Genomic DNA, 144179 nt, shown 5'->3' with positions numbered 1-144179 from the left:
CCCCACATGACCCACAAAACAATGGGTAAAAATTCCTTTATGGTCACAAACAGCCTGCAAAGAATCAAATGGAAATAAGTATCAGCACAACACATTCAAACACAAATTATGACCTATGGTCAGATGAATTGACTTATGGCTTTTGACTAACCTACAGATGCATACTGTGATACCCCTTCCTGTTAACGTATGCCTCAGGATTTTCGTGAGGAGCCCTTATTTTGATGTGTGTGCCATCTATGGCTCCGATGGTGCCAGGGAATGCACTTGTATGCAAAAAGCCTCTTATGACCTTATCGGCTTTCTCCCCCTGAGGCCAAACAATGAAGAGGGGGCACAACTGTGCAATGACACGTGTCACCCTCTGCACAGCCCGGATACCTGTTGCGTGGCCCACCCCGAAGCGTTGAGTTATTGACCTAAAAATGAGGAAATGCATTTCTGAATAAAAGAATAGAACAACAAACTATTCCCAAAGCAATCCATATACAGGTAGAAATGAAACCAATGCCTAAATTGCTAATGAATGAAAGTCCATTAAACATGGTTATTGAATACTTATACACATGCATATAATGCCAATGTGCCTTTTTTTCTAAAGTTTAATTCTATCCACTGTGAGGCATTTAAAAAAACTCTGCTGATGAATCCTTTTAGAAAGTAGGCAACAAGAGCATGATTAATATTTTCAAATGGTTTAGCAAAACATTCAGACAAATGAAGAGCTTCATTAGTGCCAACTACATTCAAAAGCTATAAACATCAATAGGATTTCATGTTCATGGAGAAAGGTTGGAAAGATTAAAGAATACATTGCTCTTAAATGAATAATTTATTATTCTGACAGAGTCACAGACAATCACTTATAACAACACAGACAAGAGAATGAACCACAGACAATACATAAAACATTTACTTTTCTGCCAATCTCTTCAGGAGTGCCAGATACTGGTCTTGGCGGGCCATCACCTCCTCGTGTTGCCGCCTCCTCTCTTCGTGCTGGACCCGCCTCTCCTCCCTGTTCTCCTTCAGGGACTCCAACAGCGCGGCCACCGCGTCATCCCTTGACCTCTTGCCTGGAAGCCGTAAAATCATAACATTGGCTTTATACTTTAATGTCGATGAATCTTCTCAAACAGAATGTTGCAAATATAAGTGTCACTAAAGGGAAGGACTATCAGTATGAAAAACAAAGAATGACAACATTTGTGAACGATAACACTAGGGATCTAACATTAAAAATATAAGATAACTGGTTACTTTAGTACGCTTTAGTCACTTGGTTCACACAGCTACCTATTCACAAGCCTTCCAAATACAAATATTAACATGATAGTTTCTGTGACTTACGGGAGTTCTGAGTGGGGGACGGAAGCCCGGATGGCTCCGGCATGGCATCAGACTCCAGTGTCATTACCGGAGCCACCCAAGGCTTCTCTGCAAATATTCCATCCATTAACTGAAATAAAGGAACATTTAGATAATCATATAATAATAGATATATAATAGACAATCATGTGAATGCAAAGTGGCCATGAATAGACAAAGAAATTCTCCACGACTTACATCAAAATGGGTCCACGTCCGCCTCCCACTGCCACTGCGCCCGTTTGCATCTTTTATGCTCTTGTGCGTCTTTTTCATTGCGCCATTTGCTTTGCTCTTGCACTGAGCCCCAGACACGTTGATGGCCCGGGCCTGCATCACTGATGCTATCCTCTCCCACATTGTCTTGGCGGAAACCTTCTTGCCCTGGCATATCTTTTCCTCTTCGCGGAAGGTCTCCACCAAGAGGAGGATAGCATCGTGGCCCCAGCGGAAGCCATCTGTAAAGAAATAAAGTCATTACGGACTTCATCCACACAAATCCCCACAAGCCAACATACGAAGTTAGGAAAAATATCACTTGTGCCCCCCTCCCCCTGAGAGGGGGTCGCCACCCAAGGCCATCCCATTCCCCCCCAGAGCATATTCCTAGTTACACCACTGACTGAACCTCTTTCAGGACACCAGGGATATCCCCAATGTAAATGTATGTACGTACCATCGTCCTGGGGCTCAGGAGCAGCTTCACTGCAGCCCTCTCCGTCATGAACATCTTGTGACACGGGCCCCCCGGAATGCTCTAAAATGAGAAATGCCAGGATTAGTTAAACAACATAAAAATACTAAAAAATCATTAAATACGTAATTACTTCTATTTCCTTATCGCTATCAGGAACTGAATCGCGTGAAGCGAAGATCCGAAATAATTTCAATGGGCATTGTGATAACTATATACCTAGTAACAACACAGTAAATGTAATGAATATCAGTCGCTGAGGCATGTATAGCATGCTATGTATTCCGAGGCTCAAATTTTATGCAAGATCCAAATTATTATGGTAGACCAAACCTCAATCACAAAAATATATAAATTAATTGCCACATTGATGTTTAATATAACCTCTTCTCCTCGTACAATTATGAATATGAATATATTGCTATAGGACAACACTATAGTGGTAATTAAAAGCAATACTGGTGTATTAATATGGATAGCATATGTAGTAGCACGTGGAAAGAAATTGTTCACGAGACAATCGTGGATGATTACCTATCTGTTAAGATACAATTGATTGATATACGAGACAAGTTATAAGCACAATGCCACAAACTTAATGGTTAGATCGGAAAGACCTCTCAACGCATGCGCTTAAATTAGAAGTCGTAATTTACCTCCAATTTACACAATCTCAAGCTTAAATAAGTAGTACATCCAAATGACAAATGGAAATGACTAGTGAAATAAAATACTGAATAAGAAACGGAATCCTTCGATCGGAAAGTTTACTGAACACGCGTCTTTAAATTAGAAGTCGTACACTATCTCCATTTCACACAATCTCAAGCTTAAATAACTAATAATACGGCAATACAACAAATAAATGCAAAAGACAAATAAATCTTAATAACTTGTAAAAAATACTAAATGAGAAAGGGAATGCTTCGACCAGAAAGTTCACTCACCACGTGTTTTTACATTAGCAGTCTTATTCTATCTCCATTTCACACAACCTCAAGCTTAAATGAGTAATACTAAGGTGATATAACAAATAAATGCAAAAGACAAATAAATCTTAATAACTTGTAAAAAATACTAAATTGGAAAGGGAATGCTTCGACCGGAAAGTTCACTCACCACGTGTCTTACATTACAAGTCTTATTCTATCCCCATTTCACACAATCTCAAACATAAATAACTAATAATAAGACTAATTAACAAATAAATCTAAATAATTTGCAAAAATTCAAAATAAGAAACGGGATGCTTCGACCGCAAAGTTTACTCACCACATGCTATGAAATTAGAAGTCATATTCTATCTCCACAGCTCGCAATCTCAAGCTTAAATAACTAATAATAAATCATTACAACAACAAATTCAATAAAATACCTTGCACTTGCCGCGCCATCTCTTCATGGAGGAGTCTCGTGGCGAACATCGGATCTGAAACGTAAAACCATGCTTGAGTGATTGCCTCGGCGTTATTTCTCCCGAATAATCCTATGAAAATAATAACCATACAATTTTTAAAACACTTACCATTCATGGCTTTATTTGCTACTTCTTCCGCCACCTCCAAGTTGTATTGCATGATGTAGATTTATGAAGTCTCCAGGAGTTACTTTCAGCAACGCGTCCGTTGAACGTTGGTTTGGTTTGGTTAAGAAATCGGTATTAGGATCCCAGTTGCGTTTAACGTGTGGTAGATTCATTCAGGCAGTAAGACCTTCAGTCGAGGCAGCAATTAACGACGACAGAGAAACAGGTGTCGGTATTCAGGCGAGGGGAAGATCCGACCATGGAGAGGGAGAAATGGGAAAAGCGGCAGCGTAGACAAAGATGCGATAAGGGAACGTCGTTTGAAAGTAAGAAAATTTTATCTTTTGCGTTGAGTACATCCAGTCCCCGCGATCCACGTCGAAACGTATGGCGAACGGAAGGTTTGAAGACGGAAGTACGTCACCCTCACTTATCAACTGCATGCAACGGTTTAATTTGCGATATAAACTATTTCCAAAGCAGCGCTACTGTAAAATTAAATTATGTTATGGGATACGTGGGTAAAAATCATTCACACGTTTACCTTGAAGATTTTTTGAAGTTGTTAGGGAGTAGTTGGCTTGTAAATTTCATTAATGATTCATTCGCGCGCGTCGTTACGGAGAACAATGCCAACGTCGAGTATGTTATATGCGAATCGTCACAGAATGCGATAGAAGGGAAATTGCCACCTAAAAAATTTGCGCCAGATGTCAACATAACGAATAAAATTCTTTTAATGCCGTATAATGAAAACGGTAACCATTGGTGTCTTTTCTATGTAAACTTCCGCGAAAGAACGATTTCGTTTCTTGATCCAAGACGCCAGGCGTCCCAGTTAAAGTATTTCAATAAGTGTGGTTGGAAGGAAATTACTTTGCTTTTCTACAAAACACACACTTTATTGCCGACTAGTTTCGGTTACACTGTACCATTTTCAAGACTAGTGATACACATAGCGTAGCCTACTAACCTATGTAAAACTTAATGCATGTTTCTGAATTTCTATTCTATATTCTATTTCTAACAGCATATAGTAGTATAGTTTGTTATTATACGGGACGTTTTTTGGACGGTGTGGTGTGGGTGTGGGAGTCGAAATGCATGCTGCATGCTGGTGATTGATCACCCCCTGCCAAACACCCTAGAGGTGGCTCGCAGGGTATTATGTAGATGTAGATAAGAATTTGCCGGGATATATACTCTGTGGTCGGTTGATTGGAGGGGAAGGGGAGAGGGGAGGTAAGTGACGGGAAGGGGGGAGGTGGGAAGAGATAGGGTAAAAAACCGGAGGTAGTTACAGAGGGGAGCGTGGGTTGGCGTCACAAGGATTTTTTGGCGTGTAATAGTGGAATGTCTAGGAGGGGGAGTGGAAAGGGAAAAAGTGGTCATTAGCAATATTTATGACAATCGATTTAGACTAGTTGTTAGAGTCCGTATGTTATGTTCGAATTGAATATGAGATTTCTCGAATATGAGTACGAGGTTATGTGAATGAAATGTCATTCAAATCCAGTATTTTGAAAGGGGAGGGGTTAAAAGGGCTTAAATGAGGTGGTGCTCCCTTGTAAATAGAGGTTTTAAACATCAACTTCTCACCAAATATGTATTGGACAGAAAATTTAAGCAAACCAAAATATTAAAAATTAAAAAGCTGCAATTAATTACTCGCTTTTTTCATATCTCCAGCTTTTTTGGAGTTATTTGGAAAAAAGAGAATTTTTTAACGAAATTGTTGAAAATGGCTATTCAATGTTACCTCCAAATTTTTCAAAATTGATCAATGTAAATTAACCAAACTTCTAGGATCAATTACCAATACTAAAATAAAGAGAACTTCTGAAGTGTATAGATCAATGTTAACTAGTGTGGTAATAAGGAGTTGTTTTCACTGGTTGTTTCGTTGGAAAAAGTACGGATAGATCTTATTTTTAATCATAACTCGCATAAATTTTATGATATATTTTTTGTTCTCATCATGAAAAAGTTTTTTTTTTAATACTTTGAAACAGATTGCATAAGTTTTCCTCGAAAAATAGTTTCCGCTATTTGGTATCGAATCTTTCAAATTTAGCGTTTGACAAACAAAAGATAAGCATTAACACGTTGTAGCTCAGTCGGAAGTGGTCATATAGGAAATTTAAATTAGATTTTTATTTAATTTTTTACAAGGTAAAGTTATGTAACTGACAATTTCCTGATTAAATTAATTCTTTTCAAGTTATTTGCCAATAACCGATTAAAATCGTTAATTTCGTTAAGGTCTCCGACACCCATGCTGCACTCATTAAATGGAAGCAGTTCCGTAGGAGAAAGGCGTTGCTGATAGCTGGTGGGTGGAAACTCCTCGATAGGAGTATATTGCACAGTAATGAAATCGTTAACATAAGAAATTCCGATGATTTCGACGGGTACTCATTATTCTCGAGTAACGTAGACACAGGGCTTGATACGCTAGAGGGCAGTTACGGTGGCTTAAGGGGATAACGATGATGGTGTTGTGGTAGGAGTGTCTGTATTCGACGAAGTGTCGGTGAAAAGCATTAGAGATGGTGTCGCAGCCACGGACATTGAGGATGTAGCGACAGCGGTAACGGCCAAGCTAGAGGGTAATTATGAGTGCAGCAATGAAATGGCAACTAATTCCGCAGTTAAATTTCCATTTCGTAAGCCCGTCGGTGAAATTGATGGCGAGTTTCACTTCAAATACCAGGAATGGAGAGATATCTTTAGGGATGGCAAATTTGTGCGTAGGAAGTGGACACACGTGCTTTGCGATCGGTTTGCGATAGTTAATCCGTATTGCGTTCCCCTAGTTAAGGTCCATCGCGTAAGTAAGCGCCAGCAAAAAATCGTCGTGAGGGCGTATTGCAAGCACCGTCTGTGCAAAACATTGACTCTCATAGTTCATAATCCTTTTGCGTGTGATAAAAGTGACGTCCTTGTTCACGTGTATGGCGTAGGCAGCTTTAATCAAGGTAAGGAGAAATTACTGCGTCCGCTTAGTGGCATTAAGAGGGAGGAAGCTAGGAAGGAGCTGGTATGGAGCGGCGCATTTCAATACCGTAAAAAGCCAATCCTTCGCTTAGATAATGACGTTATAAAGAGCGGTAACATGTCAGGAATTCATTCGCACAGTGTGCTGCGAAGAGCGCGAATGGAAGAGAGTGCTTCGGGGGACTACTGCGCAAACCTTATGTTAGATGTTTATCAGATGTACGTGAGTGAGAGGGAGGGAGGGATGATGTAAGTGAGAGGGAGGAGGATAGATACATCCAATTTTTTGAACACCTCTACGCGGCACCTGAACCTCGATGTGTCACCCACCCCTCTCTACATAAACGAGGCCCTTTGTCCAGGGAGGAGAAAAGTGCTGCATGCTGCAAGAGCTGCTAAAAATAAGAAAGGCTATAAATATTTGTGGATACATGGAGGTAAAGTTCTAATGCGAAAAGGTGAGAAAGAACCAGTGTTTGTTTTGAAGAGTTTGGACGATATAAATTTTTTATAAAATTAAGAATGTCAGATTGCATAAACAGTAAGACGTTTCACAGTAGTATATTAAGTATTTACACCAAAATATCCGTAGTCTCAGAGCAAACTTTGATTTATTTGAAACGTATCTACATAGCCTTTCTTATTTACCGGCTATAATCATATTAAGTGAAATATGGGTTTGTGAACATGAACTTAACTATTACAAATTAAAAGGTTATAAATACTTTGCCCAATGTAGTAATAGTAGTCGAGCTAGAGGTATTATTCTTTATGTGCAAAGTAAAATAGATTGCTACTCCACTGTTGTTCATGCTGTCACTGCTGATTTGTTCAGGTGGCCCTCAAACTTGAAAATTTTGAGTTACAGTTAATTGCTCTTTATAGAGATCAAAATTTTCCGGACTCACAACTTTTAACTGAATCTGAACCGCTAATGTATGGTTTAAAAGGTAATGTTATTGTCATTGGTGACGTGAACATAAATATTATGGTACCTTCTAATGATTCTTATCATTATTTAAACTTAATGAGCTCCATGGGATTAGCGTGTCTAATTGACTCGCCAACCAGAGTAACAGCAAGCTCAGCTACCTGTATTGATCACTTGTTGGCTAGGTTTTATAAAATGTGCACTCATAACCTCGAAACAGAAGTGCTTCATGAAGCAATAACCGATCACTCCTTGATTAGCTGTTGTAATAGCGTGAAAGAGCCATTATGCAAAGAAAAATTAACGACTGCGCCCATCGAAACTAAGATAGATTATGAATACTTTTAAATCATGCTACATGTGGTCATCTATATCTACATCTATGCTACCATAGGTGGATCTAGGGGGGCACGTGCCCCCCGAGACCCTTAAAAAATATGCAATATTTTAATAAGGTCCCATTATTATTGCGTTCATTTTGTATTACGAGGTATCCTTGTGCCCCCCCCAGACAGAAATCCTGTATCCGCCCCTGTATGCTACCACGCAAGCTGCCTGCCTCAATAGGCGTGTGGCGGGGGAAGTCAGGACACCCGCCGTATTCATATAAAAAGGAAATATTCTAACGAAATTACGCCTAGTATTTATTAAGTCGTCTGTAGTGCGGGGGAAATAAGGAATTCCCGCACCCATCCGTTCGCCTAAATATCTCTCTTATTTTATCGCTTTAGTCGTACCTCGAAATGTAAGTATTGGGGTTCTAATATGATGATCTCCGTGTCGCTCTTAAAGATATCCATTCTCTATTGCTCAAGCAATCTAACCCTAGCGCGCAGCCTCCGAGTCTCTAGCGGCTCCCAACCCAATTCGTTTAACATCTGTGTAACGCTTACTGTACACCCGTAGCAGTTTTTGACGAATCGCGAATATCTTGATAGATTGGGGTGAATGAGTTTTTCAAGAGAAAGGACTCCACGGAAACCTCTGATGTCTATCTTAAATCTATCTCCGACATTAAATGATCCAAAAGGAAGGAAATTGATATCCTGAAATATCTTCTGCATTTTCAGCGGGCGCCTTGCTTCTGTTACCTCGACGTATGCATGATCTCTTTGTTGATATTTCAAACCCCAGCTCATTTGCCACTTGAAGGGATTTTTCGGCTTGTAAAATATCAGCAATATTTAATGAACTTGAATAGTTTAGAGTTGAACTTAATTGTTTATTTTGTTTTAGTCATCTTACGTGTGTATATGCTGTTAGTACTAATAAAGTTTTATATTGTGAGTATTTTTATGAGTCCACGCATAATCACTTGTTGATAGAAGTAAATTGCAATATAACTGAATTATTGATTGGGTCCATTAGTATTCGACAGTCACTAATAAAAATACTTTTTAAATAGGTACAACTTCTCTAATATAAACATGAAAATCAAGACAAATTTGAAAAATTTCCAATATTTTACAAGTTATTCTCTTCTCTACCTGACATTTTTCATTGGTCAGCAGATTATTATGGACGAAACAAATTGTTAAACATTGTTCTTTAAAAAAGAATTTGAGACATTTTAATTAATTTAGGCTTAACTCATTAGTGCATATAGTTATTTTTGTCAAATATATTTATTTAAAAAGTTATTATTTTGGCTATTAAGGTTAATTTTAACTAATTTATGGAATTTTTAAATTTTTACCATAAATAGTTAAAATAATACAGCCCGTCCGATATATCGGACGTCATGCACAGGGGGCAGTAGTGTGGGTTGCTGTAGTGCATTCCTATGGAAGTTTTTCTAAAATTATTTAATAAATGAGAACAATAATCATGACAGTGATTTTATGTTAAAAGACGATACATAAAGAGCATATCAACTAGAAACATAATATATTTTGACACTTTTACATGATTTTCGTTGAAAATTTTTGGATGAACCAACGTTGCATTTATTACAAAAGGATTTTGTTCTACCTTTACAGTCCACTCTTCGTCTTTAGATAACAATAAATTGTGGCCAGAGGTTTATGCGATCAAATGTAACAGAAGTGATAGGAACATGAGTTTGATTTCCTTGGATAGATTATTGTTAAACATTTTTAGCATAATAAAGGCAAGTGACCTTCGATATTTCAAGAGACTTTTTTCTGTTTAGTTATTTTTCGATAAAGATGCCACATTGCATTGCAAGATGCATTTGGGACAGCATCATGGAAAAAATTGGCTAGTTTTAGCCACCACCATTTATTATGTCTTATTCTGGACCTATATGAAGCAATAAACTGGTCTATTTGACCAACTCCACCCATCCCTAGGGTATGAGATGAGAAACTGTTGGCTGAGCTACAGAAATCTTGCTTTTCTTATGTCTTGACCATCTTTTTGTAGCAACGACGGAAAATTTTTCATAGTTTGTTGCAATAGTGACGACACAATAATCTTTTCACCTGACAAGTAGAGCATTATCATAACTTTTAAAGCAACAGGCACTTCTTTCTTCCTTCTTCATCATTAACTTTATCTTGAGAGGACAATTTTCTACTCTATTCCCCTGTATTGTACCACTTGCACATATATTTATAGGAGCAAGGTGCACAATGAGTTTCACGAAAGGGAATTAATAATAAAAAACTCCTATCCTATGTCTTTTGGTAGATTATCAGCATTTAAAAGGGGTACAACAACATCTCCACTTAGACCAAATTGCCTTGGTTTGTGGGCATCTTTACCGGGGTACACTTGAAATGCTAGCTCTGGTACATAAGGCCCAATTTTTAAAGCCAAATGAATTGGCTTTCCCTAATACATTGTTTTGCATAATGCTCCCGGCAATAGGGTATCATGCTCTCAACAATTGATTAATTTTCTTCCAGGCCGCCAAAAAATTGGCAGGCAGTTTCAAACATTAAAAATAGTCTGATTTTGAACAGACGGTCAAGTCCTTCGCTTTTTGAGCCGCCATTCAGGAGTAATGTCGTAATATAGTTTCAAATCGGTTAAAGCAAATACTTTCCAGTAAATGCGTGGGCACATCATACTCTTTGGACCAATACACGCGTTTATTAGGATACTAGCCGGCCACCCGGCGTTGCTCGGGAAGGATAGTACAAGGAGGCGGGGAAACTTAAAGGTATCTTTGAATTCATGGTCATATTGATCTCTCAATGGGAAGATATGAAAGAACGTATGAAGAAACACGATTTGTCGGAATGCACGGTTAAAAGGTCAGCAAGGATCTTCGTGGGCCATTTACCTTAGAACGGTGAAATTGCGAGAAAAGGCAGTATTGGAAGTGGAAGTTATATAAACATGGCAGAGTGAATGGGGATATTATTGGAAGGTGGGAGAGTAAGCAGATGGTGGGGAATGGGTGCTAGGTGGCGCTAAGCGCACTTGCAGGGTTCGGTAATGAGAAAATGATACAAAGGACGCATGGGACGCAACTAAAAGTAGCACTACGGGGTTTTGGAGCATCAGATGCACCTCTATACAGACTTTGGCCGAAATCCATGCAGCCGTAGGGAAATGGGTAGCGGACAGACAAACTGACATCCTCTTTTATATATAAAAAAGAATTGGCTTAGCCTGACATTACCATATCACCGAGGAATGCCATAACTTCCTCCTTCTCCAAAGCTACGTTCACATTTTTATAGTTAGTATATATGCAACTTAGTCGGCAAATGCAAGTTTGTATCATTAGTCACCTACAGAGGCTACATTGGGTGTTTGTTTTTTTATTGCCAAGGTTGATAATATTTTTATGGATAGTTACTTAAAATATGCTTGTATTCCACCGTTAAAAAATTAATTTCATTTTATAATCATACATGCAATACTAAACCAAAAATTTGAGGTTGTAATATAAGAGCAGCCATCTTTAGATTAGTTACCAGAACTGACCCCCGTGCATGGCGTCCGATATACCGGACGGTCAGTTTTCATTGTTAATAACAAATACAAAATAGTATACCAAAACTTGAGGACATAGGGAATAAAAACATCAACCGTTATAACAAAAATGAGATAAAAGTTATCAACATATTGAGCTAAATACTTCAATAAAAAAATATTTACTTACCCCGTGTAAGTGACTGATATTTTTTTCAATGCCATGTCTCACATAAATGCTTCTCAAGTCGATAAATTCAAGAAGGCAACTAAAATATTAGCGGAGCGGTGAAGACAGACATCCATTTGAACTTAATGTAGTATCACAATGTAGCGCAAGTCAACTGGAGCCCAGAAAAAAATTAAATACGCTCGTCCAAAATATCGGACGCTATGCACTAATGGGTTAACAGTTTTTCTATAGTTGAAATAAAATTGAAAAATTGGCTCTAATGAACAAAAATAATGGGGGATTACTTTTGGTACTTCACCGAGAAGTGCAGCAAGCGATTTATCGCAGAAAAAGCGACACAAGAAGCGTCGAGAGAAAAATGGAAAGAAAATGTAGACCAATTCCAGTTGACAAGTGAACTCTGTATTATCACGCTACATTACTATTGTAAGTAATTTAACAGTAAATACAAACAATTTTATGATGTAACACAGCGTTTCATTGATTTCCCTACATACCGTATTGGGGTATAAAACTAAATATTGAAATACATATTACTGGGAAACTATGGGTGATACAAAAAAAACTAAGGCCAGTTTTGCATTCGGCACATAAAAGTATATAAATATCAGCTATGAAAATAAAAAATTTAAAACAAAATTTTTTGTTGGCCTGTGTTACTAACGGGAGCGTCATATCGTAGTGTGGTGCCTACACTCGCTAGCCAATTGCTGCAAATAACACAAATCCACCTCTCTTTCTCCATTTCCGCTTTCGAGGACGATGTTTTAACTCACCTAAAGTGAAACCACCTCGAACATAAATCGCAGGACACCCAGGGAGTGCTTCCTGTCAATTCGCTTCGGTCGCATAACGGGCAGATGTCATTCACGCATTTCAAGCCTTCCACTATAACTTTCATAGCTTCTTCCCGGTACTTAGTTGGGTCAAGGAACGATCCTAACTCCTGACCATTGGCTAATTTCGCAATGTAATAACAAACGTGGATGTCGCAGTTGTAAGTGTCTCTCCGTTGCGGGTGATTGAACGATTTGTATTTCCAGGTGGGTTCGAACTCTTCCCTCCTCGCGCGGGCTCTATTCCTTAACCCATTATTCCCCAGACTGCACTTAGGGCTTTTAACTCCGGTTATTTCGTATTTTACGGTTAATTATGGCCTAATTAAGATTAATTTTCGAACAAAATTATTATATTCAGCATAATAAATGATTTGCATAATGTTGCGTTTACGCAACGCTGGGAAAACTCCGGAAAATAAAAGCAAAAAAAAATTTTGAAAACTTAGGTTGCATATTTTATTTTTCATCGTCTTTTCTGATGTAATGTTCAATAATATGCTGAATGGAATTAAACTAGCACTTTTAACAACATAATTATCCTTGATTTGCAAATTTGACATCTTCGCCGGGAATTATATGTGGCCTGCGGATGAAATGCCCTATTCTCCCTTGACGGGCATGCTGCGGTTTACCCCACATACATGTTATTTTTCCTAAGGTGTCCCGCATGTGGACACCGATTTTTATGCCAAATGTCATCAGCCATTGAATTGGAAACGATTTCTTGTCTCAGTAAAGGTTTACGACCTCGGACCGAAATTCTAACTGAGGAATGGCTTTGCCCGTGACTTAGGCGTAAAATCACCACGGATTCACCACTGCACTGTCAACCCCTTTTCGGAATAGAGGCCACCTCCATTTTTTGCTCATAAAGTGGATACGGTAACATACAACATAATTATCGAGAAAATCTACCCCTCCCATTCCCTGATTGTAATCGTAGATGATATTCCGATTTTCTACGGGAGTCTTCGGGAATATCTTTTCGTCCTTACTATGGGTAGCATATTCCCATAATTTAAAGCAACAGCGATGACAGAGTTATCCTGCCATCGCACTAAGAGAATTTGTTTTGGTCAAACGAATAGTAGAAATCCCCGGTAGGTTTTTTTTTTCAAATCTCTGTAAGACATGAGTGCGCAGTTTTCCGTTCGATTTCCTCTTGCTTTTCCCGTTGAAAAATAACAATTATCACTTAAGAGCCGCTAATAGATTGTAACTGATGAAGAAATTATCAAAATACTTGGCAAGAATTTTCGGAGACTAACAAAAAAATTCAGCAAATTTATCACAACCCTTTCTTCTAGTGAACTTACAAATCCTAGACATATCACTTTCAAGTTCCACCTCTCCATATGGCAAAAATTCATATAGATAGCCTGTAGATGAGGCCAGACACCACAGTGTATAACCTACTCTAAATTGTTCCCCACGAATGAACATTTTAGCTGTGTGCCACCTGAAATATGGAACCATTTGTTAGGAAAATTCCTAACTGAATGGAATTTTGGTTTAGTCTATTGAGAAAAAGTCCAACTTTCAAAAATGTATCACTTTGTGTAGTTGAGAATTATCGGAGAGCTGTCGATATTTATTTAATTCATCAAACCAAATCCTCGTTATAAATTTCCTCACAATTGCGACAGACATCTCCTCTTGGCTTGTCCGGTACAACTTAGTGCGTGGTAATATATGATACCCCGACAACATTACCATTCCAATTTTTTTTTTTATATCTGCCTCACTCTGAGTAAATGTATGGTTATTTATCTCCTCAGCGTAATTATTGAGTAGCTCAAAATTAATTCAATTAATTTTCCACTGAGAAATAAGTGACGGAGCTCAATTGGTGAGTGGCCTCCATACTGAGTAATAAGTGTTTCTATTCTCTTTTTCACACAGAAATTCGGGACTTCTACGGAGGTAGATTCTATTTTTTCACATTTAGATGAACCGCTGTTTGTTTTCTGCATCTTTTACCTGGGCGTGCGCGTTTACTGGACGATTTTTCTTTTGATACTGCTTGAGTAAAATGTGATTTACCTTGCAGCACCTCCTGCAATATTTGAAATACTGAGAAGATGTAATCCCCATTGTAGTTCCAAAGTTAAGAAAATATTATAAATCGCCTCTCCTGTCAATTGATATTCTTCAGTTACCTTCTTGACGCTTCTTATAAAGTATACGTCTGAGGCGTAGAAATAACGAATAAAATTTTCTTCAATTTTAAATCTGAAGGAAACCCCTGAATAAATTATTTAGCAAAAAGCCGAGCAAAAACTACTGCGGTATGATAGATATAATTACTGGATGAGAATTAAAGATGCATTTCAGAGGACAATTTCACTGATACGAACCCAACTGAAGCTAGATTATTAGCCTTACATCACCTAAGCGATAGAAGAAAAAATTGGTAACTCAGGATTGCACGGAGAAAATTCCAATGAGCGACTAGAGGAACGCTCCACCTTCCATCACAATCCTGCTTCAACTAATAGGTTTCTCACCCTATCATTCTACCATCTCTGAAAATGAATGCATCTGAAGCTTAATTTAACGTCTACGAAGTAATCCTTTGGCTCAACGACATGGGAATGACATTGCCCTGTATCGGTTCCACGTGTGCGCGCAACAGTTTGACTCCACGAAGTATCAGAGTGTTCGATGTAAAATTCGTACCGATGGCCATGTTGGAATTCAAGATACCATTCACCCTTTGCTATGTAAACTCACAACCTGTGAGTGCCAAAAATGCATCTAAACTGCCTCCAAAAGACTACGTTGTCGATTAAAAGCCATATTGACGATTTTCATTATGCTTTGAGACAAGCCCTCTGGTCTACCAGAGAATTCCCATCGTTGCGTAAACGCAACATTATTTACAACAACCATATTTATACCAGTAGTGACGAAAGTTCGTGACAAAAATAAACATGATGAATAAAGAAGCTTAGAAATAAGAGAAAACATTACCTCTAGCAAGATCGCCCAATAAATCTTTGTAAAAAAATATTTGCAGTTTGTAGTACTTCAGCGCTTCGAAATAGGCAAATTTCGAAGTAAAATAAAAATTATTATTTTAATGAATATTTTTCCAAAAATAACTGAAAAAGAGCGAATGGTATTTCAGGAATTCAGAAACCTTGAGAAAAAATTATCCTGAAGCAAAGGTTTTTTATAATAATTTCAATTCAATAATGTTGCATTTACGCAACGCTGGGGATTAATGGGTGCATTCAGGCACTTATTGAAATACTTTAACCGGGACGCCTGGCGTCTTGGATCAAGAAATGAAATCGTTTTTTCGCGGAAGTTTACACAGAAAAGACACCAATGGTTACCGTTTTTATTATACGGCATTAAAAGAATTTTATTCGTTAGGTTGACATCTGGCGCAAATTTTTTAGGTGACAATTTCCCTTCTATCGCATTCTGTGACGATTCGCATATAGCATACTCGACGTTGGCATTGTTCTCCGTAACGACGCATGCGAATGAATCAATAATGAAATTTACAAGCCAACTACTCCCTATCAACGTCAAAAAAACTTCAAGGTAAACGTGTGAATGATTTTTACCCACGTATCCCATAACATAATTTAATTTTACAGTATCGCTGCTTTGGAAATAGTTTATATCACAAATTAAACCGTTGCATGCAGTTCATAAGTGAGAGTGACGTACTTCCGTCTTCAAACCTTCCGTTCGCCATACGTTTCGACGTGGATCGCGGGGACTGGATGTACTCAACGCAAAAGATAAAATTTTCTTACCCTCAAACGACGCACAGTGGGCGGAAATCGAAAAAAGCTTGACAAAACTAATATCTCAGTTATTATTCAACGTAAATCCACGATTTTTTCGATTTTAAATTCTTTATACCTCCTTAATCCGAATCTAATGTTATTTTTACTCTAGAATAATCAGAGTCCTCTCTAAAACAAAATGGCGGAAACAGTAAAAATTCCCTAATTTTTATAGTAAAAGAGCTGCATGTTAGATGCTTATCATATTCATACAAGTACTATCAATGACTTAGAAACGTCGATGCATAACCCTAAAGAACTTTACCGTGATGTATCGATACGCGGTATCGATACATCACAGAATATGTATCGATGCGCGGTATCTATGTAATATTAATGATATGAATTTTGTCAATGTATTCCATGGAAATTAATGCAAGTACTTTTCGATTATTTTCATAATAAGTAAAAACCCTATTTCTCTATCTGAAATGAATGACTAATGAAATGGAAATAATGCATACCTGAGTAAATACAGTTATAGGTCTTCGTCATCTGAATCAATCTCGTCTCCATCCGACTCTACGTTCTCGTCAATCAGAAAAAGGTTCCTAGCTCGTTTAGGTACCTTCACATTTCCGTGATTCGAATCGATTGATGAGGATGTTATTGGGTCCGAAGATATAAAAAAGTCTTCGAGAAATATCTTCGAACGACACCATTCTTGAAAATTTTCTGGAGTGCTGCTCCCTTAACCTCCTAATATCCTTGTGTCTCCATTCAAGGGCCTCCTCCGACAATTGTCCAATGGTCCTCCACTGCTGCGTTTACAATAGACGCTCCATGTATTAGAATTAAAATACCATTCATAGTGCTTCACATAAAGGGCAGCAGTGGAAGAGCAATACTCGCGGAAACGATCTACGTCAATTGGAAGTCCCAAATTTCCAAAAAAATCCTTCATCTCTGCATCTCCTTTAATGCTAAATTTTTTGTATAGAAATTTGTATGCCAATAGTTTTTTTCGACTCTATCGTCTGCACCATTCCATGGCACATAGCATTGTGCAGTTCTTTTCGAGTCACTTCCCTCCTCTATTTTCTCCGCTGTCGAAGATAAAAACTTCTAAATCTCCACACCACAAAAAATAGCTACATTTTATTACGTTGCCTTATCGACAGTAAATCTTTCTACAACTAGTGGTGTTAATCATACCTGTGACCACTTAATATATTCCCTCCGTCGTGTACGGCCTCTTTGTATTAGAGTAACTGCGACAACTGGTGGCCAATCGATGGGTGCACCGAGGAGAACTCTGTCAGTAGTCACTGTGGCTAAAAGACGTCGATGTTTCAACACTCACCAGCTAAGTTAGACTGACCGTATGAGTAAAACTGAAGAATCAAGACATTTTCTAAGCCAATAGAACGTGCGCATTTTTGGGAAAACCGCCTTGTAAATCGCCAGCTAACTCCTTAACTAGCTTGTTCCAGAGAAGCGATCTTTTGGAGGGCATTAACTGATACGTGCTCTTCGGTGGTAAAACAATTAGCGGTGACTTTTCAAAGAAACAACCTAGTCCCAAACATCAAATTCACGAGCCCCACATTTAGAAGAAACAATATACTGGAGAACTCGAGAGGTGTCACTTAATGAACTACTAGTAGTGGAAGCGGATTACCGTCCCAAGGGATAATTGCGGTCTGTCGGTCGTATGCACTGACCGCGCCTGCTTCGATTTTTATCCATCTCCTCAAGGTCGGAGGGATTTCTGGTTCGAAGGGACCTATAGACTATATTTATATAGTTATATAAATATAGTGCGAGAAATTCCCTGTGTATATGCATGTGAGAATAAGTACGAATTAAGGGAACAAAGCACTCTGCCTAAGTTTGGTCACACGTCCTCATCAAAGTGTGCCACAAGAGAGCATCGCATCGCATTCCCTTATCGCATCTTTGTCTACGCTGCCGCTTTCCTCATTTCTCCCTCTCCATGGTCGGATCTTCCCCTCGCCTGAATACCGACACCTGTTTCTCTGTCGCCGGGATGTCTAGATGTATTTCTTTAATTGCTGCCTCGACTGTAGGTCTTGCTGCCTAAATGAATCTGCCACACGTAAAACGCAAATGGGATCCTAATACCGATTTCTTAACCAAACAAAACCAACGTTCAACGGACGCGTTGCTGAAAGTAACTCCTAGAGACTCCTCTTTCTCCCCGCGCAGAATATTTGACCATAACGGTACGGATGGGATGAGTCGCTTCAACAACCATTTGAAAAACCTAGGGTTGAAAAACTGATTGTCTTCTCCGCGTGAAATGTCGTTGAATGCCTTATGCCTTTCATTATATCGACGGAAAAACGGACTTCTTCTATACAGCCTATCGCGTGGCTCCTTCGATTCCTCAGCAATATCACTTTTCAGTAATTCTTCCGCCGGCGCAGGAGGATTTTCGGAAATTAAGTACTTGAATGAAGTGATGGTATTGACCTGATTATCACCTGCTTTCCTACTGCATAAAACGGTGATGATGTATTTCATTACGCTATCGACGACACGCAATGACGTAGCCCTCACTAATAATGCTACGACATCTCGTAAAAATGCCCGATTTACTTTGTTATCGAAAGATTGGCTCAACTTCCTGACAACAATTCGAATGAAATGTGCACAAAATATATACATGGGAACCTCGATAACACTTTCCGTGCGGCCACTAACCTCCTCATATGCGATCTCTAAATACCGCGTTAAGGTGCACCTTGAGAAAGACAATACAAGGGCATGAATGATCGCGGACCTGAAATCACAAACCGCCGCCTTGAAGAGAGACTTGAGTTTGCCTGTTTCCACCTTCGCACGGTAATTGAACGATGTCAAAAAATTAGCCAATGAATCTGAGTTATGAGATGATGTAACTATTTCCATGACCGGTACTATAACGTGCCTAATATTTACTACTCCTGCGTAATAGAGCACCCTCTTCCGACTTCCCGGAAACGGCTTAACGACTGACCCCGTCGCATCAAAGTAAAGGGTGGGTTTAACAGACGAAGGGAGGGATGCTATAATCTCGATTTGTCTACGCAAAAAGCGATGAACGACCATTGGAAACCCAAAAAATTGGATGCATCTATCCTCCTCCCTCTCACTTACATCATCCCTCCCTCCCTCTCACTCACGTACATCTGATAAACATCTAGCATAGGGTTTGCGTAGTAGTCCCCCGAAGCACTCTCTTCCATTCGCGCTCTTCGCAGCACACTGTGCGAATGAATTCCTGACATGTTACCGCTCTTTATAACGTCATTATCTAAGCGAAGGATTGGCTTTTTACGGTATTGAAATGCGCCGCTCCATACCAGCTCCTTCCTAGCTTCCTCCCTCTTAATGCCACTAAGCGGACGCAGTAATTTCTCCTTACCTTGATTAAAGCTGCCTACGCCATACACGCGAACAAGGACGTCACTTTTATCACACGCAAAAGGATTATGAACTATGAGAGTCAATGTTTTGCACAGACGGTGCTTGCAATACGCCCTCACGACGATTTTTTGCTGGCGCTTACTTACGCGATGGTCCTTAACTAGGGGAACGCAATACGGATTAACTATCGCAAACCGATCGCAAAGCACGTGTGTCCACTTCCTACGCACAAATTTGCCATCCCTAAAGATATCTCTCCATTCCTGGTATTTGAAGTGAAACTCGCCATCAATTTCACCGACGGGCTTACGAAATGGAAATTTAACTGCGGAATTAGTTGCCATTTCATTGCTGCACTCATAACTACCCTCTAGCTTGGCCGTTACCGCTGTCGCTACCTCCTCAATGTCCGTGGCTGCGACACCATCTCTAATGCTTTTCACCGACACTTCGTCGAATAAAGACACTCCTACCACAACACCATCATCGTTATCCCCTTAAGCCACCGTAACTGCCCTCTAGCGTATCAAGCCCTGTGTCTACGTTACTCGAGAATAATGAGTACCCGTCGAAATCATCGGAATTTCTTATGTTAACGATTTCATTACTGTGCAATATACTCCTATCGAGGAGTTTCCACCCACCAGCTATCAGCAACGCCTTTCTCCTACGGAACTGCTTCCATTTAATGAGTGCAGCATGGGTGTCGGAGACCTTAACGAAATTAACGATTTTAATCGGTTATTGGCAAATAACTTGAAAAGAATTAATTTAATCAGGAAATTGTCAGTTACATAACTTTACCTTGTAAAAAATTAAATAAAAATCTAATTTAAATTTCCTATATGACCACTTCCGACTGAGCTACAACGTGTTAATGCTTATCTTTTGTTTGTCAAACGCTAAATTTGAAAGATTCGATACCAAATAGCGGAAACTATTTTTCGAGGAAAACTTATGCAATCTGTTTCAAAGTATTAAAAAAAAACTTTTTCATGATGAGAACAAAAAATATATCATGAAATTGATGCGAGTTATGATTAAAAATAAGATCTGTCCGTACTTTTTCCAACGAAACAACCAGGGAAAGCAACTCCTTATTACCACACTAGTTAACATTGATCTATACACTTCAGAAGTTCTCTTTATTTTAGTATTGGTAATTGATCCTAGAAGTTTGGTTAATTTACATTGATCAATTTTGAAAAATTTGGAGGTAACATTGAATAGCCATTTTCAACAATTTCGTTAAAAAATTCTCTTTTTTCCAAATAACTCCAAAAAAGCTGGAGATATGAAAAAAGCGAGTAATTAATTGCAGCTTTTTAATTTTTAATATTTTGGTTTGCTTAAATTTTCTGTCCAATACATATTTGGTGAGAAGTTGATGTTTAAAACCTCTATTTACAAGGGAGCACCACCTCATTTAAGCCCTTTTAACCCCTCCCCTTTCAAAATACTGGATTTGAATGACATTTCATTCACATAACCTCGTACTCATATTCGAGAAATATCATATTCGATTCGAACATAAATATTCGAGAAATAACCGGTCAAGCTTTTCGTAAAATGGGTTTTGTTAAAAGAATATTAGGAAAGTGCGACGACAAAGTGAGAGAAATTAGCTACTTTTCCCTCGTTAGACCACATTTGGAATACGCTGCCAGTGTTTGGGACCCTCATGAAAAAGGCTTAATAACAGAGTTAGAACGCGTGCAAAGAAGAGCTGCCAGGTATGTGAAAGGTCGTTACGATAGTCTTGTTAGTGTAAATGACCTCTTAGATAAACTCGGATGGGAATCTCTGTCGGACCGTAGATTGAAAAATAGACTAAACCTTTTAGATAAATTCAAGAGCAGTGTCTTTTCTGACGAAGTTAACCATATCTAGCGGACGCCAACGTACTGTGGAAGATCAGATCATATAAATAAAATAAGAGAGATAGATTGTAGAACAGACAGATTCCGAATGTCATTTATTCCACGATCAATAAGATATTATAACGGCAGCAATAGAACTCGTAAATAGATGGCATGACTTGTAGTGTAGCCTACTAACCTATGTAAAAATTAATTCATGTTTCTTAATTCAATTATTATTTCTAACAGCATATAGTAGTATAGTTTGTTAGTATACGGGACGTTTTTTGGACGGTGTGGTGTGCATGTGGGAGTCGAAATGCATGCTGAATGCTGGTGATTGATCACCCCCTGCGAAACACCCTAGAGGTGGCTCGCAGGGTATTATGTAGATGTAGATGTAGAAGTGTAAAACACACTTCACAGCTCTCAAATTTAGCAGACCACACAACACTTCCTCACTCCAAAAAAATGCAACGACACACTGAACGCCGTAAATTCTTCCTCTTGCCCCTTCCGCTAGGGTCATTTCGGATGCAGATGTTTTTTTGGTACCCTATGAACGTAACTTGAGGAAAAACCCAAGACCCCATTTTTAAAAGCCATGCACTGGAAGGGGTAGTGTTTCGCACAGATTATGATATTCTCTTTCTTGGTTTCTTCGGCGGGGCCGAAAAACCCAAGGCGAAATTTGCGTCTTATTTCCAAGCCGTTAAAATTTGATTGCTCCCGTATATCAATGTACTGAGAAATACACTGCTGTTACGACGCATGAGTATTCTCTGTTCAGGATATCGAACGAATAGATATATATTTCATAGCATGCAATGACAAATACCTCCTTTGCCGCCCGAGAATTTTCCCTCTGCGTGCAAGAAAAAGCAAGAAGCCCGGCCCAGCGGCGCCGTAATATTTTTTCTGAAGATCAAAACCTTGTAGCTCCCTTCAGATTTGATGTAAGTTAACGATTTTTTCACTAGAAATAACTTTGTAGTTTTCTCCCAATTTTATATGCAGCATATGGTGAACTACGACGCAAGAAACTTAATTTAGTAAGCGACTACTTTTTACCTTGCAAAAATCAAAATTTTCTTGTCCTAAAGGGTGTTACGTCGGCATAACAACATTTTATCTCAATCATTGTAAAATAAGTGAAGACCCTCAAAGAGAGAAGAGTATGAAAAATTTTGTGCAGAAGATTCAATTCAATACAGACGGTCAGGCAACAACTGCGAGAAGAAGAAAAAGTAAAAACATACACGTTGCTAACGGAATTTTAAGGAAATATTTTTTAAAGCTTGCAGCATCCCTTTCTACATTAGAATGCAGTTTTAGTCAGTGCATAGCGCAATATTACTTTTTGTGCTGTTATTGACAACACCGCGCTCCCGGCCTTATGGAGCCCGGGCGGTGGCTCGAAAAAGTTTGGCTCGTAAATCTGGCTGGACAAAAGTCAAATATTTGAGTTTGGATAAATAACGTGGAAATGTGCTTATTGAATAGGTAATGAGTTGTAGTTTAAGATAGTATGCTGTTTTTGCGGATTTCTTTCAAATGCAATCCACGGTAATGGCTAGAAACTTCGATTCGGGACTTGTCATGATTTTACTGTACCGGTCACTGACTTTTAGGCATCAGTATCAGTGGTTCTAAAACCATAATGATGGAATATTTTAATGAAAAGTGGAAGTAAATAGACTTATCTTTATATTGAATTCATAGTTTGGACAAAACTTATTGTTATTCTGAAGAATCAATTTGTTGAAAACAATCTGACCAAAATTGTTATAAACGTACTTTGTGTTAGAATTAAAAAAAAAGCCCTGAAGGGCCCCGGTATAATTTTAACGGATTGTTGTAGGCAATAGTCTTATAAAACGTGCTGAGCAAAAATTGGCTGCGCCTAGTTGCGCCTTTTAGAATTATAATGTATTTTCTACAGTGACATACGAATCTTCGAGCGGTACTTTTCAGCTTACCGCAGAGTGGCGCTAGTGAGATACGCGCGAAATTGGAAAAATCATCAGCACTAAAATATTCTTGTGAACGATTTCATGTGTAATTTGTTTATCTAAACTTATTTTTATATTTACTTTATTATAAAAAATTGCATTGTGTAATAAAATTATAAATAATTGTTAATCTATTTTTGATTGATTACATTAGTTGTTTTCCTAGCTGGAATGAGGTATTGGGTGTTGTTGACACTACCCGTAACACCATAGGAAAACGGAAATAGCCAAATTGCGAGAATGGTTTGTTCTTACTGGTCGTGACTGGGAACCGCAACCTTGACACCCGTGCAACTGAAAATCCGACCTCAGCGCAATGGGGGCCGGAAAACGATCCTTCGTCAAAGTAAAGCAGGATTGACAAAGGAGAAATCAAGTATGCCAGTAAAAGATATCATAAATTCGGAAAAAATTGATCTCCTACAATATTCCCAACCTGAAATTCTACACCTTGAAAATAAGGGCAAAAGGCTAGATATTTTTACAGCAATTTGAAGCTGTGCAAAGTGATACAAATATGCTTATGAATGAACTACTATTTGTCACTCACTCACTCTCCTCTCCTTAAGTTCCCCTTCCCCAAAGCAAATGGTCAAATTATTTCTTCACCCACTCCTTAACCGACTCAGCCCACAAAAAATTCATGGCCAGTGATTTATTTTGTATCACAATTGTGCCATTGCGTCTGTATATACCATCGAGTGACTTGACCGTATGGAAGAATCCGCGGCCATCTTCGCCAAGATATTGCCGACCGATCAAATTCTCTTTTAAAAAGGAAACTTGTAATTTAATCGTTGAGGAAAAGGCATACATGGACGAAGAGATAAATAAATTGAGGCCGTCCATTTTGTTTGATGTTGCAGTTGATCATCATTTGGTTTTGTCGATGGTCGACGGTAAAGCCGTCAATTCTATGACTGGTATTTCTTCCCAGACTTGCAATGTCTGCAAAACTACTCCTTGCCAAATGAATGATATAAAACAATTATTATTACGACCCGCAAACACAGATGTATTCGAGTTTGGCCATTCACCTCTTCACGCCTGGATAAGGATTTTTGAGTATATGCTTCACATTTCGCATAGATAGTTGACATTAAAAAATGGCAAATTAAAATCGCCGAAGATGAATCTATTCTTTCAGCATGAAAAAAGTGTGTCCAGGACAGATTTAGAGTGGAAACGGGGTTGATTGTGGACATTACGAAGCAGGGAACTGGCTCCACGAATGATGGCAATGCAGCGAGGAGATTTTTCGCCCAACCAGATTTGTCTTCAGAAGTCACTGGAATCAGCAAGGAACGAATACAAAGATTAGGTACCTATCGTATTGAAAACAGTGGCGTCAAAACGCGCAGTTGATGCGGAAGTTTTTAAGCAATATGCTTTGGAGACGGCAAGGTTGTACGTGGAGCTATACGGATGGTATTATATGCCAGCATCTGTGCATAAAATGCTAATAAATGGAAGTGATATCATTCGTGCGGCTCCCTTTCCAATTGGTGTTTTGTCCGAAGAGCCAAAGGAGTCCCGAAATAAGGATATAAGGCGCTACAGGGAAAGCAACACGAGGAAAATCTCTACTGCTACGGTAAATGAAGACCTCTTCAACTTTCTTCTGGTATCATCAGACCCTTTAATATCTTCCAAAAGAAAATTGAAAAAAGTGAAGAATTCCCCTTACCCACCCGAAGTTATGAATGTTCTATTGCCATCAATAGATGAAAATTATGGCTCAAGTGACTCGGATGGTTTTTCTGACTAAGTAGGATTAACAGGAATAAACTTCGCCTAATTGAAATGTCTAAAAGTGATTATTTTCTGTAAATTGTAAAATTCAAATTATTTAAATGTTGCAAAGTGATTGGTTTATGCCCATTAATTTCTTGTATTAGGTGCAATGTTCTGGTAGGGTTAACAAGAGTAAATTTCGCCTTATTAAAATGTCTAAAAGTGATTATTTTCTGTAAATTGTATAAACATTTAAGTATTGTGAAACGCATTGTAACATTGCTATTTCCATTGTAAATTTTGAAATTAAAATTTGTCATTCAAAAAGGAGATACTAGAGTAATTTTAAAGTCACAGGTCATTTAGAAACTGCCCCACTAAATTAAACCTGGTAAGAACCTCTCATTAAATATGATGGGGCTAATAGCCATTGCCGTTATCTCTTATTCACGGACGCAGAAAGTTTTAAGCTATTGCAAATGAAAGATGATAAAATATTTGACTGCTTAAACATTAATTCGCACAGAGTGATAATAATTTCAGCTAATAATTAATTTTCAGGCAATAGAGTGAAAACCGGGGGAAAATATTTTGGTAAAAATATTCCCAAACCCCCTATTTTTGGCTCAGGTCAAGAGAAAATTATTTTAACCATTTAATAAGGTAAAGTTGTCGATATTGAAGGTATTTCAAAAACATTTGGCACTTATGCGTGCAATATATGCGCCCGACAGACTTTTGTCCAGCCAGGCCGGCCTTTCCGACCACTGTGCGCCCCCTTGGATCCATAAACCTATACTCAACGCCCCCCTAATCGGTATCTTTCAAATAATAATCGGAATCATATACTAATAACCAAAAGAGGAACGTTGTAATAATTAAATTAAAAAAATGACTTATTAAATGTTTATTTAGAATCCATTGGAGGTATTGTTTTTTTAATCATTTATGCAAATGATTTAATACAGAATAAAAGGAACTTAACTGAGAATATACTTTTGACACAAAAATAAATAATTTTAAGAAAGCTTATATAGAATTGTACATATAATTTTTTTACTGAAATTAAGCAATTATATTATGAAAATTTTCAATTTATAGTAATGGAATGACCAATGATGTTTTGTTAAGATTATTTTAACAGTTAAGTGACTTTTTTAATAGTTTTTTATTGTCTAGAAGTCATTTCAGAAGATTCTATTACAAAAATTAATTACATATTTCCATGAAAAAAAATGTAAATGGAAAGGATGTGCTTGAGGATATGATACAAAATTTCCAACGTTCGGTTTAATTTCACTTAGCAGTCTTAAATCGCCGCGTTTGCAAACCTTAAGTCTGTTTCTCTGCTTGGAATTAAGATGAGTGACTGCACTAAAACCACTTTCCACCAAACATCTACATCTACATAATACCCTGCGAGCCACCTCTAGGGTGTTTCGCAGGGGGTGACCAATCACCAGCATGCAGCATGCATTTCGACTCCCACATGCACACCACACCGTCCACAAAACGTCCCGTATACTAACAAACTATACTACTATATGCTGTTAGAAATAATAATTGAATTAAGAAACATGAATTAATTTTTACATAGGTTAGTAGGCTACACTACAAGTCATGCAATCTATTTACGAGTTCTATTGCTGCCGTTATAATATCTTATTGATCGTGGAATAAATGACATTCGGAATCTGTCTGTTCTACAATCTATCTCTCTTATTTTATTTATATGATCTGATCTTCCACAGTACGTTGGCGTCCGCTAGATATGGTTAACTTCGTCAGAAAAGACACTGCTCTTGAATTTATCTAAAAGGTTTAGTCTATTTTTCAATCTACGGTCCGACAGAGATTCCCATCCGAGTTTATCTAAGAGGTCAGTTACACTAACAAGACTATCGTAACGACCTTTCACATACCTGGCAGCTCTTCTTTGCACGCGTTCTAACTCTGTTATTAAGACCATTTTCGCAGTAGAATCCTGGGGGTCAGGGATCGGAGAGCAAAGAAGTTATAAGAGTCTCAGCTGGGGTCTTTCTGGTAGGTCTTTTTGTATGAGTCCCAGGAAAACAACTCACTTTTTCGAGATTTGAACGCTTTTAGTAGAAGCATGGTCTTCGATCGTATCCAAAGAAAACGAAATGCACTTCAATGAAACGTGCACTTACCTCGGCTGAAAAACCTCCAACGTTCACCATAGACCATTTGAGAATCGGTGTCTTGAAGCAAAACATAAAAACGGTGAATTCTGAGCGTTAAAACCCATAAAGCTTCAATATCCTTACCGCGTCGCGGCTAATCCAACTCCCGACGCGCGGAGACGAACCCCGCCGCGCGATTGAAAAATCGATGTAATTTCCGGCGACGCAAACTTATTTCAAAGATAACTGCATAAGCACCTCAAGAAATCTTCAAAGAATGCTCTCATATAAGTTACTCCGCGTGACTTTGCCGAAAACCTATTTGAAACTCTACCTAAATGTAAAACTTTGTCGAAAAACAGTGTCCGCCATTTTGTAACTGCACGGTAACAATTTATCGATAATATCCTTTAAGATTACGGAAAATTAAAGAAAAAACCCTATACCAACAGATTATGTGGTTTTTTATTCTGCAAGAATCCACCCATAACTTCACCATCTACTTACTTCGGAAGATTTTCAGAGAAAATTGAAGACGGGCGTTTTTATGGAAATTTGTTCACGTTTGAGCCTCTGTATCTCAGTAATGGGTGGAATCTACACCAAATTAAGTACATATCCATAAATTTCGATCATTTTTTAGTATAATTGCAGAGTTTCAAGTTTATAACTCAAAAAATGCCATTTTGTAATTTTGTCCGGCTTTTTCCGATTTCCGCCCACTGTGCGCCGCCGCGATGGGAGCCCGCCGACGCCTCTGGGAATGGATAGGAGCGGAAGGGAGGGGACGAGGGAAAAACACCCAACGCTATAGAAGCGAAGGGGGCCCTACTATTAGCGAAACCAAGCATATGCAATTAATGTTCTACCGATCCTAGTGGATTTTCCTATGAGGAAGAAAAATCCATCGATCGAATCGGTAGATAGTGGCGCTAAGCAATGCGGCTCGCGCGACGCGGCGCAACAGGCGGCTGAGGCAGCCCCCTTCCCCCCCTCCCCCTCCTCCTCACCCACGGTCGCCCGCCATGTTGACATGCTTCAATGACTCTCTCTCTCAAATTCAGATTTTGAACTCGTTTCGTAGACCAAATCTTGTCGGCACGTATGGAAATCAATCTTAACTTCATCATTTTCCAAAATTGGGAACCTACGGAATTTTTCAGGTAGCTGAAGTTTAAAAAACCGTCCATTCGAGGAGGTTTTACCCGATTCACTCGAGATAAATGTGAGCTCGGATAAGTCCTTCCGGGAAGAGTTAACAGCACTGCTCAAGAATGGACTCTTTCATTTTGACCCAAAATCGCAATGCATAAAAGAATGCGGCAGATGAAAGGGTAAGAACAGTTACGAAATAAAATAAATCTTCTTCATTCGACCATCCCCTCGTAAGTGTAAGAAAACGCGACGCGACCACTTTTCATAACCTAGTGATATCATTAGATAAATGGCTAATTTACTCGTTCAGGAATTATCTTTTACCGAGTGACGGAATCACTCGCAAGAGTGTTAACTACAACGAACCACTCGCTGCCCAGTACAATGCCGAGTAGTATCGGAGAAGCGGTGACACGCTCGTCACGAGTTAAAATTTCGTCGTATTTTAATCGCTTGAGAAGGATTCTACAGATCGAAGCAAGGAAAAATACGGTTTTTTCACTATCGAAGTCTATTAAAATCAGAAATGAAACCAAATTGGCCAATTCCAAGCTTAGCTGTTCAGTCCCACTAGGTCGGCTCTTGTTTGTTTCAAACACAAATCATAAGGGAATTAACAGCGCCTTTTTACGACGCTAAACATCCCCAAGTACTCTAGTCGTTTGGTGGCTATAGTGATGTTGGAAAGTTGATCATTCACAAGAATATTTTTATCCAAAAGCTCTCCCCTATCTATAAAATTTCAATTTCAATGTTGTTTGTACATTAGGCCGGCCCTTATATTTCAGAATTGCGAAAATTTATGTTCTCCTAGTCTAAAATGATCCAAATGAAGTTTATATTCATATGTTAAAATTTGGTTACTTTAAAACAACGGCAACCCGTGCCCCAAGGGCCCTAAGTACTGAGGACCCTCAATTGAGTTTTTTGGAGCAGAAAATGTGCTAGCCCTATGTAAAACGTAAAAGTGAAGTCCTAGTGGACCGATTTTCTGTTTGTTTTGACCTATCTCTAAGCGTTTAAGAGATATCGTCCGTCGTAATGCAATCCACTCCCCAGGGCGCTACCCCGCACCGCGGCGCCGCTGAGGTACGGACCGCACCACTTACTGGAGACTTCCCCTCCACCCCCTCCCCTCCCTCGACAAAGTCTTTGCTCCCACTGGCAAGATCTAGCCTCTGAAGAAATTGTCTTACGTTAGAAAGAATTAAATTGCAATGACAATATTTCCAATCCAATTGATCAATTTATTTTCACGCTGGTCATGAATTTCAGTAGATATCAACCAAAATAAAATACATTTTCAGAGTACTTTAATCTTTCACTGACACCCTATATTTGGAAATTAAAGTGCCTTTGCGCACGTTAGGGGTTGTGCTACGATGAAAATTCGCACTTAGTAATTAATTTTGAAAGCTTCCTTCCTTAACTGGCTTAAAACCTTGAATTTGTTTCACCCCTCTCTCTGCACAATCATTTACCACTTGTGGACCGCGAATAATTTGCAGATCGTTCTTGGTTGTTCATCCCATCCTCGCATGTGTGCATCAAATAATGCAGTGCATATTTATAATGTATTAAATAGCTTTCTCAAATTAGTGGTGAAAAAATTGGATATAGATACCTTAGTCATGTCTTTATGTTTATAGAATGCCTTCTTCGGTGGATCATATTTTCCCTCACATGTCCTCATACGGAGTATCACGTTTTCCTTTTCATACCTAGAAAAGGATCCGTCAAAGAATGCCAGACCTACAACTCCTCACTCAGGTACCACAAGTGGTTTGAAAACCTCTTTTGTACTGCTTTCGCTATGTCCAGGTAAACAATTTCGCAATTAACAAATCTTTTTAGGTACTGCGGGTCACTGTTGGGAGCAGATGCACCACAAGGAGCGGAGAACCACATCTTTTTCTTTCTTCTTGAATATATTGAAATCTATTCCACTAATAACTGCATTTTGTGCTCCTCTTTGATTGCGTAATAATTTTACTTCTTCAGCACAAGCACATTTATCCGAAAGATTAACTGCACTTTCCTCCTCGTGCGTCAAAAACTCAATTGTACCGCTCCTTGTAATGTCAAACAAATCATCAACTTTTGTTACGAAAGATTCTCTTCTCTTCATATCCACTGTATTTCGCGCTCTCTCAGTATTTCGTCGCACGTTCATCCATTCTTTGCGTAATTTTTCTAGCTTTTCAATCGCTTTATTTTCCGCAATAACAGGAATTCTCGTTTTGTACCATGGATGAAACGCATTTCTTACGGTTTTTCTCGCACTTAGTCTCATGCATTTCGAACCCATTAGGTGATTGAGAAAACACACAGTACTATTCTCACTGTAGGTAACTTTCAGCCAAGTTTTTCTTCACTTTCTTTACCAACCAGTTCAATGCCTGGATTTAGTCTTGATTTCATGCCTTTCCTTGTTTGCCTATTATTAAAATGAACGTTACGTGTATTCATGATAAACTAGTTATTTCGCCATTATTCTCCTTACATCCTTAAAAACTTAGCACTTCCTATCCTTTGCACACTGTACACTAGAACTATCTCTCCACTGTCCGTGAACTGACTGCCTCGTTTCTTCTTGCTCTAATATTTCTATCTACTGTTGGAGCCTTGGAAGCCCTGCTCATCTCCTTCATTCCCTTGTAATTCACAGACACAATGCTTATAATATTTTGTACATAAAGAGCATTTTGGAACTTGCTGGAATGGTTCGCGGCCGTATAGTGGTAACAAATTAAGGTTTAAGGGGTCGGTACCCAGTGCACAGGATGGCACTGAAGGGTTAAAATTGACATTGTAGGCTTAAACAACATTAATCATGACACAAGAGGAACAACCTGTTCAATTATGTACCAATAGCATGTAAATATTGTCATCAGGAGGATAGTCTTCGTCGAGGGAGGGGAGGGGAAGTCTCCAGTAAGTGGTGCGGTCCGTACCTCATCGGCGCCGCGGTGCGGGGTAGCGCCCTGGGGGGTGGATTGCATTACGACGGACGATATCTCTTAAATGCTTAGAGATAGGTCAAGAGAAACAGAAAATCGGCCCAAAAGGGCTTTATTTTTACGTTTTACATAGGGCTAGCACTTTTTCTGCTCCAAAAAACTCAATTGAGGGTCCTAAGTACTTAGGGCCCTTGGGGCACCGGTTGCCGTTATTTAAAAGTAACCAAATTTTAACATGTGAATATAAACTTCATTTGGATCATTTTGAGACTAGGAAAACATAAATTTTCACAATTCTGAAAAATAAGGGCCGGCCTATTGTACATCCGTCATCCGATCCATCGCATGCCTTCGTTCCTTATTCTCACCGTCTTCAACAGCCCCTATATAGCCTCCATGTGCTGTCCAAGCCACCTGCTCCATCCCCCTCCTCCCACGAATATTACAAAAGAAGATCCCCAAGTCGGCCTCTAAATGTGTTGTCACCCACGGCGCATTTAAATGGGTTTACAGAAGTCGCCACTCACGTCGCTGACGGACAAAGAGATCCAAGTTTCACGGGGAAATATGGTGTAATTAGAGGTCTTAACCAAAAATTATGTACATAATGATGTGATCTATCGAATTCATAACTTTTTAATGCTATTTCTCGCAATTACAAACATTATTATACACAATATTGAAAAAAAATGGATCGCATTGCACTCATCACGGTGCCGCGGACATTTTTGAAAACCGATTAAAATGCGACCGAAGTGGCAACAAGTATCAGTCAGAAGATGGAATTGGGCCGCCTCTGTGCATCCCTCATGCCTCCTCCGAACCTTCAACTTTCCTCACACCTCACGCTCCTTTCAAACGCGTATGTTTTCCTATCCGTACTTCGGAATCTCATAATTGCCTTGGACGCATGCCTGTAACCTCTTTAAACCCTACTTTTGCATTTCTTATTAGAATTTTTATCATATCTGCCCAAAAAAGATATTCCAGATTCGATTCCTCCCTGACCTTTCCATAATTTCACATGGGAGATCATTCTTCCCCCTACAACCAGTTGCCACGGAGGAAAGGATGTGAGGCCAAGGTCATTAGCACCATTGCGGACAGGTACATGGGCGTACCCAGCGAGGGGCAGGAGGGGGCAGCTGCCCCCCCTATAAGTAAAAATCGCAAGTATCTTAAAGGAAAATAATATTTTAAAGCAAATAAATTTAAAAAGTTATAAAGAGCTGTTACAGTTTCCTTAAAATGTTGATGTCATCCACCTTTTCCATGCTTTAATCTTACCTACAACTTGAACAACCATGGCTTGCCCCCCTTCTTAGTTTTGATCCTGGGTACGCCCTTGAACAGGTGGTTGAGGTGGGAAGCAAAGGCAGCGGGAAGTGTGGCGTCAGCATTGGCCATACATTTACAGGAGCGTAGATCGAATAATAGGCTAGTGAAATATTTTGGGGTCGCCATTACTCGGGATCTTTCGTGGGGTAAACACATACGCGAAGTATGCTAACCGATAGCTAACCGTTAATTTGGATTTGTAAAGAGAAAGGTGAGAGAGATTTGCTAACTGACTCTATTAAGGCCTCACTTAGAATATGCTGCTATCATGTGGGACCCTTATAAAGCAGGAGTGATAGCTGAAATCAATGGAGTACAGCGCAGAGCGGACAGATATGTGATGAGTGGTAACGCTAAAAAGTGCAGCGTTTCAAGTGTGTTACGCGAATTAGGATGGGAATCTTTACAGGAGCGTGGATCGAAGTACAGGCTAAAATGAATTCCTAAATTCGGTGAGGACGTTTTCTCAGATGACGTGAAACAATCTTCATATACTGTCGCACCATGGTGGACGTGATCACAAGAAGTAAAATAAAAGAAATAGATTGCAAAGCAGAGAGATTTAAAATGTCATTCTTTCCTCATACTACTAAGGATAATAACGGTTCTCGGTTGATAAAATTAATGGTGTCACTCGCTAGGTCGACTCATTGCATGTTTTTCATTTTTCCATTGTTCTAACCTAGCATAGATTTGTTATAGGAATAAATAACCGTTGGCAAGTTATGTTTTTGCATGAATATGATCGTATATTTTGCTATTATGCGTAATAATTCTATGACCGTGCGGTGTGCATGTGGTGGTTCTCCTTTATGCTGCATGTTGGCGATTGATCATCCCCTGCTAAACACCCCAGAGGTGGCTAGCAGGGTATTATTTAGATGTAGAAGCCTTAACTGGGAATTGCAAAATGTACTCAGGCGAGAGAACCTATTTCAGCAACGAGCGTGCTGCGCCCGCTCCCAGCGGGCTTCCCCCGCTCTTTTCAATGCAGGTCCACAGAGGGATAGGCGCGTTTCTAATTTTAAAACGTAGAAAATAAAGGCAGGGTCTTATGTACAAATTAAATTGGAATGTCCATGTACAAATTGAGGTCAGAGGACCTCTTTAAAGACAACATTGGAAGTAATTACACTATCCTCTGTTAAGCGCACATGATGACTCATACTTACGTATCAACAGGAGACTTGAATGTGGAATCAGCCGCATTTTAATAAAAGTTATTTAAAGAATGCGAGATATTGTTGCAAATGAGCAAATGTATCAGTTTGTGCGCCGTTAACGTCAGGAATATTTACCGGTTTTTGTTTTTTTTTATTTAAAAACCAATTTTAGGAAATAATAGCAATATAGGAAGTAAGATATGCCGTCGCATGTTTTCTGATAAATTCTGTGCGTTTTGGTACCTCATTTGTAAAGTTTAGTTGCGTATAAGTTGAGAAAAAGGTATCTATACAGTAGAAATAATATAGAAGATAGTTTTAGAGGACCGAGATGGTACCTGAGAACCCAGACTGGTATTCAAGTTCTCACGTGTTCGCCACGGTACTCGAGGAAGTGCCATGACGTACGAGATGCAGCTGTAGCGAAAACTTCTGTCCTCTAAATATGCAGAATAGGGGACTTAAAATGAGTGATGGAAGCAAGGGAAAGGAATAGATGGGAAAACCGGAAACCAATAAAGCCAATTAAGAAATGTAATTCCGAGTCGTATTGTATTATTTCACTCATCGCGAAAACAAGCTGATGCTTAACCGATCCTTCCCCGCTGTCCCTGTGCAGTTTGTCTAGAAAGGGACAGCACACTGTGACGGATAGCAAGAGGAATCCGAATTCTATGGAGCCATCCGAAGTTACTCACTAAAACCGTCGGCACAATCCCGACAGTGCTTCTATTTCAGTCGCGACAACCGGTTATCCGGATATGTGCTCGTCCAGTTCCACAATCGTGCTATGCACAACCCAGTAAACTTGCGCTACTACTCATGGGCGTACCCAGCGAGGGACAGGGGAGGGCAGCTGCCCCCCCCCCCCTGGAAGCAAAAATCGCAAAAGTCTTTAAGCAAAATCAGTACTGAATTGAAACGAAAGCATTCAACAAATTTCCTTTAAACCCACGAAAAATTATATGTATTAGTGTAAGATATGTAAATAAAATAAAAATATTTTTTCAAGGAAATAATCAAAAACTAATGTCACCACTTGGTTTGCCCCCCCCCCAGGACCATGGCTTGCCCCCTCCTTAGTTATAGTAGCGCAGCGGAGGTTTTGGGGGATAAACCCCCCCCCCCAGAACTCAGAGAAATTTTTAAATTTAATCCATTTTACATAATTGGATTAATATTAGATATAGAATAGTGAAAGGCTTAATAAAATATCCCTCAGAGTCGTAAAACTAACCATTTTGAACCATTTATCTTAAAAAAATTTCTGGGGGAGGGCACCCACACCACCTGTATTGCATACCCCCCCAGTATTAGTTGCTCCTAAACCCCCCTAGCCTTAATTCCTAGCTGCGCGCCTGCCTAGTTATGATTCTGGGTACGCCCTTGCTACTACTTCGGGAATACATACGGATACGAAATATATACGATACGGTGCGAATACGGATTCCGAAACTACGGTACACCTCGCGATCTGAGGCTGATAATTGGATGCCTCTCTAAGAACTCTTTTTCTTTGAAATGCAGCACAGGTATCTGGATGATTGCTGCCCCTTACCAATGTATTCGTTTTGACATTTGAAAACGAGCACTTGAGAGCATGTGGCACACCAGTGGCGTAACTAGGAATATGCTTTCGGGGGGGGGGGGGGGGGGGGGGGGGTGAGATGGCCTGGGGCGGGAAAATCTTTGAAAAATGACATGCCTGAATATACATTTTACTTCATTTTGGCACTAAAAATTTAAATTTAAGCAGATGCAGATATTATATTTCAAGACTAGGCAATATTTTTAAACAACTTTTTTATTTCTCTGATGCTTTGGGGGGGATCTATCCCCTCCATAGTTACTCCACTATGGCACACACTTAACTATATGCGCAAAGGAAACCACGGCTTGGTCACATACTTATACAGTACTATCGTTTTCAAAAGTATGTAGACACCCAGGAATCCCACTCAACTGAGGGAGCTGGGTCGCTGAAAACTTGGCACATGAGGCGACCTGCATCCCTCACTCGTATGCCACCAAAAGCCGAAGAGGACGCAGGTGGACGCGACCTAGCTACCGGAGCTGGAGTCAAACTCCAGGAGCGTGAGCCCAATCAGAATTAAGATCAGTGGATGGAATGTACTGAGGTTACTCGCGTCCATACTCACGTTGGGCCATCGGAGTGTTTTCTTTCGGGCTTCGTGATGAGGTTTTTCTTATCTTTAGATTCATATCTGGACTCAACATTTATCTACTGCCAGTACGTGATTCCGTAGCCGAGTAAATCTATGCAGTGCGCGGTAGTTGCGGTAAAGTTCTGGGAGGGTTCGAATCCGAAGTTATCTTACTTTTTTCACTTTCAAAAGATACATCCTGAACATCAACATTATCTAGTCAGATGTCTCAAGAAAAAGGTAGTACCGATTTTTTTAAACGACTGACGTTATTTAACTAAAATTAGCCTCCGAGGTAATCCGCATTACGAAATTTTTAACATAAAATTAACTTAGGAGCGGTAATGCCGAAAAATAAACGAAAATTCCATAACGCGCACTCCAGGGAAAGCAATTTAATCAAGGTAATAGCACATCCAGGGTAATTCGCTCACCTAGTCCATAATCGCTGATATTATCAACCGAAATTCAGTCTGCAAAATATGACATCAATTTTGTCGTAGTTAATTGCTGTAGCATTAAAAAAAAAGAGCTCAAAAATCAAGCATAAGTTTCAGGACACAGACATGGTCACAGGAACAGAGAGTTGGATTATAGATGACATATAAGCGACAGCGAAGCTTTACCTTCAGAATATAAAACTTACAGATGCGATCGACGCGATAACACTGGTAGCGGAGTTTTTCTATTTGTTAAATCACATTTACACAGCACCACCCACGAAATTACCGGCAATGAAATAGAAAGCGAGTGGTCAACAATTAAACAAAGAAAAAAAGGAGTACATGTTTGCTCATTTTATGGACCTCCAAACTCCGAAGTTGATATTATTTACCAATTAAAAAATGAAATGTCTGCATTTACTTTGAGAGACAGCAAAGGTATAATAATTATTAGGAGAAATTTCAATCTCCCATCTCTAAATTGGGATTCTTACACTGCAAACCGAATTCAAAGAATAGGGAAATTAGCGTGATCTTACTTAACGCACAAGCAATTCACTCACACAAGAAGTTTACAAGTCTATGGGAGGAAATAAAAAATTAAGCCTTTTATCATTGAGCCATCGTAATTTTATAAACCAATCAATAGTATTGACGGTTTAAGTGGTCACAGAGTAATTTTTGCATCCTTAAAAATTGGAGTAGACTCATTTGTAAAACCTAAACGGAATATTTATTTATTTGGTACATGCAAATTCATTCAATTTGGCGAGAAGCTTGATAAATCATACACATAAATTCGTAGCTAAAGCAAATAATAAAAACACTGACGTGCCATGGAAATAATTCTTAGAAACTCTACGCCAACGAATCAAGTAATAAATTCCGTAAAAACTGAAATTTGACTGTAAAAAAACCTCGCTGTTGCAACAGCGATGTCAGGATGGTCCTTAAGAAATAGAAAACTGTGCAACTTACTCAAAAGGTCATTTTTACTTATTATTACTAGACTAGACAAGATTTGTTCATTATGTATAAAAATGACCAATGACGCTACATTACTGGCGAAGGTTGTCCGAATATCTTCATGCATGTGCAGTGGATAGTTTCAACATAAAAGCGACAGATAAAGTTAAGGCACAGTTCTGAAGTTTAGTCAAACATATTGCGAGAATATTCTCAACGAGAAAGTAAAAGATACTATTTCACACTCAAATAATGCTGCGGGCGTACAGAAAGCGTTACATAATTGTTTAACGAATTAGGTTGGGAGCCACAAGAGGCACGGAGGTTGCGATTTAGGGTTTCTTAAATTGCTTGAGCAATGTAGAATGAATATCTTTATGAGAGACGCGGAGAACACCATATTTGGGCATCACTACGTTTCCAGGTCCGATACGATAAATTAGAGAGATATTTCGCCGAAGGGATAGGTTTGGGAATTCGTTTTTAACTCGCAAAATAAAGGACCTTATTAAATGGTTGGCGTAATTTCGTGAGAGAATTTCTTTTTGTGTGTAAACGGCTAACGTCCTAACAACCCCTGCCAAATACCTATTGAGGCGGCTTGCCGGGTAGTATGTAGATATTGATGTATTAACCCCTTCACTGACGGATATTTCTCAACAAATATCACAAAAAATGTCATATTATTTTATTACGTTTTTTAATTATTTACAGGTAGATATTAAATAAAAAACATTCATTTAAGTGTTTTACGAAGTCATTTATTTTAAAATTTACTCTTATCATATCACTTTTTAAAAAATTTCATGTATTCTTGCATAAAAATCAAGTAAAATATTTCAGAATAAATATAGTCACAAAAATTACTCACTATAAAAACAGACGATGGAGTTAGAAAAATATTAATATAAACTCCAAATTTGAAACGGTAAAATATTATATAAACTAAAAGTCTATTTTTGTGTGGTATACTTTGAAACACCCACATTACAGTCAGGGCAAAAATTGCGACTCTCCCTCCTCACCATTTTTCCACGCGCATCTCGCTTTCGGGAGCACACGGCACACTTCCGAGTTGGGTTTGACTTATTTTCCGTGGGTGGGATTATGTCTGGGAAATGCCTCTCGGTAATTCGGAGGGGATGGGCTTTTGCAGGTGGCCTACCTGCCTTAGGGGAGGGAACACTTGGGAAGTACAGTTCAATCATTTTATCTATTAGGTCCAGCCTGTATTGCAAATGTGTTTTATCACCACCCGTTTTTCGACATAAAACATATGAATTCCATAAGCAAATTTCCATCAAATGAAAAAAAAATTTTTTACAATATTTTTTCCCTCTTTTTCTTGGGATTGGATAGTCAGCCAAATGCTGATCTACCCTGTCAACACCCCGCATTGCCTCATTGTAATTGATGACTACCTTTGGTTTCATAACCACTGCCCCCCTTTTCTGCACCTCTCTCATTTCCCTATTGTGAACTGTAGAGTGTAACGTTACTTCCTTTTTGTCCTTCCAGGGAAGAACCAAAATTTTTCCTTTACGGAAAGCTGCCACATCTCCTTTCTTCATTTTTTTCTTCTTCAGCCCCTCTGGCATCCCCTTTCCTGTTCTGCACACAGTTCCATAAGTATCACAAGAATGAGAAACTAGTTCCTCGGCTAGTTGTGGAGAGGTATAAAAATTGTCTGTCGTGACGCAATACCCTTTTTCAAATAGTGGTTTCATCAGTGACAATACCACTTGGGAGGACATTGGCTTACTTTCAATGTCTTTGTCAAGAGTAGTGCCTTTCCCGGTATAAATGATTGTTGACCAGACGTATCCAGTGCTGGACTCGCAGAGAACAAAAGTTTTTATGCCGAATCTAGCTCTTTGTACAGTAATTCGCAGAGGAAATAAATGTTAGCTGTGAACACTCCAAAAGACTCCGTAGAACTGACACTAGAATTTTATGGAATGGGAGTGTAAGTAACCCAAAACTGATGGTGGTAAAAGGACAGAGGCAAAGAAACCAAAACATGAGGGTCAGAGGCATTGGGAAGGGAAAAATGGTGAGAAAGAGTGTTTTTTGTCATGTGTGGCTGTAAAAAGGGAAAGTGGAGGGCAGTAGGGAAAAACCGATGAGGGTGCAGTGGTTGCATGAAAGGGAGATCGGAGGGGAGGAGGATGAAAAGGATGAAAGGGCAGCGCGACAGTCCTTAGACAGTGCGTAAAAGGAAAGGCGGAGGGGAGAGAACAATGGATGAAGAGAAGGGATGGATAAACAAGGGGGTTGGGAGATAGAAAATATGTCTTCCCTGGAAGGGAGAAATAGCTGAATAGCCGAAGGTTCTATGTCAAATATATGCACGGTCACAAATATTGACGAACTTACAGAAATGAAATAATAATCAGTTGTATTTGTAGCTAAATAACAAACGGAAAACTAAAAAACAAAGATATAGTTTGTCATTATAAAGAAAAAAGACAATAAAACATCACTGAGCAAGTTGATTTTCGGTGCGAAGATTTTGACACCATATTGCTGAAAAAGAACATTATCAGAAAGTTCCCGACTACTGTTACGTAGTTGACAGAAATGGCTTTCGAACACGCGACCTTTGGAATAGCAGCTTGGACGTAATTTATTTACGAGGTCCCGTCGACTACACTGAGGAGTAAGTAATGATAGTTTTGCTTATGTTAGTAGTGTTTATAAAATGTTTCAAATTAATTTATTCACGGAATAAAGATAATACAACATCCTTTCCGATAGCAAGATTCGAACGCGTGACCTTCAGAATAGCAAGACGGCACTTGTCTGCCGACTCACTTCGGCTGTTCCAACGATTGATAAAAACTCTGCGAAAAGTCATCGCAGTTATTTATAAAACGCATTGTTTCTTTGTTCATTTATCACATCTCGATACACAATAGGTTTAGAAACATAAACATTACGAGAAATAATAGATTTTTCCCCTCTTTTGGACCTCGAAAAAACGTAGAAGTTTGCCGGATATCATGCATTGTGAAGACACGTATGCACTCTCACGGCAAAACTACGTACTTCTAATAAGGGGACGAGATATCTCGTCCAGATCACGAAAGAAGAAGCCAACTTGACATAGGACGAGTTAACTCGGCCGCGTCAGTTTTTGCGCGTCTTCTTAGGACGAGATATCTCGTCCGAATCAGGGAAGGGGTTAATGATGATGATGAAATACTGTTAATAATTTTACACTCATAATCGCAAATGATATCACGCACATCTTCAAACTTTTTAACCGCGCTCACCCCGAAGTTTGCTGTGATATATTTAGATTGGGTAATTGAGCCGACTATGGTGTTTCCCTTGAGTTGCCAGGGGTAAAATTAGGAGATACCAAATTAATTCCACCTGGTCCTTATACTAATTGTGGTTCGCACTCCCACTGAAAGGAAAGCGTCGGTGCTTTTAATCGCGTCGTATGAATGTACACCCCTTTCGATAAGTATATAGTTCTTGTATAGTATATTTTGTCAGCGGAAGCAATGAAAAGACCTCATGAAGTGAGCAGACAATATACCTATAGCCATTCAAATACATGTTCGTCCTGTAGAAACAAAGCGTTCGAAAAAAATATACTAATTAATGAGATTCTACTACTTGCTGCCTTATAATCTATCACAGTAGCACATATTATATAGTAAATAGCAACTATTAACAAATTACGAATGCATTTTACCCATAAATTCGTAGGGACGGATAGGGGCGAATTGGGGGGGGGGCATAAAGGTCATGACCCCCCGTCAAATTTTATCAGAATATAAAATTGTTATTAGTTTATTAGTATTCGTGTCCTTAGAAAAAGAGTGCATTTGTAAATGCATGGCTACAAGTCCCAAACGTGAGAGAGGTTTGAGTTGTATTTACCGTACAGCGTAGTACTCCCTTGTGTAAAAACGCCCCTCTCTCTCCCGTGAGGGATTTCATACTCTCCCACCCATGTCGTGACCCCCCTAAATTTGATGCTGACCCCGTCCCTGTATAGAATCAGCTACATAATCTTGAATAAGAAATACATTCTAGAAAACTATAAGTAATCTTACCTTGCGAATAGATTCAGTGACCGCTGCATTTTCCGCCGTTGACTCTGGACAACTATCCTGAAGCACACAACTAGCTATTGGCTCCTCCAATACCGAAAATAGATCACTATAAATATTAAACAAAAATATCCACTTTAAAAGACGAATTACCGATTGGACAGCTCTTATCTTGGTGATCACGAACTTATCCTTAGTGAAATGCGCAATAACTAACCGCATTCAGGCCGTGTATGCTTCATTTGGGAGCATTGCTTGGCGAATTCTTCTCGATGTTATCCAAATTCCGTAATGTCAAGCCATTCCTGTTCACGATCACTTTGAGCACATTTTTTATAATGTCTTCTTCCAGAAAACATTCTCACTCGGATATAACAACGCGACATGAATCGCATTCCACGTTTTACGTATTTCGGAGATTTGGCACACTTCTACCCGACCTAGACTTGAAAGCCATCTGGAAATGACGAGTCCGCCTCACACGCGCAAACGACGACTGCCAACTGAGCACACTTTTCAATTCTTTCTCGCACAGTGGTAAGAAAGGACACATTTGGTTAACACTCGAGGTCCCATAATGGCGCATTGAATATTTCCGAGTCAAATGCGATGTCAAGTATCGCAAGTGGAGAAGCCCTGACCGATGCTACTGTTGGATGACTGTGCGGCGAGATTTTCATTGTCAGTCACCCCGATAGCCCGGGTAATCCCGAATTGGAGTACCTAAGGAACCTTTTTTTTTAAAGTGGACATTCGCTGAATGCAAGTTAATTCAGGTTGGAAAGGTTAAAGCGGTCTCGTGCTGCTACCAGTAGAGGCAATACCATTTTTGAAAGGAAGGCTTTCGCTGCGAGTGAGTGGCGACCCTTCAAAACCTATAGTTTGACACGTTGGTTGCCATGATGGTCCGACGTTTAACTATGTGACCTTTGACCCCCATTGTGACCTTCGGAGGTCAATTAGTGAATAATACGGGTATTTGGACAATACCAATGACTTGGGCACCCTATAAAACTAATGGATTGACACCTTTGTTGGTATGCTATTCTTTTTGCCACCCTTATGACCTTGACGGTGACCTGGGTCAACGGTAGAATTTTCGTAAACAAAAGTGTTATTTTCGGGTTTCTCGTGTCCAAAAACCTAAGAATTGAAATCTTGGTCAATGAAATTCGGACTTTTTTCTATCTCGATTTTTTTAACATTAAAACACCATAAGGTAAATTCAAATTTTTGGTTTGGCCCTCATTGTGAGGGCAAAAGGCCAAAATTGTAAAATTTTGCTAACACTCAACAAACCTTTCCCTAAAAGTGTGCCAATTTTCATGAATATTGCTCGACGCAAAGTTACTAATATTACAGGTCAAAAATGACACACGACCCTTGGGACAGTTTGTATGTATCGGAGGCTTTCGGTTCTCAGCCAGACGTGAAAGATAATCTTCCAAAAGAAGCAACAGCGTGTATGTTTCTGGAATATTTTTGAACAATTATTCACTTAGCCCCAACATCATATCGGGTAGAGTTCGCTTAACGCTCAAGGACAGGGCTGAGAGATCCTCTGACGTCAAGATCACCCTTCCCCTACCACTCCGATGAATTGAGGAGGGTTGACGAGTACATTAATGACATCCACCTTCCAATTTTTATTCATCACCTGATGATGGATCGCAATGGGCGCGAAAGCTCACGTGACTAAGCGTTATACGCAGCTGCTCCCAAAAGCCTCCGATTCTCACAATATGCTTTGGGGGGAATGAGGGGCCTAGGGGGCGACTCCCCCCCAAGCAATCGAGGTCCGAGAAATTATTTGAAAAATGACATGCCATATGCATTTTACATCATTTTGGTACTTAAAATTTAACTTTAAGTAGATGCAGTAATTATATATCTAAACTAGGCATGAGTTTTATAATAATTTTTTTTCTCTGAGACTTTGGGGGGGATCTATCCCCCTCATCCCCCCCATAGTTATGCCACTGCCGGTACTAATAAATCTCTTCCTTTTTCACTGAATGGTAATCGACAATTTTATAGTTCCAAACAGTGCAAACAGAGTTGAATCCTCCGAAATATTTGTGAGATGCAGTTTTAAGTCAACTCTCCAAATGAATGCCTGCCGAAGAAAGAAAGAAAGATAGAAAAAGAAGATAGAAAAAAGTCCGAATCTCCCCAGGTAACCCCCTAACCACACCCCAACACCCAAAAATTCTTGTTTGCATATTTAGGGTCTTTAAGGGGTTATTTCATGCACAATAACTACGCCCTCTGTAACAATGAACAATGTATCAATTTATTGAGTCACGAATACAAGTGAGTCGCACTCATAGAATCGGCGAATCGCGATGGCCGCGGATTCACGACGCTACTCTCAGATGAGGGCGCCAAATCCCTAGGGTCCCGTCACAGGTGCCAAGGGTCCTCCGCCTGTCTCCCTCCAGGCGATGCTGCCTTTCGGCGGTAGCACGCACTGATTTGAACGCTACAGCCTACAATTATAAACAGTGTGGCCCCTGAGGAATTTTGGACAAAACTTTATTTCTTTACCCATTTCCTCCTTTAGGGAAACTTAAAATGGGAATGCCTTCAGACGGCCTCTGCATCCCTCAACAAATAGGCAAATTTCTACAGTTCTTCTGTAAGCTGCTTGTCCCTTCTGGAAGTCCTTGACTTTAGTTCATCATTCTCTCACGAAGTGCTACTCATTTACTCACTAAGTGCTTCAACATTGATGTTGCATAGCTTGGGTAAAGCTAACAGTATAATAAGCCAAAAACATCACACACTCCAAGGATAATTTGAGTTTGGGACTAGGACAGAATGAACAATAAGGCAAAGTAAGTACCTACATAGTTATATATGGACCTTTAAGAGGTAGAAGGGGCAGGGGCGCAGCCAAAAATTAAGGCTAGGGGGGGTTTTAGGCGCAACTAATACTTTGGGGTGTTGGGGTATTGCATACCCGCCAGGGTAATTGGGAGTTGCGGGGGTCCTCCTCCAGAAAATTTTTAAGATAAATGGCTCCAAATGACGAGTTTTACGGCTTTCTTAGGGATATTTGATTAATCCTAAGACTTTTATGTAAGTAATACTAATCCACTAAGTAAAATAAATTAAATTAAAAAATTTCTCTGAGCTCTGGGGGGGGGGGGTTTTAACCCCCAAAAACCCCCCTCGCTGTGCCACTGAGAAGGGGATCAGGTTGGTAAGGTGGCTAGAAAGCTTACTGCCCACCCAGTGGGCCCAGGTTCAAATCCAGGCCAGGGCCGAGATTTTCAGAAATATCCTGACCCCATTTTGGGTGGTGAGTGGAGGATACTTCAAGTACTTAACCTCATCCATTAAGTGGGATATTAAGGAGTAGTCCCCTCAGCACCTTTCTTAAGAGCAGGTTAATGCCTGCACCATGGTTCTGTTCACTCTGCCTTTTCCACCATTCCCTCAAGGTACAAACGCTCTCCGTCACCTCCCCAAAATAACTTGTAATTCCACTCCATGAGGGCTTCCCTAAATTATTGCCCCATGTATAAAATATCTACCCTACTGTCTCTTTCTGTTAATCTCCCAAGTAAGATTTCCCTGAAAATGATCAGAATATTGAGATAAGTTTTCATTACAAGCAGTTGATTCTGAGTGGTTGGCAACATTATCGAAATTTGAAATTTTTATGATTTCTCTTTCCAAAAACTCACAAAGAGGGTTTATCTCATTATCAGAGTGAAAAATTTGAAACTCATGATATTGTTCCTGCATTGCTAAGCACTCCAAAACGACCATTCATAATGACAACTGAGCCCCCAACACCGACCCCCATGAACCCATGGATTCAGTCCATGCAAAGCATTTTCTCTGCAGTACATCAACTGTCGGCCCTCACTTTTTCTGTGATATGTGTACTTCTTTTGACACATGTACCCTCCACTTGTCTTCCTGTTTTAAATTATTCTTGCATTGACATTTTATCAGGGGGCAAATTGTAGCATGGCTTGGATTTGGAGGAGGCAACTGGCAGTTGAAGTAATTTGGGCCATATGGGAAGGGTATGGAAGGAAGGGTGGAGAGAAACCTGGCATCAGCCTGCTCTTCACAATGGGCACCAAGGGGACCGTGGCTAAATGACTCCTCCAACAGATGGACTGCGGTACTTGAAGTGCCCTGCACAAAGCACTCAAGAAGGGATTGGGCAGTCCCTGAAAAATCACAGCCACTTCCAGGATTAGAACCCGGGCCCACAGGATATAAGTCCAACTCTCTAGCCATCACACCGACCCTAAACCCCAATTTAGCAATAATTTCAGGGCAAAGAGAGACGTGTAATCCCTAATTGTAGCAGTCATCCTATTTACCTTAATTTTGCTCCTCCAAGTAACGCTCATGATGATTTTTGCATATGCTAAATTGGATGGTGATATGGAAAGTATCCAATTCTCATAATCAAGCATATCTGCCTCAGAGGCAAAAGCACTGAATTGGAATGAAGGGAGATGAGAGGGAGAGAGAGGTTCCATCAATATGGGTAATGGTGAAAGGTCACATGAATCCAGCATATGGAAGATGAAAAACGAAGGCATGGGATGGAATAGTTTTGAATCTGTTTTGCATAACGTAATTTATGAGATGGGGACTCAGAGATATTCCAAGCATTTACATTACAGACAAAATATGCTAGATAGGAGAGTTAATGCAAAATAATTCCCAAAGTGCAGCAAAAGAAAATGAATTTTGCAATGCCATGTGCATGGTAAAAGGGCTGACTTGAAATGACGATAGGAGCTACTAGCAAGGAACAGTAAGAGACAGGGCGCAGTTCAGTTTGGATAGTGGTGGCAAGTGACATAAATTTATCATATGAAGGATAAAAGACAGATTAGAGAAGAGTGGATATGAGTATGGAGCCAGGGAGGAATGCTGAATGATGGAAAAAAAAAGAAAAAAAAGCTTCATAATTTGAATTATTTTAACAAATCAGCCCTTTGAGCTATCATAGTACTTTCTATCCATCTACCAGCACCCTCATTCTTCCCTCATTTAATGTTTATGTTCAATGCAAAATATCGTGGGCAGTCCTTATTTGAAATTACAAAAACATAGCTTTATATTGATATTGGCCTCCCTTGACAAATGTTATCAATATTTTCCAGTGGCCCAATGTACTTATTTTATTAGAGAATATGTATTGTCTCTTCCCCACCTATAAGAATACAGAGAACATTTTGAGGTCATACCCACCTCTCCTGAAAGCAAAGGTAACTGCCTCACTGACTGTTTTTCATAGGTGAGTAAGGATGTTAATTCATATGTAGAGACAAATTTTCTTAAAATGACAAAACCATTTCCCACTATCTTCCTGTCATAAATTCAGCTGCTGAGTATACTATATGTGCCTAAAATTACAAATGACCAAGGCAGCTTGTGTTTTTATTTATTATTCGTTTAGAGACAAACAAAAATGCAAAAAATGTAATGCCCTCAGTGGATAATCTACAATTGTAAAACAAAATACAGATTAAAGGGATAATGTTGGATTTCATTAACATCATACAGATAATGTTGGTGATACTTGACATGGATACACCATGGATGACATGATGAAGGTATTCATAATATGACCTTATCATATCTACTAATCAATCAAGGACAAATATGAAGAGAGTGAAAGAACTACAGCAACATATAATTACATAATATTTATTAAAGACTTTGTACATAATTCAAAAACAAAGAGCATCAATGAAAAATCACATGTAGCTACTTCATGCATCTAACCAGAGCTGCTTGTAAAAGGACTTATGGAAGAGTGCATTAAATCTCAAAGACATACACTATATGCTGTGGTAATGAATGTCGATAAAATCAATAACTCTGTTAAAGTAGAAAATACCAGAACATGTCTATGCATGTAATAAATATGATAATACGAGTAAGCTATTCACCCTGAAACAATAATTACTTGATTCTTAGAAAAAAGTTTCATTTGATTCGAATCATCAATAATATCTTTTACACAGAAGTACACATAATTCACAGTTTCATTTGATTGATCAATAAATTCACACTCACTTGAGCATATAAGGAAGATCATAACAATAACCAAAAGTTAAATGAAAAAATTTTGCTGATATATCCTTGTTCTCTACGGATATCAACCTTTGTCTTGTATAATAAATTAATAACACAAAATTCACCAATTGCCTTCATATTACAGACAAAATATCTCCACTGAAAATTACAATGAAAGCAAAAGAGGAAATGCAAAGGAGAACTCAGGAAACAGTGCGAATGCATATGATTACAATCACCTACCCATAAAAAGCTCTAATCATCAATGAACTTACTCTTCCCCTATTCATGAACAAATCTTTACATTATTGTCAATGCACTAGGATTGCACAATGGAGGCTATTTCAGAACCTTTAAAGATAAAACACTCAGCTTTAATGTTGAGATTTAATTTGGGTTTACTTATAAAAATACACACCATCAAAAATGCAGAAAAAAATTACATGATTTATTTTCAGATTCTAATAAAGAATATTAAATCAAGTTAAATTATACTCTGAGAGATTAGTACTATCTGAAAGAATTATCCTGGCTGAAATAAACGTCAATGAAGTATCAGGTAAGGTAACGCTAGATCCAATGTGATTTTGAAATTTTGAGCATGGCTCAGTCAATGTATTACAAAATTGCACAAGAGTAAGAATAATTCCTTGACACAGGCAACACTACTACAGTCAGTCACTTGCCCCCAAAGAATTAACATCTCTCTGTAGTGTAACTTTGATATGAAAATAGTTTTTCTCCTCTCTGTCCGCTGCCTGAAACTCAGGGGACATTACGTAATTTCTTCGTGCAAAGCTCTTTTATTGTCGGTCACATCCTGGGAACCCGAGAAGAAAGTTACGTTAAAGACATCGGATTCACAATCTGAAGGATAAACTTTGTTCAAAGTTTAAGCCTGGAATTTCACTGATTCAGGTTTGCAAGACAAAGATATCCAGAGTGGAAATGAGCATTCTCCGCGCTGAATACACACTCCCGTCAGCTTCCGACAAACGCTTCAGTCAAAGGCCCCTATTTACAACCTCTAATAGAGAAGTCAGGACGAATGTTTCTTTGTTTGCTAGTGTCTTTGGAAAAGGTAGCCTCACCTGCTACCGCTCTGCCGCAAGATGCTAATTTGACTTGCTGAACTGTTCCACATCTTTGACATCATCATCCGCCATGTCCTTATCCCCCCAACCCCACAGGGTACTATCCTTGTCGTGCATCACCTGGTAACTGCCATCACCTGTCCTCGCTGCCCTCTTCCTCACCATTTCTACTGGGACTTTCTTGAGGTCATATGCCCAGCCTACCCAGGCAAAGAAGTCAATGAAAGCTGTAGTCAAGTTGGTCCTGTAGTTGCCCAATTCAGCTGCCTTGTAATCCCATGGGAAGACATGGTGGTAATTATGCCAGCCTTCTCCAAAAGCAGCAATAGCAACAGGGATATTCTCAGTTGGGCTGATGTTCCTGTAATGGAGGGAGTCACATTTGTCAGAGCTAGAACACAATTTACAGATAATTAACCAATTTCCAAAATAAAAATTAATTTTATCTTTTATGAAAAAAAATGAAATTAATATAGTACCTAAGCCAGTTAGTTTTCCTATTTTTATCAGAAATTGAAAGGCATGAAATTCAAAATTTTGAGCATGAAAGAGGTATAAAATGAAGTTTATGGCTTTTCATTCATCCTTCATAATTTTTGCTTTTAATTCAGTCCATGTTGCTATGGGTCTAGAAGCAAGTCTACACACTCAGATACAATGGCACAGCGAGTGGAGGTTTTTTGTTAAAAAATTGTCTGAGCTCTGGGGGGGGGGTTTATCCCCCCCCCCAGAGCTCAGACAATTTTTTAATTTTAATCTTATTTCTTTTATTGGATTAATATTACTTATTGAATAGTGTAAGGATTAATAAAATATCCCTCAGAAGGCTGTAAAAGTCACCATTTTGAACCATTTATCTTAAATTTTTTCTGGCAGAGGGCCCTCGCACCTCCCGCTTACCCTGGCCCATACCCTCAACCCTAGCAGTGTTTGTTGCACCAAAACCTCCCCTAGCCTTAATTCCTAGCCGTGCCCCTCCTCAGATACACAGATAAGGGTGCTTTTTGTAGGTAGCTAAAATGGTTGGTGACTGAGTAGCTGAATGAAAAACATCAATGCTTAAATTGTAATATCACAAGAAAACTGGGGGCTCTTCTCAAAGATATCCTTAGCCTACGGTTTTCCCTCAAATGGAACAATGGCATGGCTTCTTTCAAAAATCTACAATTAGAAACAATAGTAAATGGTTATCATTTCATGATTTACATTCTATGCAAAGATAAACTATAATGAAGCAATTTTTGCCCCATAGATCCAGGTAAATAAGTTAGGTTTTGCAACATTCACTTCCAACCAAAATAATTTTTTAATGAACCAAATCATGTTTCAATTTTACTCCTAAGACTGCAGTAACTATCATGACAACCCTACTGGGAAAAAAGCTTAATTTGATCAAATGCTAAGTTTAGAGCACGTACCATCAAGTTTCTACTTTAGTGAACACAGGTACTCTAATAATCCACTATCCTTATCACTGAATCGAGCCATAAATCTCATTTTGTATTTTTTCAAGTTGAAGAAACTGCCTTGGCTCTACATGAAAATATTTCATGCCAAAATAATTATCCCTAGATGCTGTTGTTTGAATAAAAGTTCCCACATAATGGCCCATCCAACAAAAAACTGCAAGGCAAATTAATTTAAAAATATATAACTCTGTTGTCATTGGAGAATATGCTGAACAAATTACTAAACCAACTGGACTCTGGATGTCCCGTTTAACAAAATTTTATAACTTTTTTCTGCGAATCATAACATTTCTCACAGCATATTTGAGCTAGCTAAATTTGATTATGATCATATTTAACTCAATGTAGAACAGGAGAACTTACTTGTCAAAAGGCTTTGTCCCCCAAATGTGAGCAGCACTATTCACCAACCATGTTCCATTCAAGGAGAGGGTGTACCGCATCACATAGCAGACATACCAAGACGTCCATGGGTCCTCACCCCAAAAATGGCATGGAATCCAGGTGGGAAGGATGAGGCATAGAATTGGCATCACCAACAAGTAAGTTCTGAGAAGGAGAAAAAGAATTTGTTAAACATCAAATTTTTAGGACCATACATTTTCATTAAAATGTTTTAAGATGTGATGACTTTCAGGCAAAGTAAAACTTATGGCCATCACTACAGCAAAATTATGAAATCTATTCAAGGAAAATGCCACTCAAAGGATAAGAAATTTCCATTGCTGATATAAAATATGGAAGGAAAATATGTACATAAAATAAAGAAAAATTCTGACAAAAAACAGATCACTTACTGTGGAGATTTTTAATTAGTCATAACGTTTTCAGCAGATTTAGATGCACTAGTTACATTTACATTGGAAACCGAAGAATTTTTTGGATACAGTGGATTGATTTCTCTCCACTAACTTATTGGGCATCAAAGGACAGCATCATCAAAATAATTCATTTCAACTCCAATCAGATATTTATTCAAATAAAATTTACTTATTTTAATTTATTAAAATAAATTTTTCTTAATATATCTAAACAGCAATTCTAAAATAATTTATACTTGTACTGAGCTTCACAGTGAGACACTTGTCACCAAGATTGCTGAGTTACTCTGCAGTATATCACATCAATCGAAAAAAAGGTACATTAACCTTAGAAACATTCCATAGCCATTCAAGTGGTAGGTATCTGTAATTTTACAATATTTTTCACATAATACAAACAAATTTCCACGCAAAATGTCTGCACTATGGACATGGTTACATATTATTAACTACTTCCACTATGACAATGACTTACCTCCTCTGCCAAACCACGATAAAGTCTTCCTCTAGATCACTCATATCCACAGTTTTGCCCTTCCTGATAACATCTGGGTGCTTCTTACACAACAGCCAACCAATATGGGAGAAGAAAAAGCCCCGGTTGGCATTATGTGGGTCTGCATCTGACTCACTGAATTTATGGTGGACACGATGGTCTCGTACCCACTCATATATGTGATTCTGCAAGAAAACAAAGTCTCGTTAATCATTCCAGTGGCAGGCATGTCACACCACATTTCTTCATGAATGCAATGAAGAAAAATATCTGTTTAGTGCTCAGAAAGTTAACCAAAAAATAAGAGAATGTTGTTTAGAAACTCAAAAGTGATACTTAACAGAAACAAATTACTTTGATTTTGAGAATAGAACTCAAACATATGCTCTTAAGACTGAACTAAATCTCAATCAATTTTTTTGAAAATGAAAATAATAAGCACTAAAAAGGAGTGACCTTATTATGAAGTATATTTAGGAATGCATTGCATTTCCATAAATGGAATAACTACTCCCCAAATAGGGAAAAATTACTTTCCCAAACCATGCATTCTTTCATGACAGATTGATGAAAATAGTTTATGAATAAAACTTTTTCAGAATACCAAAACGTATAAAAAATAATTTCCTTTTGCAGCTCAACCCTTTCACTGCCAGCCCATTTCAGGTGGGATGTGCAAAGAATGCCAAGGCTATTTTCCGGACTTTGCAACATGTCAGATTTTAAAATTTTTCAGCTATTTAATTTTATATTATGCATCTAGATTTTTGCCCAATACTTAAGGTATATTTATATCTTATAACCATACATAGATTTTGAGGGTTTACTTAAATCACAGCCGTTTAAAAGGCCACAATCACAAAAAAAATGTCAATCACGAAAAATAAGTCGGGCCGAAAAATCAGCCCCTAGCTGTCCGATGACCGATGTATTGGCCCAGTGGCAGTCAAAGGGTTAATTTTATTACTTTGAAGAACAAACATATTTATAGATAATTTCGTTAATTATTTGAGGACTTTCAAAGTTTTTTCAAACAAAATTAGTAATTTGTTTTTGACAATGATGTTATTACTTTACCTTTTCTTTATAAAATCTATTTTTATATAAGTCAAGTAAATAGGCATAACATCTTGCAGAAGCAGTGGCGTAGCCATGGGGGAGGGTCCAGGGGGTTCTGGACACCCTCGAAAATAAAACTCAATTACTTTCCTTCATCGTACAAGAATACAAAATATTGAAAAATACTGAATTCATAAAAGACTTCTATGAAAAATGAAGTTTTTTTTTTCGATTAAAAAAGTGTTAAAATTAGTTTAAAACCCTCTACTTAGTACCATGTTTTCTAAAAATATTCCCCAAGGCTTTTGGACCCCCATATGAAATTCCTGGCTATGCCACTCGCAAGAAGCCTTTGGCCAGAAATGATTTGATGCTTTATGAAAGAATAAACCCGGTGGGAATCCCGAGAACAGTTTACCCACAAGCCTTTGGTCAGTTTTGCATGAAGTACACTGCCTTGAAAGTTTGCCTTCATAAGTGCATTATAGGCGCCTGTCCCAGAAATAAGTGCCTTTAGCTATTTTGAAAGTGCTAGTTATGTGCCTTTTGCAGGCAGCTGCAAAGGATTGTACCATGTTTTTACTCAAACACAAAAATCGGTTGGAATAGACTCCTTGGAGCTTTATACTGAAAAAATGTATGATGAATTTTTTAAAAATATTTCAATGAATCAATTTATTTCTGTTAATGGGTGGATGTCTGAAATGTTTCCTACTCCAAACTGTGAGTCTGAGGAATTCCTTCCTGCGGAAGGGGTTCAGGAATTTTGGAAAATTGGGATTTTCAAGGATCAAAAACAGCTGTTATATTCTTTGACAAAAATGCAAATATGTCCTACGTGTACAACTAATTTGTAATTCAACTCGTAATAGTAAGTAAATTGACCAGAAAATGCAGCCAAATATTTTTGTGCAAAGCGGCAGGTAGCCCCCACAAAAAAAATTTTATTTTATCAAGTGTACGATTCGACCCAATGGAGGCCATAGCCCCCTTTGTCCCCCCCACCCATTGCACATCTCCCCAAAAATGTGTATTAAAACACAATTTATGAACTGTAGAAGTGTTTTAAGTTAGGTTGACGAACAAATAAACGGGTTCCTAGTAATTTTATGTCGTCTCATATCACAGGTAAATATTTCAGTCTGTATATTAAAATCAAAGTGCTTAAGGTGGGAAATTGATGCCACAAATTTTTCATGCCAATAGCTAAAGCACATGAGTGCTTGGAATATTTGCATGCAATCAAAAAAGTACATTGAATTGGAATGCCCGAAAATGATGTGTTAAAGTATAATAAAGAACAGTATTCTTCATTCCAGACACAATCCAGGAGTTCAAAGATATCCCACAAACGAAGTTGAAGGAAGAATTAAGAATTCATTCGGATGCCTAAGAGTGTACAAAATGAAGAAGAGGAGAAAAATGTTACTCTTGAGTTGCAGGAGAGTTGGGGTACCAGCTTCCGACAGATTGCAAGGAGAATTTTAAGTCTCATAGATCCTCTCTTAAATTGGCATCTTTACATCTTGTTTTTTTTTCATTATTACCTTGTTCAAACTAATACAGTATGAAATTTTAAAATGACTGTCAAAAATGAAAATTGTACTTCCCAGTATTGAAATTAGGTATTAGCCAATTAATCAATATAATGAAAAAATAATCTAATTTTTATGCTAAGTACGACTTATTTTCAGTAAGGGATGCTTGTCTAAAGTTATTGAGAGACAGTAGAGAATAATAAGTGGTGAATTAATTTTTTTATTACGGAGTACTTGGAATTTTTAAACTTACTTCGACCTGAACTTCAGTTTGCTATATAGAACCAAAAGCAAACATAAAAATCACTTATGTAAGTGATGTTTCTGTTTTCTTTAGGTTGTTTGAAAGCTTACCTCAAAAGATCTTTTACAAAAAAGGCAAAGGAAAATACCAATTGGAGCCTTCAAAGTGCCTTTTTCCGGCTCCTGTGAAGGCACGTTTGTAAGGCAGTGTACGTTCAAAGAATAGTCCACACTCTTCCTTTCAAACCAATAGGCACTGTAGGTAATATTTCAGGCCACTTAAAACAATGGGCATAATAATTTTAGGGACTGTATTTAATTTAAAATTCAATTGCAATACACATGGTTAAATTGCAGAAGGCAAATAATAGAAGCAGTTCTGTGAATAAAATTTACCGACAATAAAATAAAATTGACGCATCCCACTAAGTCTCTCAGGGGCTTTCTGGAAACCAAATGAACAAAGACCATTTCGGGGCCTAGTGTATTAGTTGATTAATAGGACCATAAATTTCAATCGAATCTATTACCTGGAAAGCGATGGTCTGGAAGACGGCCAAGATGAGCCGCAACTGCCACTTGGCCTTGTAGGCTTTATGCGCCCAGAGTCGGTGCGCTCCCGCTGTGATGCCCAGCGCAGATGCAATCGTGATCAACAGCGCTGCAGAGAGAAGAAGACCCACATCAACCTCAGAAACTCAACCATAGCAAACAATTACATGGCTCCCCATTGATTGAAAATGACGCTTGGTCATTGAAATTGATAGGGTTAATAAAAGCTGAGTGAAAAGAACAAAGTTGTTTCATTTACCATTGTAATCAGCCAGTGATTAATTTCTAAAGTGTTAGGTACCAGAACGCATACCAACATATTTTATTTACGTCATTTTCGAATACAAAATTAACTCCTTCCCTAAAATTTCCAATTTTTTTAAATTTGTAATAAATGTCACCACGAGGAATTTTAATGTTACCAAATATAAAAAAAACGATGAAATTTTTTGTCACGACCCAATTTTCCCTGAGGCGTGCCTGAACACCCTACCGGCCGAAACTAAGCAATGTAATCAACTCAACCTCAATGTGAGGACGATTACATAATGCTGCACAAAATGCAGCAGAAAAACGCTAAATCATAGGGCAATTTTCATGTTGCCAACAATAAGGTCGGTCACTATAAGATAAACGAGAAGGAGTAAAGCTAAGGTATTACAAAAAAATTATCTTCCTTAGTCAACCATTTTCTCAAAATTTGAAAATGAAAATGGCAAAATATGCCGCGCAATTTTCACGAGTTGGTGACGTCACCATAGATTCGGTTCATTAATTCGTTCAGAGAGATTCGCTCATTGGGGAAAGGTTGCACTCACTGGATTGCAAACAACTATGGACCAGGTGAGACTGATGCGTGGGGGAAAGACGAAGCTGAAACGTGTTGACCCGTACGGCAGGAGCGTGTGACGACTTCGCGAAAGGGTGAATGCCAACATTTTTCACCGCGAAGACCACGAGAAGTCGGTAACGAATCGATAAACAGGAAAAACATAAATTAACGAGACAAATATGGCACGAATTCAACGTGGATCAAACTTTCCGGCTAATAAAATGATTGGAAATCTTTTGCTTTGCCAATTCTTAGGGTAAACAGAAAAGCGGAGAGTTTTATTTTAAGGTTTCGCGGAGATAACAATGACGAATAAGAAAGATTTTCGGGAAAACTGATACGTCGACCAGTCAATTATTCAAAGCAGCAGTTATCCCAAAAATGTAAAGAGCAATACGCAGTGGCGTAACTATAGGAATATGCCTTGGGGAGGATGAGATGGCGACTCTCCCCCCCTCCCGGCAAAATCTGGTAAAATTTTTGAATAATGACATGTCTGGAAACACATTTCACATCATTTTGACTTTAAGAATTTAACTTCAGCAGATGTAGTTATTATTTGTCAAAACTAGACAGTAGTTTTTGACACTTTTTTTATTTCTCTGAGGCATTGGAGGGGAATCTATCCCATCATTCTACCCATAGTTACGCCACTGGCAATACGTATTGGTTTCCGATTGAGAATTAGGCTCGGCAACACAAGCGCCAGGAAGTCAAACGCGCCAATGCCTATCGTTTACTATAATATGGAATGGTATTTAGAGGTGGTGACCGCAGATGCATTTGCACCATGAGGGAAAGGTTGCGGAGGAAGGGTCGACAGAAACTCGGCGTCGACATTGGCATGCTCTGAAGCGAAAGAACAACGCCTCAACATCCCAACCGACGGGCTGAGTGTTGTGCTTTAGTGCCCACCACACAACGCTCAAACAGTGATCGGGCAGTCTCTGAACAATTTTCTGCCACCACCGGGATTTGAACCCGGGACCACGGGGTGTGAAGACAACACTCTAGCCACCACACCAACCCGAATCCACGTTAACTACTCCCCAATATATTCTGAGAAATTAATTTATTAGCCTCCCCGTCATTTAAACGGTATTTCAACCAGAAATTATCATTGATGGGTTTTTATGGAGTAGGCTGGAAGCAGGAACTTTGCTTTCGGTTGACTACAAATGGCAACAACTCAACCTTCCATTCGAGAGCAGAAATCGAACATATCCCGTTGGTGCATGGCACCCAATCGCTAGAAAAATGCCTGAACGGTAAGAATAAAAATTTATGAATAAAGCTAGCATTAATGTAACGGATTATCCACTGACAAACAACGAGTTAATTCGGTCACACACAATATTTTAGAGCAATTAAAAACTTTCTGGTGGTATTTGAGCACTATTTCCACCTTGCGATCCACCACCAAACCAAACTGCGAGAATTTTTAAAGGTGTAACAGGGTTCCCAATGTAACTAAAAAATATAAAAGTCAGTCAGGTTTTTACGGTCTAAATGTCTTCAAATTCACGGTCCGTTGATGAGCTATTCTAGTCAGAAATATTGGTCATGCAATAATCACCGGCTTAACGTCAACTAAAAATGAAAAAAAAAAAAAAAAAAAAAAAAAAACGCGACAGACGCTGTGATTGCAAACGCAGCAATGAAAGTGCTCTCTCTCTCTTATGTCTCCTATCGTTAGCAAAATTCAGGGCCGGCTAAAGGTTGTGAGTGGGAAAATGGAGGGAGTAATTTGGAAGTGTCTGATTTTTCGCCAGGGTTAATGAACACTTTGGTTACCGGTCTTCTAATAACAGGTTTTAGGCCAATGTGTCGTCATGGCACACGGACCAATAATTGCGCTTCGAACATAAGTGTGCAGATAAATTCGTGGACAGAGTCTGCGACTGACTGACCCTGAAACATGTTCAAAATATCGATTTTTCATTTGATCTGTCGATCGTAGTTTTACAATCAAGTTTTATTTTTAAGGTTTTATGACGAAATTCACGGCTTTTTCCAGGTTTTTTTTTTCAGAGTAGACAATATCCACGGCTTCATCACCGTTAACTCTCCACTTGTGTAAAGAGGTTTTCACCGGGATAGAGACACACCGAGGGTAAGCCAGCGGCAAATCCACCACACGGCCACACTGTTCGGCTTTGATGGTTTACTTCTAAACATCCAGAAATACTCACAATCCGAGCTCTCTCGAGACCTTTTTACACGAGGAATGTAACTGCACAACCTAATGCATGCACGAACGCGCAATTCAATCTGCAACTAGTAAAGCCCCAAATTGCATGAACGCAAGCGCAAATTGATGAACGCAAGGAGGAAAAATAGCCCCTTCTCTATAGCTCTAAAATTATTGCACGTCCGATTGAGAAAAAAATTGCATCTTGAGGACGTGCAATTTAGTGCCCCATGTAAAACAGGCCAACCAGAACAGCTGTTGACATCTCGTGCATTGTGTAAAAGAGGCTCACCGGCGTATCTATTGAAATCGCGTAGCCGGGGTAAAACAGCCTAACCAGTGCAGCTGTTGAAATCTCTAGGAAGTGGCCCGATGCAATTTTCAGGTGAGGAGAAATAAAATACCGGAAGAAAAAAAGAAGCCGAATTTCAATGGAATCCCCGAGCACCATAGAATTGAACTGAAATAGGACTTGAATTCTTTGATTGCCAGGATCGCGAGGATGAGTGCAGCTGTGGCGCAACTATGGGAGGGGATGAGGGGATATATCTCCCCCTAAAGACCAATAAAACAATTATTTACAACTTATGTCTATTTTTGACGCATAATAATAGGGTAGTTTCCTTCATCAAAGAAAACGAAAGGCATTGACTGCGATTCGTTACCCACCAGTAGTGTATTCATAATATACAAATTATTTGGTTTTAGAAATCCCAGTTTAGACGAATGGCAATGGTCAATTTTAACCGCATTTGAAAAGGTCCAGATTGGTGCCCATGCGATTCCACTCCACGTGACGTCACAGGGACCTAGTTTCTATACGATTAGATAGGAGTTTTACATCGTCTGAGATTACCAATGCATGCATGAGGCACAGACCCCAGGGAAACATGTCTTAATAATCACCTATTAAAACTGCTTCTGGTCGGAAAGTTTCCTTCGCTTGATAAGGTATTAATAATGCTTATTTAAGTCAAGCGCTACCCGCTATCAGGGTACTCTGCTACGTGCTAGCAGCCTGCATCGCAGCGAAACACATACCCTTGCCCCAAGTTCACCTCACACGGCGAGAGCGGGAACCAGAATGACGTCACACGGGGTTTTCCCAGCATTCATACGTAGCCGTCGCGTTTTTACGCGGTTGAAAATTTTTTACTTTTCATTTAATCGTGAAAAATAGATATCGTCATTAAAAAATCTAAAAGCGTGAAATACGTACTCCAGGAGTAATAAACTTTCGATTTAGACAGTAAAAAATAATAGGAAATCACCCTATTGCATCTGCTTTAAGTTAAATTTTAAGTGCAAAATGATGTAAAATGTATTTCCAGGCATAACGTTTTTAAAAAATTTTCCCAGAAACCCCGTTGCCTGTAGGAAGGGTCCACATCCAATGCCCCTCCATCCCCCTCCCAAAGCATATTCCTAGTTACGCCACTAGAGTGCAGCATTATCTACTACGATCTACTCCGGCAGCGGCTGCGTGCATCACTCCGTAGATCTTTTTCCTTCGTGGTCAAGGCTCAACGCATCAGCACGGTATTATCACAATCTTGGCATTATTACAGCATTATTTAACTACTATTAGTGTGCGATTATGAAACTCTGAATCGCGCAATGCACAGTTAATGACTCAAGGCTTTCATAATATAACATAAGGCTTTCATTTTCATAATATGCATGGTTCACTAATTTTCTTATAAAATAATTTATTTACTTCTGCCATAAAGATTTGTCGCAAAAAGTTCCTCACATAAATTAAATGCCAATTAGATTTCCTTCATAATTTTCATTAAAAACAAATACCTGTACTTCAGTTGTCACAGGGCAGCGAAACTTGTCGAGCCAAAAGTATAAAATATTCAATAGATCCTTTGGTATTACTATCCTGACAATAAGAATGAATGCAAGCCATAAATCAACTGATGATCATAAAATGAACTTAAGTTTAATTTCTCTAGATCAGGGGTCTCCAAAATACGGCTCGCAGGCCGGATCCGGCCCGCGCCCTCGTTTCAAGTAGCGCGCGATTCTCGCTCGTTTAACTCTGTGAGACGCCGCTAGGAGCATTGCAGCGCTGTACTGCACGTCAAAGTCGCCATCAACTGCTCGTAAATAAGAAATATGCCACTGGATACTTCAGTAGACGTTGGTATCGAATACTTCAGTCATCGGCAAATTTGCGATCCGAGTTTCTCGGGGTTAACCTAGAGTTAGAGCTGTCAGCCGAAATGTATGGTATCTGCAGATTTGTTCATTAATGTCCAATGCTATTTATTGCGATTTCAAATACTTTATTGGAAACATTGGTAATGAATAGATGACATTTTTGAAAACTGTTTAAAAGTCGTCCGAAGATAAAGCATAAGCTCTTCGTACTCACTTGGTAATAGATCTCATGTCGAAGGATATTCAAAGAAGGTTTGAGGACACGCGGGGTTGATTAGTAAAATTGGTATTTTGTGTTACGGGTGAAAATACCAGGAAAAATATTTTAAAAAATTCACGAAGAAGAGCCATGATGGTAAAAATGTACAGAACTGGGGAGGGGGTTAGGGGATTCAAAACTCTCCCAACATGTTTCTGAGATATGGCCTCAAGTGTACCATCTCCAAATGATCCCCTTCGAATGTCAACCAAAAAAAAGATCTTCAAAAGACTTCCTATTTTTCCTGGCTACTTTCTTGCGTTTTGGACCAAAGAAAGAGGATTCTATGTCACGCGGAAAAAAGGAAAATCGTTCAGTTTGCCATTTTCTTTCAATACTTGAAACCAAGTGATTATCAATACGTGGAATGCCTCTTCCATTCAATTGAAACAATATTAGTGACAGTCGATTTTATTCGCTAGATGTGCTTATACTTACACGGATGACTGAGCAGACGGAGTACGAGGGATTAGTGAGGACTTGACTTAAATAGAAAACATCTCTCTATTGTCGGATGCTTGGTCGTGGATATTTATTGAGCGGTTATAACAATTATTCAAAAGAAGTACGACTCGTCACTTATTATGTTATTTTTCATAGCAACGCCACTCAATGGAAATTGCTTAGCTGATGATTTTAAATTCATTTCCAAGGAAGGAGGAAACGCCATACCATTTCAGACATGATTTGCAAAGTAAGCGCCGCTTTTTGCCACTCAGGACGCAAACTGTCGGCCATTAACCCCACCAGGCGTTTACCTTCATAATGCAGACGCCGCAGTATATTCTGGTCGTCATGAACAATTTACTTGGAGCTATTGAGCCAACAATAGTGATAGCTGCATTCAATGTAGTGTACCAAAATATCGACGGAAGTAACAGGATTACCGAGATTTACTTTCAATCCCGCGAGCAAAAACCGATTTAATGTCTCCGCTCATCATCTTTACATAATTTCATGAAAAAACATACCCAACTTGTACTAATTATTCTAATTACATTTCTTAAGCTTTTCAGAAAAGCAGTCTCAAAATCAACCTAAACGACACGGTAAAATAATTTGTTGTTATTTTTATTCGTTATCCTCTCCCCTATCTCAATAAAGACTTTTTGGACACCATTTGGAAAACAAGCTCGATGAAAAAAATATTAATTGTATAACACAGAAGGTACCAAAAAAATCCTTCAAAGAAAAATCACAAAACTCATTAACTGCCTACTGAGTTGCACTGTCAATGAAATTATGCAAAGATCCTTATGCGAGCGGGTCCGCCACCTATTTACAAGATTTGGGGTGATAGAAGCTCGAAAACCATAAAAATGTTAAAATTCGTATTGCATCGACTATACGTGGCATTGCGAAATCCACCACTCAAATGAGGGGCCGCGTCCATTAAATTTAGGCCATTAAATTGGTCAGCGACGAAGAAATTGATATTCAACACTGCCAACGCAATCAAAATAAAAAAAATCAAATTAAAATAAAAAAAACGGGGACTGAGTATCTGAACGCTATTTTATGGATCGGAACACAAATAAAAAGGTTAGGTTAACGGACAGGAGGAGATAATTGATCATAAACCGGAATTGAAATCGGACATTTTTGAAAACCGATTAAAATGCGACCTAAGTGACAACAGAAATAAACGTAATTTGGGAAGGAATAAAACCTCCAACATGTAGTTCTATTGCTTTGAAGCACTTAATACAGCATTTTGTGATCGAAATGAAATTGTCATACAGGCATGGATTATATAAAATATTACTCTATTACTCCAGTTCAGATTAGAGTTCCTGTTCAACTTTACATTTTGAATCATGGCATGAACTTTAGGATATTAATGACAAAACAACGAAGCTTCCTGCAATTAGGTTTACCGAATAAGGGCGCCGCTATTAAGTGCGAAAAATACTTCGAGCACACGTGAATAAAGAAAATGAGACCACATCTCAATTAGATAAAATGATAGTTCCTGCATATTTAAAGAATTCTATAAAATCATTCTGACCATTCATAAGAAATTCATCAAATATGAGGAGAATGCCCACGTCATCGTTTTCATCATTCTACCTTGGCGACCAAGGCGGCTCCAGAGACATACTCAATCCCATTAAATATCGTTGAAGCTGTAACCAGTCACACCTACTTAACAGCAAGTGCGCGGTTACAGAGATTACGGTACCTAATGCTGACAAAATTGAACGCTAGATCATTGGAATTCTTAATTAATTCCTCCAAATAATAAAAATGTTCAAATAAGGTTGTGTGTGCTCCAGAGGCGAAAACTCTGTCCCTGGATGAGTCACTACGCCGCTCTTAGCGCCTGCAACGATCATGGGAACCGTTCGTGATAATTCTGACGAAACCAAAGGCCTGGGGCAAGCGAAAGATGGCCTAAATCAAGGGGACTGCTTAGAGGAGGCGCAATTCTATCGCATTGACGGCTGACTTCTGTTGCCACTTCGGTCGCATTTTATCGGTTTTCAAAATTGTCTGCAGCGCGGTGATGAGTGCAATGCGATCCACTTTTTTCTAATATTTTCCATTAGAATGCTTGTTATTACGAGGAATAGCATTGAAAAGTTATGACTTTGATAGATCACATCATCGTGTACATAAATTTCGGCCAATACTGCTAATTAAACCGTATTTCCCCGTGAAACTCCGTCACTTTGTCCGTCAGCGACGTGAGTGGCAACTTTTGTAAACCCATTTAAATGCGCGATGGTCGCCAAAACATTCAGAGGCCGACGTGAGGATCCTCTTTTGTAATCTTCATGACCTAAATATTGGACCCTTACACTTGGGGAGGGACGCATGGAGGGCAGTACGTTGCGTACGCTGGACCCTGGCCGTCGCTATCGCTTTCAAAGGGGATCATTTCCACACCGTTTGCCAAATTCCCCTGGCTTCTATTTGGCCCGGTTCGATTCGTCGCGGGGCATTTTCTGATGTAGCCGCGTCCGCCATTTCCCAATCGACGCGAAGGAAAAGTGACTCCCCCCAACATGTCGCTGTTTCTCCCGCCACGAATGGAGGCCAACGGCCCTCCCCGACTCTTTTTACTCAGCATTGACCACGAGGCGGCAAATAACCTCGAACTTGTTGACCTAGTGACTGGCTGAGACACCGTTGTTTATGGGAAACCGGTATTCCGGGATGGCGGTCCGCGCGCTGAAGGGGGCTCCCGGCAGTCTCACTCCCAGAGAAAGCGAATGGGGCCCGGTGGTTTGGGCGTCGTGACGTGAGCCGGCCACTTTCGCGGCGGCCTCAAAGAAATCGAAATCGCCCGGAGAGGTCCGCGGGCTGTGCTATCCTGCGCCTTTTGAGCCCTTGTGCCCGCGGGGAACGATTTAAAGGCCTAAAAGATGCGGCCCTTAGAGCCAACATGAACTTAAGATTAGGGAAGCCAATACGAACGTGATAAGATCAGAAGTAGCGTTGCCGCGAGACGAGACGAGACTTGGCGCCAGTCTCGTCTCAGTCTCGTTTTCCGCACTCGAGTATCGTCAAAAGTCTCGTCTCGTGAGCCCCACTCTCGTCTCGGACGAGACTCTCGTCTCGTTACCTCCAAAATAAATTTAGCACCATAAAAGCCGTTTCCTTTGCGTACTTAATCACCGAATCGGTACCACGAGATAGGAAAGCTGTTAATATAAATTTTTAATATATCCTGATCCGGACACCAATTACGCCAGTGCTTGTAGAATCATTGATTTTAATGGTACTCAAAGAATAAATTCTTAATAAAATAAAATAAAATAAACTCGTAACATAAAACGAAAAATTCCGACAAAGTGAATATAGACACTAATATACTACAGAGAAATCAACTGAAGGCTTAAGAAAATAAACGCATAAATAGTGTTAACCCCTCCAGCGCAGTTGGCATTTAATTGAATCCTATCCCAGTGGCCGGATGAGATTTAGATGACTTCGCCTTATTTAGGATGCTATCATTCAATAATTTATAACTTTCATGACATTCGATCAGCATCGTCGAAAATTTTTTGAACATGCCGTATATAAAGCGCTACTCTATGATAATTTTTCAAGCAATTTTAATAAATATTTATTATTTTATGTATCTCGTTCTCTAAACTAATGAATACATTATAAGTTTTCAAAGATTTAAATTTAGTTTAGATTAAGCTGCGAGACCTCTAACATTCCATATATTTTTTATAATTACAGATTTTATTTTAGTGATATTGGGTTGAAAATTTCATAACCAATTGGATATTTTCCATAGGATTACCCGTTTCGCCTACTTCAAAAATGATAACTTCGCCACAGAATAAGGACCTACGGAGTTTCCGCTTGCCCTTATTCTGTGGTTATTTCCCACTTTATACAATTGATGTTTGTGAATTTATGTTCTCTCAAAGTACATATTAATTATTTGAGCTATTGCATGGGTTACTATGCTTCCAAAGTTTTTATATATCATCTTAAAATTCCGAGGTGGATGCCAATGGCAAAATGGACGCCGTGCGCTCATATCATTCACGGAAATCATTCAAGCAAATGAGAACATGCCTGAAATTTCATTCGAATGATCATTCGAATGCTTTAAATTTCCGTCACACACGGTGAATGATGGCCATTCGCAAGATTATTCGAATGATCTTTCGAATGAAGATTCGCCATGTAAAGCGGCCTTAAGGAAGATAAGGGACGGTCTGGGGTGATGGGGGCCCTCGGCTGGTGGAATTGGGGGTCCTCGGCAGCCCCTCTGCGGTGGATTCGCCCGCCTCCCCCCCTCCGGAATATTTCAGGATTTTGTTTGCCCGGTAATTGATTTTGACGCTATTCTGGCTCTAAAACCAAGGTTAAAGTTAAAAAATAAAATTTCGCAAGAAAAAATATAATGAGAAGTAGAAACTTAACAGCTTATAAAATTAAATTATATATTATGGTTCAAATATCTATTAAGTAAATTAGTCCTTGAAAATGCTCTGAAATTAATGAACCTTTAAAATAACCTTTTCGAATGATGCTTTTAAAAAGTAAAAGTAAAAATGTAAAATATTAAATCAAATACGCTCATTAAACGAACTAAGAAATAAACGCAATTATGGAGAGAAGAAAGAACCGCACGTAAAGGTCACTCAAAGCGCGTCACAACACGATATTTTGTAAACTGTTGAAATAAAAATACGAATATTCCAACGTACCTGAATCTTTATTTAAACTCTCACTGTGTAGTAAATCGATACAGGAATCACTGTTATTGTTCAGCTAATCACTCAAGTTTTTTGGGATACTATTATCATAAAAGAGTTATTTCTTTTTTCTCATTTCTTTCCTGCGCACCGCTTCTGTAAACACTTTTCATATAAACACTTCAAAGAGGATGAAACTGTCTCACTTACTTAACCAGCATTCACTGAACTACTAACGTGTACTAAGGATTTCGCTGTGTGAGGTGTGAGGAAAAATAGCGAAATTCTGTGTGCGCGCGCAGCATCCCCCATCCAACAACGCTTCCTTCACTACTTCCGGTCCTGGGAGAAGTACTTGGCACTGATACCTACGGAACGCTTAGTCAAAAAATCATACAAGCGAGATGCGTAACTATCCCCAGACATTGTAATCTGATATTTTTTCTGGATGAATAAATTTGGCTATCGACTACCCAGAAACACCTGCGGGGATATCGGGTTTCTCTACTGAACTGGAGGCTTTGGGAAGAGCGGACTGTGGAGAAAATGGAATGTCACATGATCCGTGGTGGTCCCCAAAATTAGTTGACATATGCACGGTCGCACTTGAGGCTGCCACCGTGGTCTCATCTCACGAGGGAGATTCACACGAACTCGTTGTCGTATTTGGCCTAAGCGTGGGACAGGAAAGGGAGAAGAGACGCGATCAGCGCCCCAGCGCATGACGGTCGATTCATGATATACACAAGCTTTGTTTGGGCCCCCGAAACAGCTCTCCACGCAACTCCCTCATAGCGTTATTTATCGACGATCCAGAGGACTCTTGGGGCCCCCTGATCTCGGGGACCTCGGCGATCGCCGACCCGGCCAGACCGCCCCTGGGAAGATATCGTATATCAAGCTAAAGTAGCTGACCCTTCTTGACGTCTCACAAGCAGAATGGGCAGAAGTTTTCAAGATAGTACAGTTGAAGAAAGAAGTTGATTTTTAAGACCGAATTCGTCAAATCACTGGTTAAAAACGGAGTATCATCGAAACATTAAAAAGAACCTGAAGGCATAAAATCGTTACTAATATTTTATTAGAAAGAAAAAAAAATCTTCAAAAAGCAGAGTAATTAATTTTATTAAAAATACAATATCTGTCAGAGAAAAATATTAGATACAGAAGTTTTGGAAGCGTAATGGATACGCATGACGGCGTTGAGCGTTTAAATAACTAGGCCGCAAATCGAGTGATCTGGGTTCAAATCCCGGTCTGGGCGAATAATTTTCCCTCTCAGAAATTTCGCACAACTTTGCAAATAGATTTTGCTATAGGTTTCTGACCCCTTTTTGAATGGACTGCATGCTGCTGAAAAAGGATTTCTCTCCCCTAACTAGTGTTCCTGGAGAAAATATGATGAATGGAGTTAGAAGGAGCGGCCGATGAATAAATGCCGGTCAGATGATCCAGTATGGACTTTTTGATTAAATGGACTTTGGCTAGCAAAATAAGTCAAAGGAAAGTCAATTGTAGCTATCCTTTTTAATTTTAAGATTCTCAACACAATTTAGGGACATTATGCTACATATCCTCACTAACCTCGGAAGATATATCATACAGGACGAGGTACATTGTTATTTCAACTATCAACCGTCTTTCTTCCGAGGTTATGTGCTCTGCGCAATTCGAAATGGGCCATGATTTTCCCCTAGCAAGCAAACTTTAAGAAGGATGGCTAGTGCCGATGAGCGATACTTTACACGTATGCGAGTATTATCCAAGATGTTTTTGTCGAAGGAGTAAGCACTGAAAATTTCCACTTTGGAAAATAGTTCAAGTTTTGCCAGATAATTTTCCAAGGTTATTATCGCAGGAAACAAGGAAATGTAATCAGCCATTAACACTCTATAACATGGCTCCAGGAGTTATGCTCATGCATTCAGAAATGGATCTTTGGGCAAAAATTCTTTTTAAAGTTAAATAATTTATCGAAAAGTTATTATTGAATGATATTTAAAATTTAATACTTAATAATAACGTGAAAGGTACTTCTCTTAACAGAAGGACATAGTTTTTAGGGATAAAGCTATACCAAATACCAATTAAGGACATATATCTGTATTTCGAGACTTTCGAGAGTCTCGTGGAAATGGTGTCGTCTCGTCTCGTCCAAAAGTGGTCTCGTCTCGTATCGAATTCTACCCAACGGTCTCGTCTCGAGTCTCGCGGCAACACTAATCAGAAGATTTCCCACTGAACTATCTGAAGTGGTGCTCCTCAGATACTCCACCAATATTTTCAATTGCCGACGTTTCGGTACACTTTTACCCGGTGGAAACCCCGAGATATCATGGTTGCTGTGCAGTAAGCAGGGACTGAGATAACATTGAGACCCCTAACTAAAGTATTATTACGAAAACTGGGAAAAGTAAATAAACAGTTAGAGAAATTTTAATTAAAGCCGGATACCACTCCTTTGTGAGTGTTCAATCAAATTAAAATAAAATCTCAAATCAAAATACACGACTCAAATAAAAACCACCGCTTCGCTCAGAACAACGCCACATTCGGAATTTACCAATCAGAGATTTCGAGACCCAGAAATGTGGAAGACGGTCACGTGACCAGGGATTTTCCAATTTTCAATCTTCGCCGCGAGCGCAAAAGCCAAAAATCGCGCTAGTCAACCGTTTCCCTGCGACGCCGCCACGATTATAAAGAAAATCACGTGACCACACATCACTTACGCGATCTTTTGCGGGCAGGGAAGGCCACTGATTGGGTGATTCCGTGGATAGTAACGAGGGAAGTGAAAATGTTAGTTTTTTCATTCCGAATTAAAATATTTCTTCGTACCTATTTAGAGATAATGAATAAGGAAAAACATTAGCCTTAGAATAGAATCTAATTAATTATTGTTGGATGACTTTCTTCATTTTCCATGGTTACGAAGTCACATGGTCTTTATGTTTCCATCAGCTACCATCTGCAGCTAGGTTGCTCTATATGTCCTTTAGGCCGTTTTACACGGTACACGGAATTGCGCAGGTAAGAGCTGCATTTATTTCTAAAATGGCGTGGAATTGCGCGAATGCATGAACGAAAATAGAACAGGGGCTATTTTGCCGTCTCGCATCCACGCATTCTCGCATGTGTTCTAGCAATTCGCCGCTTTACACAACGCAATTTTGATTGCGCCTTCGCACGTACGTTAGATTGCGCAATTCCGTGTACCGTGTAAAACGGCCTTTAGATTCGATGAGCTCTGGCTTCCCACACTGCCTCCTGTAACCGCCGCGGCGTCGCTAGTGTCGCGGGCTGCGGCGCACGGACCAAGAGGGATCACTGACCTCCGCGGAATATTAATGTTCTTTAAATTTTGATTCATAGCTGCGATCTGGATAAGGCAATAGCCTCCTCAAAACCAGTTAAGTTGGTTGCTTCGCTTTACAGCACGACACGCCTCGAAAGGTCATTGTCACAATCCTAGGCAGGACTACGAAAATCGTATAAAAATGTCAGTAAAACGAATTAGCAAATTATGAATAAGGAAGGCAAGCGAATAAAATAGCAATTTTAACATTTAAAAGGACTTCCACCTCACTCTCAGGAAGATTGGACAAATATATGCATCAAGACGCTTATCTACAAATTATGGCTCAGAGAGCGTAATTTAGGGTCAGATAATGTGGATACAAGTCTTGCCTCCTGAAAGATGTAAGAAATAATGACTTAAGTTACCTCACAATGCTCAGTTTCTCTACAGAAATATCCGCCTCGAAGAAAATCGTAGACCATTGCCTTGTCAAAAGCCTGAGCTCGTTTTGAGAAAAAAGTAAGGAAAGATTCGGTTGCTTGATTGAAAGCCACAACGCAATTTGATTGTAAGATGCAATGCGCGAAAGAAATTTTCTATGAGATAGGAATAGCATAAAGTAATCGTTGCAAGTGTCCAGTCATACAATGAATTGATACGCAGACTGCTTTTAACGAAGGATAACTAAATAACGGCTAACGAGAGGATACCGGTGAAAATATTTGTAATCAGCATAAAATAAAAATACACATAAAAATTCTCTTTCCTAATATTAATATGACTGAAAATATAACTTATTTAGGCCACGCTATCTTTTTCTTTATAAGTGTTCCAATAAAAAAAGAGTCTAATGTATTCCAACATGAAATAAAATGACGACCGGTGTTAGCCTAAAGTGTGGATGGAAAGAATCTTAATTCCTCCGAAATTACACGCACAAATTTCGAAAAAACTCATGCTGATCTGATAAATATCACGGTATAAATGGCTAATGATCCATATTAATAATAAGAACTCATAAAGATAACAGAACTTACTTAGACATTGCAATGCCATCAACTAGCAATCGAAAGTAGAATGCCCTGTTTTTCCACATTGTTAAGAATATACCAAAACTATGATCCAATTATGCTTTTTTACACCAATACTCAATATAATTACACAAAGATTGTTGAAATTCTCTACCGAGAGGCACCAAAGGTAAGTTCAAACAAGTTGGGAATATTTATTACACAACCCAAGCACTGAAGTTTGAAAGCAATGAAAGTTTCCATAGCAAAATTTTTAATATTAGTTTTTCGATTATGAAAGGAGTAATGCGACGAAAAAATATCAACAAACGATTTTAAGTAACTCTGAAATGCCTAAAGATGAAAACATTCCTCATTATAAATATCACAGCCTATAGAAACAACTCCTTTCACATAATTTGATCTGAAACGAAAGTAATGTGCAAAATTTTAGACTTCCCGAAATTTCTTCACATTGGCATGAAGTTTTCGATATATTCCACCAATTTGAAAAGATCTACCTCAGCCATACGATGATCAGGCACAATAATCAGTTTCGCCATTTTTCGATGCATCAGGACAGTACATGAATCCGCCTCGAAGAAACCCTTTATCTAAGCACTTAATCTACAGATTATTATAGAGACGGAACCGCATTTGCTCTCTTACTACCAGTATATCCTCTCAAGGAAGAAGTATTCCAATTAAATAATCTCAACTGTTTAAAATATTTGCCAATTAGTGGCAATATCCCTAGCAGACTAAAATTATGCACCTCAAATTTTTCACCGTATGCTGTATATGGAAAGGAACCTGAGAATGCATTGGAGAACGGTTTCTGACAGTAAGAAAATAAAACATAATATTCACCTGATCACATTGCGGTATCTTATATTGCCTGCGTAAGATATGAAAATTTCTTCCTCTTGATCTTCTTCATTTGGTCACCCATGTAAATTGTGAACACATACCGAATCATCAATACAGAGGAAGGCATATATCATAAGACTAACTCGAATAGAACTATACTGTAGAAATAATTGCCATTTCCGCATCAATAAACTTATTAGGATGAACAGTTTCGATACACTGTATCGTTTTCGAGCCTGAAAAAATTACTAGAAAGATAAAACAAAATCGGTTTCAAGTCTATAATATTTTGAGTCATTTTTCAGACTCAGAATTGATTCTGTGAATTGAAACTAATAGTCCTATTTAATAAAAAAAAGGGAAAATACCTTCTGAAAGATAACATTTGATGTATAGCAGGAAAAAAATTAATACTTTTAACTATCTATGAGTGGCCTGAGCATTGCGAAAAAATACTTACATAATGGGCGGAAGTGAAATTTGGGCTGGTCAATGCTACAAAAACAATTTGCACAGGACCTTCTTCAGACCGATATATGGTAATTTTTTCATGAAAACATGTTTACGAGCCAACTTCGGAATAACAAATGCGCTCAATAGAAACGGAAGACAATTCATTACACAACGCTTTCGCCAAACGTATTCTAGAGACGCTACTTAGCGACTTACGTAACGGTCTCGTACGGTTTACTTCGCGATTGTTCGGTGTGACGGACTTAACCACGAATATAATGCATAACTGGTGCATACGGCCGATCGAAGAGAACGGACAAAAATTGACAGTTAAAACACACAGAAACACATAAAAAAGGGACACTCACAAAAACTAGCAGACGTTTCAACGGGTTGACCCGCTATCTTCGGTGCCGAAAGTCCACTAAATATATGTATATATAGTGGACCCAGGTGGTGATAATGAGAGCATTACTGACCGACAATCGGGAGATCGAGGCTCCAATCCCAAGGTATTCCACCACCTACCAAGGTATGGTACCAGTTACAACGCCTTGGTGGTGATACTGATAGAATAACTGACCGAAAATCCATAAATCTGGGTTAAAATACTTGGTAGACTAAATGATCTGACCATGATGAATTTCACACTTGGTATGAAATGGATGAAAACACATGTTTGGTACTTACACCATAGGAAAGTGTATAATTTGGCTGCCGTGAAGGTGAGATATATGCCGTAGAGGGCACCCAGGTGAAGGTACGTGAAGACGAGCACATTCCTCCACACGATATGCACCTGCCGATTGCTGCCGATGCTGCTGCTACTGCTATTCGTCTCGGCGGACGCCTTCTCGCCCTCGACCGATGAAGGCAATACCGAGGGCTCGTCCGGCCGGTACGCCGCGGGGCTGGTCAAGTTTGGAGCCATTGCCAGCTGCTCCTGCGCAACCAAGAGAAGCACGAGTTTAATCACAACACTTAATGCCGCAAAAATATCAAAGTCCAGATAGTCCAGCGAACCCGGAATAATGTGGACTTAAGTGTCCGGGTTAACAGGAAAGGAGTAAAATTTAAAAAAATCATGAATTATTATATACATTATTACTATATTAAACATTTATTTATTGCATAGGGGAGAGTAGGGAAATGGCGAATACCTAAGGCATTTTTTTTTCTAAATCCGAAATGACTTAACCGATTTTAAAATAAATTTGTTCCATTTAAAGTAAGTTTATTGTACTACAAAATAAAAATTATTTTTATATTTACTATGACCTATAGATTTACATATTTAAAATATCGAAACCCTTGCTTTCTTCGGTATTGCCCGCCATGTCGGATAATGACGAACACATCTATTGCCATATAAATAACAAATGAAATCAATTGTTAGCACAAAAACTCAAAAGAAATCTCTTATATATTTATTATTCCATAACAATGCATAGTACAGTCATTGTATATACGTAGTAGATATCTTTCTTAAGGAAAATCATAATATGTTTAATATATAAACATTATAAAAAACAATAGCCTGAAATTGCCTCAAAGCAATGTCAACAATGGTTTAAGGCATATTAGGTTTATTTCTTAAAGATCCCAAGTGCCACTCATTTTCTTAAGCAAATATCACACTGGTAACCCTCTGTAGTGTACCAGCCAGAACACAAAGCAAGTGCCCAAATTCCACTGGTGCACCTGTACCATAGTTCACCATCCTGGCCAAAGTCCTCACAGACGAAACACTTGTCTTTGTCGGTTTCCATATCATTGAACTCATTACCATCACACAAATTGACGTCACTTGACTCTTCTTCTGATTTATCTTACAAATCCTTGAAGAGATTTTTCTGAGCCTTTTTTACGACTTTCATTGGTAGTTTTCCTTTACCTTTAGGTACATTTTTTTCCATTGTTCTGCTGTTCTTTTTTTATCATTGTTTAGTTTTGTATCTACAGGCCTATCTTTTGAGACCTTTCCATCTTTCACTTTGAGCTTGTTTTCTTTTTCAATTTTCATCTTACGTTTAACTTCAAGAACAGATTTAATCGGTGTTGAGGACAGTATTTCCGAATGTTGCTTTGGCCTTCCCTTTTTTTGTTTTGCTCATCTGGTCCTTTACTTGCTGGGATTGGCAGAGTATCTTTAAAGGAGGTCCCAGGGGTCACTGCAACTTCACTTGTTACGGACGTGTTTGGGCCTACATTTGTATAGGTTAAAGCACACCGTCGTTCATTATGTAATTGCTTACTTGTTGACGGGATTGCCAAAATGTTTTGAAAGGAAGTTCTAGTGGATGCTGCAGCTTCACTTACCGACATGTTTAGGCTACTTGCAGGGCTTGCGGGGCATGATCGGTTGTTCTGTAGACAGGAATCTTCTACAAGAAAATCTTCATCCGTAAAAATATTAGGATTGAAAGGGTAGATTCCTGTATGGTGATCTTGATTTTGCTTACGAATTTGTGTGTTTCAACATTCAATAATCTCATATTCAGTGCTGTGAAGTGGCCACTGGTAAAAGAATTTTCGTTGTGGTGTTTCTATCCCGCAATTTGTGATGACACTGAGGAATTAATTTTCGCTGTGTGTGTGGGTGCGAGGAAATAGCGTCCACAAGTGAAGTATCGAGAGATGCTTTCGCCCGCCTATGTTTAGTATTTATTTATTTACTTATTCAAATCATTTTACTTGGCCTCTGAGTGACTTTTTCAGTTACTGTTGATAAAATAAATGAGCATTTGCTTTGCACATTTGGTGATTTTAATTTAATGATATCCCGCATAGTATCCCGACGGCATGCAACACGAAAAGCAAGAATAAAAGGGGAATGGGAACTGGAGGGGAGTATAAACGGTAGGGGAGAGTGCTAGTTTACGGCAAACTTCCGCCATATGCGCTGCAGTTGCTCCAGCCGCGTCGTTCGCTCCGCTATCTACACTTTTTAACATTGAATTGCATATCTATGGATATGCTAAGGATTTCGTGATCAATGTGAGGAAAAACAGAATATTTGTGCTGTGCGCGCAACTTCCCACCTCCAACAACGCTTCCCTCCCTACTGCCACTCCTTGGAGAACTACTTGGCACTGATTCCCACAGTAATACATTCCCCTTAGTCAAAAAAAGCATACAAGTGAGATGTGTAAATATCACCAGACATTGTAATATGCTGTTTTTTCTGGATGAATGAATTGTGGTGTCGACTAGCCAGAAACACCTGCGGGGATATCGGGTTTCGCTACGGAACTGGAGGCTTTGGGAAGAGCGGACTGTGGAGAAAATGGAATGTCACATGATACGTAGTGGTCCCCAAAACACATACTGTATACTGACATATGCACGGTCGCGCTTGAGGTTGCGACCGTGGTCTCATCTCACGAGGGAGATTCAAACGAACTCGTCGTCGTATTTAGCTTAAGCGTGGAACAGGAGAGGGAGAAGAGACGCGATCAGCGCCCCATCGCATGGCGGCCGAGAGGTTAAAGAACTTGGCCGCAAATCGAGGGATCTGGGTTCAAATTCCGGTCAGGGCGAATGATATTTCCTCTCAGTAGTTTCGCACAAATCTGCAAATAGATTTTTTTTGGAGAAGTTTCTGGCCTTTTATAATGGACTGCATGCTGCTGAAATAACATTTCCCTCCGCTAACTTGTGTTTCTGGAGAAAATATGATGAATGGAGTTCAAATGAATGGCAGATGAATGAATGCCAATGACATGATCCAGTCATGGGCGTACCCAGCGAGGGGCAGCTGTTCCTCCCCCTAGAAGCAAAAGTAAATTTAATTCAAAACGAAATTTTTGAAAAAATGTTCTTTAAATTCAAGGAAAGTGCCATTAGTATAAAAAATGTAATTTAAAGCGCTGTTATAATTTTCTTGCAATTCTTTTTTCTTCTTTCGAGCGCTGTTTCATTATTATAACTTGAACAACCACGGCTTGCCCCCCTTTAGTTTTGATCCTGGGCACGCCCTTGGATCCAGTATGGAATTTTTGATTAAATGGACTATTGGCTTGCAAAATAAGTCAAAGGAAAGTCAATTATAGTTATCCTTTTTATTAGTAACATTCTTAACACAATTTAGTGACATTATACTAAATGTCCTCGCTAACCTCGGAAGATATATCGTGCAGGAAGAGGTACATAGTTATTTCAATTATCATCCGTCTTTCTGCCAAGGTAATGTGCTCTGCGCATTTCAAAATGGGCCATCATTTTCCCCTAGCAAGCAAACTATAAGAGGGATTGCTAGTGCCGCTCAGTGGCGCAGCGAGGGGGGGTTTTGGGGGGTAAAACCCCCCCAGAGCTCAGAGAAATTTTTAAGTTTTCTCCATTTTACTTAGTTGGATTGATATTACTAATGGAATAGTGTAAGGATGATTTAAATATCCCTCAGAAAGCCGTAACACTCACTGTTTTGAACCATTTATCTTTAAAATTACGCACTTTATTAATCTCGCAACTACCGCTTATCCTGGTGGGTATGCTATACCACCACACACTCCGGTATTAGTTGCACCTAAACACCCCCCATTCTTAATTCCTAGCTGCGCCCCTGGTGCCGCTGAGCGATACTTTACACATATGCGAGTATTATCCAAGATATTTTTGTCGAAGGAATAAGCACTGAAAATTTCCTTTTTAGAAAATAGTTTAATTTTTGCAGGATAAATTTTCCAAGGTTATTATCTCAGGAAACAAGGAAAAGAAGTCAGCCATTAACACTCCCTAAAATGGCCCAGTAGTCACGCTCACGCATTCAGAAATTGATTTTTCGACCAAAATTCATTTAATAGTTATACTAGCTGACCCGGAAAACGTTGTTTTGCCCTATAAATTATTTCTTGTAATTATTTTGCCGGTCAAATGAAAAATAACTAACTTATTGTAAGTGTGTGGGTATGTGGTATATGACTGAAAGAGGAAGATGCTCTGAACGATGTTGACTGATACAAAACAGTAAATGTTCATTTTTTAACTCATTGTACTTTTATTATCTTTTATGCTTATAAAAGAGGGTGTCTGTTTGTCAACCAAAGTTAGTTCGTAGTTGCATCTCATGCTCCCAAATCACGTGGTGCTACTTTTGGTTTTGTCCTTGGCGTCTTTATTTCATTACCAGTAGCTACGTCACGTCATGCAACCTCTGTGGTTGCTTATCCTACTGGGTAGACAAAACCCTTGACATGGTCTAGTAAAACATAACTAAAAGGATTCTACTCTTGCCTATTAATACTCTTTGAGAAAAACATTTTTTGAGGCGTGCGTAAGTTCATTCTGTGCCTAATATACAGAAATCACTGTTTACATTGTTTGCAGTTATATATGTAGGCCATCATCAGACCTGCTTTGTTCTTTTACCTAAAACTCCTGCCATGTGGCCATGAATTCCCAGTTCCAAGGTTCCCACTTCTCTGGGTATTGTACTTCCCGAGCAACACCGGGTGGCCTGCTAGTAATCAATAAATTTCAAATGACATCTCTACCACAAATTATGACTATTAAAAAAAAAATTATCAGCCTCTGAGTTCAATGGAGGGTACGATATTTTTAGTAAATCTATCTTTAGATTTAGAAAACCGTGATACGAGAATTTTATATATTAGATAATAGGGTAGTTTCCTCCATCAAAGAAAACGAAAGGCTTCCAATTCGTTACCCACCATTAGTGTATTCATAACATACAAATTATTTTGTTTTAGAAATACCAGTTTAGACGAATGGCAATGGTCAATTTTGACCGCATTTGAGAAAGGCCAGATTGGCGCCCATGCGATGCCACTCCACGTGACGTCACAGGGACCTAGATGCTATACGAGTAGGTAGGAATTTTACATCGTATGAGATTACCAATGCATGCATGAAACACAGAGCTCAGGGAAACATGTCTTAATAATCACCTATTAAAACAGCCTAAGGTCGGAAAGTTTTCTTCGTTTGATAGGGTATTAATAATCCTTATTTAAGCCAAGCGCTATCTGCTAGCAAGGTACTCTGCTACCTGCTAGCAGCGTGCATCGCATCAGCGCTCAAAGCCTCGCCCCAAGGTCACCTCACGCGGCGACAGCGGGAACCAGAATGACGTCACACGGTGTTTTCCCAGCATTCATACTTAGCCGTCACGTTTTCGCGCGCTTGAAAATGTTCACTTTTCATTTAAACGTAACTTCGTGTTAGACATACAGAAGGACATAGGACAAGGTTTTAGGGATAAAGCCATACCAAATACCAATTAAGGACATATATCTGTATTTCGAGACTTTCGAGAGTCTCGTGGAAGTGATATCGTCTCGTCTCGTCAAATAGTGGTCTCGTCTGGAGTCTCGTCTCGAATTCTACCCAACGGCCTCGTCTCGAGTCTCGTCTCGAAAACGAGACGAGACGAGAAAGTCTCGAGTCTCGCGGCTACACTAACTCTATTCACCACACCAATCTAATCCCCTAGTCATAGCTATAGTGATAAATACCTTATAATTTGCGGAGCTCTTTAAAATAATGCCTTCGAAATGCAGATGCTGCTCTACGTTAGAACGTCAATATGGGTCGATGAGATAATTTTCACCCCCGGCAAAAGTCTCGTCAAATAGTGGTCTCGTCTCGAGTCTCGCGGCAACACTATGTGTACGCTATTACACGAAACCGGAGCGCCATTACCCGAAACCGGCCCGCCAAATTAAAAAACACCTTGCGAACAAACGGTTCCTTATTTACTTAAATTCCAACTATATATGTTGAGCATGCATGTTCAACAACATATTAGACTATTACTAAGACATCTACGGTGAATAATAACGCACACATACCTTAAACCATGTAGTGATGTCCTTAGATCAGAAGCGACAAACTCACACTTTTGAAATCAACTGCCTGAAGTGAATTGAGTTTAGAGTATATAATCTTTGAAAATTGAGCGAGGGGTGGGGTCGCGGCTGCAGTTTTGCATTGATCCCGCTAGGGTGCAGCACCTCACGGGACCAAGAAATAACGCATTTGAAGTGAGAAGGGGATGTGTTCGGCCAAGAACCCTACATGTAGAGTTCTTGTGATCGGCATTGCCCGCTGTTCGCCATTAATTACCCTGTTCTCCCCTACAAATACAAAATAAAAGTAAAATTCAATTGTTCAAAGAAACTATCGAAAAAACTTGAAACTGTGCTTTAAAAATATGATTAAAACCGTCTTAAGTACTGCATATTGACAAAATTTACATTGATAGTACACTACAAAGCGCAAGGTTTATCGGGCTATCCGCACTTTTGTTATCCGAGTCTGCGGGACCCTACCAAGCAGAGGAACCAAGCGGTCTACATAGAGGAGGCCCTCGACTGTGTCGTAAAATTCCAACGAAACGGAATAGGGACTTGAAGGCAGGAATAAGCTTGGATCGGTGAGTCAGAATTACTCCAGAAGAACGAATTCAAGCAAAAAAGATATAAAAGCAAAATTTCATAACACCGTAGAATGGAATCGTATGAAATTTAATCAAATTGTTTATTAAAAAAATTATTTATTGAATCATTCAAAAACAGCCGATCCGGCCTTTGCATTGAGTAGACAACTTAAAATCTACAGATTTAACAAATATAAACTTTAAAAAAAAAATATAAAAAATATTCAAAAGATGGCTTTTTAATTTCATTCGTTGATAAGATCATTCCCTTTTTCACGAAATAAGAAATAATAAGCATATCCCACCGGTAAAATGTTATGCTCTGAATCTGTTTCGCCTACACTGTAGAATATTTCAGGTATAGCAAGTTGGAGCCTTGATTAATGCTACGACTAAGAGTGCATTCAATACAAAGAGCGAAATAAGCAATGATAGGACTCATTACTTCCATACATGCCCAGTTTTCAAATCGGATTTCGTCATTAGTTGAACTTTTAACACCCAGCGGAGTAGGAAGAAACACAACCGGAAAAGCTATATTCTTTGATGATTAAAATTGATAAGTACCTTGATGGAAAAATAAAAATTTACCAACAAGATGCTTCTCAGGAGCCTCTTGTTTGATGAGTGACAGCTCGCCGAGTGAAAAGATGGTTGACCGTCCCCAAATCCGGAGGAAGAACCCATTCCCTCCAGGGCTCGCTCTAACTGGATTTCAACAGTTCTTTTCCAAAGATTCGAAAACCAGGCTTGAATTGCAAGAGTCCTCAAACCCGTATTGTAATGTAAAAGGAATCCAAGTACATGTGCATCATAAAAATGCGTCGTGTTGCGACAAGGAAATAAAATAATTCAAAGAGAAAAATTGAGAAAACATCACACGCTGCATGGGGACAAAAAAATTCTCGCACAGAAAAAGTGAAAATTTCAGTGAAAAATCATGAAAATAATTGTGAAAATCAGGCTTCTATAAAGAAAAAGTAGAAGATATATTTAAAAAATACCCCAGACAAGACTCGACCTTAGAACGTCAGAGTCATAGTCAAACATCGTAGCCACTAGGCCACGACAGTATGTATTTCTTTCTTACGGAGTTCTGAAGGGAATTCAAAGCCAGATACCTTGACACCTACGGATCCTTGCGCCTCTAGTGACTAAAGTTGGAGTGCGAATTAATGCGCGGAGACCGGTTTCACAGTAACGTGGCAACTGCTCCCTAGTGGAGCCTCCCATGAACTCCTATGAACTCTATGACAAAAACTTTCGATCAAGTAAACAGTAAGCCTGTTCGCAGAGACAAAAAATGGGCTCCAAAATATGACTCTTGAGGAGCTTGCTCGGAATCACAAGCTTCCTCAGTCGTGCGCAACGCCATACAACTCTGTAATAATCATGTCATGAATAAATGTGTGCAAAATGCTTGCAGTGTTATGTCATATGTCGGGGTTGATGTCGGTCCAATTGTCTCCAGGGGCAAGGGAAAAAATCTGTTAACTTACGTGATCGAAGATGGAAACAGAAATCATAAAAGAAGAAAGATCTGAAGCTTTCCCGGCGTATGATGATGTTGAAGTTGTTTCGGGTTTTCCACCGGGTGAGGCTCTCCACCTCTCCATCTCTGCCGACGTTTCGATGGCCATCTCCAAGCCCTGATGACGATGGACGACATGGCCATCGAAACGTCGGCAGAGAAGGAGAGCCTCAACCGGTGGGAGACCCGAAACAACTTCAACATCATAATAAAAGAACACAATACTCGCATACTTTGTTTTATTTTTTAAATCAAAAGAAAATTTTAAAAGAGCATTCCGCTTAATATCTAAAAAAGTTATAATAATAAGCAGGCTTCACGAAAAAAACTTAAATTTAGCGAGTAAAAAATACGACTTCAGTTTTCGATGGAACAAAAAATACATTCACTACACAAATACATCGGAATAATACAAATATGAAACTCTCATGTATTATCTTTGGTCAATGTTCGATGATGAATTCAAACATTTACTGAGGCGAATAATATTTTTGAAGGTACTTAGTAATTCACAAAAAAACTTTATTTCCATTCACAATAACACCTTCACCCCTTTTTTCATAAATATCTCATCCAGCAATTTCATTTCCTCAACTAGCATGAGGTGCCCCACCGAAATATTCTCTCCCTATCAGATTCCACATCTCAATTTTCGTACTCTCCTTCTTCACTGCATATTGATCTACTGGGGTCCATCCTTTTAGACTAAGGTCCACCATCCCACTCTATATCACTTACGCTATAACGCAACGCTATACAGAAATTCCCAATCATCAATAGATTCCTGCTTATGGACTCTTTCTTTAGGACGTTGTCTATAATAAATCTGTCCTCATTTCCTCGTGGGTGCCTCTTCTCCTGTTAAAGTGGTTCGAAAAAAAATTTATTCTCATGAAGATGCCAAGATACCATAGAGTAAGTCAGTGGCGACGCGTGCGTTTACGCATGTTAGCAAGTGCACACCCAAAGATGAATGAATTTTAAAAGAAAAATATTCCTTTGCAACGAGAAGGATAAAAATCCTGTGTACATATGTAAGAAACATGAACCTCCGAACGCTACAACTATCTCCATTTCGAATTCACCGCTCTACAAGTGTGCGATCCCGTGGCATCGCGCCGGTCGCATATTCGGTTTATGCAATCGCTTGTGGGTGCTCGGGCGGGACGAAGTAGGCGGGGGGGGGGGGGGGGGGGTCGGGTATGTCGGGGTATGTGCTGCTCAAATGGGTGATGGGAGCAGACTCAAAACGATGCGAGTGCGCATGCGCATACTTGGCGAGTGATTCGTAGGTAGTGTAGCCGCCACCCACACTACCTGCGTCCAGGATCCTAGTCAAGGCCGGTAAAGGACCTTTTTACCGACCTTGATCCTGGTCAATTACGGACCTTGATCCTGGTCCGTCTGCAACAGAGTTATCTGTATGGCCGTTTTCTACACTACTTCCTCATAGGGTGTAACTCATAACTATGTAGTGCATTATCGAAAATCCAGAGGACTCTAGTCTGCAAATGCATCAAGTGCCAATTAGCGGCATTGATTTGAAATTCATGCTAAAAACGCTTTCCTTCGATTGCTTCGATTGTAGTAGCTACTTAGCGGTGTATTTTCTATACTAAATGGTGATTAGTGTCAATATTTCTAAATTTTACGTGGAATAGGTGAAAGCCTTTCGTTTCGTATATTTACAATCGCTTATAGTTGTAATTCTTGCTAGTGCCGGTATATGTTTTAACATGAATCCAGTTACGATCCAGGAATTGAAAAATACGAACTTTTCTCAACTAACGATTGAAGAAAAGCTGCGAATAAAGCAGCAAGGAAGATCTTGGCCGACATTAGAATTAATTTAGACTACTAAGTGCAAAGGAAAGGATGGGACCAGGAAGTTTAATGAAAATGCATTTGCGAAATACGAATGGCTGTGTGGATGTAATGTGACAAATCGCCTCTTCTGTTTTCCATGCCTTATGTGACAAATCCACCACTTGGAAGCATGGTGGATTTTGCGATCTATGTCATTAAAACAGAAGACTGAAAAGCACGCAAGTTCTAAGAGTCATATGAATGCTGAATTAGGATTTAGTATGTTTGGTAGATACAGCATTAGAGAACAACTCGACAGTGCTTTCAGACGGAATGTTGAAAAACAAAATTCAGAAGTTGCCAAAAATCGTTATTTTTTTTCTCAGATCATAAATTGTGTACGATTCTGTGGTGCATTTGAACTGGCTTTGAGAGGGCATGATGAAACTGCGTAATCCGCCAATCCGGGCGTTTTTCGAGGTCTGATCAACTTCACGGCAGAATTAGATTCAGTTCTGAAGGATCATCTGCTCCAAGCTACAGTCTTTAAAGGGACATTTAAAGACATCCAGAATGATCTGTTGCAATGCATGCTTCAAGTTTGTCAGGAAGAAATAAAAGTGAAATTAATAAAGCAGATTAAGTATCGGTTATACCTTATGAAACCACAGATTTATCCACGCTATATCAAATGGTAGTTTTATTTCGATATGTTCTGCCAGATGGTAAACCAGTTGAACGATTCTGGACATCTTTAAATCCCAGTGACGGCTGTGCTTTGGCTTTGTCCGCGAATATCAAAGAAGTTCTGACTGAAGTGGTTCCGGATAAAAGAAAACTAGTTTCGCAAAGTTATGATGGAGGCAGCGTAATGAGCGGTCGTCACTGTGGAGTTCAAGCCTTAGTGAAAGAGGACTATCCTTTCGCCCATTATATGCATTGCTACGCACATAAACTAAATTTGATTATGGCTCAAGCTACAAGTCAAAACACCCCGGTGAGAACATTTTTCGCTGATACAAATGAAATTCCTACGTTTTTTCAAATTCCCCGCAGAGGGTGAAAGTATTAGATGAAGTGGTTGGAAAGTGATTTCCTGGCGTGTCAAATGTGAGGTGGAATTTTAAGTCGAGGTTAGTTTAAACCGTTTATGCCCACAAAGAGTCATTATGAGAATGTTTGGAGAAGATTGAAAATAGCAGTACATAAAGTAGTGCTATTGCTCAAGCAAGAGGATTACGCCTTAAGATTGAACAGCCAGTTTTTATGTTTTGGCTAGAAGTCTTCCATAGAGTAATGCCACACGTGAGTATACGATCAGCTACAGAGAAAATTAATAGACTGTGTCAGCAAATGCAGTCATTACGGATTTCGAATCCGCAGTAATGAATGTCATGGAGAGCATTGACAATCTTTGTAATAACTTAGAAACAAGACATGAAAAAAGAAGACGTGAGGACACTTTCATTTCCAGAAACCTAGCTGCAAAAGAGGTTTGTGATGCAATACTCAGTCAGGCTGAGGAACGATTCTCTTAAGGCATCGTTTCTTCTCTTCCGAAAATTTCCCAAATTTCAACGAGGAATTCCCAGAAAAGTATTTGCATAGTGTGCATGAGTTATAAGAACAAGTTCGTCTTCGGACTGAGCTTGAAATAATTTACATGCGCGAGGACTTCCGGAAAGTCTCCAGTGTCGTTGCTCTACTAGGATTCATTGTTGACAATAACATTCAAAACACATTCAGTGAAACAACTAAACTGCTGAAAATTCTGGTGACTATTCCGATGACAACCAGTGAAGCAGAGAGGTGTTTTTCAACCCTTAAGCGTGTGAAAACATTTTTACGTAGCACGATGGACGAGGACAGGCACTCTGCTTTGGCGATGTTGTCAATTGAAAAAAGGTTCCTGGATGGTATCGAAGGTTTCAACGACAAGGTGACAGACAAGTTCGCTCAGAAGAAAGGAGAATGAATTTTATCTACCATCACTTGTAAAGGTGTGCTTAGAATAATTATTTTCATTAGCATGCTAATATTATTTCTATTCATGCAATTTTAAGGGTAGAATGTACCAGTGAAATGTTTTGCTTGCTATGTATTCTATTACGACGAAATATGATGCTCATGGATTAGGATTAACGTAATATAGTTAAATCATCCCGTATCTGCTCTAATGCTCACCCTAGATAAATTACCACCAGCCGCCACTGCAGTAAGTATAGCTTCGTATATTAAGGGATATGTATCATTAAAAATACATGGGAATTTTCATGGTGGATGGTTTGGAAGCAATAATTGTAAGACGGCAAGTACACATATCGATAATGCATCTTGATTTATCACACATTGATGTAATGTACGCGTAAAAATATTATGGTGTAAATTGTAATGTAAATGTAGTTCTGCCACAAAACGGATGACCATCACATTACATGTCAGGATAAGAATAAAACCTTGGCACATATTTAATTTTTTCCCGAAATTCTGGAAAATTGCTGAATAAAAAAAAAAAACATGCTAGTAATAATTAAATGGCACTTTATTCTCCTCAAATAGCTGAAGAAAGTATTGGTTGAAAAATACTACTAATTACTACTATTAATACTAAAAAAATACTATGTACTGACTTAAGATTCATCTAAATCTACTTACTACCCAGTAAGCCGCCTAAAATGCGTGTGGAAGGGAGTGTTAGGACACCAACCGATTACGGATAAAAAAGAAGTGCTCTAAGGAAATTACGACCAGCAATTATTAAAGTCTTTTATGGTTCGGGGGAAAAACGAATTCCCACATCTCTCCGTTCGGCAAAATATCTCTCTTAATTTATCGCTTCTGTCGGACCTGGAAATATAGTGGGGCTCTAATATTATGTTCTCTTAAAGATATCCATTCTCAATTGTTCAAGCAATCTAAGCCTAGCGCGCAGCCTCCGAGTCTCCAGCGGCTCCCAGAATAATTCGCTTAACATCTGGGTAAAGTTGTCTGTACGCCCGTAGCAGTTTTTGACGAACCGCGCAGCCGTCCATTGTATTTTATTCAGTTCGCGGATTAAGTCTTTCTGCACCGAATCCCATACGCTCGCTGCATATTTAAGGTGCGGTCGGACGAGTGCGAAATAGCAATTTTCTTTTACTTTCTCATCCGAAAATCTTCCCGCAATACGCTTGACGAATCCTAATTTCTTCAGGGCTATGCCGCAAATATTCCGTACATGAGTTCCCCACGATAGGTTCTAGGTAATCGTAACTTTCAGGCACGTCACTTCGTCTGTTGCCTTTATGTTAAAAGCATCCACAGCATAAACATGGTTATAGTTGGACGAACTCTGCAAAAAATGTACCAACATGCATTTGATCAGATTAAGTTCGAGTCCCCCCTCTTGGCTCCACAAATGAACATTGTTTAGATTGGATATTGAAGTGAAGATTGGAGTGGATAGCAATGTCAATCCAATCTTATATAGGCAACCGGTGTCAATAGTGAACATAAGGGAGGCCTAAGATGCTAGCATCATCCTTCCCCCCGAAATAAGGAAAATAAAAAATCTGAATTATTTTAATGAATTATTAATTAGATTTTCGATTTTCACTGCATTGCCGTCGGATGCAGTAATACCTTTTTATATTTTATTTAAATTCAATGCATCATAAGGTGCCGGTAATTAAAAAGTCTTGTGTTGGCCCAACCTTCCCTCAAATATATAACCCATATTCGTCACAAACCTATGCTGGTGATGAATCAACAAGATATGTAGAGTTGGAAATACGTATTGTTTTTAGTACTGCAGTTGTAGTGGGATCTTCTCAGGGACTTCGAATCCTCCCGAACGTGTTTAACATGGGCGTAGTTACGATCCATAGCCGTTAGGAGTGCTTGGTAGGAAAAATATAAAAGTATTAAGGACAAATATAATGTTATTTTGTCAAAATCAATCGATATCTAACTGCTGAGCCTTATGTCACCATCTCTTCATCTTTTTCCTCCCCGTTCACATTACTGGCTTCGTATCACCCATCTTTGCTAACAGCTCCTTCTCCCCTTTCCGTTCCCATATAGTATTTTATGTCACATTTTATTATTTATGTCAACTTTGCTTTGTAATCCAGATATTTTCCCGGCCCAAGGGTCAAAACTGGTCTGAAAAAAGCAGCCAGTTTCATTTGACCTAGATTAACTTTTCGTTCCTCAAGATTCCCGTTCGAATGATTCGCTGTTCCTCTCTTCTCCGCATCTTTTTAACTGTTCACTGAACCGAATCACATTTCCAGGTAGAATTACTAAAAAAGCTCTCGATCTGACATTTTCTGTAGCATTTATTTACGATTATCCCCAAAGTGTACAGATGAAGAGCGTTTCGTTAAAAGTTATGATTTCTTTTATATTTGCCTATCATGCGTTTCCAATGCTACTTGCATAATTTTAATGTGCTGTGTACGAATTAATCGATATATATCCTCACCGCAGGGCAGCTCTATGGCCAACTTGGCTGCCAGAACACATTTGATGCCCACTGAAACATTGTAGGCGGTCTGCAAACGACTCCCTTCTCAGATATCGGCTCCTCAGATTTAAATTCAATCCTCAATGTATAGAGCGCAATTAAAATCCAACCAAAGAATTTTGAACATATAATACGTGTAAGACAAAAATTTCGGACAGTGGGCAATAACAAAGGGTGAGAAACCAATGTAGAAATAACATTTTTTTGGATGTGGGAGCTTAAAAATACGAATAAATATGATCGAAAGCTGGAAATCGTTAATTCGGAAGATAATATTTACTTGTATCCAAAAATGTCTCTTCTCATCCAAAAACAATCGAAGGTAGCTGGAAGGAATTTCTTAGTATTTTAATTTCATCTTCTTCCACAAACAATAGGTAAATAGAGTGTTGTAAAGTAGATACTCAATTTTTCAGGGGGTGAGTGATATCTTGACTTGTATTCCGACAACTGACGTGATTTTGCACCTTAAACATAATTAAAATATAATGGTGACTAGGTGTCGCTCAAAAGGCCTGAGTGTAATATATTAACGGATAGTATGAAATGTAACATTGAGGAGAGTCCTCTTTCATAGAAATAGTGACGAACGGTCGCTCACCTTATTAACACTTCTTCCCTTTCCAACTCTTCTAAATAAATTGGCGCGATTAATTATTAATTTTCAATTGCCGCTATTCATCGTTTCCTATCATGAAATCAGCTGCCTAACATCATGCATGATAACCTTTGATACATGAAACTATGTTGAACCATATGTATTAGCATAGATAAATTACGTCCTGACACGGGCAGGCATTGCTTTTCTCAAACTTCCACCTTCCTGCTGCAATGTTAGGCGATATATTTACTTTCCTTCAGGATGAAAGGAGTTTGCACAGCCCTCAAAAACAAACACTGACGCTCACGCACGGCACGGAATCAGACTCGTTCTCCGGTATCTCATAAGAGTCATAGTACTGGTAGCAATTTCCCAGGTAATTGGGATGTTAACTTTGGTGTCTTTTATACGGCACTCAGAGAATGGGCAGATGGGAAAAATCTTGTTCAGGGAAGCCGGAAACGGGATGATTGTAAGAGTGATAATTACATTCCGATTGATATTACACTCTCGTCGCCTATAGTCGTTTCTCACGAAGAGTTTCAATGCATAACATAAGCGAATTCAACCTGTGTTAAACACAGTGACAAGCTTCTAAAATGACTGCGAAAATTCACGACCATGAACCTAGAACACTCACTGCTCTAATTTGTCTTCAGACTCACTAGATTGCGAATGCCTGATACATCAGAGAAATTTTCGCTCGTAGAGTACGACGGTTTGTACACACACATTGATGCCATCTCGTCACTTTGATTAATGAATGTATAGCCATAGGTTAAGTTATGTCGGAGTCAAGTTTTCGTACACAACGCTTGAGCTTAACAAATGGCAAATAGTTTGCTTAAAGTCCTTAAATATACTTAGCGCGGCAGAGAAGGGAAGGAATAAGATTTTAAGATCATAAACCTAACCAGAGAGTATTCTTCGAAATAAATAGGTATGCAAGAAGACTACATGTTAAATTTTATCTCCATGAATTGATTTGGAAATGACAGTTTTAGAGTTCATGTACCAAATTATGAAAGTGTTTCTCAAGGAGTTCCAATGGCCTCGAAAATCGCAAGTAAACTAAATTTGAAAACAGAATTTAAGGGAAAAATGATTTTTATGGAAATGACTAAGATCCTAAACATTCTGCAACGATGGCATGCATTCATTTCAGCATATCTTGAAAAAATAAATGCGCTTTCAAAAATGCCGCCCTAGGAGCTATCAACGGCTAGAAATTAACTAGACCTTTTATTCAGCAAGCTGTTGCATTTCAGAGTCATAACTTATGAGATATAATATCACATAAATTATGACGCAACGTCCATCATTTAAGTGTAGTAAAAAGTCAGATACCCAAATAACCGACTGTATTTTTACAATTGAATACGGGAAAAAGTTGTTTGAGCAGGAAATGCCACACATACCAACAAATAAATCAACGATAGCGAGTAGAATAAAATGGAAGTGAGCAAACGAGGTTGCGCCTAGCACTTATTGAAGTCCTCTATTGGTGGGGGAGAAACGAATTCCTACACCTATCCGTTCGGAAAAATAGCAAAAAAGATGCACGCTACCGACTATGCATTGCGTCGAAGCAAAAAAATCGATTTCCAAAAACAGTTAAATCTTTTGGAAATGGAAAGCTGTTCCAGTAGATCATTCTCGACAAATATTGCCCCATTATAGCGAAATAAAACTATTTATATTGGCCCTCGGCAGTGGCGTAACTACGGGGGGGATGTGTCCCCCCCAAAGCCTTAGAGAAATCATAATATTATTTTAAAATCTTGTCTGGACTTGATAAATAATAACTGCATCTGCTGTAAAATGCATTTCAGGCATATTATTCTTCAATATATTTCCTGAATTCCCCGTTTCCTGGGGGGGGGGGGGGGTGGCCCCCACTAACCTCACTCATCCCCCCAAAGCATATTCCTAGTTACGTCACTGGTCCTCGGTCATACGCGGCACTAAAATACTTCAAAATAGAATGCAATAGTAATTGAATACCAGTTTCAATTTTACAGGATTTAAATATAATTCATAGTTACTAGTATTTAAAAACTTCAATATATAGCGCCCTCGTGTTTTAAAAGAGGGAGATATTAGCAAAAGATGAATGGAGGCGGTCAGTGGTTGGGTCGTGGCCAACTTTTTCAGTCAAGACAAAGACAAACCATGACTGCAAACCCTAGGGAGGGCAAGGGGATATAATCAGTCACGACCTAGCACTTCGTAGCTCAGGGAAAATCCTCAGAGAAACTCTTAGCTTTCCCATCAAAAGCAATTTTAACCAGGAAAATCACATGATTCGAGCGTGAACTACGTGATGCATGCTGCATTTCCCTAATGGCCGATTATGCCCTTGAAAGAATGAGCAGGTCAAAGATTCTGTAAAAAAATATGGACATGGTAAATAAACAAAGATTTTCTGTAAACACAAACCGTGACGAAATAACTCATGTTAGATGGGTGGCAAACTTGCTGATTCTGAATCGCATGCCATAAACGACACCGAGAAAACAATGAAAAGCGTCTGCACAAAAACAACAAAAATGACTGATTCGAAGACTACAAATAAAGTTACATCTCCGTGATAAATGTTTTTATCGTAAAGATAACTCGCACAGCATGATTAGTGAAAAATATATGAGCGATAATGAAACGAGCACATCCATCAAAGAGGAAAACAGCATAAATAGTGGATTAATATCCATTTTGAGGTATAAGAGCAATTTCCAGAGAATTATTTCTTGCTAATGAATATAAAGATACAAAATTATTAATACTTTTCATGTCATAGCACATACAATAAGTAACAAAATATTCATAAGGTATGAAATTCTATAGGTATCTGTATGAACACCAAGTTATTTTTTTATAGAATAGAACTACGCATTCACTATTTGCATCCCAATTGTTTATCACTAATTAAGTACCATAATTATTATCTCAATTCTCACTACACTTTTCATAATATTTATCTGAAAATAAGCCGGATAAAAATGTTAAGACAAACTGTATGTGGCAGTGACGAAATAATTATTTGAAATGCACTTCACACTTGCGAATGGGCAATTATACTGGTGATTTGATCACTTCTGAGCTTTCATTTTTTCGAAACATTCAAGAGCGACATCCACCAAAGGTCATGACTCCAAGTCAAAATTTGTTTTTACGCTGCAAAAAATGTGAATGCTTAAGTTCAAGACTCGCTGGACAACCCTGAAACTCTAGGGAGAAAGTCAAAGCACAACTCTAGGTTCTCGTGATAGAGGAAGAGAATTGATTCGCGCAAGAATTGGAACAGTGATTACGCTGCAAAATGCAGCGAGTGAATTGTAGGCAAGATGGTTAAGGAAAGGTTCATCTGTTGCTACTCAAATCCTCTCCCTTGAGATCGCGGGTTTCAAAGAGTCGGGTTACGATATGAGTTTGTTGACCCCACGACTAACAATAAGCCATGAACAGTAAGCCTATAAATTTACAGTTGAAAATTAGAAAGGTGAAGACGGCGTCTAGGAGAAATGAGGCATGAAGAAGTTGTTAGCAGAGCCGATTCGAACCGTAAAAACGATGAGAAACTGTTTGCTGATGCACGCTTAGTTGTCAATCACGGGTAGTTTGTAGAACATCATCCACAACTTGGCGTTATGGCCAGAGGCTTCTAAGCATGCAACTAATTACCATGGGAAAATTGGTCGCAAGGAGAAGAGCGGCATCGGTGATGACTTGGAGCAATTATTTGAGCGCGGTAACAGCACTTCGACCCAAGGTTTTGACTAGGACTCAAGGGATGGGTTTGAGGATCGCATGCTCGTTAAAGAGAGGTGACTAAGAAGAGTGCTGACTTCATATAATGAATTATTCACTAATTTGTAGGTCATTAACACAAGAAAATATCCTTAATGGCTTTCTTCTTGTTATCGCTGAAGGTTCAAACTATTTGGTTAGATCTCAAGGTTCAAACTACTTATTCAGAGTGATCGACATCTCTATTCTTCCGTGAATTATTCAGGCAGTGATATGCCAAAAGAGAAAAGTGAAAAATTTTCTAGGGGTGTTACATATTATTCATGTACACAAAGTCGTCCCGTTTCAAGTAAATCGAATTGAAATTGGTGTAAGAGAATGTAATTAAAACCTTTGACTTCGAGATTTATCTAAAATTAGTAATCATTAATTTAATAATAAGTACATAAATAACTCAATAATTTATAGTTTTATGCATTTGAAAGCCTAATAATGAATTCAAGTTAGTCAACATTTTCTTCAAATAAAATTATGTTTATCTCTCAATATTTTTCATGAGCCTTGTTTTAGAAATCTGTATATTCGTTCTCTATAATAGTTTTAGGTACTGATAAAGAACAAAAGTGTGCCATTAGGAATTAATTTTTTCGTCAGCGCAGTAAGGATTGGATCAAATTAAGTAGCAGCTAACCGAAGCACAGCTCCAAAGTTTTAAAATGTACTTCTGCTTCTGGCATAGCCAAAGCCAAATTTCACCACCTCTGGAATGACTGGTTGACTATGGGCTCTGCGGGAAAAATATACTAGCGCCTTGATGATCAACGAATTATAATTTTTGCCAACTTAAGCCGCACTTAAAAAAATAATAAACCTAGCTGAATTGCAGGACCAGTCCGCGGGATGAGTGGTTCTTACAAAAAAAAAAACAAATTTTTTTCTTCGTCTCGGTTCGCGTCCTTACGCTTAGGATTATCTCAAATGGCGCAGTGGTCGTAATCATGCTTAAACTAGCTGTGCACAGTGAAAGTGAAGAGTTTGCTCTTCTAACCGTACTAGAGGGCGTGGCGGTGGGGGCAGGCGCACCGCCCCCAGCCGGAGGCGGCGGAGACAAGTCCATCGACTGCCTCCACCGGAATACCGGGTATTCTCCCGGAATGTGACCCAGAGTGTCTTCCTCCTCGGGAGTGGGTACTGCCTTGGAAGGCTCGCACCCACTCGAAACTTCAGAATCTATAGAATTCACCCCGCATTTTTCTCAATATGAAAATACATTACCTAAAACAAACTTTTTCGCCGAATTCAGTCAACGAGAATCATGAGGTTCACATGATCTGCGATTTTTCTATTCTGATCTTGATCACAATCGCAGATACCGGAAATCGCTCTCGCTGATATTTATTCTGAGCTGTTGTCTAGCTCGGTATACATTTAAATAATATACATTTCCAATAAAACCACAATACTCATATTTCCCACAATAAAGGCTCCGCATTTCCTTGACAGTACATGTTTTACTATCGCCTAGCGTCGGCAGTTTTTCAGGTTCCACTGCGTTACGAATAAATTCGCATCAGATTGTCTGTGGACCTCAGATATTAACCCTCAAAACTTCCTCCCTTGCTTTTCCTAATAATCGAAAGGATTTCCTCACACATAAACTGGAGTACCGGCCTCAAATAGTTATCATAAAAAATGTAATTCCCTCCGAATGCTACGATAATAATATAAATTGAGATCACAGGTAATTTTTCTGGATTTGAATGAAAAGGTCTTCGATCATACTATTTTTATAACCGACTAATATTCCGACCATTCCTTTCAGATTAGAGAAATTAAAAGAGTAATGAATATTTGATGAGACTCTTGCAAGACATTATTTTCCTATTTGATATTCCTAATTCCACCAGAGAGGGGATGGAATAAAATATATAGACGACCTTACCTTATTTCTCCTTGATAACTTCTTTTTTTACCTCTCCCCTATTAGAGGTATGTATAGCATTAGCTTTAAGGGAAATTGGAATATACCAAATGCAAATTTTCTTCCATTTTTAATTAATTTTCAGCACACTATCTCATAGCTGCTCAGATAATAAGACTTTCGAATGGAAAATGCGCTCGCATAAAATTAATTTAAACAAATTGTAAGATAACAGAGCATACAAGCTTGCAAAAGTACCTTGTAAATTTGAAATACTTCTATAATTGTGCAGAGGTTAATTTTTTTCTGGTAGTGCAGGCGTCTTCGAGCATACTTATAACGCTTGTGCGTAACTAGTCCCAAAATAGAACATATAGTATATATAATACAACTAGTATAACTACTGCATCTGGAATGGTTAGTATAGCCAGTACAACTTGTACAGATGTTGTAAATTGTACAGTTTTCTCAGAATCTTAACTCCGAGAAGTTACCATCGTTATTATATCTGAATCCTGATAGCTATCTGCTGATATGAAAGAGATAGCTGAAAACAGTTCTGCGCGTCTCTGAGTAGAGGAATTTCCCGGTATGAGCACCCCGTGGATGATAAGCCGAGTCGGCGTGCGAGGCGCGCGGGAGGTGACGTGGAAATGCCGTTAGGAGTGGAGGGGACCCTTTCATAATTGGGCGGAACACCAAGTGCTCACTCAGTCTTATGCTTCGCAAGCGCATCCAAACACTGACGGATACATGTGTTTTCCACCGGATCAATGGCCTCAGTATTGCCGACTCGACGGTTCAATGGTCGAAACAACGATTCATGAAAAGGTCTGCGGTATTCTAATAAATACGCCCGGAGGACAATAAATAGAATAGCATTTTTGGTAAGCTATATTTCATTGATAAAAACAGTAATAACATCATGTAATTTTGCTTCACACAATGGAATAAAAGTATCTCTAAGAAATTTATGAATGGGCTAGCCACCTCCAGAATTAATATTAGTGAGGCTACGTTTAAACAAACACAAGGATATATGATGATTCTGTAAGGCTAAAATTCATTTCTGGGTGCATCTAGACAAAAAATGACAAAAACTAGAGCAAACAGCACACAATAACTCGTTCCGGTTGTGTGGTGGGTATGTTTCATGCAACGGGCCAGAGGTTCTTGGTGACGGATGATTGGGTACCACACAATGTGGAGAATTTTCTGATCTTCAAATCTTAGAATAATATAATGCTGCCTAACCATTTGGGCAGTTGACTGTGGAGTGAATTTTCACTACCTTTTCCGCGTCGTACTTCAGTGGCCTAAACTATCAGCTCCATGTGCGATTCATCACGGCCTCTTCCTCATTCCCTATTTTAAGGGGAAATTCCTCGAAGTTCGGCAGAGCTGAGTGAAAGCAGAATATTGAGGCACCAAAAACCTATGCTCTGTCTTGAAATGTTGGGCATCCGTGTATGCATATTTGGGGATATTAGGGGTTTTAAAAAAGTTTTCTTTAATTATGAGGTTAACAAAGGTCTACTTAAACCATTCATTTTAATATTAAAATTGCAAGGACAATCGGCTGATTACCAAATTGATGAATTGTTTCGGGCACCATATGAAAGAAATTATTTAAGCTCAATTGGGCATCAACATTTCCTTCAACCTCTACCATTTTGGCTTCGTCTTTCCTTACATTTGTAGTATTTTCTGAGATCTCAACGTAGTCCACGGGAAACTATCATTGGAAAAAATATTGAGTGGGGCAAATGAATACTGATTTTAAAGCAGAAAACTGATTTCTCTGCGGTTTCAAGGTGGCTTGAAAAATTCCTTTCACTCTGTTTGGACGAACTCTAAGTAGTTTCCTTTTAAAATGGGGGAAGAATCATAAACCGTGATACATGGCGCATGCAGCTACTGCACATGCACTGAAGCGGAAGTGGACGAGCCGGAAAAGGTGCTCAAATTTACTCTACTGTCAACGGCCCAAATGGTTACGCAAGGTAGGAGTTAAATTTCAACAAATAAATAAGCGCTTAAGAATTCAATTGCCATGCGACATACTCTGGACAGCGTACTAAACTCTCTCAAGTTTTTAAGATCAGAAGATTATCCACATTTTGTGTGTAGCACCAAATTATCCGTCACCGATTCTATCCGTAGAACCACTGGTCTTTACACACCGCAAAGCTGGTACGACTGCGATTTCAAGGAGCTTCAATTCCTAATATGTCAGATGTGTTCACAGATGTACCGTCGAGATTAAAGTCCATTCTAGGTGAGACGTTAGCGAAAGCTTAGTGCGGAAATCATGGGGAAGGAATCATAGTTGGGTCTGCTTAGCGTTACCGTACTGCGACGTATGCAATTGAATTTCCCCAGTAAAAGGGGTATGCGCTTTGAAAATTCCCGCTGGCACGAAAAAGTTACGAGGAAAGTATTTTGGTAGACGGACGTCTTGAATTAGTTCCTAAGCTGGTCGCATTCAGACGCCAACGATCTTTGCGTCAATTTAATAACTGTACATTCAGTTATTTTTTCAGTACTTCAGCAGGAACTTAGAGGGAACCTTCCGTATTTATAAAACACGTAGAGACTCCAATACTAGCTGAATCGCTCTCCAAAAAGAAGCCGCACCTCGCAGATAGGACCACTGCCACTCACCAACCTTTCGACAACTCTTGTTTTCAATAACCGCCAGTGGTGACACATCCTGCGACCGTGAGTGATCCGAAAGTATTTCCATTTTTGGTCAATATCCCGAGGCTAAATGAGTTATTTACGATCGTTGAAAGAGTTCTATTTTTCTCCAAGTACGTCAGGAACGCAAATTCAGCAATGGGTTTGTTTCGCAACACAAGCGAAAAATGACTCCAAACTTCCGCTGAACCATCAATCAGATTAGACCTTCAAAGTAGCCGTGGAACAGATTAAAACATGTGTAATGGAGAAACGATTTTGAAGTCCTTCGAGAAAATTCTTAGGACCTACTTTGGGCGCAATGTTTGCGGCCATCACTTTCTCTTAAAAACGGGACTCAAGCCCAGTTCCGAAAGCACACGAATAATGCTGGCTAAGTTATCTCCAAATAAGATTTTTCCCACCACGAGGGGCTCTTCACAGCGCAAAGATAAATATTTCTTTTGATTTGCAAGAAGTTAGACATTTTGTTGACTCTTCTTGTGGTGCGTTTCCCTACGAAATTAAATGCTAATTGGTAATCTCCCTAAGATTTTTATCCATCATTTCTGCTATTTATCACGTGCCTTAATCTATTTTATTGAAAATTCAGGCACTAACCTTTTAGATGGGTTTCCTTGACTGCAAATACGAGACTGATTTCCATTCAGAACCACGGAAAGAGTCAATAATCATGATTAGTAATAATCTACGGAAAATGACATCAGTCTATTATTAATTAATAACCCAATAATATTATATTATAATGAATAAACTTAGTGGATGTCAATTCACGCTGCCATGAATATAATAAGTGAAAATCTTCCAGCCAATTATTTAAAAAATATAAAATTGTAGAAGACCTACAGAATATCATAAGCTAACTATCACACAGATTATCTCCTTTGGACGACCTGAATCAAGCTATGTATGGCGAATTAGTACCCAGTTCCCGATTAAATTCATAGTCTAGGATATTGAACTCTTCCGGAAGTGTAAAAAACCTCGACGGCAGAGGAAAACACGAAGATTAGAAAAGACGTGGAGGGGAGAGATGCTTAGTACGCACTGCGCATGACTCTATTGCACGCGGCCCGGAAGCAGTACCTTGGCACATATCAGTAATGGAAGTTTCATAAAAACAACCGAAGGCAACCCGTGATGACAGGCTATTAAAATGATTTCCCGCAAAAAATAAATGAAAGGGCTTGTACACCACAGCAAGTACCTCATCAAATAGGCAATAGTTATTGAGAAGCGGGAGCTACCTACAAGAAGACGTCCCGGTATAATTGGGAATAGAGGGTTTTAATGGAGGTATAATAATGTCAAGTTGTTATCCGTTGCTCACCGACACAATTTCTAAGTATCCGCTTCAACAATCGTTCGTTAAATACTGACCTCAAAACACTGAATACGGTTTCGGGATAAGGAGTGCATGGCGGAAGGGTGGGGGGAAGAGAGGGGAATGGGAGGGGGTATCGTGGTCAAGGTATGGGCGAAGGGGAGGGGGAAGAGTCCTTTTTTTTGTTGGAGGGAGGGTAAGGTTAGGGACACAGTGTTGCCATGGTCGAAGATGAGTCTTCGGAATCAACGCCGCGGAAGAAGCACTTCCACGGCCACTCAAAAGCAACACTTCTCACACGCTGTTCCAAATCCCAGCGTCTGGCCAGTCATTCACTGCCCCCCTCCCCAGCTCCACCTGACGCCCGCTTCGAGAAGTGCATCTTACGAGAGTCGGCGACAGCTATTCAACTGTCCCATCGAAATCTAAGAGTGGACACCTGGGGGGGGGGGGGGGTTATTTGAAGCATGAGGCCCTGCGGGAAAATCGCACTTTCTCCATGCCACTTAGGACTTGTATCTTTTTTGAGTGCACAGACACGAATAAAACACGTCTCCAACGCCCCGCATGAAACAAGTCACTTTTTACACAATCACGCGCGCGGGCACAAAGTATTTATCCCACCGATGATATTTGCCATGAATAAATCATTAACTTCACCAGGATGACCTTGATGTAAAAAAATGAACAGGTTTTATTATTATCCGTATTCTACGTATGCAGCATTACTTCCGTCAGCCTGGCTTGTATCCCTCCCAAAATAGTCTTCAATTTAACCCTCTTCAATTCACATCAGGGTTTCCGAAGAAAAATTAAAAAGGTAATCCTCCCGAAAGGTCGGAGCATCTTGTAAGCGGTCGAGGTAAAATTTTACATGCCCTTCCACAATGCGGAATTTTCTACTCTGATTTGTCCCTATTGAACAAATGTGAAATAGAATTCCAATTCCTAAAGAGTCTCTTCCATTCAAAAGGAAGTCTAAGTTAAGAGACGTTCCGAGGATGTTATGAAAATTTCTAATCATAAAACATCTCACTCTACATTTTCAGGGCCTTGAATCAGATTTTGTGTGACAGACAAGGCAAAATTTCCTCTTAAATTATCCAGTCATCGATTGGCATTTCATGAATATAATTTCATTTGTGAAAGAGAACGCTCAACCATTGATTACAAACACATGGGAATTGAGACTACATCGGGAATATTCTTTTCCTCCGAAAAAAAGGCAACAGCATATCTGTAGTTCATGTACGCAAAAAAATGCTCTCATGTCGCAGATTATGAATTAAAATAACGATTTTTGGGTTTCAATCTCAGTAAGCTTGATGACCAGGCTAAAAAATTGTTCAACATATTAATGCAAACTTAGGATCTGTCATTTTAAATGGCGATGGAGCAGTATGGGACGCATTTCCTTATGTCGCGGTTCCTTGTCAAACTCCTGACCTTCAGTTGACACAAAAATAATCCTGACAAAATTTCCCATAAAATCGAGAGTAGAAACACTACAATAACAGCATTTATATCGACGCAGAGTCAGATGCACGTCAGTAACTAACGTCCCGTATCGCGGAATAAAAATATTCAACCTAGAATCAGACTTCATGTCATTATTATAGTACATATAATATTCTTCCGAATATCAAATTGCATGAGTTATCCCATACCACTGTATACTTCTTTTAAAAATTATAAAGTGTAAATGCAAACCTGCGTTTTTAGAAAAACCAAAAATAATTCGTTAAAAAGTATTTTACACATAAAAAAAGGTCACCAAAATGACAGGTCAACTTTACCTTTCATTTTAGCCGCCATTCGCTAAAAAGTAATTTTGCATGAAAAAAAAATTTGAGCACACGGAACATTACCGCTGCATAAACGGCATTCTACAAAAAACGTATGCATAAGAAACCTACTATTTCCAACTATTTAGCGAACCAAAATATTTTTCACCCGCACAAACACGGCACTAATATCAGAGCGAAATCATTGCCAACGTATTTCCATCCCTATTGTAAAACGAACCATGTTCACAAGATTTTAAATAAAATAAAATACGTAAGACGTAACGCCACGAGTTTCTCTTGGAGTGCGTTTTATCCGTGGCGAGTATTGAATGGATATTCCATCGTCTGTAGAGGAATTGAGCGGGTCTGATGATAATATTCCCAGCGTTCGCTCTGTGTTCCAAAATTCTTTCACCGTCTACGACCCCATTCAAGAATTTCTTGAGATTCATCCGTCTCCTCAACTCTACTGTTACATCAAGAAAACAGGACAAGAGGGGAAAAATACAAGCAGCCAATAACTCCTCTCCGGAGAGGCTATTGACCGAAAGGCCGCTGATAATATAAGGAGAACATGACTAATGCCGATTTCATGACTCTTCTCATTTCTCATGAAGTTCGTCAATACATCGTGTAATACACGCCAATAACAAGTGACGCAACTAACCTTTGCGAGACGCACGCCTTTATAGCCTCGAAAGTTTGTGTGGTAATCTCAGTTAATTGCTCCAGAATGATAACTTTGTGGCTGAAAAGTTGCAACATAATAATTTAAAAAAAACACGTAAATATCGTCCTTACTGCAACACTTGGAAAAAGATTAGATTTGAGAGAAAAAGGTCATCCTCTCAATTAGCACACCAATATGGGTCACGTCACCGCTTAAATCGCATCGGTGGACAGATGTTTTTTTTTTAACTCGTATTGTCTTTCTGGTCCATTACTTTGAAGACAGTCATCTGCTGAAAACATCATTAAAATAGGCCGCGGAGACGATAAAACTATTCCCATTTCGAAACTATTTCCTGCCTATTGTTCAGCGCCTAGCTATTTGGAAGAACAATTTAAGGAGGCTCCGTCGCAACGGGTCCTTCTTCAATCGAACTCGCAACTTAAAATTTTCGCATTTCTTGCAGAAATAATGTTCTGCTTTAATACATTATAGCAAATAGCTTTAAAAAGCAACATTAGGTACAAAATCTGGGGACAAATCAATGCTTAAATTTTAAACAAATGATATCTCTAGCTTCGTGATCCGACATTCTATCATTGTTACTGTCGGGCAAGCATATATGTATTATACTCAAAAATTAGTGCCAGGAAGCGCCTAACTATTGATCTATTGTTTTCATCGCGATTCTTATGACATAGCAAACTTAATTTCAATTTATACTTACCATTGCATTTATATTGCTATCATTTTATTAAGCATTTTCTTATACTAGCACCAGCATCGATATAACAGTAAAAATTCAGGTTTTAAAATTTAATTTCCTGAAAATCTAGCCATGAAGCCCATTCTTTCAAAATGCAATGAATTTTAACGTGTAAAAGTATATTTTGGCATTTTCAAGAGAAAGAAAATTCTTCTATCAAAAATTATTAGTTATATAACTTGATATAATTCTTTCTTTTGTAAAATACACAGTGTACCTTAGCCGTTTTCATTTTAATTTGTCATTTTATTTGAAATTTGAAAATTTTCACCTTCAGAAAGCTTTCTTCAAAAGTCAAATTTGAGTATTTGATGGAAAGGTAATATTCACATAGGTCAAATTTTCTGAGCCTGATTATTTCAAGATGATACGATTTGTGTAGAAATAGCAATGCGTCACGATGTAAGAAAACGTGCGACCAAAGGAACGGTAGTCACCCATTTAACACTAGAACTACCATTGGAGTCATTTTGACTCCTCGTGATTTTTTGGAAAGCGTGTACTATTTTATTTTATATAACTATTTTAATCCCCAGTCTTATTTTGTGTCAAAAATTAATAAAAGTCACGGAATTTCAGGCTAGAATTCGGAAAATGTTTAGTCAGGACGGAGAAATAAAAATCGCGAGGAGTCAATATGACTCCATCGGTAGTTCTAGTGTTAATGAACTCGTGTCAGTATTTTGGTTAATCTGGGCGGGGGAGCGGAGCGAAGGGGAGGGGGGTCAGGGATGCGGAATGAGTGGGCGGCCCACAGCCCCGAGAACGTTTCCTACTCCCGACATCGGATCGGACGATGTGAACCGTCTCGAGTCCAAACGCAAACAGTTCCGCAGGTAAAATAGCATTCGGCGCAAGGCTCTACCGTTATAAGCAGCGATCTACGACAACGGAATTTGGGCACAGAAGCCACATATTCCGATAGAAACATAATTAGGCACCTATCACAGAGGTAACGTTACTTGAAACATTCCCAACATCAATTATGCGGTAGCAATGTCATTGTAAACCAAACCGGAGTCAGAAACCCAACAAAACTTTTAGACACAAAGTAAGTTGTCATTAATCATCTTTCGCAGCCTTTTTTTGCCACCGTACTTACATTCCTAAATGTCACTTCCGTACATGTAATGTTTGATGATTTAAATTCGAGCCGAAACCGAAACCCAACCGTAAGATGCAAGGCATATTTATGAATGATAAAATTCATTAACAACTCCACGTTTTTAAGCCATGCCGAAAACACTTTTTTATAAACAACGTTAGGCATATTTCCAAAGATAAAGCATTGGTTAAGTGTAACTCATTGTTTTTCTGCTTTCCGGGCGAAATTACATTGCATATCATCCTGCAGATCGAAATGATGGTTTGATGCAGTAAATTACGCTCCTCCAAGCACCAGCAACATCTTATACTGGACTACCGATTTTTTACTAAAAGTACACGATTTAACTCACTCATGGGTATAATAGAGAGGGAGGACGCTTCATTTATTTGCGCTAACATGAGCTCCGAGAGGTGATTAAAAAACCTAAATAGCTATGGGGAATTCCAACGTGAAATAGTCGAAACGTGAGGAACATATTGCGCAATGCATTGTTAATTTTCCAGCTAACTTGGGATACGGTATTTTCGTGCATAAAATATATATACACAGCGATTTTCGTCTTCTACTCACGCGGTCAAGATTCAAATGGCAAAATTGGAGATTGCGTGATGGGTCAGATTGGCTGACTACGACGACCGCGTTTTTCTTCAAGCCGTTTATTTCAATTATCAAAGTTAATACCCACGAAGGAGGAGAATTATTAACATTTAGATAAAAAATATTGGCAAGTATGTACTTTGCCAAATTTCTCTTTTCAATAAAATATTCAAAATGAGATTTCATTGTTGGCCTCAGCTGTTGCGTCGCCACCTTGATTGCTATTGCATACATTGACTCTGGCAGGGATTCTAGCGGAGAAACACGCGCACAAATACATCACGGATACAGCTTGCATAATACCTCCATCCGCTTTTATTCTCAGTGTGCTTGCCTTTGCCATTATGTTTGATACCTTTGACGGCCACTTCAAAGATTGAGCATTAGCTTTTACGTTCAAGTTGTGAATGCGAGTCGTATGTATACTTAATAAAGCACGCAGTAGAGTAGCCAGATCATTTCCGGAAAGTGAATTGGCATGAGTGGTACCGAACTGATTTCGCAACCGTGGGGCCACATGTGACGCATCAATAAAAATACATATGCACGCATTAGACAGAGAAAGCAATGATTTGTCCTCCAAAAAACTAACTATAACCACATAATCCCACTCAATACGCCCCGACGCGCCAACATTTTCATCCACTTCGAGGGAAATGATCATTAGGTCTACGGTTTGACAAACAATATTCGGCCAAAATATCGAGAACCCTTTATCCGAGTTTACCACATGGCGCATGTTTTTCTCGCAATGGTTCTTCACTCAATAACTGACTATAATTGACGCTTAACATTAAATGAAAAGGGATTGACAAGATCAATAAGGGCTAAAAAAATTTTGTGAAAATAAGTGACTATAAGAGATCATATTTATTCATCATTTCCGCAGAAAATGCAGGATTTCATTTCTTGGATTTCTACGGCTAAACTTAGAAGGCCTCAATAGTCATGATCTCTTCACAGGTAGGTAATTAGGAATATAGACGAAATAAAACTTCAGCATAGTGAAACGTCACTCGGCCAAAATTTTATGTGACAAGCACGTATTTCCCAAATACTGGAACCTTATACGGAGTTTTAGATTGATCGGTTGGGTGTACAGCGCCAGGATATGTACATTAGAGCAAAATCTAAATGAAGGAGCTTTTAGTCTTAATACGCAATAAAATCATGTTTTATTTAGGTGACTTGATGAAACACTGTGAAATGCCAGTGATATGAATGTAAAGCTAAAATCAGTGCTATTAAAAAATACAAAACTGCACGAACGCACGCGGTCAATCACAAATTAAAACTCTAAATCCATAAAAGTAACGTAGAAAGCTAATACTTGTATCGAGGAATATAAACTCCATCCAGTTACCATTGCATGATAACAATTTCAAGCAGATATTCAAATATTAGGTATAAGTTACCTCAAAATTTCAACAAGCTCTTGGAAATGACTAGCTATTTGATAGAAGGATTCGAATAAGCTGCAGATTTACATGCATATTTGTTCAATAACCACAAAAACACACGAATCATCCATGCCATATTTTTGACTAATATTTGTATTCATTAGCATTGAAAAAGCAGTAAACGCTTCAACTAGAGGCTTAAGCTAAAGTAAAAAAACTGAAAAAAATAATACCCGATTAGAGGCTCATTTTATAGCGATATGTTCGCATTATTCCTTCTCACCAGGGTTCTTGAAAGGGAAAAAAATTACTCCATGTACAATCTAAGATTTATACATCTCTAAAGGGAACATAAATATAAATCTAGACAAAAATTCGACCTTAATCACAATGAAATAAAATAAAGGCGAGTCACAAGCCGCCTCAAATTGTGATAGGTCGAGGCAAGGCCAAACTTACGTGCCAGGATCACGTAAACACGATGGCACGTAATTCGCCGAGGAGCTTCGACCGAACACGTGGGCCACACTGCGCGACCGCTGCCAAGCAAGTGCGACGTGACTGTGGCGGGCCGCACACTTTCACCAGGCCGGCGGGCCGCCACGTGCAACTACAGTTTGGGCCGTGGGCCACAGAGACCGCTCCATCGTTCGTGGCGATCCTCAAATAGAAACGGTATTTCGGAGACCTTCGACTCACATAGTCATGACCCCCGGCCCCAAAACTTACCCCGCTCTATTCCAACTGGCAAATACAAAGCGACTCAAATTGCTTTCAGCTGTTGTACTGGAGACATTAATGCCTTAGACCGGAAATTTGTCAATTTTCAGCGCCAAAACAGACGAAAATTCTGCAATTTAAGTGATGGATTTCTGAGTAGGCTACTAATCCTACTTTTATTTCCACTTTCACACTTTCGTTACCTGCCAATCCTACTATTACTGTCGTTCGATCGGCCTGATTTTCCGATTCATTACTTTTTCAAAACTTACGCCAACATCTTTCAATTTTTAGGGTGTAAAGAGTATTTCATAGTCAGCATTTTACTGCATCTCTAAATTTCAGAAATCAGTTTTAGTCGGTTTTGATAGCATGCGGCGTATCACCCTTACGGGTGCGGCGTGTCACCCCCAACATACGGGATAGACGACGCGAGGTAATGTTTTACAAAAATAATTCTTATAGATAAGAGAAGAATGATGTAAGTACACATTTTTGTGCGTACGTCAGAAACAAGATCAGTCACTATATTTAGTACTAAGTTCAATCGAAAAAGCTAAATAGGGCAAAATATAGTTATTTTTTAAAATGTGCGGCATCTCTCCCTGAATGACACTACACAGAATAAACATTTTTACACTTGAGGTACCTGAAATTATGGAAAAGGGCTTACTTTATATGGATAGCAAATTTCACGATGACAGCGCAATGTTTAACAAGCATTATGCCAGGAAAAAATAGGAAATACGACCAGTCAAGCAAAGGTGATGCGTCATTTTAAGCGAGAACTATGAACTGAGAGTACAACAATTGACGAAGGATCATGCGCGGATCACCGAAGGCCTGGTTACATTAACCCGTAACGTCTAAATGCATGAACGGTGGACCGGAACGGGACATAATATATGAATTCATGATACAAATTTGAACAGGTTCAATTTTCTGTTCATGCATTCGAACAAATTCGAACTGGTTCTTGAAATTTTCTTGGATGATTATCAAAGGCTGGTTAAGGTTTGCGTGATGAAAAAGTCTACGCCTATTTTAAATTGTGAAAATATTATAGCCATTTCCCTCGGTGATTCTTGTCCACACGAATATTTTTTTAAATGAATAAGTGTGAAAGCGACGCACAATTGGAAAAATGTATTCATGGATTTCAAAGATGCAATGGTAGAGAATAATAATAATAATAATACGGAGAGAAAATACACGAGCTAAAATCCACGCCTTTTTAAATATGCATAATACCGTCCATAGCAATGGCATTCAATCATTATCAAGATGGATTTTGCTCCGCAGCCATTGTCGGTTGTTAGAAAGACACTCCGTAATAGATTACAACACCTTCGCTTGACTAACACCTGCGCATTCAAAAATTTCCCGTTCCACTCGCCCTTCACTGTGCGCAAAATCCGAATTCGTGGTCATGAGGAAGTGTTATCGAAATGACCAAGGAAGTTTTCGAATTTATTTTCCAAAATAAATTTCATGAAAATATCGGCGAATTATAGTCATTCATTGGGATAATAATAGAACCAAAATACATAAATGATAATAAATACAATACACCTAGGGTCTAAAAACGCTATTATTAAGCACATATTTACCCAAAAATAGTAAAACATCTCCAAGATTTAAAAAATAAATGTATGATTTTACGCAAAGAATAATATCTGTGCAGGTAACACGATTTTCTTCACTTGTAGCAATTGGGGTAATTATATTCCAGTTCCAAGAGTTTTTAAAAGTGTCAAAATATTTGGCGTAGGTAATGCAGGGTTTCTTAGCAGGAGAACTAGTTCTATACACACACCTTAGAACTAGTTCTATACATACTTTTAGGGTAAAAAAAACATAATAAAGGAGTAGGGAAGTCGGACGGAAGACCATTATAATTTACTCCATATCGTAACACACGATGAATTACGAATAAATAACGCTGCAATAAAGGTACTATCATTGAAAAAATAAGATTGCTTTTTCTGTAACTGGCACAAAACACACCTAATAAGTAATAAGGAGGAGCGAGGACGTTGAGAAACAACCCATATCCCGAGAGGACCTTTAAACAGGCAAGAAAATGTAACGCAAATCAATCATATTCACCAGAGATTGCGATGTTCCAATGTTAGAGAGTTAATCATTCAGTAATGCTTATTCTTCTACTTAGAGTCAAATTCAACCACACACTTAAACAACCACACTCTTTCAAAATAAAATAACTTGAAATTCGAAATTTTGCCAAAGAAATTAAAGGTCCTAAGCATAAGGCTCTTCAACGGAGTATTATATTCAAGCATGTACCACACACGCATTTTAGCGGCATTGATGAAACCAACTTCGGACAATATTCTCAATGGACAATGTACGACGTGCATCAAGAAATAAATGAATACAACTCCTTCAATTGAACGTTAAATACCTTCTTTGAATTTTACCAAATAGGGAAGGCAGTTACGGAAGGTTCCATCGTAATTTCAAAAGAAAATAGTCAATGAGGTACTCAGTACGCACAGTGTAACTGCTTTAGCATAGATCAATATTAAAAGGATGATAAAAATTTCTCCACTTGCGTATTGGGTGTGACTAAAGATTGGAGCCTGCTATTGAGGTCACTTCTCTTCAAATTCCTTAAGGTCTCGACTCTTGGATTTTCAGTTCTCAGTTCTCGTTGAGAAACAACCTGCATTTAAGTCATGAAGAGGTGTTTTCAGCACAAGGAATCGTCAACGCAAATCCTCTGAGCAAAGTGGAGAGAATCCATTACAGCACTCTAACTACGGTTGTCAATAGAACAACACGGCCTCTTCCGCCGGGATAATTCTTAACGTGTCATTGACGTACTTAGTACTGGGTAAACACAGTCATAAGGGTAAGTCATAGAGTCACAGTGCCACATGATCCCATCTCCTTTGCACAAACAACTTCGGTACGCTTCCAGTTAGATAAATGAGATCATTTCCATAGCATTAAACTCTAATAAGTGATGTTTAAATAGCACGCTTAAGTACAAAAATGATTTAAGATGAAGTAAACCAATTCCATAAAAAATTAATTGATTAGGGTTAGATTATGAAATGATACCGTAAACATGAAAGAGATGATAAGCTCAATGACTGTGGTTTTCCAGACTGAATGAAAACTATTCCATAGCAATTTATCAACATTAATTATTTTGACAGAATTAAAAGCTATAATTCAGGTTACATAATTGATCAGGTCACATGATGATCATATTTGCATTGTTGAACAATTTAATGAATTAAAGGATCGATTAAAATATACATTAGGTAACATTCATTCTTAAATCAATAAAAAACGCGGCAATAGTGCTGATTTCAAAACCTTAGATCAGGGGCACTTAACACTAATGTGAAAGGAAACTAGACCAAAGTATATAAAAAAGTTTCCATCATACATTTACTCATAAATTCACTCCTATTTAATCTCTTCTAAAATATGTGAAGGCATAAGGTCGAGCCTATCCACTGCTTAACACTGTCATTAACGAAATACCGAAAACATAAGCCGAGAACTATTTACAAGAGTGACCGAGCACTAAGTTCTTAAAATTGAAGTTCGTTGAGACAAAAATCGAATAGGACAATGAATTTATGATGCGTAATTGCCCTAAATTTAATTACTCACTGCCTAGTCCTCCAGTGGATTTTTCCTCAAGAGCATGATTGAAAGCACGCGATAACTTTTCTCGAAGAAACTTAGAAAGAGAAAGGGGCCGTGAACAAACAATGGGAAGTCATCAAGAGGCATCCAAGAAAGTGGGAGTAATCTAAAGAGGCCCTCTGGAGAAAGGAGGACGGGAAAGCATTATTCATCATGGACCGTTAAAGAGCCCGAGAAGAAATTTCGAAGACGAATCGCGCGGATTTCTTCGACCCAGGTTTCGTTACCTCCCAAAAAAATATAACCGTGACTCGTCAAATGCCCTTATGGGCAGCTCAACGCGAAGTTTTCTCTTACGCCTGGTTTACGGGTGGTTGTTGACTGCTGTGGCAGTAGCTCAGAAACGATAAATTACACTTATCAACGTAGAAGTGTTCCAATAATACCAATGCGCTTCGTGATGGCAGAGGTAGAAAACAAAAACGGCGGCGAAAGAGAAATATTTTCATCTCCACTTCTTTAAGAGAAGATTAAAATAAATTTTGGTTTACAATTGATATCTCTCAAGTGATAATTTGAATATTTGCCAGCTGAATATGAATGATTGTCTGCATAATTAACCCAGCGTTTGCCAGCTACCACACATACATCCATAGCCGTTGATTCCTGCTGCGTTAAAAGTTTTAATCCTTCAACTTCGCTAAAAGATGGAATCAAGAAGAAGAAGAAGAAGATCAACCACGTCTTCAATCGATCCTTGCCACGTTCGTCGTGTTTCCCAGTCACTATCCACGCAAACAAGTTGAGGTTAACAGTCGACTCCTATGACAATCGACTGATAAGGCTCGATTTATACGTGGGGAGACCCACCGGGAAGCACTGAAAAGGGAGCTGTGATCGATCAAGGTTTTGATTTCATCTATAAGCGAAGTTGAAGCAGTTCAAATTTGAACAAGAACAGTCGGAGTCGATGGCTATGGATATACCTCGAGCAGCAATTGCTAACTACGCTGGCAAAATATATAATTACAGATTGATATCTTTTTATTTATAACCCATTAGGGAACAAGGGTAAACCAAAAATGTATTTCTCTCACAAAGAAGATGAGGTGAAACTATTTCTGCTTCGAAACTGCCTATTTTTTTCTACCTTTGCCATCACGTCGCGCATTGGCACTTAAGGGACACCTCTGAAAAGATCCTAGAGGTCATATGTCGTTCTTGAGCCACTACTATGATGAGTAAACCTGCCTTTAGAAGGAAAGGAGCAAAGATGAGAATGCGAATGCGTTAGCTGCAACTGACTCCAGTCGAAACTTCCTATCCATTCTGGCCCAATCTTCATCGTCTCCGAGCTCGCAACGATCTTGACTCCAGATAGGTATTTCACTCGTCAAACGCATTCACTCGCATCCTCCGTCACACGATCTCTAGGATCATATGGAACCCGGTGTCACTGAAAACACGAGACCAAAGGAATCAGCCACGACCGCCTGACACAGTTTCCCAGCGAAGTTCAAGGCCACGCGCCGAAATCTTTGCCCGGCCCCACTTCCCATCCAGAACTTTCCTAGAGAGCTATGAAAGAGAGGAGGATGAAGGAAAAAAAGCACTCGCGCCTCCCGTGCCAGTCGGACTGGCCCAGTCCCTCACCTTTGATCGTGCCAAAGGATCGTACCAAGCGACCTCCAGTGAGGGCCGGGACAGAGTACGACCGTTGAAGTCTCCACTCGCCGAGGACAACGCCGTCGTCACCATAGCGCGGTACCTGCACAAGGGACTGCTCGTTTGCGCTCACCTTGCACTCGCGTCTATATACAGAGTCCGGTCGCAGGGGCCTTCCTTATCCTGGTCGCCTCGCTCGCACGTATAACCGGCAAATGTGCGGACACGACTGCTGGCTTCCTCGGAGCATGGAGCCAGCATTTGGGGGGATTGGCCTCAAAATGTGAGGGGAGGGGACCATGTTTCTCTCGAAAATAGAGGCAGTGGGGTGGGGCGGTGGTTTCTCGGTCATGCCGGTGCGGGAGGGGAGGGGGCTTCCGGCCCTCCCTCTCCTCCCCCCGTCAACCCAGTTTCTCTTCCCCACCCCACCGACGACGGCACCCGGGCGCTCGGATGCTGTGACACCAGGAACCATCACCGCTCCCCATCCGCCGTCCGATGCGAGAAAGGCCTAAACAATAAGTTCTGTATCGGGCACGCTTCTATGAATTGCACGGGAGCTTAAGAGACTAATGGGTTTAAATGACTACCAAATAAGGAGATTATATTGTAAATATTAAACCAGACTCAGCGCCCAAACGTGAAAGTATGTTACATTCATATTAACATATTGTAATTTTCCACAAAATATTAGTTGATCATTCAGGCAAGGGCCTAACTACAATGACGCACTAGGTACCGAAAGATCACCGGGTTTAGTGATGTTAGGATCGGACAAATTTTGGATGAAGTTGGATGTAAGGACTAAGATTGGATAGTTGGTGACCATTTATACCTTAACTGTGATGCTCTTGTCTGCTGTCTGCAAGTGAAAAGCAGGATAAACATAGGGCTGACACAATGGATCGAGAAAGAACCCCCACCCAATCAAGTAATCTGTGAATATAAGTTTCGACGTATTTATTCTCTCTTTGTAAAGCACAAAATACCTTGTATCTATCCTCAAAACATTTGATTACGGTGATAAAACTAAGTTCGCCATCTTTTTTCTTCCCAAAGCAACAAAACTTGTTGCACGATCAGTTGAAACATTTTTGGAAACGTAAATAGAGCATGCAGTAGCACTATGCAAATTAAAGTTTGCAAGATTTTGAGTTAAACTCAGTGGCACATGTCTAAATATTATACAATTTTCAGTCCGTTAAAAGCAGTTTTTACGACATAAAAAATAAATGTGAGCTGAAATTAGAAGTACCGCGGTAAGCCAAACTATCAGGATATTCAGAAAAATTCAATGAGGAAGACACTTGTTCAGCTCCATTCTTTTCGCAAGCAATGACGGTTGAGAATTTTAGTAATCCAGGGTTGATACAGAGATAATAAAAATCACCATTGCATATAAGGACACATAATAAGCTGATTTATACATATAAATTTCTACCTTGACAAATTATTCACGGACAGAATATAATAAATTGGTAAGGGAAAATAATCAATCAATATTATTGATGTGACTTCTTGCTTACTCAATTTATGAAACAAACTACTGCCGAGAGGGAAGAGAAAGAACTCTCTAACCAGAGATTTTTAGTTTAAGGAAGTGATAAGATTCATTGGTAACTCAAAAAATGTAACTTGTAAAATGTAATTAAATTAAAAAAAATTGTGAATGAGAAAGGTTTTGGGAAAACATGGTTCTTAGAACAAGAAATAATAATTTCGGAATGACCTGTTTTTCAAAAAATAGTATCCATTAGCAACGGTACCTAACGATGCTTCCTCAATTCACTTTCATCGCCACGGGTTACCCGGAGCTGGAAGTGCAGGACGTGCATTAAGCGCGAGTCGAGTGAAAAGTGATCGAAAAAATTGCCTCGCCTCGAACGAGGGTAGGAACATTCGAAAGTAATGAGAGCAAAGAAAATCTGCCGGGACCGAACTTTCCGCCGAAAATCCAGAGCCGGCCGGCACCGTCGACGTGTGGAAAGTCTTGGAGCCCAGACTCTCTCCTTCGCCAACCCATGACACCATTTGCACCCGCGGATATATTAAGAAGCAATGCATACTAGTCGATCTCCACCGAACGGATTGGTCACCCATGAAGAGGAGGGACTTTCGGAACAATCGTCGCAACGATTATTTTTGCTACGACCCAGGAATTTCACTTCGGAAACCTCTCAAAGACTCGAAATCTCTCTCTCCCATATTTTGGAGTAAAAGTTGTGAAATAGCCCCGGGTACAACGGAGAAATTTTAACCAGAATTTAGATGCTCTCAATCTTGAAGGTTATCCAGGCCAAGGAAGACTCCGCTAAAGTTAATTATCGTTTCGCAATCGTCAAGCTTCTTTTTTCACACAACTCATAATGTTACTTGAAAGGGTATTTACCGACCGCCTTCATACCATGTTTTTTTTCCAAATAGGATAATTTTCACGAGTTAGGAGTTCATCGTCCGAATCAAGGCATGCCTCCAACTAGCAGCCATTTTGCGTCAGATTGCAACACGAAATTTCGTCACGGCCATATACCTCGCGATCTCTCTCCGGCTGTTCCTTACTTGACCACCACCACATCACACGCACGCCCGGTTTATGTCGAAATAAAAAAACATGCATCGAGTCGGGGGGACCCACACCCATCCCGTTGGATCACGTAATACTGACGTCAGAGGGACTAGTCCATACCGCTTAAATTTCGAATTGGAATCTGCTTAAAGAACGCGATCTTCAGGGATTTTATAAATAAGGTAAAAAAACTTATTCAAATAAAGTCCTTCCTTACATATAATAAAAATTAGCATAATCCAATTTGAAATAACTTACCAGGGAAGGGATATTGTGAGACGGGGTAAAAAAGAGTGAACTTTTGGCCCGGATATTACGAGTTAATCCTTACAATATAATGGATTGGTTAAAACCTCAAGCCACCTGATGGAAGGTATAGAAAGTGAACTTTCCACTGATTGAAAAAAGCAATTCTTTTACCATCGTGTGCTGGAAGTGGTGTGGATATATTTAAATGCGAAGGATGGCCAAAATAACATGTCAAAGCCTTTACCTTCAGATGCTGAATATTTCCCTAAATGGAGAACACATTCCAAGTTCAGCCATTCACTTTGGACACATCGGCACTTCTGAGAATCGGTTCCCGTGTGTTTGGTCACGCACGCAACCACAGGGTTGACGGAACGGTTCCAAAAGTCACTCAGAGGTCACCATATCCCAAGAAGCAGGAGGACTCCCGACATGTCTCTAGTGTCACTGCCCATATTTGGCAGAGACCTTAACTACGGCACCATTGATAAGTATGATTTCGTCGTTTCCCGGCGAACGATGTCTTGTAGTGGAACTCGAGCTGTCCACCACGTGAAAGTCTTATTGATACCGAAGTTTCGAAAATCGAGTCGATTTTTCGTCTTCAGGGCGAGTGATTCGATTCGGTTATCGAAAAAAAACGAGAAAATCGACTCGGTCTTCGAAACGTCAACATTAATGGAGACTTTCACCCGGTGGAAAGCTCGAGTTCAACCATTCATTAGATATGAAAAGTCAGAAATAGTCAGTCATCAAGTGAAAAAATGGAATCACCCATAGTGATTACCATTTGATGAAATTCTTGTATGTGATCGTTCTTTGTTCTCAGAAAGTAATTTAACTTTTAATATATTTAAGGTCAAAGTGGAACAACTTTAGCGAAAAACAACCACCGTTATGTGAAGCTTTCACATGGTGAATCAAAAGTAAAATCCTGCTCCAACTAGCAACCCCGAATTTTAAATCGTTTTTTCGAGCGTGCGGTCGACTCCGGTTCAGGCCGGCGGCGGCGGAGAGTACGGCGACGCGGCACGCGTGTGGATGCGAAATGGTCTCATTCACTTTTACATCTGGATAATAGATACAATAGTGATAGAAAATAATCTCAAGAAAGTAAAATTGATAAATATTGCTACAATAGACTATTGTTATGCAATCGCTGGGCACTGCAAAAGGTGCACTGAAAGGCTTCTTTCATTGAGTATTCCATATATTACTATGGAGAATGGACTTACTTTATGTACGATCGATGCATACAATAATTGTTTTTAAAGGTTAAGAGATGGTTATTTAGAGACTACATCTAGAATAATTGTGATGACTTTTGAACATTGGGTACCTTTTTTATCCTTTACCAAGCGAAGAGGTAAAAGGGAGCTCACGAACAAGAATTCATGAGACAGGGTTTCCTTCACACGTATGGTTATAGAACGACCCTCTTCTGCAGGCTTTAAAATAGGTATGGGGGCTGGGAAGAGGAGGCCTTGGAACACTTGCCCAGAAACAGAGTTTGTTTGTTAAAAAGAGTCCGTTAAGCACGCGATTTAAGTCCATTTTCCATAGTAATATATGGAATGCACTCGAAGGAAAAAAAGCCTTACGTTGTACCTCTTGCAGTGCCTTGCAATTGCATAATAAGAGTATCTTGAAATCAAGGATAAAACCTTAATAAACTTGCTGGATAAATATGTACGCTGCACGCACTTAAGAAAGTTTTCTGGAAACTCAATTACTATCTTGAGCCATTTTCAATCAGTTTTAAGGAATCTATTTTTTACTCTTGAACATTCATTTCACTTCCTCACGTATTTCCATAAAAATCCATTCAAGATTTCACTATGTGCTTTACAACTATTTTTTATCAGATCTGCCTGCGACAAAATCAGCAAAAAAACCATTCGCGAGCACCTCGTCGGTAGACCTTTAAATATATATGGGAGGCGAGGAAGTGGAGGCCATGGCTCATGGACAGCTCTTGTCCAGAAAGGGAGTTTATTTGCTAATAAAATAGCCCATTTCCCTACATCAAGTCAAATATATGGAATACTCAAAGAAAGAAGCCTTTCAGTGCACCTCTTGCAGTGCCCAGCGATTGCACAATAAGAGTCGTTTGTAGCAATATTTACCAATTTACTTTCTGGAGATTATTTTCTATCACTATTTTATCTACTATCCAGATATATCGCACCCACACGCTTGCCGCGTCGTCGTACTCTCCGCCGCCGCCGGCCAGAACCGCAGTCGACCGCACGCTCGAAAAAACGATATAAAATTCGGGGTTGCAAATTGGTGCAGGATTTTACTTTTGATTCACCATGTAGAAGCTTCATCGTGGTATAAGTCACTTGGAGAATGTCGGTGGAAGTATCTACTTTTTCTCTACGTTCAAGTAAAAAATTGTCTGAAAACAGGCTCCACCATTTTGTTGTATATCTATGGTTAATGATGAAACAAAATTTTTAAAAACCCTCTAAATGGAATAAAAAAAGATAACTAAGATGGTGTAACAGTTTGTCAATAATACTAATCTTAAAACCACTGCACGAGGATAAATTTGGCTTTTTTCATAAAAAGTCGAGGGTGGTAGTTTTTCGTTAAAATTGCTCTACTTTGATCTCAAATATATTGTTAACGTGATAGCACAGGATAGACAGTGTGACGACTTGAAATATCATGCCACATAGCTTGCAAATCTCCGTTCTCCAGTTTATAAAACTAACATTATTTACACATATTTTTTCTTGACAAATGTTAAAAATTGGTACTGCTTTTTCAGCAAATTTGGGGTGAAGCCGATGAAAAATCAGAAAGCGCGTGTTCCTCTAAATGCTGTGTCCTTACAACCGATTGTATTTTTTGAGAAATATCAATACTTGAAATCCACTATATTTAGCATTTATTATAAATAAGTAGACCCAACTCTTTTCTGAGCAACCGGGTCCATGACAAAAATATTAATTAAAAGGATTCGTAGTCGATGCGTTGGCCTTCAGTTGAGCTGCAAAGATCAAAATGATAAGCCCTTCTTTGGAATTAGTACTTCAATGCAACAAAATCAACTTAACACACAATACGTTGACATTCAGAGGAATCTGAAAATATTCCGCCTATCCAACTGTGATAGAGGTGACATAATACTTTACAGTGAACTTGAGGTCTCGTTTTGAAATGGTTCCTTTTATTCATGGTTGAATCAATGAGTAATAACTGATGGCTGGGTGACAACCCTTTCCTTCTACGATGTGTGCGGTAGTTGTAATAAGGACGCATCTTGGTAGAATAACCTATTATCACATAATTTATCTCGCTGTAAAGATAACAAGCAAATCATAGAAAAAGCTATTAGTTTAGTTATAGAAATTGTTATTCAAATATTGGAGCAACCATACCACCGTTTTGTCAACGACGTACGCTACAAACACGACGAAACAGGCATAAAAATGTTAAACACGATATAGGGTGGTTTCCTATTATTTTTTATTGCCTAAATCAATGAAAACGCGACGGCTAAGTAGGAATGATGGGAAAAGTCCGTGTGACGTATTTCTGGCTCCAGCTGCCGGCGTGTGAGATGACATTGGGGCGAGGCTTGAGCACTGATACGACGCAGGCTGCTAGCAGGTTGCTGAGTACCCTCCTAGCAGGTAGCGCTTGGCTTAAACAAGGATTACTAATGCCCTATCAAACGAAGGAAAATTTCCGAACTTAGGTATTTTTAATGTGTGATTATTAAGAGATGTTTCCCTGAGCTCTGTGCCTCATGCATGCATTAGTAATCTCAGACAATGTAAAACTCCTATGTACTCGTATAGAAACTAGGTCCCTGTGACGTCACGTGGAGTGGAATCACATGGGCGCCAATCTGGCCTTTTCCAAATGAGGTTAAAATTGACCGTTACCATTCGTCTAAACTGCGATTTCTAAAACCAAATAATTTGTATATCATGAATACACTAATGGTGGTTAAGGAATCGCAATCAATGCATTTCGTTTTATTTGATGAAGAAAACTACCCTATTCACATTTAATTCGCCATGCAGATCAATTGTGATCACTTTCAACGCCAATCACAATTATATAAATTATTTTATCAATTTTAGAACTGTAGCTTCAAGCATTTGGTTGCATCATTTTCAGATAAATTTATCGTGGAACCTTAAAGATCTATTACTATTGAGTAGCTAGTAGCCTGAAAATGAGTTTTACTTTCCCGTTTATGCCTAAATGACCTCAAATATGGGTAACTGGACTACCAAACTTTCGACAAGGATATATTCTCAAGGACACGCGAAAAAATCAGCTGATCGCTCAGCATGATCATTATTGATGAAAAACGGGAATGCAGTGCGGGTAGCAACCCAAGCAAGGAAGGCATCCAATAAACGAGCAGCGGTAGCGAGCGATCCCGAGGGGGGCGAAAAGAATACATCTCCGAGTTAAAAATATTTAATAAGTAGGCTTTAATAAACGAGTTGATTATATAGAACAATGAACGTTTATCAAAAGATTTATTATGGGGAACAATAGATTCAAGAGCACCAGGAGAAAGAGCGAGCACCAGGTGAAGAAATCTTCGTATTGAGAGATGTCTATGATATTGAAAATTCTCCTGATGACGGGACCAATACAAAGTCAATGTAAAAATACTGCTGGAAGATTAGCCGAGAACAAAAGCTTAGACACGAATGTACGCGAAGTTATGTATATTTAAGGAGTATGAGCATGGCTTCTAAAAATAAATCTTCAATTTGTCAGGGAAGACAAACAGATGCCGATTCGCTTTAATACAATTTATTTTGTGCATTTTTCTTCATTTAAATGAAGTGACTGATGGCGCAAATGCTGTACTACCTACATGAAGCATGCAAAAGCTGTACCACAAATTTTTTAGCGGAATAACACTGTAGGAACAGGTTGAATATTGCAATCATATGCCAGTCTACCTGTACCAAATTGTACCACCCATAAACTTAGATACCAAAACGGTTAGTAAACATAATGGCACAACTCAACAAAAATATTTTTACTACAGATTTTTTGAAAGGAAAACCGGAAGCAAACACGAAAAACGCCTAAGTAAAACGCTCATATCACTATTAGTTTAATTGTTTCTCAAGTTCAAAGGATAATAAGTATATACCAAGCGAGCTACATTATGCCATTTTTTCCTACTGTTGCCGTACTCCAATTTCCTGCTACAGTGTTAAGTAATTACGAACTTTCTTACCGTTATCCACCACAGGCCAAATCGATCTCCCCCTTTCTAACGCCTGAAACCCGTTCCAGTGATTAAACTCTGACATGCCTTTCAGCTACATTCTATGCCAACAACTTGCAGTTTATGCTTCAATGCATTCGAGAAAATATCTTCTTTTACTCACTTCACACATCATCTTCCCACTCATGCAAGGATTCCATATTTTCCGCTAAGTTACGGGTATTTTGAATTATTTCTCCCCGGACGTACATTAAAAATACTGAAATCAAAGAGGAGTCTTGAATTTGAAAGTGTTTAGCGTTTTAGATATTTCTTCAAATTCTTAGATATTTCTTCAAACCTGAGAAATGTACTTGGATATTTATATGAACTTGTGAGAAGCCAAATAATGAATATTGGAGTGAGTATAACAACATAGATACATGGGACACAACTCGCTCAATTATTGATCCAGCTTGAAGGTTGGGTTAGAAAAATCAGGATAGTCGCGGGAGTATGATTATCACAAATTCTGGCCAGGGCGGCTAATTAATTTCCCTGAGCCACATAGCTGGTTTGTTGCTTTGATTGCGGATGTCCTAAGACTTACTGGGATTTGAATCCGGGACCTTTGGTTGGAAGCCAAGTGCTCCGCCATCTGGGACACCATACTCAGGGTTCACCAAGCAAAATGAAATCCAATTAGAGTTACGGGATTCGAATGAGCTAAACAATAGCTTCAGCATCACTGAGGATGAGTTACGTAGCATAATGGCCCTGAGAGTAACGTTGACCTAGACCATTACGAGAGGCTCTTGACTTCCGCCATCGGCCCGCAGAGAGAAAGTCAATCGGTGGACCATTCAAGGAGTAGCGGTTCTTACGCACGACGATCGAAGCCTGCACGCTTCACGGATTATGGTGTCTCATTGTTTCACGAATTCCTAAAGAAAAAAGTCCAATGGAACAGAACCATCCCCTTCACCACCCCTTCGGCAGTGGTCGGGTTCACCGAGGAAGTCGAGCGTTAAGGAGATGAAAGGCGAAGGAATGGCGGAGTGGGGAAAAATTAACGCGCCAATCAGGAGCCCACAGTTTTCAAAGTGATAATATTATCATGAAAATCTCGCGCTCCGGGAATACATTAACCTCTCACAAAATGGCACTTCGAATAAAGAGTTATTAATAGGAAAAGCCTTCACCACGAAAATCTTCCTCTATCACACGGTATAATATTTGAACGCTATCTTTCATTTATAAAGTAACACATTTGGGGATGAAAATTTTAGTTAAAAAATTAACATTTTTAGAGATATCTCAATCATAACTTTTCCTTACGTATATGTGTCAGTAAGAGGAAAACATTTCCTACTTAAAAAAACTGTCACGCCAAAATTATTGCCATGATAATTTTGCGCCAACTAATTGTAAGTGGTGCCTAATTCATAGTGGCCCAAATATCAAATTCTCATGTATTTCTTCAGAAAATATAAGATACTAAATACATTAACAATAGAATCCACCAAGAGTGTGCAGCAGCTCACTTTAATGCTTTTCTCAGGTAATACATAGACGACTACGATGCTATAATTCACGCATTCACAGATCTTCAGGAGTAAAAAATAATGTTCAAGTATTTACAAACAAGATAAAAGTAAAATCAATATCCCTAAATTTAAAAGTAATCATGCTAAAGAAAAGCACGAGATCAATTACCAGTTTCGATTGTTGAGATTGGGTTATGATGCTGTGTCGTCACCATTTTCATTAATGAAAGTTTCAGCAACCTTTTCTTTTCAGCTATCCACAATTGATAAAATCATGCGTTTCCAAAAAAATGTGCGATATTTTATTTTCATTTAGACATAGCCACTCCAAACCAGGGATATAGCAATTTCACCTTAACTATCAACGTTTAAGAAAAATAATGATACGGCATCGCTAGCGTAACATTGATTTGAACGGATCCTAATGACTTCAGCGTCATACGTGTTTTCCCAACACTGGTTCAATTTCGATAAAAAATATGACGCCATAACCACACCGAAGCGTAAAACATTTAAGAGGAATTATGCAAAATAAGGCAATATTCATTTACGAAGGACTTGCAGAAGAAATGAAACTGATCTTTATTCTCCTTCAAGCAGTCTTCGCCCCACTTTCGAATTATTTCTTGCACACATTCTACATGATTTCCTGTTCCAGCTTAACTGCGCGGCAGGGAATCTTCCCCCTTTAATTTTATCATGTACATCCTCAAGCACCCTAGATCTTACGTAATTCGAAACTCAAAACCATATCTCTCTCAATGAGAACTAGATTTAAAATCGCAGATCTAGAACTAAGTTAACCCTAAACACTCGGGTGACCTGTTTCTTCATTGGCGATGGGTTCACTAACTCCTCGCGGCATTTCAACATTTTCCTACGAATAAAATTCCTTCGGCTGTAAATGTGCAGAATCAGCGACTTCAGCTCAGCGCACGGCTAAATTCTAAACGGCGGCAGGATGGAGGTGCTACTCTACCGCCTTCCAACGCTCCTCTGCTGACCCACTCAAATCCCACGCGGACAATAACCTTGAATCACATTTCTCGATCCCATACGCCAACCTTCCTTCAGCCACGACAATAATGATATGTTCATGTCGGTGTCCTCCGGAGTAAGAGCGCAACCTTCGCGAAAATTCGGGAGTAGCGTAATGACATTTGATTCATACCCTAGCGTGTTCTAGCCAATAATGACTCATTGTTATTCTCGACAAAAGGTTTCAATTTTCTTTTAAAAGGGAAATAAGGACAAAATAATTTTAGATATAAAAAATAAACTTGGTATGATTGCAGGTTTCATTTCCGACTAAGATAGCCATCGTTAAGGCGGCATACTAGCGAACAAAACACAACATGAATCGAGTTTAACTCTAAAAATAAGAGTACAAAAAACTTTGTTTGAAGCAATGATTTAGGCTTTCACGTTGCTTGTTAAGACAGCTTCTCCTTGTGACAGCAAAAGTAAAAACGTTAATCGAAAACAGATCATCTTCTGCTTAATATAATGGCGTCTGAAATCCTCGAATGCGATACATCCATCCATCGATAACCTTTTTTAACAAATGTTTTTTTTTTGTCACCGTCCAACCCGACACCACTAATGATTACAGTCACGTTTAACTTTACATACGATTAAAATATTCATCTAGAATATTTATATTACCTATATTATCTTAATCAACGCATGAATGTGATAAGAAAAATTCAACTGATAATAAAAAGCGTTAAGTCACTCCATCAGTGATATCAGTATAGTTAATCACAGCATTTGTAGTAGCACAATAAAAACAAAATTTGTGCCTCCATCTGAAGTAATAACCCATTAGGGACAATAAAGTTACCTCAAGGCCTGATTGCGACTGTAATGCCAGTCCGGTGATAAAACTCACAAGTAGCGTAGGGAGTAATATGAAAAACAAGAGAGAGGAATGAAGCTAAAATGAGCCACCATGAGATAAAATGGAACACAGTATGGAAAGAAATATCAGTAGAGGAAAATAACTACGAACGATAGTAATTATGCCATATTAAAAATGTTTAAAGAAACCACGTTGCACTTTCCACATAGCTTTTTAATACTCTGATCGATTTTAACAGGAATGTGTCATTTTTAAAGGGGAGAGAGCTAACTCTTGAAAATGACATATTGTTGCTGAAATCGATCGGGGTAGGTAAAAATCTATGTGTAAAGCACAAAGTCTTCTCTTTTAACATGCTTAGCCTATGAAAATTCCACGAAATATTGCCTTCGCCCATTAACTCCATAGAGAATTATGTACAGTCTATATCTAATTCGGGTCGCTGCTGTCAAGAATGGTTGAAGTAAAGCATTTGTCGAAAAGAATTTAAGCATGCTAGAAAATCTTAGTTTGAATATAATGTCATTTGATAAGATGATACATGAAAACATTGAAATGTAGTTTCTCTCCTCAGGAGATATTTGACCTCAGTAGTTTTAGGTACCCGTTAAAATATGGAGGAAATGAAAAGTTGTAGCGAACGAAGATCGAAAAGCTTCGTGAGCTAAAATTTTAATGGTGTCAATTCGTTCCATCTCTTATGTACACATACCTCGTGGGGGAAATGCAGCCTATTCTACGCCGAGTTACCGCGTGATAATTAATGTAAACGCGAATCTATGGCTTTTATAGCTAATTCCACAATTTCAGATGACGCCTTGATTGCCCTTTTCCTCATACTACGAGCTTAAGTGGGAGATCCCTTGAATTGCAGTGTGTCCACTCCTTCCTGGTAAGCATTTATGGCACCTTCAATTATATTCAGCATATATATTACATTAGCACCCGTATCAAATTCCGTTAAAAAAACTTGTTGATTGCGGAAAAATGAGCGTAATTTTATAAAATACGAATTACCATGGGAATAACTTGTTTTCAGCCAACCCATTCACAATTCAATCAGCCGTAACAATCCTATAAAATTATATTCTTCACTAAGTTAACTAAATAAGAGGAAATCAAGCGAAAATAACTTAAATATTAATATCCCAGCATAGAAAGACAAAATATTGCAGTGTGTCCATTGGCACTTTTAGGAGAATTCAGCGGAAATCATTGCCAACACTTTAACAAGTAATTTGAAACCGGATAAAATATAGATTATTTAATAGAATTACTAAAAAAGATAGAGAAATTAAAGGAAAAGATAAAATCTTATAATCATGAGTGAAATTGATTCTGAGATAAAAATCATCAGCGCTGGAGATGAATTTTTCATATTATAAAGTTAAAATGGTAATGACCTTTATATGAGACGATCACATTACCAGATAGTAATATCCAATATAAAACAGCTTTTGCCGTCCGTTTTTCCTCTCTAAACAGAAGATCTCATGGAAATATAAAAAGGAAAAAGTTGGAAATGAAAAGAACATAACGTAATGGGCTGAAGACATTTTACAATTAATGACGCTCATTGAACTCAAAAACAAGGAAAAAAATCCCAAAACTGGTTCACGAGACAATTATAAAGAGGTGTGTTAATGAATCCAATACACCCATATTAACAGAAAATTAAAAAAAAATATCAATCACATTTTGGATCCGGTTCAAAAGACAGCGAATTCTTCAATCAATACGCTGTAAATATTTCCATCCTTATAATTTTATAATATTCCTACCTATAAATGAATTGTTCCTTAGTATTTCACATTAAAATTATTTCTTAATAACTAGACCATTCCTTAACTTTCCGATCAAGACGAAATTTCTTCCAGCAATTGCGGCACCAAATTATTTCCTGGACCGGTAAAACCACCAGCCGGACTGGATGACGTGCGGAGTGTTGCAATTGGTGTCCGAAGCCGAGCGGTCCTGGCTTTCGAATCGATAAAAAAAATAGCCTTTCCATGAAAAACAGCATCTACCGCTTGCTTGGGGAAGAACAATCAAATAGTTATGAAATCGAATTAAAGTTGATTCCTCGAAAATATACAAAAATGAAAAAAAACATCAATACATCCTTTCATTTTCACTTTCTACGAGATATACACACGGACGAAATGAAATAATGTAAATTGGTAGAAAAGAAAAGTAAAAATGAAAAACGAGCCATGTATATCTACGTGCAATGAAAGAGTTAGTCTCCATACCCCGAGGAACGAGACCCTTGAGACTAATCACATTTTTTTGAAGCAGCTGCGCACGTATCTGAGCCAGACCATAAACAGCTATTTAACTGGGAAGATATTCTATAAAGGTAAGGTGTGAAATAAATTCAAAGAGAAAAAGTTGAATTTGGAACACGAGAGTAGGAGCTCAAAACAATCCGTGCGTGATAGATGCGGGCGAAAATTCCCACAAGTTCAGTCCACGAGGTACGCGGAAAATGAAAAAATCAATAGCGGAACAAGCACTAATCATCTAAAAATTTTATTCAATAAATAAACAGAATTGTTTTGAAAAAATAATAACTGTCTCTCGCGTAAGCAGACTGTGTAAGCATAGCCTCATGACCCAAAGTACCGACTACTGCAACAATTCTTCCGAGATATTCATCGGTAAAACTGCTTCCAAACGTCAGATAATTATTTCTAGGCATCTGATGATGGTCAATTAGGAAACATTTGTATGCAATTCTGGAGAACCCTGACAAGTATTAGTTTCTACCTTTGTTTTCTATATTCCTATAACGTTCAGCGATTCCCGAAGAGAAAAATAAAACTTTCTTGATTACATAAGTGTGTTACATGTATAAATAGGACTACGTCACACAAAAATGAGTAATTCCAGCGAATCGATCGTTTACTACTTTCATTCTGTCCTCTAAGAACCCGCTAACCAGAATCCTCATTACTCTGCCGTGCCTGCGACAATGGGGACTCCACTATCCGAGTTCGCCGGCAGATTGGTGCAGGCGGTATCAGGGGTCGGGGTGCGCGGTGAAAGGGGACCACTCCACCACAGTCTGCCGCTCGAACGAGAGGCCGCTCCGAGGACCAAGACTTTTGCCGGACTTTGCGCACGCGTTCAATTGCTTCTGTAATACGCGCACACAGGCGTTGAAATCTCCCGTGGTGGGTGGGTGGGCCAAGGACGCATATCCCTGTATAATCTTCATCGAGCATTCTCAGAACTATTCAATCCTTTTTTACAACTATTTCGTCAACAATCACAAACATCCATCGCCTTGGAACCCAACCAGGCGGGTTTCGAACCCGCGGATTTTGGATGAGACATAGAGATTTCTTCCGGCGTCACTTTGGGGTAATAATCCACGATGAAAATGATAAAACACATTATATTCCACATGTTATTTTTCTGTAAACACCGAATCCGATTCCGACCTCAAAGCGTAATAGCCAAAGGCCAAGTAAAATAAATGGGCCTAAAATGAACATATAATTTTAGCGTGCGCCGTATCTGTGATGATTTGAGATGGGCATCGCGGTCGGTATGAAAATAATACGTGGAATAAACCAAGCGCAATCATTTTCACTAGGATTTGTCACGCACATAGGGCACGCTGCCGGCATTTCGGCGGGCCAGTACTCACGGGCGCGTGGAATTCCTCTTTTAAGGGGGACAGTGCGAATGTGGTCGTCGAACGTCGGCAAGCGGCAAGTCCTTCCCCGCAGATCACTCGGAGATGTCCCGTTGGTCGTGCGTTCCGAAAGTCGAAATCGGGAGATTGGAGAGTGTCCCACGAGCGAAGCGCTCCACAGTCATCAACACACTATACTCGTCGCGGCGACCGACGAATACATTTATAAGTTTTTAGGGCAAGTGAAGGGAGCCAATGGGCGGCCACTCCTCCCGCCTCTGTAGCCCCCGCCTCCGCCCCCCTCCCCGCGCCCCCCGAAATGCATCCGCCCCCTCGCCTCACGCGCTCCCCCACCCCCTCCTGGGGGTGCGCTTCTCCACAACCAATGTCAATGACAATTGAAGTCATGTTCAATGGACATCATGGCTTCGTTATGGGCATTCGGGGTATAGTCCTCGCCTGCCAAACTGCTGAAGGTCGCGGGTTCGAAACCCGTCTGAGTAGGTTGCCCCTACTCAGGGCATGGATGTTCCTTTACGTTTAAAATGTAGTTGTTAAAATGTTATGAAAAACTCTGATGAAAAGGCAAAATACAGCGGAGTGGTAATAAATAAAGGAATAAAAATAAATAAATGAAATTTCTGTATATCTTTGGGCTTTGTTACCGGGCAAAAAAAATAAATTTTATACGGAAATAAACAACTTTCTATGATTATATAACGGCAGAATTATAGAAATAATATTTTTCAACATGGAAAAAGTCCATCTCGCTTGGTTCTTCGGATTTTAATACATTAGATTACCACTGCACTGGACCTACCAGATTGTTATGTCCACAGTGCGAAAACTGATTTTGTCGCGTGTCTCCACTCCGATCTTCCGGTTGCCAACCTTTTCATGCACAGGTACTTTAATGCTTTGATAACACGTCCTGTGTAAATCATTCTGTGCCTTCCTTTGCCTTTCTTCCCATACACATACCCATAGACGGTGGTCTTCATCAGGCCATCGTGCCTCATGACGATTCAGTTGCCTCGTCTTCTTCGTCACGGTTTTCAAAAGCCTTATTTTTCTTTAGGCTATAGGCCTATATTTGGGAGATTTTGTGCCATAGATGTTTCTTAGGAATCCTATTCCACCGTGAGAGCTCTATGGTGACCGCGACCCTCAATGAAGTTGGACTGAAACCTTTCCTCATTAACACCTCTTACGAGTGATGACCGTGTAAATATTGACTCTGGAGATTGCAAGATGTAACTGAAGTCCTAGAGACCGAAGTCGCACAAGTTCACCCAACAATACTTCGAGGAAAAATTTTTCCTGCACACGCTAATATCTGCTATAGTCATAAACTCCATTTTCCCTTCGAATACATACTTTAATGAATAGATACTTAACTTCATGAAATATATATATATATATATGTATATTCATAGAAAATAAATACAGAGGCACATAAAAATGTTAGAACACGCAGTATTTCCCGAATGTACTTTAAGTAATGTAGGTACCACAGACGAAATCAATAGAGGTAACTGAGCTCTTTTGGCAAGAAAAACTATTGCTCACGCACCATTATAATATTATAGTAGCCGATTTGATTTCTTTCCTATGAATAGATATTAAATAAAGTGAAATATCTATTTATGGTAAAAATTGAAGTGATAGCTTTGGTACACTTTATCGCGCACAAAAACGTTTTTCGTCGAAGATTTATTGGATGAACTTGCGCAACTTTCGTTTTCAGGACTTCAATTACATTCTCCAACCTCAAGAGTCGATGTTCACGCGAGCCATTAATAGAAAAAGGTGCTAAGGAGGAATAGTTTCATGAAAACTTCGTAGAGGGTCGTGGTCTCCTTGAAGCCCTCCTGCGCTGGAAATCAAGTACGGAATCTTATAGGTTAGGAATCCTTGTTTCCACTCTCACTGTAGAAGGTTTCTCAAAATCATACAATGTTTGTCAGCGAAGAAAGGAAAGTAACAATAATGTCTTTCCCTATCAAAAAGGAAAAGAAAATTAAAGATCAGAAAGTGCAGACTGCTAACGTGATTTGTTGACGCATTCAGGTCCTAAAAGAAGCTATTCAGAAACTTATATCTCTTCATTTACAAATTCAAGTAAACCAGCGAGTAAAATTGCAATTAAAATTTCTATACAGCAGACTTAGACGAAGATGGAAAGCTATTGCTCCAGTGAACACCCTAAACCTTGTGCTGCATCTAGCACCGAGTGATTTAGGTTATTGCTTATTGGAAAAGGGGCCACCTGCACAAGGTATCATACCAACAAATTCCAAGAGAGAGACTTTAATGGTACAATAAATTATGCTCGTCCCCTGTACGCTGTACTTTTATAGGCTTAATTGGGTACAGATGAAATGAAAATATACAACCTTGGTAACTTTTCACTGGAAATTATTTTTTATATTTTAAAGAAGTTTGCCCGCTGCCGACGTGCTCCTGGTTGTAATGTTGACGTAGGATGGTATGATTCCAAGCTCGAGACATCTGCTGTTAAAGAAGATGTTAAGCGAGGCTATCCGATATTTGATGCAGACAGTCCGGTATAATTTAGCCTTAATCGCTATGCTAGCGTTTCTGATGAATTCAATCGATTCGGCTTTTACTTTGTGAAAATCCATGTTGAAATCAAGATTATGGGTACAGATTTTCGTATTTCCATTGCTGAATCTTCACCTACTACGTGCTTAATCCTAAGTCACATGCATATCAATTCGGCAAGCAGTCCTAGGATATTCATTTATCTTAAATATTGCCAAGAGTTTCAATGAATTCATAACAAATTAATACCGATTTACATCCATATTTGCTAATTAGCCATTGCTTACTGTATTATTCAGAGTTTAAAAACATTCACAGCTATTGCGTTATGTTAAGAAACTTCTTTGAATGTACGCTGAATGTAATTATGTAAAACTGAGAGCCGTAGGAAATTGATGAACGTAAGCATTCAAATTGATAGTCATGGAACAGGCATAAAAACGAAGGATATTCCATTTGTTTTGAAAATGAGAGAAAACCAACGACGTTTTACACGAATACAAGATGTAATCGTTATGAACGATAAGAAATCACTCGGTAATGAAGGCGGCAGGTACAAAACGGAAACATATTAGAAGCCTATGAGTTACTTTTCTGCAGATATAGACTACACATTCGATTATGGTACCAAATACTTTCGCATTATTTTTCTCTGAGAGCGTGAAATTGATCTCCGAAGGTAACGACAACTGCTGACATTAAGAGCCAGTTCAACGGCGAAATCCAAAATACCTACTACCGTTTAAAATGCCGAATTCATTGTCCTTATTCATTCGCCATTCCCACCCACTTACATATACCTAACAATTTTGCTGAAATAGGGGGAAACAGACCCACAGAGCTCTTTTGAGCTTGCATTAGAATTATAAATGGCCAAAAAATTATGAATACACAGTTTAAAGATATCTATTCGGAACAGCTTATAAAACCAAAAGCTAGGGTAATTGGGCATGAATTCTACACTGTTGAAGCACCGATTGCATGAGTAGACTCTTAAAAATACTTTATATTGCTTTTCAAATACACAATAGATGGTAAAAAAAGGATTACATTCCCAAACTTACGATACTATATATTTACGATACAATCATGACCAAATGATGGAGATGCATTTTAGTTCTTGCCACCACTTTGCCTCATTTCTTTTTATGATAAAAATGGAAGGAGTCACTTCTATAGCCATTTTTCACGAAATAAAAATTAAAACCCAAACATATAATGAAAAAAGTCTTGCAAAAAGGATTAATATCATTTTGAAGACAAAAAAAATCTTCTTCACGGTCAGCGTTGAAGCACGCAGCTATCTCATAGACCTAATGTACATAATCCATGGGACAGTAGCATCGTGCGAATAATAATATCGATTAACAATTCAAACATTTCCCTATTGAAAGTAGGAAAGAGGCAACGCTGTGAATGAAGGAAGACGCAGCACTCACTATTCATCGAATATCTCAACCTCAGCACTCCATCGGTCACTGCTGCCTCTAATCATCGTTTCCGACGTCATTAAAGAAGTGACGCCACTCCTCAGGTGTGATTTAACTCGGCGATATTGAGAGAGGAGTTTCGTTCCCTGACACAAGCCTATAGAGGGTTGACAAGAGGAACATGATTTCTGTACATACAGTATACAACACAGCTGGGATGTGTTCACCCCTTACCGAACACTAAATGGCACTAAATACTCTATCATCTTTCTGCAAGATAAGACACTTCGAGTGTATTCTAGGAAGGACACTCATGGCTCCCATAAATGCTCAACTACCTAGGTGAACTCTGGTTCCAGCAAAAAGCAGGGAGTAAAATGTTATAGTCAGCACGATGTATTCTTTAGCTAGGATAGCAACGAGAATTTTGCCGACCATTCTGTTTCTCGCTAAAGCTCACAGCTTTCACCTGATAGCACCTGCTTTAACACCACCGCGAGCAATTAAGGTTAGCATTGCCTAAATGTAATAATCATGAGTACTACTACTACCAGTAGATTCTGCAGTACCCAGTATTAATTTACTATAGGCAATGTAAATACAACAATTACAGTGTAGAAGTATATATTCAAGGATATCCCCACCACTAAAGTGGCTAAGAGGACACAGAGAGTATACATTAACAGAAGTATCGCTAATGATGGTAAAACTCCGATGACAATCATCGGCTAAGTACTAGTGATTGTGGTAGCATTTATCGCTTATTGCAGTGCATTTTCAAAACAAAACTTGGCCACCTCAAATATCAGTTGGAGACTAAGTCCGAAAAATGTCAACCTAGGATGACGGAACTTTGATCACGCTAAAAACTCGGAAACAGCGCCTTCAGATATTCCAACCCCGTAGATCGGAACGGTGACAACTCGACGTGGCTTCACCCCGAAGACCGAGACAGTGCAATTAGATGTTACATAGATGATCTTTGCCCCGAACTAATTCGTCTAGCCACGCTAAGATACGCACTGATATCAAATCCATTGTCACTGATTCAGAGCTAACCCATTCAAAACTTTCGGGGCATTTACCAACTGTTAAATTTAACAACGGATATATGTCACTATATCAGTCGACAATTCATGAAATCATACGATATTAAATAATCGTGAAAAAGCATTTATTACAACAAATAGAATCGAAAAACTTTCACCTATTCAACATGCTCATCACATCGGTCAGCATGGAACAAATAATAAGTTATAAGTAATTCAGTTGTCTTCTTGAGCCATTTTCGCTCCTAAATATTTTTAATCATCTTTAGTACAGTTTCATGTAGTTGAGAAAATTGTATTAGCTTCTCTTGATTTATCCCTATTGTAGAGTTAGATTACTCTATTATTGAAAAACTTTATATTGCAAGCAGTCACTCGTCTAGATAAAGAAGTATAAAAACCCGACAGAATAGGTACATGGGCCTCGTGTTCACTTCAGCATACTAATAGAGGTGAATGTTTTAGTAGCCACCAATGGATGGAAAAAATGATGTAGTGGGTCAAACCTAACCATAATATCCCAAAGGAATGCTCCATGACCTAGTACATGGCGGGGCCATTGCGGTGGGAGTGCACTGAACCTGCCAGGGGCTAAAGAGATTCCAATCAATGAGATTCCTAGAGGAGGGGAGGGAATTGTATGAAAAAAGAATACCTTAAGTGCATCCCTAGACTGGAGAGCAGGAACCGTTAACTCCAAAATACCGGTGCTGCAGCACTAACACACTTATTTTTAGGGAGAGGAGTAAAAACAGAAGCTTGGGTTGTGTTCGAAAAAGCCAAGGATGTTGTCTTCACTACGGTTACAAAACGTTACATGAAAGTCACTCTGTCAATAGCTAATGAGCACGGCAGTTGTTTGTAATGACGTGTAAAATTAAAAATAAAGGTTATGCCGTGGATGGATCATAATTAAAGCTACAGACACACCTAAAAATAAGTGAACATTATTCAATCACTAATGCACTAACTTACATGAATTAACTCTCGAATACAAATTCTGACAATCTCTATTCTGCAGTACTATTCACCCGTAACTAGACTGCGTGGAACCTAATTAGCTACTCGCGCGCATTAAAACTTAAAATCAAAACAGTATCATTCTAGCACGTAAACAAATATTCTTTCCGACAACAATGGCGAATGAAGAGGGGGCGTGGAGAGGGCGCCCCTCAGTAATTACCGGAAAAATTGGCGATGTAATGGCCAATTTGAAGGTGGCTCTCCAATGAAAATTTTTATTTCACCATCTTAACAAATTATGCTTCAAAACAATTGATTGAAAAGACACTTATCTAGACATATCAGAAACTCATGCATTGCGGTTACGGCGTACTGCATACCACCAAGGCGCCACAAGAGTAATGAACCGCTCCCACTCAAAACAGAAACCTTAATACGCCTCTGGCCCACAAATCCTACGAATTGCATCGATGTGCCCTAGATAATAAAAATCTAGCCAGCATAGTTTGTGTCTCAATGAATAACATCACAGCCATAGAACTCCGGACAAAATTTTAATTTGCCTTCAAATATGTTCTAAAAAATCAACAAGGATAAATATATACGTAAAACGTTTATTATATGTTATAATTTTCCATGGAATGTTTTTTAATCTCAAGAAAAGAAAGCTTTTCTCATCAGCAGACACTCGCACCTCAATACGTATTTTCATTGGCTGACGGAAATATGACGTCAGCTCATACAACCATGCGGCGGTACCGTGAAATCCATGGGGGTTCGGCGGATTTGCTAGGAGATCATCAGCACGGATAGGCATTTCGTTAGCGTTTCACTTTGAGAAGTGTACATAATATCGCCGTGACGTGCTTTTCCGAAGAGTGAAAAAGTTACTAGGAATATTATTTTGCTTCTGTGGCCATCATGGATCCTGGTTTCGATAAGGGAGACGCGAGAAACTTGCCTAAAATTTCAACTGCCTCAATGTTTATATTCATAAGTAGAAATAGCAACTACATAAATTCTGAGACCCAGGGAGTGAAGATGGCTAGGTGAGTATATCGCCACGGTTGGAAATTGATTTTCTTATGGTATTAGATGATGTTAACGTTTCTAAATCCTTTTTTCACATAGAGTCGGACGAGAAAAATACGGCGATGATGCTATAGGTTACGTGCAAGTTAAGCGTGATAAAAATGAATGCATCATCCGTGCTCGTATTCGTAGGGTTCGATCGAAGGCCTATATGTTGTTGAAGCTTGGCTTTTGGAGGAGAGCGGCGAAAGCGAAGTTGTGACTCTTTCGTGTAAGGATTGCATAGCCAGTTTGGGTACGTAAGAGTTTACTCTTACATATGTGGTATTGTATCTTTTTTATTTGGCATTTTAAGGTAAACAAATTTTCCCGTTATTTATTGGTGTAGAACAACCTGATGAAATTTTTAAGTGGTGAACTCTCCGATTTAATAACCTAACAATTAGTAATTCCCGAAGTGTGGAAAATATAATATGGAACTTCTTCGAAGTAACCCACTTGCTCAAACTTTCACTTTTAAGTAACTTAATGGGATAAAAAAATTCACATTTTTCTACTGCTGTTCCTTACATTATTTACCTATAGCAAAAACATAGGAGATAAAACTATCCGCTTATTATTATTACATTTGTTACTTATCAAAGAGCTGTAGAGTTCTACGGTACTTATTCATTTGGTTTTGTAAGCATATATTCGAGTTACTCTAACACTTTTAACTCCGGTCTTTCCCTAGTTTCAAGAGAGAATTACTTCAGTTAATGATATTAGAGTTTTCGTAGTAAGTACCAATAAATCAAGAAACTGAAATTCGTCGGCACTTTTTCATCCGAACAGTTCGTCGTTCACCGTCTTGGGGGACCGTATGAAAATACTTATTTGAGGCATTTCCACTAGTATTACTGAACATAGGCACAATGCAGTACTTATAGCTGCACTTCGACATATCGAAGAAATACGGACGATAACAAAAACGGCGTAATATCCACAATATCACTTATTCTTTACCTCCTCTACAGTAATGCGCACGGACACAAACAACGCTATTGCATGAGCTGGCGTCATTCAAGATGGCAGTGGTGCGAATTACGTTCTTCTTGCATGGCAAGTGACAGCTATTTTAAATGCTCGAAATAAAAAAACGCAAGATTATATGGCCACAGTGTTACACCAGTTAGCTTAATATTTACACGTACTTTTCAGAAAGGTGTTTACCTTGATAGGTGTCCAGAGGTCTATTCAATATCTAAATCGATGTATCTTTATAGGGTACTCTCAATTTTAGCTTCATACTTCACGCTCCATATATTTTATGAATGACAGCCAAGGGAAATCTTCTACGGTGCTGTGGTAGACGGAGAAAGCCAGAAATCAGAGGGTAAAAATGCGGCATTACTGGGACTTGAACCCAGAACCTCCTGGTTGCCGGCCAGGTGCTCTACCAGTAGCACTACCAGGACGCATAAATTTACCATAATTTCGGCGGGGTTTTATCCACAGAAAAGGGAGTTTACTAATACCGTATATACGGTACAGGGGGACAGACAGGAAATAAGCGACAGAGAAGAGGACTTAATGGGTGGTAAGAGAGGAAGAAACCTGTTTTCACCCAGTTGTACACCAATGTATGCGGCCAGGAATTCCAATATATGCCTGAAATTGTCAAAAATAATTCTTCTCTTACTTTATACGTACATGTTATTTAACAAGCATAGATGACAAACAAAGAAATCACTCACAGAGCTAAAGGCTATCCCAAAGATCGAGTTTGAGAAGTGTTCCGAGGACTGAAGGAAGAGAAGTGCTGGCACAATGGTAATATATTTAATAGGGACTATTTTTAATGCAAGAAAATTAATGTATAGGAATAAAAAAACATTTTTTCTCAAAAAATAAAATTCCCGTTATTTACTGAACCCGTCGTATGCTATCGAAAGATGAGGGAGTAATGAAGATAGGAGCAGCAGCCAACGAAGAGGGAAGCAAGAGTTAACAAAGGATGAGCGTGTACTCGGATGAATCTCCAAAGTTTTTCAACCTTGAATCCCTTAGCTCCGTAAGCAGAGGATTTCAAAGAGTGCAAAAAATTCAAAGGATTAAGATAAATATGATGCATCCTTTTAACTAATGATTGACTCAATGGCATACTATATATTTACCTAAATCAATTTGGTACTCCCGGAGTATTGCATGAGGAATGCTTCAAAAAGGTATAAATACAATTGTTGCGAGGAAGTGATTCATTATGCCTATGATTTATTTCAAGATTTTATTCATTCTTCTACAGTAAAATTCCTTCATTTCCTAAATACTTGATGACTATAAATGTGTGAATTTCGGTTCCACTGAAATAAATAACTAATGATTTATTTCTTGCTTCATCCAACGCTTGGTTTGGTCAGTTTCCTAGGAAACAAAACTTTTCTTCTCCTAAGTGAGTATTTTCCTTAAGCCTCGGTGGGCTAACAACTATCCTTCTCCCTGTATTTGACTGTATAAGTGAATGAAAAAACCGGTTTCTCTTACCAGCTATGCTTGGGATTTTACTGCTTCGGTAATTTTTCACATTGGCCAATTAGAAGCTCAATTTTATTACTCTTGTTTACCTAGTTTAATTTTGGCCTTAGCTTCTGCCGTATTCTAACATTTTAGTCAACATCTGATTGTTATTAAGATAATATCAGGAAATTTACTTGCCATACTGACGACTTCTTTTCAAATTCCTCTCTGTCTCCGTTATGAATACTATATCGTCAGCTTTTCGCAGGATAGTATTTTTATTTGCGCAATCGCACCTTAACCCTCTACCTTTTGGTTTTTGATACTTTTCATGAAGTAACATTCAAAATTATGGGAAAAAATTGACAGAATTAAGCCATTCCTTCCCTAATTTTTGATTCCCTACGATTGGTTCCAGATTTAATCTCCGTTAATGTGGTTTTAGGAAAGTTGTTTTCCTCGATGCAAGTAATTTGAACAATATCGCAGTTTACGTTGAAATCGAAATCAACACATTCAGAGTCGAAAGTTACTTCAGCATAGACAAATAGTTCTTGATTGATTGTTACCTCTCAATGCCTTTTCTCCTAAATTTCCTCATCCTTGAACTATTGTAAGGCTGCGAATTTACTATAATAGGAATAACTTTCGGATAATTTCGTAGAGAATTCAGCACAGCGTCAGAGACCACGCAGGGGCTTATCAATGAATGCACAGTGGTTCGTTGTCCCATTACCGATACAGGTGAATTTTTATTATGGCAATTGATGATAAATGCACATGTTACGTACGTAAAGGCCTGTTTACACGGTACATTAACACGTACGGGTTAATGTCTAAATGTATGAAAGCGAGAATGAACGCCAAAATGCACCGTATAGCCACCCAACTTGTGCAAATGCATGCACAGAAAATAGAACCTGTTCTAATTTGGTTCATGCATTCGTACATGTTCCGTTCCGGTCCACAAAAATTATTCACGCAAACAGACATTAACTCGTACGTGTAAATGTGTCGTGTAAACAGTCCTTACGGAGAGAAAAAAGAGACGAGGCTACATGGTACATATGAAAAACGTAATGATGAAAATGTGGGCATAAGGATGTAAGAGTATTGGACAGAAGAATAGTGCAAAGTGAGAAATCGAGCGATTGCGACTGAAAAAATAGGTAGGTTGAGAATGCTGTTTTCAAAATAATCTAACTCAGCTGTAATATTATTTCTAAATACCTAAAGTTTCAATGCTTCAACTAGATGAAAATGGCTCTCTAATCTGTTACCTCTATTAAAAATCAATGATCAAACAGTAAGCCACATAAAACTATTCATTAAATGTCTTGCTTCGATTTACCAAAGTAAGGCATATCTATAGTGAAATCACTACCTACTGAAAAGCGCAAGGAGTAAAATACTTCTTTCAGGATAAATACGTAAAAGAAAAGTACTACACTGCTGGGAAGATCCAGGATCAATGAATACTACATTTCACGGAAATGAATAGCAGAGATATGCACCTCAAAGCCAAAAGACAGGTGAATACTTTAAAATTGTAAATCGTACCCATAACATGCGTTTAAATATCGAAACCTATTATTGCAAATACTAGAAGATTTTCCGTAGAAAATAATGCTGGTGTTTCTTCATTTACAAATGAGACAAAATCGGCAGTGACTTGGAATAAATTTTGCACACGAGTTGTGTTCATAAAATAACGGGAGTTTCAGTTTTTTGAAAAATTTTTTATTAATTCGCCCACATTAATGTTTCCGCCGTCTAAATACTCCCCACTCGATATTATCCCTTCGCTTATGTCAATTCTTGAAACACTACTCTAACTCGATCTTTGGGATTGTCTGTCAGTGATTTCTTTTAATCTCATCTATGCTAGTAAAAGACCGCCCCTAAAGGTTTTCTTTATTACTGAAAATAGGAAGAAGTCACTTGGTGCTATTTCTGGCAAACATGGAGGCTGGCGCATTGTTACAGATTTTTTTGGCCTAAAATATACGAACAAACAGTGAGCCTGAAAGAGCCGTTCTCATAAAAATATGACTAACCTTAGCGGCTTCCACAGACTAAGTAAACCATGAATGCAGCTTAAAATTTTATCATAATTTAGGGGCATGCAAACCAAAATTATTTAAAAAATGACAATTGGACTCTCCAAAGGCGCGGAGGTAAAATATTTCCGTGATTTTATGAGTTATTTATTTAATTATATCATTCATTGATTGGAATAAAACGCCAAGTAATTTCTGATCGTAAGAGAAACTTCCTACTTGGCTAAGAAAGGACTGAGGAAAATCTTAAATCTAATGACTACAGTAAATAAATATTTCAGGAAAAAAATACTTCTACCCGTCGGGTGGCATAAAGAATGATTAAGGATAGTGTATGCGAAGTTAAAGGTCCGTGATTCGATTCCCGGTCAAGGGGAATACTTCCCAACGGCGATGAAGGCAAATCTCACCGCTGACACGCATCAGGCTTAAAATACACAAAACATTAAACATAAGCGTAAAAATTAGTGACAGGTTTGGCGGTGACTTTGAGTGAGAGAGAGAGACATTGATGGAGATTTGTCAGGCCTACATAATAAAAAATGAAAGGTAGATATTTGCAACACAACCAGAGGACGAAAACAAAATATAGATTACAGATATATTTTAACAGAAACGCTATTCAATACTTGGTACACATAAAACGAATTATGGCTCGTAAAATTATTGGTAGGAAGAACGTTGGGGTATGGAGCGCTGATGAACTATAGTCTTAATGTAGACATGCAAAGTTATTTCCAAATTCAAAAAACTCCAGGCAGTGATTTCAGTAGAAATGTAAGACACGGTCTCAGGCGTTACTTTGTGGAACTGCTTCATCATCATTTTAACATAAATTACTTTGTTCTATTCCACACTTTATTTTAAATTGCACGACCCAGGTTTCTGCATCTTATGCTATCATCAGGTTAGATGATAGGTCGTGTTATTTAAAATAAAGTGTGGAATAAAACAAAGTAATTTATTTTATTTTATCAGTAAAAGTGGTAAGCATTGTTTTACACATAAAATTCTTCCATGATAAGACAGAGAGAAAATTAAAAGCCTCCTTCACATCTGAGCACCCTATACTCTATACAAAAAAGTACAAGAACAGAGCATTTTCCGAAATAATATTCTGTTAACGTAAATTTTTAGTACCATATCAGAACAGAGTATTGACCAAAAATAATGGTATGATTACAATTGATTTTTAGTCAATGAATATTTCGTGATCAAAAGTAGCCATAAAGTAAAATATAATGTACCTAGTTGGATTACTTATTCTATAAGTTAATAATGGTGCAATTACAATAAGACTCTGCCTTCAAACAAAACATCCGGCTCCAGTGACTGCACAAAAGAGATAACTAAGCCTGCACAGGTGCAATCCAGTATTACATGAAACTCTGACGCCCGCTGGGCAGCTGATATTATCGAAGATCGAGAGACAGAGTACTATCATTATAATCTTGGCTCTATCATCCGCAGGCAATTCAAGTCATTTAGTAGGGTATTAAAGGATGGACATTTTTTGTGGCACCGAGAGAGGAGTTTCAGAGAGCCTCCCAGTGTGCCACAAAACACCCGTGGACAGAGGCACGATGGCAATTGAAGGGGGAATACTCTACGGGCTCTTCTTCCCGATCTAAATTACTGCTCCACCCGTTAGGAAATGCGAGGGACCATAATGTTTCCTTAGGTATGGGCCTTCGGAATGAGGTCGAACCGTGGGGCCCGCGTTTTGGAGCGCTTAGTAGCCACGGGAGGGTGACCAAAGAGTAACGGTTTCTAAGTGATCAATTTATTCTCATGTGGTCACAGCATGCGGCTGTCTATTCCAAAGATGATTCATTAATTTCTCTCGCGGTTCGACATTTGAGCCCGGTACATTAAACCACCTGATCATTAACCAATTTGCACTTTTTAGAATCGTAAAGGTGACCCAAAAACCAAGTGGAGCGATCTTCAACTTTTCAAAGGTGTATTTTTTAAATTTAGCGTACACCATTTCAAGAAGAAAAGTATATTGAAAACAGTTAATGTAAATACTGAGTTGCTACAGGGTATTCACTGCCAATTTTTATTTATCCGTTCGTTATTTTAGTGGTTCAACACATTTTTACAATACATTTTTGGTAAATTAATTTCTTCCTCCATTGACAGTAAATTTTGCTCTGATTCACGGTTAATTTCAAATAACATTCACCATAGAGTCTACATGAGATCTCCACTTAGCTAGAGACTCTCTTTCAGTTCTACTCTATGCATGATGTACATAAAATCTTCCAAATATACACTTTAAACCCAAATTTTAAATAGCGAAAGCTGTGTCCTGTCTTAATTAATTTAAATTGTTGCGGCATATGAAAGTATTACCTATCCTATTTATACGCTAAAGACATAAAGGGCAGACTTCATTTTATAGAAAGCCTAATTTTATATCCATGAACTTCACATAAAAAGTAACTAAAGTCTAGTGTTGTCGCGAGACTCGAGACTTTCTCGTCTCGTCTCATTTTCGAGAGACCACTTTTTGACGAGACGAGACTATACCGCTTCCACGAGACTCTCGAACGTCTCCAAATACAGATATATGTCCTTAATTGGTACATATTTGTTATATTGGCTTTATCCCTAAAACTATGCCCTTCTGTTAACACGAAGTAACGTTAACGTTTTCATTAAGCATTAAAATTGAAATATAATTCAACTATTACGTTTCGATAAATTATCTAACCATAAAAGAGAATTTTTGCTGAAAGATCAATTTCTAAATGTATGAGCGTGTTTTCTGAGCCATGTTATGGAGTGTTAATGGCTGAATACCTTTCCTTGTTTCCTGCGGTAATAACCTTGGAAAATTTATCCTCCAAAAATTGAATTATTTTCTAAAAAGGAAATTTTCAGTGCTCACTAGGGTTATGACTTTTTTGTAACCCCATGTTCCTGTGCTATAAATTGATGAACTTTTGTTTAAAACTTAAGAAAAAGGCATTATTTCTATTTTCTTTTTAAAAAAGGTCACCCCAACTCAAAAAACTACTTTTACCATAGTAACTTATTCGGTGAAAAAATCATTTTGTACCAGTTTTTAAAATTTAGATATTAAATTTAATAATAATGATGCAACTTTATTACATTTATGCATTAACACATCTGTTCAATGGCGTAGCGAGGGGGGGTGGTCCAGGGGGTCCGGACCAACCCCCACCACCGAAATATAAAGAAACTTATCTTCGTAAAAGATTGAAATTGAGGAAGTTGGCAAACAAAATATTGAAAAATCATGAATTTACAAAATATTTCTTTCACAAATGAAGTTATTTCGATTATAAAAAATGTTAACAGTAGTTTAAAGTAGAACTTAGAACCCCGTTTTTCAAAAATTCCACCCCCCGAACGTAATTCATGGCTACCCCACTGCATCTGCCCAACTGTCGGGGTATAATATAAAAGTTTTGAGGTGTCTTTTTTTTGGTAAAAGAATAAATGACAAAAGAGCTAGTATTTCTCGGCAATTCCACCTGACATTACTTAAATTAGGTATTTTCTGAAACTTTACTTTAGAAAATCTTCCAGTCTCTTAAAAAGAACGGAAGACCCGAGTTAAATAAAATAGAAATTTCATATCATCACGTCATCCTGATGATTCAGTAATCTATCCTTTACGATTGTTGAATTTCATTTTTAGCTGTTCATAATTATTTACAAGTTCCGGAATAAATGGATATTCAATGTTGGGAGATGTATCTTTTCCTTCAATTTCACTATCCATTACTAAGTGAAGAAATCGATCAAGAACATGAATCTGACAGGCTATGGATTGTGGCTTTCCTAGTTTCTTTTCAGCAAACTCTGAATAACTGATGACAACGCCATTCTTTCTTCCAGTATTCACATTTGAAGAGTTAGCAACAATCATCTTTACACATTTCCATAAATTTTTCCATTTGTCTCGATTCTAATTTCCATTACTTTTTTAAATTAAATTTTGTTCTAATTGTAGCATTTTCTTCATTTCTTCTTTTATTGTAACGCCTTTTTTAATGGTGGATCTGTAAGTACCCGATTGTGAAGGCATATCTACATTAATCCCATCTTGAAATAGTTGTTTACAAACTGCTGATGCTTTGCTACTTGATAAATTTAAAATTGTGGTTTTGCTGTACTCCTTACATGTGCTTGCGGACACTTCTTCTTCGGACTCTTGATATTCACTATCAGTCTCTGATACACAAGCTGACATTATTGTTGCAATTGCTGTTGAGGAAGTATAGGCCAAAGGCATTTTTCTACTTTTGGATGGATGGATAGGTTCATTACTGGCTGACTTTTCAGTAGAATAACCTACTTTTCCTTCCCTCTCAATTTGTGGATGATATAACTTTTCTAACCTCACTGCACAGCCATTCACCATTATCTTTTGTTATGTCAAATACTTCACTCAAAGAATATTATTTTCCTCGCTTTACACATCCATCATAGGTCTTGGTACATGTTCTAGTTTTGATTGTACTACTTGCTTTGATAAAGTTGGGAAATTTAATTTCTTTCGCCACAAACTTGTAACTTCTTTCATAATCTCTTTCACTCGTTCCTTCCTTCCTCTGATAGATGTTCCAAGGGTTAGATAGCGGCCAAAAACTTGGATTTTCAGTGGTATCCTGCTGTTCTTTTCCAGTGACTGTTCTTCTAGTGGAGCAGTTCTTTTTTTCTATTTGAGTCTTGATATTGAGTAGAATTATTCTCCCAGATCTTTTTGGTCCCTTCAATAGTAGTTGCACTTACCTTATGAAACATTACGATTTCAAATTGCAGTTGGAGATATGGAACAAATTAATAAGAAATTAAGAATAAGAATTCATTAGAAAATCAGAAACGTATGCAGTTATATACTTAAAAATTGGAGAATGCTCTAGAACTTTCAGGACATTTCTATTGAGTAATATAAAATTCAATACTGCCATAGAAGACTTCAGAGAGTCTTACAAACATCCAGACTACTCTATAGAGTTCCATCATACAGATTGAGATCTTTGAAGAACGTTTGACAAGACTCTAGAAAGAACTTGTTTAGGGCTCAAATTCTAATTAGTAATTTCATGTTGGGGGTGACCTTTTTAAAAAATAGAACGAAACTAAGACTTCAGACGTTATTTTTCGGCGAAAATTCATCCTTTTGTGGCACAGGAAACCAAATTTTGTACAAAAAGTCAAAAAGTCATAACCCTAGTGCTCACTCGTGTGACAAAAATATCTTGGATAATACTCGCATGTGTGTAAAGTATCGCTTAGCGGCCCTTGCAATCCTTCTTATAGTTTGCTTGCTAGGGAAAAATGATGGTCCATTTCGAATTGCGCAGAGCACATTACCTCGGCCGAAAGACGCATGATAACTGAAAGAACTATGTACCTCTTCCTGTATGATATATCCTCCGAGGTTTGTGAGGATATTTAGCATAATGTCGCTAAATTGTGTTGAGGATGTTACTATTAAAAAGGATAACTACAGTTGACTTTCCTTTGAATTATTTTGCTAGCCAAAAGTCCATTTAATCAAAAAGCAATAAATAAAACTTCCCGTGCGGTTCTTTCTTCTCTCAGCAATTCCGTTCATTTTTTAGTTCCTTTTGTACACGCATTTTAATTATTTGTGCGCTTATTTTCTATTTTCAATAGGTAAACATAACCCAAACAAACGCAAACAAAGGAAAGAAACGATCTACTATTGCAAAATCTGCCGTGATACACCTGATACCAGAGGCGGATCTAAGGTTGGACCAAAGGGGGGGGGGGGGAACGGGGGTCTGCCGAAGAAGGGTTCGGGGACATAGGATATTAGGGATTTTCAAGACTCTTAAAAACGGCGGGTTTTGGCAAATTCTTTGAAAAATAAAGACTACTATGCACACGTAGTAGGCCGATTGATTAGTAAAAGTTTTATGGTGGTCAGCTACATCTGCATACTACCCTGCAAGCTGCCTCAATAGGCGTGTGGCGAGGGATGTCAGGACACCCGCCATATCCATTTATAAAGGAAATGTTCTAACGAAATTACGCCTAGCATGTATTTAAGTCCTTTCTCGTGCGGGGGAGATAACGAATTCCCGCATCCATCCGTTCGCCTAAATATCTATCTCATTTTATCGTTTTGGTCGTACCTGGATATGTAGTGGTTCTAATATGATGATTTCTGTGCCGCTCTTGCACTTAAGGATATCCATTCTCAATTTTCCAAGCAATCTAAGCCTAGCGCGCTGCCTCTGAGTCTCTAGCGGCTCCCAACTCAATTCGTATAATATCCTAGTAACGCTTTCTGTACGCCAGCAGCAGTTGTTGACGAGACCCGAATCTTGATAGTTTGGAGGGAATGAGGCCTTCTAGAGGACGGACTCCACGGAAACCTCTGCCATCTATTTTCAATCTATCTTTGAAATAAAATGATACGAAAAAGTTAGGAAATTGATCTCCTGAAATATTTTTCTGGATTTTCTGTGGGCGCGTTGATTCTGTTTATTTGACGTACGCATGTTCTCCGTGTTGATATTCCAAACCCTAACTCATTTGCCACTTGAAGGGAGTTATCGGATAGATTTTTGAATTCAAGTTCGGCATCGAGTCAAATATCAGCAATATTTAAAGAATGTCAATAGTGTAGAATTTGCCTTAATTGCTACTGTTTTATTTCTTACCTTAAGTGTGTAGAAGTTGGTAGTATTACTGCAATTAAAATTATTTTTACTGTGAGTGTTTTTGTGAGTCCAATCACTTAGAAAGGAAAGCATAAAAAATAGTTGAATTTTTGATTGGGTCCATTAATATTTGAGTTACTGACAAAATACATGTTTTTAATACAGCTTCTTTCATATAAAGTTCAAAATAAATTAAAATCTTAAAAATGTATCCTAATATTTTTCCTGTTATTTTCTTCTCTACCCTACAGTTTTAATTGGCCAGCTGCTATATATGGACGAAACAAATTGTTACACATTATCCTTAAAGAAAATAGTTTGAGATATGTTTGTTAATTCAGGCTTAAATTTTTCTACGAAATTAGTACCTCAATTTTTGCACAAGTTTTTATCAATACTTTAAAACAATAGGCAACGAGTATGGATAAAAGCGGCGTACTTGTGACTACATCTATATGCCATGCAAAAATTAATTAGGCATACTTAACGCATAATAACCAATAGTCTTTATCTGGCCCCAAAATGTCCTTTAAAATGTGTTACGTTTTTACTTCTGCTGTTTGAAAGGATTATTCAATAAAGTAATTTTAGGGGTTCATTAATTTTAGGGCATTTTCAAGGAACAAATTTACTAAATATGTAGATAATAGAACATAACGCATACATAATAAAATTTTATAAGCTGTGAATTTCCTACTTTTCGTATTATTTTTTCTTACACAATTTTATTTTTTCAATTTTATCTTGTTTTTTTAGAGCCAGAATAGCGTCAAAATCCATATCCGGGCATGCGAAATCCTAAAATTTTCTAGGGCGGGGGGGCAAGAGTGGAAGCGAGCGATCCTGCGGTTAGGGGGGTAGGCCATCATGAGCTCCAGCCGAGGGCCCCCAATTACCCCACACTGCCCCTGGTTTTAAGCTACGAGTTTGTTCATTAAGTATCAATAAAATCAATAATTTTGCAAGCATTGACGTGATTGGTGTCCAGATCAATATGTATTGAAAATTTATATTAATGGCTTTCTTATGTCGAGGTACCGATTCAGCGATTAAGTAAGTAAATTGTTTGATTCTTTGAATTGTTTGAAGAACGCATTGTTTTTACGCAAAGGAAACGGCTTTTTATGGTGCTAAATGTATTTTTGGGGTGACGAGAGTCTCGTCCGAGACTTGAGACCGAGACGAGACTGGGGTTCACAAGACGAGACTCGAGAAGATACCCGAGGTCAGAAAACGAGACTGACACGAGACTGGTACAAGTCTCGTCTCATCTCGTCTCGCGGCAACACTACAAAAGTCCCGCGACAGTTATGAATTTTATACGGAAGCAGAGGTATAGCGAAGTGCGGAAACGGCGAAACAGGCAAAAGAGCCTTTTTTTCAAAAATTTTGAAAGCTCACGCTCACGCTTTAACCATGCATAACTTATCTCTCTTTAGTATTAGTAGATTAAATTACTCGCTGCGCTACGCGCGCTCGTTAAGGGGCTCCGCCCCTTAAAAACCCCGGGTCCGGCTTCGCCGTCTAGGTTTGTGATTCTTCGAAGAATTTTAGTTCGCATAATCTCACCTCAGCTAGTGGCCGGCTTCGCCGGCCAGGGGGTAGGGAAGCGCTCCACTCATGCCTCGGAACGGCTACGCCGTTCCTCGTTGAGAGGCGGCTTCGCTGCCCAGGGGTTGAGTGTGCCCCCCCGGGGCTACCCCGCTTTATACTCGGAACGGCTTCGCCGTTCCTTGTCAGGGGTCGGCAAAGCCGCCCAGAGGGCAAGGGCAT

General features: G+C 38.9%; 1 protein-coding gene across 1 annotated transcript; it reads right to left on the bottom strand.

Moving 5' to 3' along the window:
- Positions 1–47291: 47291 nt before the first annotated feature.
- On the bottom strand, positions 47292–124337 carry LOC124170983 (acyl-CoA Delta-9 desaturase-like). Its single transcript, XM_046550094.1, has 6 exons — positions 124150–124337; positions 71892–72144; positions 54930–55060; positions 51539–51744; positions 50606–50791; positions 47292–49134 (listed from the first exon to the last, which is right to left on the bottom strand). Exons 2-6 carry the CDS (start codon positions 72130–72132, stop codon positions 48795–48797), a joined length of 1104 nt encoding a protein of 367 aa, XP_046406050.1. The 5' UTR covers positions 72133–72144; positions 124150–124337; the 3' UTR covers positions 47292–48794.
- Positions 124338–144179: the final 19842 nt, after the last annotated feature.

Source organism: Ischnura elegans, chromosome X, assembly GCF_921293095.1.
Source record: "Ischnura elegans chromosome X, ioIscEleg1.1, whole genome shotgun sequence".
Classification (NCBI taxonomy): domain Eukaryota; kingdom Metazoa; phylum Arthropoda; class Insecta; order Odonata; family Coenagrionidae; genus Ischnura; species Ischnura elegans.
This window is presented reverse-complemented; position numbering and strand designations above follow the sequence as displayed.

Coding starts and splice junctions, on each gene's coding strand:
- LOC124170983 (XM_046550094.1), bottom strand. CDS start 72,132: ATGGCTCCAAACTTGACCAGCCCCGCGGCGTACCGGCCGGACGAGCCC. Junction 55,061..71,891: donor ATTATACACTTTCCTATGGT/GTAAGTACCAAA, acceptor TTCTCTCTGCAG/CGCTGTTGATCACGATTGCA. Junction 49,135..50,605: donor GGGACAAAGCCTTTTGACAA/GTAAGTTCTCCT, acceptor CCTCCATTACAG/GAACATCAGCCCAACTGAGA.